Here is a 144179-nt window from a genome sequence, read left to right on the forward strand (position 1 = left end):
ATTTTCCAAATTAATTGTATTTCACACGCTTTCCATCCATTCTCTCCCCGTTTCCTCCTCTTCCTTGTTCTCGCCATGCTGAAATAATTCGCGTTCGCGCTCCAGCTGTGCACAGCGTAGGTAAGACTGTCACACATTTGGCAAATGTATCTTGGTTGTATAACAAAAATGACGTATAATATCGCACGATCTGTCAGGCGTCTAGCACACGGAAAACAAGCTTTACTTTACTGTGGATGTTGGCTAACTAGGAACCAGCCCTAGGGGTTGGATAGGATATCCTTCCACAGGTAGCCTCATCTTTCGCAGAGGTGTTACTAACTCCGCCCCACTCAGGGACAGCAGTTTCCCATAAAGCTGCACTACTGAGCTGGCGGGCTGTGCGCAACATCGGCGCATCTTTCATTCATACAGGAACTACAATCTGTCTGTAGTCCGAAGAGTCAAAGTTCGGGTTGCGTGTTATAAGAGCTAGGCAGGGAGGGAGAGGGAAACATCAGGCGCCGGGCAGCAACGGAGATGGAGTAGTCGAACCGTGTGCGTTGTTTAATCGACGTTTGTGTTAATTTTACCGAAATTGGAATGTTAATGCTAGTATGACATTAGCTAATTCACGAAGTTATTTAGCCACAAGTTCCCCGAACAAAGTCTGTATGTGATTGCTAAACGCATGCAGACGTAGCTTTCCGACGTAGCTAGCTAGCTGGCTAAGTAATTGCATTGCACAACCGTTTATGTAAAATTAAGTGTTTAATCTGTAAATCCAGTCATTGATTTGTTTTTACATGGAAGAACTTTGTAGCATGATACAAAAAACCAGAAGCAGGGACAAGGGAAGATCGCTGCACATGTAATTGAATCAAACCGGTGGACGTCGAGGGAAGTTTTTGACATATTTTGTTGTCTAAAGTGACAGTTAAGTAATTATTTGACACTTTAAAAAAAAAAACATTCCAGTATTAAACCTCTTGTCCACGCACAAAGAGCAAGATGTCGTGCCTTTTTCTTGGAGTTTTAAGAAGGTGAGCATTACAACTGGTTGGCGTATCTTGCGAAGATCGTAACGTTAGGCTAAGTTACTGCAGCTGCCCAGCTGTGCATCGAATCAATGCAATGTTGTGTTTTGGGTTCAGCTCAGTGTGTGAGCGTGTAATCTCTGTGATAATGATATTTGAAATTGAACAGTCTTGATGGCATCAGTAGTGCTAGCATCACTTAAGTGTATTTTGTAGTGTAGGCCTGTATAACTTGCTTAAAGTCAATGCAAGTCTACAATACAGCCTGACTGTGACCCATTTCGGCAATGGCAATGCATGCCAACCAATGCAAGTGTGATCAATCTAGCCTGCTTTTGCATTTGAATGATCTGACCCAGCATAGACATCGAATGAATGGCTGAATGGGCGACGTGGATGAGTTGGTAGGTAAAAACTTGTGGGTATGTACCAGTCGTGACGTAAGTGACTTTTTCTTGAGAAGTAACGTTACGTCAGAAACATTTTCAAATAAATGTACAGTTTTTTTAATCGTAGCTGCTTAAGTGGGTTCTGCATCCTGCGTCCCTGTGTATAAGTGAATGGAAACCATGTTTATAGCATCCTTCACATTAATGCACATATGAAGGAAAATCAATAGTAAACCTGCATGTTTGAGAAGTTCGAACCACTGAAGCTGTGCCTTCACTGAGTAGAGATGGCTGAGTTTGGGAGGGAGGCGGGGATATCGAAGCATTTCGCACAGTCACCCTGACAATTCGTTCGCAGAGGGGCTATAACGGGACATGTTTTTATATATGAAAACTTCCATTACATTTTTCAGAAAGACAGCATGTTTTTCCACATTTCATTCACAATTATTATATAATCGATAGTGATTCCCAATTTCTTTCATGTGTGTGACAGCTAAGTAAGTTGTTTTGTAAGTCTGACTGCTTGTGAAAATGTCTTTGACATTTTTATTTTTTATGCATTGCATATTTCAGCTAGCCACAGATTGTGTAACAATGATTAGGTTTATAAACCATCAGCTTGGGAGAGGTAATATGTTTCAAGTTCTTCCCAAGGACTCTGCTTTGTGTCTCATTAGGTCTCATGGAATGATGATGTAAGACTTGTCAGTGTTGCAGGTTCCTGCCTTTTCTCTGCATACCCCTCTCCCTCTCTTCTTCCTCATCCTCTCCCTAACTTATCGGCATCTCTTTCCCTGCCCTTTGGCTTCCTGTGACAGTCTTTATGGCCTTTGTTTTGGGATCCCCCACCCCAACTCAATGCTGCGTCAGAGGTTTACTCAGACAATGTGTCCAGGGGTGGAAAGTCCAGGGATCAGAAAGTAAAAGACCTGCCGTGTGTTTTTTCCATCCCTAATGAACTGAGCCAGCTGATTCCACCAATTACTTCTCCCTGTTGGTTCAAGAATTGTGCTACTTGGTCAATCCTAGTGATTGATACAAAATACTGGGGAGGACTGTTACTTTGTGAAACGGGATTTTCCACCTCTAAATGCTTCTGAAATTACGGTGGTGGACACAAGCTGCTAGTAGCCTGTATTCAGCAGACATTGCTTGTCATGAAGCTGTGTGGCTGTGGTTGGTGTCGTTGTTGAGGGTGATTTTAATAAAGGCTGTGAATGCAGACCTGTTGGACATGTACTTCCAGCTTTTGCTGCCATCTGTTAAAAATGTGTCTTAACTGCAGTAAAATAAGCTGTGTGAATTGTTGCTCTTGCAGATGGTGTAGCAGTGCCTTTGGAACAAGTTGGTAGATTTGATGCTAAAGGGTGTGTTTTGGGTTCAGCTCAGTGTGTGAGCGTGTAATCTCTGTGATAATGACATTTGAAATTGAACAGTCTTGATGGCATCAGTAGTGCTAGCATCACTTAAGTGTATTTTGTAGTGTAGGCCTGTATAACTTGCTTAAAATCAATGCAAGTCTACAATACAGCCTGACTGTGACTCATTTCGGCAATGACAAGGCATGCCAACCAATGCAAGTGTGATCAATCTAGCCTGCTTTTGCATTTGAATGATCTGACCCAGCATAGACATCGAATGAATGGCTGAATGGGCGACGTGGATGAGTTGGTAGGTAAAAACTTGTGGGTATGTACCAGTCGTGACGTAAGTGACTTTTTCTTGAGAAGTAACGTTACGTCAGAAACATTTTCAAATAAATGTACAGTTTTTTTAATCGTAGCTGCTTAAGTGGGTTCTGCGTCCTGCGTCCCTGTGTATAAGTGAATGGAAACCATGTTTATAGCATCCTTCACATTAATGCACATATGAAGGAAAATCAATAGTAAACCTGCATGTTTGAGAAGTTCGAACCACTGAAGTTGTGCCTTCACTGAGTAGAGATGGCTGAGTTTGGGAGGGGGGCGGGGATATCGAAGCATTTCGCACAGTCACCCTGACAATTCTTGAGTTCGCAGAGGGGCTGTAACGTGACATTTTTTTAATATATGAAAACTTCCATTACATTTTTCAGAAAGACAATATGTTTTTCCACATTTCATTCACAATTATTATATAATCGATAGTGATTCCCAATTTCTTTCATGTGTGTGACAGCTAAGTAAGTTGTTTTGTAAGTCTGACTGCTTGTGAAAATGTCTTTGACATTTTTATTTTTTATGCATTACATATATCAGCTAGCCACGGATTGTGTAACAATGATTAGGTTTATAAACCATCAGCTTGGGAGAGGTAATATGTTTCAAGTTCTTCCCAAGGACTCTGCTTTGTCTCTCATTAGGTCTCCTGGAATGATGATGTAAAACTGTCAGTGTTGCAGGTTCCTGCCTTTTCTCTGCATACCCCATACTTATCGGCATCTCTTTCCCTGCCCTTTGGCTTCCTATGACTGTCTTTATGTTTTGGGATCCCCCACCCCCACTCAATGCTGGGTCAGAGGATTACTCAGACAATGTGTCCAGGGGTGGAAAGTCCAGGGATCAGAAAGTAAAAGACCTGCCGTGTGTTTTTTCCATCCCTAATGAACTGAGCCAGCTGATTCCACCAATTACTTCTCCCTGTTGGTTCAAGAATTGTGCTACTTGGTCAATCCTAGTAATTGATACAAAATACTGGGGAGGACTGTTACTTTGTGAAACGGGATTTTCCACCTCTAAATGCTTCTGAAATTACGGTGGTGGACACAAGCTGCTAGTAGCCTGTATTCAGCAGACATTGCTTGTCATGAAGCTGTGTGGCTGTGGTTGGTGTCGTTGTTGAGGGTGATTTTAATAAAGGCTGTGAATGCAGACCTGTTGGACATGTACTTCCAGCTTTTGCTGCCATCTGTTAAAAATGTGTCTTAACTGCAATAAAATAAGCTGTGTGAATTGTTGCTCTTGCAGATGGTGTAGCAGTGCCTTTGGAACAAGTTGGTAGATTTGATGCTAAAGGGGGTGATTAAGGATCTGGCACAAGCACTGTTGAGGGCTGCCAGTAAAGACACCGTATTGATCTGATGGGAAGTGGAAGAGGTAAAGTGGACAGATGGAACAACCTGGAATATGTATTTTAGCTTTCTGCTCTGCCTGTCCATCCATCCATCCTGACATGTAGGCTACCTGTTCTGTGGATGCTTGCTGTTGTATGCACGCACACATCTTTGTACCATGGAAGTGGTAAAGTGTGTGTACATTGAAATCGGTTTGCAGTATACATTCGCTACATGCCCATATGCACGTATATGCATACTTGTCTGGTTTTTGTGAGGCTTGTTGACAAATTAACAAGGAACTTTGGGACCTGGGAGGGAAGTGCCCCAGTGGGTGTGACTGGTGATGGTGTGCAGTGATTGGTCCTTTTCTGGGGGTGTGTCCTTCACCCCATTCGTTGTGGTGGAAAACAGGATCGAGAGCAAAGGTCTCCAGGATCTGAGACGACGCTCCAGGTAGCTGCAGTGTTATCTCTGCACTCTTACCCTCGCCTGCCTACTCTGACCCTATACCCATACACTCTTAGCTCATGTCTGCATTCCCATACCATGTGACCTCCCCCGGGAGGCCCAATCACAGCCAGACGTGTGGGGCACAAGCGTGTTCGTACACGTACGTGGAGTTGTGCACACTCAGCCAGACTCAGGTGGTGGTTGAATAACAATGCTGTGCTCAGCAAAACAGTACAATGTCTGGGGGTTAAACGCAGGTTAACAGCGTAATGCACAATGAGGAGGGGGGAGGTGTACATGAGTTATTGACAGAGGAAATGAGTGTGAGAGTGACGGTGTGAAAAATGAATTTTAACTGTGATGTAAAAAAGAATCCCTCTTGGAGCACAGCTTTAGTGAAGGTGGTGCGTGTGCATTTGCACGTGCGTGGATCGTGCTCTGTTTCAGATTGGGACAGGAGCTGTGGCCTCCGTAGTCAAAAGGATAAGCCTGAACCCTTGGACCTTTGTTTTTGCTGTTTCAGTACACCATTTCCCCATGTCTGTCAGACACTGGGCCAAAGTTCACTCCACTCTCCACTTCAGTCCTGAAAGACTGTTCAGTCTCTAGCCAGTTTCAACTCTCATGAATTCTGTATAGTTTGTGCGCTGAAGAGTCATGCCAGTGTGTTTCTGTCGTGCTATAATGCATGGAGGATCACTGCTTTCTCTTTGCCTGCTCCCTGGACTGGTGCTCGTGCTTCAGAAGCAGAGGGGGTGTAGAGCAGATGTGAAAGTCTACAAAGAACAGCTTTTACTTCTGGTGAGACATTTAACACGGAGATCAAAAGTGTGGCACCGGGCTATAATGGCTCACAAAGTGTTCTTTTCATGGTCTCATATCAAAGCGTGCTGCGTTTGCGTGTTCACGTTGTTTTGGCCTTTCAGCCTCCAATATCCCCCTTTTAATCCTTAATGTGGCTTGGGGGACAAAAAAAGTAAAGTCACAACTGCCCACAAATCTGTCAGCCCTTCAAGCAATACGTGAGACTTTTACTATTTATTGTTGCATCCATAGTAAGCACTCTTTAACCCAAAAAGATAACATGCCCCTCTAATCAATTTCTTGAACTTGGGAAGGAGATGTTCTTGGCTCTGTGCCATTTTTACTGGCACCTAGATGGCAGCTGATTACTAAAATCTTTCATACTTGCATTTGCCTTTCACGTTTTCTGGATAAGATAACAGATTTGTTTTATAACTTCTCTTTTCACACTCACAATCTTTTCAATCCAACACTTGTAAGTTAATCAATAACATAATTATTCACTATTTTACTGTTCTACAAAATTGCATCTCTGTGGGAAATTGCATTTTTAGGAAATTTTTAAAAAATGTTAAAAATGAAAGTTTGTGTCATTTAGCACACAGCCTGTTTGTGTTTTGGCGGTTCAACTTCAGGTTTCTTTTCAGTTTCATGTGATGCATCATGTCAGGCCACAAAGTTTTCCTGGAGTCGTATTTTCAGATTCCAAAGCACATTCTATCCTGACTGGTTCTCATTGGCTGCCTAACAGGTCTCAGCAGTGCTGTAAAGTGTTTCTGCTTGGGGCTATACAAGGCGGGCTGCATTTTTGCAGAACTTCACCGAAAACCTGTTTGAGAAATGGGGGGGCTCCTTATTCCATACTCCATGTGGTCAGTGTGCAGTGGCTTATTGTAGTTGATGCCCTTTCCCCAAGCCTTGCAACATTTTGCTCACGTCAGCTGATGCATTTTGTGCAAACAAGTGAGCCTCAGCATGTCTGATAGCAAAAAAATACCTTTTATAAGCCTACATATTATTACATCATCTGTGTTATCAGGAGATTGTTAGCTCTTGGTCGTATCCTGGGATGATCCGTTTTGCTGATTTCTATGGTTAATATTGAGAACCCGTCTGTAAAGCTGGGTTCTTGGCGACTGTGCTCAGAAACCTGCCTTTTCCATAGGGTGCAGCAGATGTGGCACCCTGGGGTTTGACCTGGCTTTAAGTTAAGAGTTCAGATCCCTGTGCATTGCATGCCTGACTGATGTGACCCTTTTGTACAGCTCTGGTTGCCGTGTTAAATCCATGGCATCAAGGACTTCGGGTGAATGCCGGATTGTCCTCTCAAAATATACCTTACTCTGCAGTGCAGTTGTCGTTTAATTGCAAACTTAATTGAAGTATTTTTAAAAGTGCTTTGTTCTATTGTTGTACGCTAAATGCATGCCAGGTCCTCAGATTTACATTCTTGGGACTCTCCAACCAAATTCTGTCCTTAGATTTTATTTTACTATTGTGTAATACTTCTGGTTTGGACTAGTATTTAATCTCATGAGACTGGATATTGTTGTATTGTATTTGCCATGTAAACCATCAGTGGAAGAACAAAACCCTTCAAATTTGTGTATTGAAATGTAGAAAGTGCCTCTCCCAGCCTTTCTTTTTTTTTTTCCGGTTTGTCCCTGCTTTCATGCGTCAGAGTCCCCTCTGCTCCAATACGGGGTGGTGTGGGGGAGTTTGCTGGAACACGTGACTGAGATTAAAATGGCTTCCTAGGAACAAGGTTAACTTGACTTTGCAACTCCCTTTATTTGGCTACACGTATGAAACCCTGCTGGGCTGAGATCACCCTCGGATGTGTTCCAGCATTCCCGCTAAAACCCGGAGTGAGGATGGGAGAGGAGGTGGGCACACTCGCATGGGTTTGGTCCTGGGGGGGGCTCTCTATACGATGGTGTAAGAACATGACCAGCAAAAAGTCATGTTTCATACTATTAATGTATGTATTCTTTTAATCTACATCATTTTATATTCAGGTGGCCTGTAATGATGAGCTCAATACCCTGGTTATAGCGAGGAGGTTTATGAATGTCTCTTATCACCCTCGCTGCCTAAAAGCTGTCATCGGCTGGTGTTGCTCTCTATTGTTGGTAAGTGACAGGTGCGCTGTGTTTACCAGCCTCCAAACGGATATTTTTTTTTGTCTCCGCTCAGACGGGGGGGTTTGGGGGCTGCGATGGGGGTGCGCTCCCTCTCCACCCTGCCCCCCCTGCCCCCTGCGGTGGAGGAGTTTGTCTCCGGGGCGGTGAAGGAGTGCCAGCCTGCCGGAGTGCACGTGGTGACCGGGACGCCCCAGGAGACCGCCAGCATCCTGGCCGGTCTGGAGATGGAGGGGATGGTGAAGCGTCTGCCCAAATATGAGAACTGGTGAGTGCCCCTGTGCGTGTGTGGCCCGCTTGGCCACGCGCCCCTGTGCGTGTGTGTCGCGTGTCACTCTTCCAGGCATCCTGGGGCATTCACACCCCTACGTTCCTACACTGCTTAATCATAGGGATGGTAAATGGTTGCCATTTATATAACGCCTTTATCCAAAGCGCTGTATAATTGATGCTTCTCATTCACCCATTCCTACACACACTCACACACCAACGGCGATTGGCTGCCATGCAAGGCGCCAACCGGCTCGTCAGGAGCAGTTGGGGGTTAGGTGTCTTACTCATGGACACTTCGACACACCCAGGGCGGGATTGAACCGGCAACCCTCCGACTGCCAGACGACTGCTCTTACCTCCTGAGCCAATGTCGGCACATACCCCCCCATTAGCCATGGGGGGGGATGTATTACAGGGCTATAATGCTTCTCTTCCACAAAACTTTTTTTTTACAAATATTTTCACATTAAAAGAAGTGGTAATGTCACACAAAATGTTGTCATTTATCTGTGTTTGTGACGACATATACCCGCATGGCTCTGTGTTATACGTATGAATTATGATGCAATTCATACCCTGATCACCTGATATGGATGCAGATACCATCAAATTAAAGGTGTCAGTCTGCACTTTTACCTCATATTCATAGTTTCATTTCAAATCCAATGTACCGCTGTCCAAATATTTACGGGCTGCACTTGCACCACCCACTCCCCACTGACTTATATGTGACATTACATTAATGTTCTCGCCACACCTTACTGTGATAACAAAACTGTTTGTTTTGCAACTGGGAGGACCTGGATAACCTGTTAGGCTTCAAAGGTTTAGTCATGAGTTAATCGGCCCAAGATCCTGTAGTGGCCAGCGTACTTGCACTGCCGTCAGTTCACTGGGGTTTTGTGTCCCTGTCCTGTTGCATTGAAACATGCTTTGTGTTTTTTCCGAGCTAGTTGCCCCTCTGCTTTTCTGTCTTTCTGTTCTTTGTCTTCTTCGCAAACCTCTGCCTTTCATCCTTTCATCCCCGTCCCCTCCAGTTGGCTCGCTCGCACGGACCCTAAGGACGTCGCCCGGGTGGAGAGCAAGACCGTAATCGTGACCAAAAACCAGAGGGACACCGTCCCCATCCCCAGCGGCGGGGCCAAGAGCCAGCTGGGAAGCTGGATGAGTGAGGGAGACTTCCAGAAGGCCCGGGAGGACCGCTTCCCCCGCTCCATGGCAGGTCCGGCCATCTGTCTGTCTGTCTGTCTGTCTGTCTGTCTCCTACCCGGCCCAAACCCCAGTCCAGCGCTGATTTTGGGTCCGGCTGTCGCTCGTGTTTCTTCAGAATAAGACGCGTTGTGTTGCTCAGAGACACGTCGTGTATTTGTTCAGAGACTAGACTGATGGCCTTTCAAAGCTGAAATTCCCTCTTCCTCTTTGGGCTGGTTTCTTTGACCCAGATTAAAGTCTGTCCAGGACTGTCTTCAATTTTGTATGTATACTCCACATTTCAAATAGAATTTAGTCTGGAACTAGACTTAATCTGTCTGCATAACCAGCCCTTAAAGTAATCTAATGTAATCCAAAAACAGATTAGCTGTTTGTACAGAGGCAGGGGTGGACCTGTCAGAATGGCGGATGGTGCAATTTGCAGCATGACTGCATTTGTTGTTGCAGTGATGAAAGTAATTCCACAGAACAGACTCAGACTACCAGTTTGAATCTCCCTATGTGTATTTACCCTTCTATCTCCTCCCCCTCCTACAGGCCGCAAGATGTATGTGATTCCCTTCAGCATGGGGCCCGTGGGCTCGTCGCTGGCCAAATTTGGGGTGCAGGTGACGGATTCTCCGTACGTGGTGGCCAGCATGGGCATCATGACCCGCACCGGCAGTGCCGTCATGGAGAAGCTGGGCCAGGGGGCGGAGTTTGTCCGCTGTCAGCACTCGCTAGGGCGGCCGCTGCCACTCAAAGGTGCCTTTCTCTCCGCCCGCTCATCAGTCTGCCCTTGCTGATTGGACAGTTCACTCCTTGGTGAAAATATTTACACGTTTTGCAATCATTTTTGCAGTAAACAGTTTCGAAATAACTTAAAGTAATGTTAAATATACAGTACAGTGTATTGTAGAGCTGTATTGAGCAATGGGATTTGGATGTGTGTAGGAAGTTTGTGGACTTTTTGGATAATGAAATTGGTTTGGATCTCTCCTTAAATCCCCTGAACTTCTACCTCTCCTAACCTTAACCCTACCCCTACTAACTCACTGTCATCTCTCTATTGCTTTTCTTTATGCCTTCTCTACTGTACCCTCATCCTCTTTTCTTCCCATTTCTTTTTCTTCCTTTTCTCACCCTTTTTCCTTTTCTCTCCCTCTTTGCTGTGCCTCCAGCTCCACTCATGAACAACTGGCCCTGCAATCCGGAGAAGGTTCTGATCTCGCACCTCCCGGACTCACGGCAGATCCTGTCTTTTGGCAGTGGCTATGGGGGCAACTCGCTGCTGGGCAAGAAGTGCTTTGCCCTGAGGATAGCATCGCGCATCGCTAAGGACGAAGGCTGGCTGGCCGAACACATGCTGGTGAGCGAGGGGGCCACACTGGGACCGGCCTGGTACCCCACCGCGCACCACACTGGCCCTGTCTGCGGCTCTGCACACTGGCCCTGTCTGCGGCTCTGCACACTGGCCCTGTCTGTGGATCTGCACACTGGCCCTGTCTGCGGCTCTGCACACTGGCCCTGTCTGCCCCTCTGCACACTGGCCCTGTCTGTGGATCTGCACACTGGCCCTGTCTGTGGATCTGCACACTGGCCCTGTCTGTGGATCTGCACACTGGCCCTGTCTGCGGCTCTGCACACTGGCCCTGTCTGCGGCTCTGCACACTGGCCCTGTCTGCGGCTCTGCACACTGGCCCTGTCTGCGGCTCTGCACACTGGCCCTGTCTGCCCCTCTGCACACTGGCCCTGTCTGCGGCTCTGCACACTGGCCCTGTCTGCGGCTCTGCACACTGGCCCTGTCTGTGGATCTGCACACTGGCCCTGTCTGCCCCTCTGCACACTGGCCCTGTCTGTGGATCTGCACACTGGCCCTGTCTGCGGCTCTGCACACTGGCCCTGTCTGCGGCTCTGCACACTGGCCCTGTCTGCGGCTCTGCACACTGGCCCTGTCTGCCCCTCTGCACACTGGCCCTGTCTGTGGATCTGCACACTGGCCCTGTCTGCGGCTCTGCACACTGGCCCTGTCTGCCCCTCTGCACACTGGCCCTGTCTGTGGATCTGCACACTGGCCCTGTCTGTGGATCTGCACACTGGCCCTGTCTGTGGATCTGCACACTGGCCCTGTCTGCGGCTCTGCACACTGGCCCTGTCTGCGGCTCTGTACACTGGCCCTGTCTGCGGCTCTGCACACTGGCTGTTCACACCCATGTGCACCACTGCACACCACAGATTCAGTTGGTTGATCTGGATTACTGTATCTCACTGGCCTGGTTAAAGTTTGTTAAATTGTTTCATCAGCTCTTGTGAAACGACTGCTTTGGAACTCTCTGCTCTCCTCGGAGGTGTGTGTCTGTCCTAAACCCCCTCTCTCCCCCTGCCGGTCAGATTCTGGGAATCACCAGCCCTCAGGGAGTGAAGCGCTACGTGGCTGCAGCATTCCCCAGCGCCTGCGGAAAGACCAACCTGGCCATGATGAAGCCAGCTCTGCCAGGCTGGACTGTGGAGTGTGTGGGCGATGACATCGCCTGGATGAAGTTTGACAGTCAAGGTCAGAGGTCATCCTGGGAAGCTGGGTGGGTGATGGGAAGTAGAAGGTTCCCTAAATCGCAGCGCAGTGTGATGCGCACACACATGGGTGTTCTTTTTGGTGCCGTCTATCAGAGGTTGTGTCTAATTTTGCCAGTTGCCTCCGGAATCTTCTGCAGGGCTGTAATGCTTCTCTTCAACTTGAGGAGAAGGTGAGGTTCTGTTGAGGAATGAGACAGGTCCTACTTTTCCCTTCACTAGGAAAACTCAGGGCCATTAACCCAGAGAACGGCTTTTTCGGAGTTGCCCCTGGAACCTCGATGAAGACCAACCCCCATGCCATGGCAACGATCGCCAAAAACACCGTCTTCACCAATGTGGGAGAGACCAGCGACGGAGGGGTGTGGTGGGAGGGGCTAGACCCCCCTCCAGCCGGGGTCTCGCTAACAGACTGGCATGGGAATTCATGGAAGCCAGGTAAAATTACGCTCACCGCTAAATGACATTTTACTGGATTATTCATTCATTGTGCACTGCAGTTAGGCATCTATAGCAGTCACAGAGCACAAGGTGTGATCTATTAGGGCTGGATTGTCAAAAAGAATGAATAGACTGAATGGAAAAACAGTAAATTTTGGTGCTGATATTTATTTTTACTGTGGCTGCAGAAGCGGTAAGGATAAATCAATTTCTTATCTATCGCCTAATATAATATAATAGCATTTTATTATATTAGGCGAGCCAGTAAGTTTAATTATCTCCTTACCATTACCATTTCATAGTTTTTCATCAAACATGTAACAGACAGAGTTTATAATGTTATCTTTCACACTGTTGGTGTTGTTGCCTGTCTTTAGTGCAGGAGGAACACACAGAGCTGAACACATAGTGGTGCTGTAGGAGAACTGCTGTAGGCTCTCTCGCTGTTTCTCCATTTCTCTTTCTCCATCATTTCTCTGCTCTATGGTCTTTCCTTCTCTTTCTGTATCACCCTCTCACACTCTCTGTTTCTCCATCATCTATCTGTTCTATGGTCTTTCCCGCTCTCTCTGTATCACCCTCTCACACTCTGCCCCTGTATCTCTGTCTCCACAGGAGACCCCACGGCCTGCGCCCACCCAAACTCCAGGTTCTGTGCCCCGGCAGCACAGTGCCCCATCATCGACCCACAGTGGGAGAGCGAGGAGGGCGTGCCCATTGACGCCATCATCTTCGGGGGCAGAAGACCTGAGGGTGGGTACCTCACCCATACTGCGCATGTACACAGCCAGCGGCCATTTTAATTCCTCACAGCACCCAGAGTCTGGTTCTGCATTCTAAGATGCTGTGTATCTGTGGAACTTCGAATGACTGTAACTCTTTAGTTTGGCTTTTTCTTGCTGAAACTCCTCACGCCCTTTAAAGGGCAGTGATTTTGTCGATTGGAGCCTCTGCTGTTTGCCCTGAATCCACATCCCCTGCCCTACTGTACATGTGATCCTACATAGCCTCATTGACTAGAACAGTTCTGAAAGATCAAGTTTGATAGCACTTGTGTGTTTGTTGATTCAGCTGAACACCTGGCTCTCATTGCGTATTGAAATTGTTACATTAATTCTGAAGTAATGAGCGTCTGGTTCAGATCTGTGTGACTGAAGTTGCATTACTCTGTACACTAGGTCCTCCCTGCATTAGTGAGTGCCATCTCAGTTCATCACAGCTGTGATAAAGAGCCGTTATGTTTCATACTGCTCTGACTACTACTGCCAAGAATAATATTGTTGTTTCTTAAGAGTACATTTTACACAATATACTCCAGTATATTTTTAACGTGTCTCAACATCGCCTACATTTTTTCTAAAAAAACCATCTTTCCTTTTTTAGGTGTCCCTCTGGTGTACGAGAGCTTTAATTGGCGCCATGGTGTGTTTGTTGGGGCGGCCATGAGGTCAGAGTCCACTGCTGCTGCTGAACACAAAGGTGCGGAGCGGAGATCCACAGGGTGGCGCGATAATCCACTGCTTTACTGAGTGACTGTTTGGCTGATTTCTTTATTTCATTTATTTACATTGTAATGCACTGAAATGGCTGGATATGTACTGAAGCTGTTCGTGTTGAACATGTGCGTAAGTGAAGAAAGGGCAATTCAGGATTCTGCTTTTGAAAGTCTCTCTCTCCTTGTCTTGCTCCTAGGTAAAGTTGTCATGCACGACCCCTTTGCCATGCGTCCCTTCTTCGGGTACAACTTTGGGGACTACCTGGCCCACTGGCTCAGCATGGAGCACAGGAAGGGCCCCACGCAGTTGCCTAAGATCTTCCACGTCAACTGGTTCCGGAAGGACCCAAAGTCAGGGGCCTTTCTCTGGCCGGGCTTCGGGGACAACGCCCGCGTGCTGGAGTGGATCTTCAGACGGTGCGGGAGGCAGACAGAGGACGAGGCAGCAGACAGGAGCATGGTGGGATGGCTGCCCAAGCAGGACGCCATTGACCTGCAGGGCCTCGGCCAGAAGGTGGACATGGGCGCCCTGTTCAGCTTGCCCAAGGCATTCTGGGAGAAAGAGACCCAGGAGCTCCGTGCGTACTTCACCCAGCAGGTCGGGGCTGACCTTCCCCCTCAGGTAGAAGGAGAGCTGAAAGCCCTGGAGCAGAGGGTGAGGGAGTAATGTATAGAGATGGAAAGTGGAGGAAGGGGTGAGGGGGAGTGGGAAATGAAAGGATGGGGAGGGGTTGAATGGACTGATCTAGTCAGGCATTGGGGTTTGAAATGCTGTCAAAAAATCAAAACTGAAAGAGACCGTCAACTGTAGCTGCAGCTGTTGTGTGAGCTAGCACATTCTGAGCGCAGTCTATGAGTGTGCCTTATCAACACTATGCAATTAAGCTTCGCTTTAATGGAATGTTTACAAATGAAAGCACAACAAATCACCTTTTAAATAATTTTTAAGCCAAACATTGCCTTCACTTGAAACCCTGAGTATACCGCATCCTGATTGGTCTGTGATGCAGGGACCCTGGAGAATACCAAAGCGTTTTAAACATGACTTTGTAATTTTTGAAGCTAATTAAAGTTCATTTAAAAATGCAGATTTACTTGTTTCTTACAATATGGGACCAGAGCCAATATTTGTGTATGAGTTTAATGGAAGGATCTGGAACAGTCATTTCTTGCCTTTATTAAAAATGAAATGCAAAGATGTTTTTGTGTTGAATCTTGTGTTGAACATCACTCTGGCCATGTGCAACTGTATCCTGCTACAAGCTCTGGACAGTGCTGTAAAATACACTTATTAGAATGTATCACATTGGTAATAACTTAAAGTAGGCAAGTTTGTTTAAGTTAATAACTTAAAGTAGGCTAGTCACATAGCCTACAGTAATCAAACTGCTGCTGGCTGAGTAAGAACTTCCACTTGAAATGCATGTTCTAAATGTTGGCACTTCTTCCAAATGTTGGCTTCCTGCCAACAACACAATCTCCCATTACGATTTAACTTTTTTTAGCCATTGTCTCATTCTATTTCCAATCGCCAGTGTAGGAGAAACTCTGACTTTTCCACTTCGATTCTTTGTTTTATTCTTTCAGCACTGAGTAAAAATAAATTCTTATTTTCTGAAAATCTGTGAAGGCAGATTTCCTTCACAGGCTGTTGGCAGGTTAACTGTTGATCTTCACTATCATGATGAATGAACAGGTTCCCATCTTTTGAGGCTCAGAAACATAACTGACCCATTTAGCAATGTGTGCTAAATGTGTGCACACATATGTCAGGGCATTGCTTATTAATAGGTTTATTGTTTAAGGCCATATCATTAATAATAATAAATGGATTTGACTCTATCACATGTGGCTTTAAGTCATATTTTTATGGTTATTCATGGTTTGCAATACTTGCCAGCCAGCTAACAGAAATGTACAAAATAGCAAGAGTTGTAAAGTCAGTTTAATGACTTTAATGGTTATTCACACACAAATCAAGCAAAGGAATAAAAATTCTGAAACTACAATTTCTTCCTGATTATTGTTAACTAATGAAATGGTAGTGAGTCAAATCATTCCTTTTTCGTCTGATTATTTTCTATCTCTCCTTCCCGCTCTTTCTCTTTTCCATTCTTAAATGTTTTTGGTATTTCCTGCATCTCATCTTCCATCTTCTTTCTCTCTGCCTCCCATAGCGCTCTCTCTTTCGTCCATGCCTCCTCTAATTCTTGCCTTTCCCTTTCCATGTCTTCCTTCTGCTTCTGCATCCTTCTCTCTATCAGCTCCCCCTCCTGCTGCCATAATGCTCTCTGCGTTTCCCAGAGTTCCTCCAGGCTCTTCCTCTGTCTCGCCCTCTCCTCCCCCTCTCCCTGCCTCCTCTTCTCTGCCTCCAACATCTCCTCCCTCTCTTTCTTACACTCGTCTTCCGTACTCTCCTTCTCCCTGTGCCACCGGTCTCTCTCCCTCTTCCACTCATAGTCTAGTTCCCTTTTCTTCTCATCGCTCTCCTCTCCTTCTTTGGCCCTTTCTCTCGTCCACAGTATCCTCTCCCTCCTCCACTGCGCAAACTCCCTCACGCACTGATCAGTCTCTCTCCTCCACGTCTCCCTCTGTTCTTCCTCGCTCCTCATCCTCTCTTTCCTGGCATTCCTCCTCCCTGTCTGAAAGACAGCGTCCTGCTCCGCCCACACATTTTTCCACAGTACGTGCACTCCCTGGTGTAGGCAGTTCTCCTGGCTTCTCCATCTTGCTTTGGAGCGCATCAGTTCTTCCACCCGCTCCCTCTCCTCCTCCCATTGGGCCTGCACCTCTTTAAATGCCTTTTGCCTGCTACGCACCTCCTGTCCCCTCACCACCTCCTCCATCTCCAGCCTCCTCACTTCCTCTACCTTTTCCTCTTCATCCCTGGGGCGCTGTTAAGATAAAGAAAGGGCTGTTTTTGGAAAAGGCAAAGTTTGTCTCAGCCCTTGTGCTACCTTTATTGGTCATAGTTTCTTTCACACTTGTGAATGAGCCCAGCAGGCACCCTTTGTCATCCGCATACGAGTTATTCAGCTGCTGGTAAGGGTGTGTCCACAGCCCCTCTGTCAGAGGAATGTCAACAGTAGGTTTGGCTGCATGTCAGCCTATTAGTGGAGGGCTAAAAGTGTGGATGGATGCAGCGTGGAGCTTGAACCTGAATTTCAACTTCTGATGCATTGTGCGCTACACCCATGCCAAAACAACATGACTGGTTGTGTAATGTACAGTCAACACTGATTATAATCCACATGTTGTGTTCAAACATGGAGAAACTATATGCTTTTATTTCAGTGCATGTACTTTCATATTCCAATGTTTCATTTTTAAGAAATCTTAAATCAAGTTTTTCTGGATATTGTGTCAAAATTATTGGCACCCATAAAAATTACTGAAAATAAAATAAAACAAATTTTTTTTAACTCAATTTAGTTAATCTCTGTTTTCAGGAATTATAGTGCATCTTTCCATCACTTCATGTTTCATGAGAGTATAAAAATGAGGTAACAAGCATGAACAATCCATCATCATGGGGAAAAGCTTAAGAAATCTCAATTCAAAAGAGACTGATGGTAATTGACTGTCACAGGTCTGGTTCTGGGTACAGAACAGAAAAATACATAAGTGGTTAAACATACCCCTCTGCACTGTATGGAATGGTTCCAAACTTGCCAGGTAGAAGGCCTACGTGCAACCCACGGATGGTGAGGAAGATAGTGCGGGAGGTAATAAAGAACCCAAGGATCACAGTTTAAGAATCACTGGTTGCATCTTGGGGTCTCCCAAGTCTCAAAAACAACCATAAAACGCCACCTTCATAACAACAAGCTCTTTCGAAGGGTTGCAAAAAGAAAGCCCATAATGAGCACAAATGCGAACAAAACCAAGCATCAAGAGTTTGCCAAATATCATGACAATTGGAAGAGAGTGCACATGGTCAGATGAGACCAAAACTGATAATTTGGCCATACACACCATCAACATGTTTGGTGGCAAAAGATGAAATGCACACAAGGAGCACCTCATACCTACTGTCAAATATAGAGGTGGGTCATTGATGTTTTGGAGATGTTTTGCTGCCAGGGGTCCATGGGCCCAGTTTAAAATCAGTTCTATAATGAAGTGCCAGTCAATAAAGCACACTACTTTACACATGTTGGGAAATACCTTTTTCACATTTTTTTTTTTCTGCCCATAATTCTGGACCTGACTGTATGTGTTTCAAGCTGAAGCCTAAGCATGTCACAAAAAAGGAAGCCAATCATTAATTACAACAGACATGCCTGTGTAGGTTCTATCTGAGGCACACCTCTTAACATCCCAAAATTCAGAGATGGGTGTACAGATTAAAAGGTGCAGGTGGGAGAGTGAGAGGATATATTTGGGACTGAGCTGTAGTTTGTCCCATTGTCCCTATCTGGTTTTTCCTGTTTGTGTCCAGGGGGCTGCTTCACAAAACAGGATTTAAGACATTGCAGGCAAACATTTTAGAAATGTTAGAATTGATTCAATCTGACTGAATGAAAGGCGGCGTTGCTTAAAAGCATGGCAAAGTTAGCCAATTTGTCCTTAACCTTTAATCCCTCTTTGCAAAAACTCCCTGGAAGAATGGGGTTTTTGATCTTCAAAACAAGTGAACCAGGATTTCGTACTGCTTTACAGGAGCACAGGTTTAGCTCTGACACCCTTAATAGATGCTGTGCTTGAGCCACAGTGAGAGGAGAACAAAGAACAGGATGAGGAAGAGCATGGAACAACAGCAGCAACATAATTTATTTTCCCTTTATGTTAGGGGTTCAGGAGCACTGCCTTGCCACACATTGGGATTTTGAACCAACCTTTTAATACTTGAATTAAACCTTTAGTTGCCATCAGTAAACCAAATACGCCAAACAAATAAAGCACTTCAAGTGGCAGTACAACACACATTGTCCCATTTTCCACAGCTATTGTGTAACTTACCCAACAACATAAATTATTTAGCAGAGAGTCCATTCTGATCTGAACTTCATTGAAAAGTGTGACAAGAAATTCTGTAGCAGTGATAAAATATGCATTCCTTATACAGTAGAATTACAATGCATCTTCCTTCATTGTGAGGTCATAGTGTCAAATTATGACATGAATTTAGAACTTGTTAGATGAAGAAAATGCTGGATGATTATTAATAATAAAAGAACAAATGGTCAATAAATAGATTATGGTAATATTATCATAATCCAAAAAATGGAATGGCTGCTGTTGAAATTTAAAAAGGCTCCATATCCTATTGAGAAACACGTGTAGCTATTTTTCTAATATCACAGCTTAATCATTATTATGTGCATTCAATTTCCTCTGAGATGGTGAATTATAGAAATTAAAAGCGTAAAATTTTGCGTCATTCAGCAAAATTGGGGTGCTATAAATACAAAATGAAATGATTTAAAGGTCACAACTCGTATTATGGTATATTTTTCAATGTTGAACGGGGAATATATTTTTCATTTCTGTAGAATGTGCATGGCTATTATCTGCATGCTATATTACTTTATTATTATTAAATGTCTTACATGCTTGAGATCTAATTGGCCCTTACAGAGTTCAACCCCACAATTGCCGCTAGTGGCTGTATTTATTAACGTTACTCATCGTTCAGATACACACTGGACAGGAGGCGTGGCAGCGCCTCCAGGTGCCTAACTCCGCCCAACCCGGAAGACTCAGTGGAAAATATGCAGTGCTCGATGACGTGTACACCTAGCCGTCCAGAAGTCGCCTGAATCCTACGCTTTTCAGATCTGAATCACATCCGGATTTGAAGGTAAAAGAATGCGTTTTTTTTACATACCGAAAGCGACAGATGGTACAGAAATATATTTGTTAAAGGCTGGGCGCGCGCAAATTGATAGCGGAGAGTTGAAGCGAGGTGTAGTGGGGCCTGAGAGCTAGTCTCTGGCGAGCAAAACCGACCTTCTCAGCTCTTTGTAGCTAGAAACCGCACAGCTCTACTGTAATCGCTGTTATCGCTACACTGAGATATTGTTTGTTTACCCAAGCAACAAACTATACATATTTCCGTAATGATTTATATGAGAGGGCATCTCGGTACAGTGTCAATATTGACGGTTGACGAGATAACGTTTGTACGAATTTTCAGTAAACGAATGGTCCGTAATGTGGTCTTATTACCAGCAAAACCTGTCATACTGCATTCTCACCACTTACTGCCGGACTTTTTTCGAACTTGTTTCATTGTGTGCAGTTATATTTGCTGCTAACGTATATATTTCCCTCTTGATTCGACTTGAAACAAACGCGTAATCGCCAAATTAACTGGCAAAGCAAACTACGCTGTCAGTTTGGCTCTGCATTTCCTTAATTTTTCTAATTGAATGCCTGTCATCGGATTGAATAGGCTAATTCATTTTGATTGAAGTAAATTCTTGATTGTTGCTTGGCAGCATGATTGGTTTCCTGTAATTATTCCTGTATCCTGTACTTGATTGATAGGGATTGTCATGAGGCAGGAACCCCCCACGCAGAGGTGCGCTGGTGGAGTGCTGTGGGTATTGGCCCTGGCTGTGGCTGTTCTGCCCTGGACTGACGGAGCAGTGAACTACAAGCAAGGGGATAAAGTGACTTTGTATGTGAACAAGGTTGGGCCGTACCATAATCCACAGGAGACCTATCACTACTACACCTTACCTGTCTGCAGGCCAAAAGAGGTTAGTGAGATGTGTGTAGTTTGATTGTGCAGCAATGTGACCCTAACCATCACCCTCACCCTCCTATCTTTCAACCTGAACGTGTTATCATGTGGTCCAGGGTCTGACCAAATGTTATGACCGTGCGGTCATGTGTATGCTTCTGTGTAACTGAGGGAGCTAATGGTCATGTGTATCCTATAGGTACGGCACAAGGCACTGAGCCTGGGAGAGGTACTGGATGGAGACAGGATGGCTGAGTCGCTGTATGATATTCGCTTCCGGGAGAACACGGAGAGGCGGACTCTCTGCCAGCTGACACTTACTGAAAACGAGGTGCAGCATGGGGGGAGCGGCTTCAGAGAGTTTAACCACTTCTGCTATTACTAACTAACACTTTAGCTGCTGCCAGTACTTTTTACAATCCACTGTACTGGCAATCAATTTAGCTGGAGCTAACACTTCAGCTGCAAAATCCAGAAAAAAGGGCTAGGAGTAGCCTTGTAAATTATCCATTATGGTAATTGGTAATTGAAATCATGTCTTGTGAATTGCCTCCTTGCTATTATAGAAGTCAGCTATGTCACTGTTGCTTGCAGAACGAAAACAGATGTGAAAACTCATACTGTTATTTCAGATATAATGAAATTTCGCATCTAAGGTCAGGCCCCATGTTGTTCCTGAGTGTGTGATTTTAGATGAGGATTACTCCCAAGATTTTTTCTTGCTTCTACCAGCACCTTGTATGGTGTGATACGCTAGTGCACAGGACTCTTATGCTAAATTTGAGTTCTTGTGCAATTGTGTTCGATTCCCTCTCCACTGGTGCTGAGGTGACTGAGCTAAGCTGTAAGAATTCATTGGGGGGAAAAAAAGGAGAATCTGTCTGTTTTGGTTTTGACTTTTTGATCTTTGATCTCTCTTGCAGGTGGACCAGTTGCGAGAAGCCATAGAGGAACTCTATTATTTTGAGTTTGTTCTGGATGATATTCCGATCTGGGGTTTTGTGGGATACATGGAGGAGAGTGGCTTTCTACCCCATAGTCACAAGGTATTGCTGTCTGTCTGTCTGTTACATCAGTGTTATTTGCTGTCAGAGTGGCTGGCTCAGAGTGGTTGATTTCTGCTTTCACCATAAACATCAGCAATTCAGGCCCAAAAAACCAAGGGTGAGGGTTTGGCTTGGGGTAAAGCTGGGTATACACTGTGTGATTTTTCCCACAATTTTTCAGTCACAGACAACGCATGCAAAACGTACAATAATCTTTTATTTGTAAGTCTAAATTGGCTGTCTTGGATCTCTGTGTGACGTACTCACAGATGGACGATTTATTGAATCGCAACCTCCGACAGAAGACTAGCAAAGTGTGGCACTGTGTAACCACAACTGTAAACACATTGCTCTATCATTAATTAATTCAGTCACTATCTCAGTACTTGCATGTGGATAAAGAAGTTAACCCACCTTTAAAATGGTATCGCTTTTGCAACCACTCTCAAACCATTTCACATCCGGAATAAACAACCTTGAAGCTGAGAGACTGACATGTCCTTAAGGAAAACAAAGAAAACATGCTTAAATGCACTTTCTCAAGGCAAAGAATTGCCACAATTTCCTCCAACTGCTTTCTGCCCCATCATCCTCAAGTTCTGTGCATGGATATCAGATAACATAGGCTACTGTACCCGTAGGCTGAAATCTCTGCTCTTATTATAGAAGTCTTAGGATCTTATCACACAAAGTCACAACAATGAAAGACCAATATTATCTGGGCTTATCTCACAGTCTAACAAACGTAAAATCATCTGAAATCTCACAGCAGAGTATACCCAGCTTACGGTAGGTAATGTGACAGGTTTGTACAAGTCGCCCTGGTGTAGAACTGCCAAATTCTGTCCTGTAGGTAGTACGACTATCCTATTGACTGCAGTGTAGGCCACAGTCAGGACCTTGTAAATTGTAATCAAGACCTTCAGCTCTCCAAAGTTACTTGTGTTTAAATAGCCTAAGTATCTCCCTCCGCACATTTCAGTGATCCCCTGACCCCCTCTGTCCTTCTCTCTCGGTCCAGGTGGGGCTGTGGACTCACCTGGACTTCAACATTGAGTACAACGGCAAGTCGGTGATCTTCGCCAACGTGTCGGTGAAAGACGTGAAGCCTGTGCCCCTGGAAGAGGGTGCGGGGGCTGGCGCTGAGCTGTCGCTGACGCACTCCTACAGTGTGCGCTGGTTCGAGAGCCGCCTGTCCCCCAATCGGAGGGCGGAGCGCCTGCAGGACCACTCCTTCTTCCCCAAAACCCTGGAGATCCACTGGCTGTCCATCATCAACTCCCTGGTGCTGGTGGTGCTGCTTCTGGGCTTCGTCATCATCATCCTCATGAGGGTGCTGAAGAACGACTTTGCAAGGTGATTCGTCAGAGGGCGGGGCCGAGATGAGGGGGAGGGCAGACGAGGGCCACCGGGACCCGTGATTGGACGGTTCATCCTCACATGGCTGTCGTTCTCTCCGGCAGGTACAATGTGGAAGAGGACAGGGGGTGTGATGACCTGGACCAGGGCGATAACGGCTGGAAGATCATCCACACTGACGTCTTTCGCTTCCCCCCCTACAAGAGCCTGCTGTGTGCTATTCTGGGTGTGGGTGCACAGTTCCTCACTCTGGCCACAGGTAAGCGCCGCACTGCACAGCACTGCACAGATATGCACTGCACAGGTACCAGTACACAGGTAATCACCACACACTGCATAGGCACCACAGCACAGACAAACACCACACACTGCATAGGTACCACAGCACACAGGTAAACACCACACTGCAAATTTTATTTGCTGTGGAGAATGCATTCACAGCTAACCTGCTTCCAGGGTCCCTGACCATGTGAGTGCTCTTTAGGCCACTCAGTAACAGTAATCCTGATTGGAGAAATATCACAGAGCAGTAGCACTGAAAAAACAGGAGCAGTAATGCTTTCACAGCAGGTAAGGGTTCATATGAATTAAAGCTTTTTCCTCAGTTACTTTGCTTCACTTCCTTGAAATAGTGTACGTAATTTTGCTGTTCATAAGTTGACTGCTGTCTTCTCAAGGCACCAAAATAAAAACGTTCAGCTTCATACCTGTTTTTAACTGAAGAAGGGGCTTCCACACAGGTCACAGTATTAACCTTCCTCCTTGTGATGGTTGAAGACTCCAGCAGATGTTGCACCCCATTGCTCCTTCTCACCACACCTATCTTCCTTTGGTTACCGTAGGGATCATCATCATGGCATTGCTGGGAATGTTTAACGTGCATCGCCATGGCGCCATCAACTCTGCGGCGATCGTGCTCTACGCCCTGACCAGCTGTGTGTCGGGGTACTGCTCCTGCCACTTCTACACACAGATCCACGGCCAGCGCTGGGTCTGGAACATCATCCTCACTTCCACCCTCTTCTCAGGTACCTGTGTGTGTGTGTGTGTGTGTGTGTGTGTGTGTGTCTGTACAGTATATGTACAGTTCCTGTGTGTGTGTGTGTCTGTACAGTATATATACAGTTCCTGTGTGTGTGTCTGTACAGTATATGTACAGTTCCTGTGTGTGTGTCTGTACAGTATATGTACAGTTCCTGTGTGTGTGTGTGTGTGTGTGTGTGTTTCTGCGTGTGTACAGTATGTATACAATATATATGTGTGTATGTGTGTGCCTGTATTTATTTGTATATCTATATAAATATACAGTTCCCTGAAAAAGTATTTGCTCCCTTCCTGGTTATTGTATTTCGTCGCACTGAATGGTTTCAGGTCTTTAGAGAAAATGTCATATTCGACAAGGGGAAACTGAGAAAATTCCATTTTCACATTGTGAGTTTGACGTTTCCCCTTCCTCTCTCCGCAGGGCCCCTCTTCCTCACCTGGAGTGTGGTGAACTCTGTGCACTGGTACAGCGGGTCCACCCAGGCCCTGCCTGCGACCACAGTGCTGCTGCTGCTGGCTGTGTGGGCGCTGGTGGGCTTCCCCCTCACCGTCATCGGGGGCATTGTGGGTAAGAACAAGGCGGGCACCTTCCAGGCGCCCTGCCGCACCCGCAACATCGCCCGGCAGATCCCCTCTCAGCCCTGGTACAAGCACACCATCGTGCACATGGCCATCGGAGGATTCCTGCCCTTCAGGTGTGTGGAGGAGTGGCGTATTGTCAGTACCTCTCTCTGTCTGTCAGTGCAGTGTCAGTAACTCTCTGTTTCTCAGTTAAGTGTCAGTAACTATGTCTCTCAGTGCATTGTCAGTAACTGTTTCTCAGTGCAGTGTCAGTAACCCTCTCTGTCTCTCAGTGCAGTGTCAGTAACTCCCTCCCTGTCTCTCAGTGCAGTGTCAGTAACCCTCTCTGTCTCTCAGTGCAGTGTCAGTAACCCTCTCTGTCTCTCAGTGCAGTGTCAGTAACTCCCTCCCTGTCTCTCAGTGCAGTGTTTGTTTCTCTCTCTGTGTCTCAGTGCAGTGTCAGTAACCCTCTCTGTCTCTCAGTGCAGTGTCAGTAACTCTCTCTGTCTTAGTGCAGTGTCAGTAACCCTCTCTGTGTCTCAGTGCAGTGTCAGTAACTCCCTCCCTGTCTCTCAGTGCAGTGTTTGTTTCTCTCTCTGTGTCTCAGTGCAGTGTCAGTAACCCTCCCTGTCTCTCAGTGCAGTGTCAGTAACCCTCTCTGTCTCTCAGTGCAGTGTTTGTTTCTCTCTCTGTGTCTCAGTGCAGTGTCAGTAACCCTCTCTGTCTCTCAGTGCAGTGTCAGTAACTCTCTCTCTGTCTTAGTGCAGTGTCAGTAACCCTCTCTGTGTCTCAGTGCAGTGTCAGTAACTCCCTCCCTGTCTCTCAGTGCAGTGTTTGTTTCTCTCTCTGTGTCTCAGTGCAGTGTCAGTAACCCTCCCTGTCTCTCAGTGCAGTGTTTGTTTCTCTCTCTGTGTCTCAGTGCAGTGTCAGTAGCCCTCCCTGTCTCTCAGTGCAGTGTCAGTAACCCTCTCTGTCTCTGTGCAATGTCAGTAACCCTCGCTGTCTCTCAGTGCAGTGTTTGTTTCTCTCTCTGTGTCTCAGTGCAGTGTCAGTAGCCCTCCCTGTCTCTCAGTGCAGTGTTTGTTTCTCTCTCTGTGTCTCAGTGCAGTGTCAGTAGCCCTCCCTGTCTCTCAGTGCAGTGTCAGTAACCCTCTCTGTCTCTCAGTGCAGTGTTTGTTTCTCTCTCTGTGTCTCAGTGCAGTGTCAGTAGCCCTCCCTGTCTCTCAGTGCAGTGTCAGTAACCCTCTCTGTCTCTGTGCAATGTCAGTAACCCTCGCTGTCTCTCAGTGCAGTGTTTGTTTCTCTCTCTGTGTCTCAGTGCAGTGTCAGTAGCCCTCCCTGTCTCTCAGTGCAGTGTTTGTTTCTCTCTCTGTGTCTCAGTGCAGTGTCAGTAGCCCTCCCTGTCTCTCAGTGCAGTGTCAGTAACCCTCTCTGTCTCTCAGTGCAGTGTTTGTTTCTCTCTCTGTGTCTCAGTGCAGTGTCAGTAACCCTCTCTGTCTCTCAGTGCCATCTCAGTGGAGCTGTACTACATCTTTGCTACGGTGTGGGGCAGGGAACACTACGCGCTGTACGGCATTCTTCTCTGCGTCTTCGCCATCCTGCTGTCGGTGGGCGCCTGCATCTCGGTGGCGCTGACGTACTTCCTGCTGTCGGGGGAGGACTACCGCTGGTGGTGGCGCAGCGTGCTGAGCACGGGCTCCACCGGCATCTTCATCTTCGTCTACTCCATCTTCTACTACCGCAACCGCTCCAGCATGAGCGGTCTGGTGCAGAGCGCCGAGTTCTTCGGCTACACGCTGCTCACCGCCTTCGTCTTCTCCCTCATGCTGGGCGCCGTGTCCTTCGCCGCCTCGCTGGCCTTCATCCGATACATCTACAACAGCCTGAAGATGGACTGAGGAGACCGGGGCGGGGCGGGGCGGGGTGGGGGGGGAGGGACAGGGGGCAGGGGCTGACTTCTGTGTGTACCGCAGCCTTAACGGTCTGACTAGGGGAAGGTGAAGTGGTGGGTGGAGACCGATGTTTGGACTGGAGATCGCGGCAGACTAGCGTCTTTGCGCGGGGCTGTCTGCGGCTGACCTTTCGGACCGCGGGTTCCTCGAGCAGCAGCAGCCCGCGGTCGACGGCATTCGAGCGACGGCTCGTTGACAAGGCGACCTCAGATCAGTTTTTCACTGAACTACTTCCTCAAAGAAATGGGGGTGGTCTTTTCCGTTTATTCTAAGATGTTGGAGATGTCTTTCTTAACTACAATCAGAGTGAATATATATTTTATTCTTAATACAAGACAGGCTTGCTGAATTAGTGCTGATAGTGTGAAAGAACCAGACAACTAAAACAACATACCTGTCGGTAATGGTTACTGGCACTTCCAGTTGAGTAGAATTGACTGACATGTTGATGGTCAGACGCTGAGAAAAGGCTGAAAGGTGACAGGATTGCTGGGATTTCTTGTACTGTATGCATTTGAAGACATGGTGGGGAGAAAAAAGACCAGAGAATTTGCATTTATTAGGAGTGAAAGATGTGTGTGTATGTGTGCGTGTGTGAATTTTTGTTTGTGTGCATGTCTTTGAGTGTATGAGTGTGTATGAGTGTGAGTGGGTGTGTGCCTTGTGTGGGTGTGTATGGACTGGCTGTGCAATCTTTCTCCATTTACTGTGATTTCAGTTCATATGTAAATATCTTTTCAATAAAATGTCTTCTTTTTATTAAAACAGAGGAATTGTACTTTGTTAATCTATAGCTGCTTGTGCAGTGTTTTTTCCCCATTTTGATTCCTGCCAATATCACATTGAAGACTATCATAGGGATGTTCAGTTTCTATTTTTTATGTTGATGATGGCAGAAATATCATCAGCTGGATTTAAAGTTAAAACCGCAAATACCAGCTATAAGTGGTTTGCAAACACTACATCAATCTCTATGATTAATGTATTGCACACACCTGTTATGCTCATATTGGTTCTTTATATTATACCCAACAGTCTGAAGTTTCAAACTATCTGCCTTGCCTCCCTAGCCTTGTAGACCTTACAGGAGTCTGGTTTCTTCAAGGCATTGGAGGTGATTACTGTTGGCATTATATTCACACCAGCCAGCAGGTGGCAGCAGTATGCAGCTCTGGGCATGGAAATGTCACTGAGAGTTGCAAGCACAATGTGAAAGGGTTAGTGTAGATTTGAGTGCGAAATGGAGCACTGTTGAGCTTCCTGTCATTGTAAGGTGTGGGGGCTCATTTCTGCGTCTTGAAAAACCTGTCTGATGTCAGTGATCATCTGTGTGGCATTGCTCTTGCATTATTGTTTATTGTTTCAATGAAGAACACAAACACTATCCACCTAGAGTGCACCAGCTCACCTTCAGCTCAACTAAACATGCTGGTATGGAGGGATATATTAGCAATTTATTGTGTTTATTTACTGTATGTGTATGTTTATTTACAAAATGTTTGTGCAATCCTCAAATCTTGATTACATGGAGAACCTATAAATGCAAAAAGAGGTCAGGTCATCTGTCTCAAAATATAACTAGCTACTTAAGTCCATGAGTCCATGTCTGAAGTGAAAGGTACAGGAAACATCAGCTAATCATTGTGGTTACAAAAATGATAATACAAAAATAATAATAATAATAATAATAATAATAATAATAATAATAATAATAATACAATCTATCTATTCAGAAATGTGGCTCTTTGGTGGACTTTTATTTATTTAACGTAAGCTACCGAGGAAATGTAGCGATAGACGCAGTGTAGCTAAGGAACTGGGCTTGTAACAAAAAGGTTCAGGTTTGATTCCCAGGTCAGACACTGCTGTGGTACACTTTTTTACCTGAAATGCTTCGATGTATATCCTGTATATAATGAAAAAAGCAGCAAAGGGTCTAGTACATGCCTGATGTAATATCGAAATATTTGCAATGTGATGTAACAACGTATGAAAAGTCACATCTAAATCGTATTTTTATAAAAGTCAAACATAAATGATGTATGACAGTTTATGTACATTTACACTGGCCCTCCGCTCCTGACGATGGCGCTGTACATTATGTTACGCTAACTGTAGTTTATCGATACGACTGTAGCTTTAATTCTGGCGTCAGGAACTGACGGCAAATTTCTGCCCGGCGTGGCAGCATGCGGGAGGATCTGGGGCCACAGACTCTCCGATCCCAGCCGCGGATGAAGCGCATATCCCCGGTGGACAGACCAGCTGGAGTCAGTGCTTTACTTGCATGTCTTTGTAGCTTGCCAGGCAGGATATAACAGCAGCACATCCGGCTGCCCGGCGGCTTCCATTTGCTTTATATTGTTTTTAATACAGGTGGCAGTTGGTCATAAGCTTATATTTAAAATCAAAGTATAAGCAGGTCACGATGACAGAGGAATTGGAGCGCATTCTCACCCAGCTAACCCAGCCAGACAACGCCGTCATTCAACAGGTAATCAGCCAGTTATATACATGCTTAGCGGTGTCCTTCGTAGTTTAATAAACTCTAACCTCACGGTTACTGGGGGTTTAGTGAACAACTGTTTCAGATTACGTAGGCTACGATCTGTCAGTTCGGCACTGAAGTTGAATTAGGTAAAGTTGCTAAATTACTGAGTCCGGTTTAGAAAATTAAACTAGCTCCAGCAATTTCTAACTGAGCGGCCTGTATCGATATAACGTCAGTGACATTGTCCATTCTTTGTTTCATTTGATGAGTGTCGTTTTCTTCTGCAAGCCGCCCGTAGACCGGCTTCATTGTCTTTCTGGATTCACGTGGGGCAGAGGAACACCCAGCCCCACCTCACGCGTTTACATCGGTTTGCATTCCGTTACAGGCCACGGCTCAGCTGAAGCTGGCTTTCAAAGACCCGGCGGTGATTCCTGCTCTGTGCGCGGTCATGACAGGCTCCCAGAACCCTCAGGTGAAGACGTGTCTCCCGTATTGTTATAATACACCGTGAGGTGTAAGTCTAGCTGCCCGATCTATTGTAGTCACTCCCTTCTTTTAACATCTCTCTCCCTCCCTCTGCTTCAGATCCGCCAGTCAGCGGCTGTGATGCTGAGGATGAGGGTAGTGAAGTGCTGGAAGAAGATCAGCCTGGAACACAGAGAGAGGCGAGGCCTGCATTGTGTTCATCTTGCAGTTATCAATTATTTACTCATGGATACTAATACTTGCTGTCTGCAAGTGCAGCATTCAGTGGACTTGTATTAACTTCCTTCTCATTCTTTAGTTTGAAAGCTGTGGTCCTACAAGCCTTCCTGCAGGAGACCGAGTGAGTGTCTTTAGCTGCAGCTGTAGTAAAGATGTCGTACCTTATATTTTCTGTATATCCAATGATAAACATTTGCACACACTACTGTTGGACTGTAGGGGACATGATTTACTCTTGTGTTTGAACCTTCTTTATTGCTGGGTACATGGATACTTTCGGGTGAATTGATGGTAATCAGGGCGACATGGCTCAGGCAGTAAGAGCTGTCGTCTGGCAGTCGGAGGGTTGCCGGTTCGATCCCCCGCCCGGGCTGTGTCGAAGTGTCCCTGAGCAAGACACCTAACCCCCAAATGCTCCTGACGAGCCGGTCGGAGCATGGCAGCCAATCGCCGTCGGTGTGTGAGTGTGTGTATGAATGGGTGAATGAGAAGCACCATTTGTACAGCGCTTTGGATAAAGGTGCTATATAAATGCCAACCATTTACCATTTAATCACAGGAGTTTGTCCTACTTATTGATATTATTTATTAAGCCTTTATTATGTCTCTAATGATCTCAAGTCCTTGTGAAAAAAACATTCCAGTGCTCTTCCCTGCATCCCTATTGAGCTGAAATGTAAGGTTTGTGGCAGAAACGAGAGTAACCTTTCCTTTGGGCTATTGCCTGTGGTGTTCTGCCCGCTCGTCTGTTCCCAGGCACACAGTGCGATACTCGCTTTCCCAGCTCAGCGCAGTGCTAGTAAAGCATGAGACTCCAGACCGCTGGCCTGCCCTGCTGACTCTACTCAACCAATCCACCAAGAGCGACAATCCACATGACCGACAGGTACGCCCACAATATGCAAAGGTAGCGATACAGTAGGGCTGCCCAGCCCTGCTCCTGGAGGACTTTTTCACTCCACGCCTCATTCAATAGCTAGAGATCTCGTCATCAGGTGTGCCAAGTTAGGGTTGAAATGAAAACCTACAGGATGGTAGATGTCCAGTAATAGGGTTGGGCAGCCCTGCTATAAAACAAGGCTTAACTGGATTGACTGCTTTGAAAAGACATGGGGATATGGGAAATTTGATGCGATTGCTGCTATGGTAACTATTATGGGTGGCTGTATCTGCGACTCTGAGATAAATTGGGGAATTAAATTAATTTTCTCTCTCTTATTTCTCTCTCATTCATTCTTTCAGGTTGGTTTACTACTCCTCAGCAAGGTGGTTGATGCCAACCCAGAGTCCTTCAAGCCCTACTACCGTCAGCTGCTGGAGCTCTTCAGCACTGTTCTACAGGACCTGGGCAACCCCACTGCCCTGTACTACAGCATCCGCACCCTCACCTCCATCACTGCCTACACTGGCTCGGAGGAGATGGTGAGCTTCCCCATGCTGGCTCTGTAACGTGTCTGCTGTTCAGTAGGTGCCAGGTGCAGGGTTGTGTTGAAGTGAGTGCAGTCAGAGTTCAAGCCTTCAGAACCTTTCCTTCTATAAGACAGTGGTAAGATGAGGGATTGTTTTTGTGTGCGTGTGTGTATGTACACTACAGGAATATTGATTTTGTGTGTCTGTTTGTAGAATTTGATGCGCTCCCTCATCCCAAAGCTAATTGTCGCCATCAAGCACCTCATTAAGGCCGATCAGGTGAGTGCAACTCATGTGGTGTCAGGGTTGGTTTCATCGTGGCTGGTTTTGCACTGTGCCTTTCGAATGTGCCAGTAAATGTTAAATATGCTGCTAAATGCTGAATGTGCCACTAGATGCGGCGCTAAATGCTGGACTAAGAATCCTCATTGTGTGCATGTGATGTACAGGACCAGGCCAGCGAGGCGATGGAGGTGTTTGATGAGCTGATGGAAAGCGAAGTGTCCATCATTGTCCCCCACATCCCTGAAATCGTCCATTTCTGTCTGGAGGTTGGTCAGAAGCCTTTTTTTATCGTATCAGCTTCATTTCATATACATAGCTGCTACCAGCACAAATTAAGTATGCTGCTAATTTTTCATATGAAGTAGTGGTGTGTTGATCCATGTGTGAAGTGCTTTTGTGTTTGTGTTTATTGTGTTAGATCAGTGCAGACACCTCTCTCAGTGACTCTCTGCGAGTGAAGGCACTCTCCTGCATTGCTGTCCTCATCAGACTAAAGAGCAAGGTAATTAGACTTCCTCTAACTCAAGCAGAATTTCGTCGCACTTTCACTTCTTTCTATTGCTTTCTGTCCTTAGACCTGATGTGTGTTGTGTTAATGAAATAAATGGTTATATCTCACAGGTGGTTTTGAAGCAGAAGCTTTTAAGCCCTATCCTGCAGACTGTGTTTCCTGTGCTGAGTGCAGCGCCCCCTCCTGGCCAGGAAGACCCAGAGGACCAGGAGCCAGACGATGAAGATGAAAGTGACAGTGAGAGCCCAAAACATTTTGCTGCTCAGGTAAAAAAAACCAAAAAAAACCTGTTAGCTCTTGCCAGGAGCTCTCTCCCCACTGGTTGTGCTCTCTCCTCTCCCTGCTGTGCGCTCTGCCTGTGCCCATTTAACAGTCTGGATGCAGTGTACTTCCTTTTCAGAACATATGACTGTTTCACATTTCACTATCTATGATTTGACCAGTATTCACACTTCCCTCCTGTGTTAAGTTTGCAGGTTTTGCTGTAGATTGGTTGATCAGTGTCACCTGACCTGTGTGTGTAAGAGTGTGTTATTCTGTCTGCAGGTGATCGACACCTTGGCTCTGCATATGCCTCCTGAGAAGCTCTTCCAGCAGCTGGTCAGTGAACCTTTTACTTTTCTGCAAACTCACTGTGCTGAAAATGTATAACTCAGCACCTTATTGGCCAAGAATAGCTTAGTTAGCATTAAAGCTAGCCAGTGCATTGCGCCTAAAATGCAATTCTACTTCCGGTATATTATAAATCGTTTTAATGAATGGTCAAGCATTTCAGTAAACAGACTCTCTCTCTCTCTCTCTCTCTCTCTCTCTCTCTCTCTCTCTCTCTCTCTCTCTCTCTCTCTCTCTCTCTCTCTCTCTCTCTCTCTCTCTCTCTCTCTCTCTCTCTCTCTCTCTCTCTCTCTCTCTCTCTCTCTCTCTCTCTCTCTCATTCTTAGATGCCACTGACACATGCGTGTCTGGCCAGTGAGAACCCTTACGAGAGGAAGGGGGGGCTAATGTGTTTAGCTGTGCTCGCTGAAGGCTGTGCAGACCACATCCGCACAAAGTGAGTCCCTGCTGTGTAATTGGGCACAGTTTAGCGCAGCTGCTGGACTGTTCACCCTGGAGTTTGTGTGTGTGTATGTGGTCTGTGTATGTCTGTGTGTTTGTGTGTATGTGTGTATGTGTATGTGTGAGATGGTAACCCCAGTGTGTCTGTGCAGGTCGCTGTCCTCCATGCTGCAGACGGTATGTCGCAGTCTGTCAGACAGTAATCAGGTGGTGCGCAGCGCTGGTCTCTTTGCCCTGGGGCAGTTCTCCGAGCACCTGCAGGTATGTCTTTGTAGCAGTCTCCATGGTGATGAAAATACGCATCTCTAGTTGATCAAATTTCTGCCTTGTTGCCTCTAGGCAAGACAAACACTTTCATCTTGAGCTTTGGTTCATCTTGACTGTCATTGTCATTGTCATCAATTTTTTAGACCTGTTTATGTCAGTATAGGCTTGTGTCTGGAGAGTCCCTATGTATCTCTGAACTCTGCCAATGTCTCTGCCCTGCAGCCAGAGGTCAGTAAGTTCAGCAGTGAACTCATGCCCTTGTTGCTTGGATACCTGTCTGGGCTGAACCAGAACAAGACTGGACACGTCACAAAGGCCTTCTATGCACTGGAGAACTTCCTGGAGAACCTGGGTTAGTATTTTATATGTGACCTACTCTATCAAAATCAGTTGTATTAACCCCAAGATGTATTTTGAGCGATGAACCAATCGAAAGAGGTTCTCCAGATATCAAGGGACTTAAAATGTTCCGTTTAATTTTGAGTGCCACCAAACCATGTTTTTCAGAAATAGCTTAAATGTTTTGAGTTACGTGAGGGTGGAGACTACCGACACTCGGCTAACAGAAATCTGGGGCTATCATCTTCTGTATAAACCCTTTAAAACTATATTTTTACTCTTGATATTAAGACATACAGACCATGAAAGGAAATACATTAACATGTAGTTACAAACAAGCTGGCTAGCCTCCAAACAATGCACAACTCCGGTGTTACTTTCACTTTGACATCTTGTGTTTAAAAGCTTAACAAATGTATTTGTACTCTGAATTTGGCAATAAGACATGCAGATTATTAAAGCCAAGACCTTGTTATACAAAATGAATATGGAAACGTAAAACAGGCAATTTTCTTTTTTTACTTAAACATTGATTTTATGTGAAATTGGCCATCGCGACTTACAGCTGATTATGATAGAACGGTTGGCATATGTTCTAAGTTTTTCTCTTGGCTGGCTATCAGTAGCTATGTAAGAATGTTGCAGGTGATACTGTAAATTTTTGACCCATCCTATTCACGACACTGTACCTTTTCTCTCTCTCTCAGATGAAGAGATCGAGCCGTACCTCCCCACCCTAATGGAGAGCATGCTGGCTGCTCTCGCAACCTCAGACAACCTGAAGATCAAGGAACTGGCGGTCAGCGCCATCGGAGCCATCGGTAGGGCTGCTAACATTTTACATTCGCTATATTCACAAAAAAAAAACTGATCAGTCGGGATGAAATCTCACAACATAAAGTTAGATGCTGTCGTAGGTGCAAGAGGCAATCTGAGAATGGTATATTAGGAATTCCTGAATATTAATCTTCACCATTTTGTCAGAATTGTGTCCATCTGTGTGCATTTGGCTGTGTTATAGACTGACTGTGTCCCGGCCTTAACTCCGCCCCCTTGTGCATTTCTCAGCCAATGCAGCGAAAGAGCTGCTGGTGCCGTACTTCCCCCCTGTGATTGAGAGCCTGAAGGGCTTCCTGACGGACATTCGTGATGAAGTGCGATCGCTCCAGACGCAGGCTTTAGGTAAGAACAGCACCACGCTCTCCGTTTGTAACCGGAGTGGACCCAGTCCGTCCTCTGAATGAGTGACCCCTCTTCCTGCTGTCCCTCTCTCTTTCTTTCTCCCAACCTCCCTCTGTTCTCCCTCTCCCCCACTCTGTAGACACGCTGTCGGTGCTGGCTCGTACTGTGGGGAAGGAAGCGTTTGCCCCTCTTGCAGCAGAATGTGTGCAGCTTGGCCTTAACCTCACTGATGCTGTGGATGACCCGGACCTTCGCCGATGCACGTGAGTGTGCACCTGTCTGCTTCTGTCTGCTTCTGTGTGTGTGTGCGCGCGCGTGTGTGCGTGTGTGTGCGCGCGTGTGTGCGCGAGGGTGCGTGTGTGTGAGGGAGTTTTTGTCTGAGTTTTGGCTCTCTGCTTCCTCAGGTACAGTCTGTTTTCTGCAGTGTCCACAGTCAGTCCAGAGTGTCTGACTCCCCACCTCTCTGCCATCACCACCATCATGCTGCTGTCTCTCAGGTCCACGGAGGGGGTCACGGTCAGTGTGGTTAAACCAAGGCACACCAAGTGCAGAGTGTCTCAGGGCAGGTTAGGTTGAGCTAGGCAGTCCAGAGAGAGTCAGTTAAGTTAGGGTACACCTGTTGAGTGTGTTTTGTGAGACACAAAATGCGTATACTTGTGTCTGGTATTATTCAGACACACCTTGAAGAAGACAAGCAGTTTGTCCTGCTCGATGATGATGATGACGAAGATGATGATGCAGTAGATACGGCTTTAGATGAAGATGGAGAAAAGGAGACCGATGCCAGAGACATTGCTGGGTGTGTACCGCTTCCTTTCTGCCAGGTCATGTGATTGTATCTTGTCTGCACCACGATATTCTGATCCTGCCACGGCTCAACACTGACTCTCTGCTTTGCGTCTGTTTCCCTCTGTAGCTTCAGTGTGGAGAACGCCTACATCGATGAGAAGGAGGATGCCTGTGATGCATTGGGAGAACTGGCTTTCAACACTGGGTACAGAGCCCCCTTCACCTACCCCTGATACCCTTTAACTACCCCTGAGCCCCCTTTAACAACCCACTGGGCCCCCTTTAACTACCCACTGAGTCCCCTTCAACATGCAGAATCCACTGAAGCACTACTGTCAGCCCAGACCTAAATCATGTGCTCTTTCTCTCTTTTTCAGTGTTGCCTTCCTGCCTTTCCTGGAGACCAGCTTCCAGCAGGTGTTTGAGCTGCGTGATGTAAGTGCGGAGCCATGGCTGTGATGCTGGGGTTCGGGGTGTGATGCTGTGGTTGTGAGGTCAAGTCACTCTGATTGACTCTCTCTTCCCTGCAGTTCCCCCATGAGGATGTGCGCAGAGCATCGTTCGCTGCCATGGGCCAGTTCTGCAGAGCTCAGCACAAAGTGTGGCAGGAGAGTCCTACAGAGGACAACTACCAGGGTACCTGCCTCTCTAATAACACTTCATCTGTGGGTGCAGTCTGCCTCTCTCTCATGTGATGTGTGTGGGTGCAGTCTCCCTTTCTCTAATGCTGGGCTCTCCCTTTGCCTTTTCTCACACCCATTACAGCCCAAATTACACGCCATTTATTCTGCATTGCACATTCATAAGTGGTTTTCAATTATTTTGATTAGTTGCTGCAAGTCCAGTGGCCATTTGTGTTTATTATGTTATGATTGTGTGTGAGATCTCTGTGGGATGGTGTAGTTTGTGTTTAGTATGTTGTGATTGTGTGTGAGGTCTTTGTGGGATGGTGTAGTTTGAGTGTAGTATGTTGTGATTGTTTGTGTGGTCTCTGAGCGTGTTGTCTCTGTTCCTCCTCAGCCCTCCAGAAGCTGCTTTCGGTGGTGCTGCCCAGCTTCCTGGAGGCAGTGAGGAAGGAGCGCGAGAGGCACGTGGTCATGGCCGTGCTGGAGTCCATGAACGCCCTCATCAAGTCCTGCCAGGGGGAGGCGCTGCAGGCGCCCGGCAGGTTGGCGGAGATCAGCCACGCCATCCGCGACGTGCTGAAGAAGAAGGTGAGTCGCTGGCGGTCTCCGCTTCTCCAGGGGAGCGAAGTCGAGTGGTGTTCCCCGAAGCGTTCTGGAGAGCTGGCCAAAATAACGGCTGCTTTTCTGACTCCTGCAGACGGCGTGTCAGGATGGAGGGGTTGATGAAGGCGATGATGATGAGCAGCAGGTAGGAGTCTCGCTTCAACACCAACATTGTGCAGTGGTTAAAGACGGACCGATTCAGTGACTGTGTTTGTTGTATGTGCCTCTGTACACTTGCGTGTTATGTGTGTTATGTGTGTTATGTGTGTTATGTGTGTTCGCGTGTGTGCGCACGCGTGACTGATGTTTGGTGTATATGTGTTCCTGCAGGCGGAGTACGACGCCATGCTGCAGGAGTTTGCAGGAGAAGGCATTCCTGTGCTGGCATCAGCTGTTCCTGCAGACACGTTCTACCCCTTCCTGAACGAGCTACTGCCCCTCATCATGAGCAAGGCTGTGAGTCCGTACCCCTCGCCTTCACTGTCACAAGTCTGCCCTCGCCCATCGCTCCACCCCTAACCCCTGACCCCTGACCTTTCCCGCCGTCCGCAGAAGTCCTCCTGCACCGTGGCTGACCGCTCCTTCTCTCTCGGCACGCTGGCGGAAATCCTGCAGTCGCTCGGGGGCGTGTCCGGCGGCAAGTCGGTCGCCGGGCGGTTATCCAACCGGTTGCTGCCGGTGCTGGTGGCCGGGGTGAGGGACAGCGACCCCGAGGTGCGCAATAACAGCGTGTTTGGACTGGGATCCCTGGCCCAGGCTGCTGGACCAATCATCACTCCGTATCCTCCCTGGTGACCAATCACATGTTCCATGTGCATGTGTGTGTGTGGGTTCTCTGCATAGCGTTGGTCTAAGTGTGCGTTGTGCCTGCTGTCGTCTTCACTCTGATATCCCCTTGACTACTTGTCTCAGAGACTATCCTATGATGCTCTCCTTGTTCTCGTCGCTCATCTCCAAAGAGTCAGACAGGAGGGTGATTGACAATGTGTGTGCTGCCCTGTGCAGAATGATCATGAGCAACACGGAGTGTGTGCCACTGGAGCAGGTACTGTCTTGAGGCACACACACACACACACACACACACACACCCACCTGCTCTGTGGGACACGGTATGACCCTCTCTGTCTCTCCCAGGTGTTCCCTGCGCTCCTCTCCCACCTCCCCCTCCAAGAGGACATGGAGGAGAACAAGACTGTGTTCGACTGCCTGGCCTTCCTGTACTCAAACAAACCAGCAATGGTACAGCCGTTTTATAGGAATAGAAACATAATCACATCCCTGTACTAAAAAGGAAACCACCCAAAATACTATTGGAGATACACTATAATAGATCCTCTTCAACTACCCAAGATGATCATGTCATATTGCTTCATATCATAAGATTACTGCACTGTTGGAGCACCACCCAGGATTTTCATATGCAGATGACATAATTGCTAAAATGTGTCTAAAGGATATGGGCAATTCCATGGTAACAGTCATTACTACCAGATATTTGTGTGATAAAGTTCTATACAGCCACTTGATAGAGACTGATATAAGCTTCTATAACCATCTGGAGCAAATAACCCTGTTAGTCTCTTATGTAGCATCATTGTAATTGCAGCTATATACTGCTTATGCAGATATACTGAATTTTAACATTGAATTGCCCATACATAAAAAATAGTTTGCACAGGAAGTAAAGAGATGATAAAGGGCTCCATATAAACGCAGCTGTGTTGTTTTTAGGTTGTGAGCAACATGAAGCCCATAGTTTCTGTATGCAGCCACCTCCTGGGGGCCAAAGACGTGGATACAGGTGAGACTTGTAATCTGTACTCTGCTGCTTCCTTCAGTTATGTCATTCAATCTGCATACATTGCTGATAGCCAATCATGATCATTGTCTTTCAGATACCCAGAATACCATGCTCCTGCTGCTAAGAGACATTGCCCAGCATCACTCTCAGGAATTTCAAGGAGCAGTGATGTCACTGCCAACAGAAAAGGGGGCAGTGCTCACGGCAGCTGTCACTCAATCATAGTCCCTCCTCTCACAACCCTTCTCCACTGAGATAGCCAATGGTATTGAGGGGGAGTTTTGTTTTTTCCTCATGGGCCGAAGGACAGGAGGACACATCCACCACCAGTGACTTTTAATAAACCACAAGCATTTACACTTTAGCACTTACTGCAAACATAATACTGCAACTGGTTTTCTCCTATATAACTGTTAAGACTAGTTACTGTATCTTTTTCATATATTTTTTTTTCCTCCAACTTCTATATTATTTCTAATAATAATTCTTAATACTGACCATTTGCAGTGTTCTGTGTAACTGGTGTTGACCGGCTAAAGTATAAACAAGGTGTGTATTAATACGGTTCAAGTTTGCGTCTCACTGACTGTGCACTTGGAGCTTTTGCAGTGACCGAGTCTCCAGGTTTGGGAGTGCCAGCGAGCTTCACTCAAATGAAATAAAGACATTCGTGAGACTCTCCTTCTGACTTGGTCTGATGTTTTTTCTGTCACTTAAACCCTGTCATTTTATTACTAGGGGGGTTCTTGGTTACTCCTGTATGGTTAGTGGGTATGTTTTTCTTTTTGTTCTGCCCCGTTACCTAATTTGACCTGCTCCAGGTGCAGTTTGATTGTGACCATTTCTAAACTTGTATGCAGGGTTGTGATCGGACCAAGAACTTACACAGTAGAATTGAATTTGACATCCGTCTCCTAGAGAGTGGCAGCCATTCACCTGTCTCACTGTCACACTAAAATAATGAGTAAGGACCACCCTCTACATGCCTGCAGGTTCCGGACTCTGGTTCCATTGGTTCCAGGGCCGGAATTCTTACCAAATAATTTGATCTAAATTGTTAAAGGTAAACTGCCGAAGTCACTCTGGAAAAGGTCTCCTTCTATTCGAGACTAATGAAATTGTTAATGCTGCGAGTGCAAATTGCACGGTGTTTGTGACTGGTCTGTGATTATGATGTGTTATAGAGGGGTAGGCACATATGGAAGGCTGGTATGCGTGCTGGTTTTTATTCCAACCTTAGTTTTCTGATAGATCTAGTAAACTACGTTGGTGTACTAGAGCACAGCAACATATTTAGGATACACTTGCAGTCTGCAGCTGTAGCTTGCATTTATACAAATCATATCAAGATCTGGTTGAGCTAATTAAATAGTTAAGAGCAACACTTGGTGCAACATCCTGCATGGATTGGCCCTTGTTGTGGTACTAAAATTGAAACAACGAAAAGGATGGTTGTAAAGTGTTTATTTCTACTGTGTGCTCTCCTAGCACATATGTTGGTTTGAATAAAGGAATGTGCAGTTATACATCACCGTTAAGCCCCCTTAATGTTAAATATCCAAGCAACAGACACATGAGTGAGGTTTAACTACCTACGCATGGCATGTATTGACCCACCCACTCCCATCCATGACAGATACACTGATCTGTAATCTGGGTGGTTCTCCTTTACCTCTACCATCTCTTCAACAAACCATAAATATGTTACAATAAACACAAGAGTTTATGTAACTGATATCAAAGCTTGGGCCCTTCTAATTTGTGTGCTCATATACTAAAATGCAGTTCAGTTAGGTCGGGCCCACCATCACAACTTGGTACAGTAAGTATGAAAGTTTTTACTTTGTTCTTTGCATTTAATAGTAAAATATGGCTGGTGGAATTCAAATGAATTTTTAAAAGTCATCTCTTGTAAATTAAATAATGTACGAAGGAAGCAAACTATGTATAAAACACTAGAGTAGTTCAGTTGTGCAAGTGTAAAATGGGACCCAGTCAAACTATAGAACTCAAACTAAATGATGGTCCGGAGTCCATTCTTCAAGCTTCCTGTTCTTCTTCTGGTGTCTGAATCTCAGGTTGTAGCTCAATGTCCATGGAGAACGTCACCTCCACTGGCGGTAAGTCTGAGAGCGAGAGAGCAAGCTGGAGATTATCATGCAAGCACATTAACACTGCTCTGTGAAATAGGGCACTGTACCTCTTGACTGACAGACACAGGCCCCAATGTACTAGTACATTCACGAGGGGGGAGGCAAGGTCTGAGGTCATCACATGCTGGTCTTTTTGATGGAATGAGAATGCATGATCTCTAATGGTTATGAGAGAAGAACCCGTTGGGATGATGGCATGTGTGGAAGCTCTCAGGTGCATTGTGGGCAAGGGGGTTCCTCTCTGCCAATCAGTGTTTGGAGATGAATGAGTGGATGTATAAATGTGCTAGGTAAGTATGCAGCGTGTGCTGTCGTGAGTGGGTCATGTGGACTGGGTGAGTGCACTCTGTGCTGGTTGAGTGGGCAGTGTGGACTCTGGTCTGACCTGGTGCGTTTACCCAGGGCAGGATAGCCAAGGAGCAGCGGTCGAAGGAGCAGTCAGAGTGGGTCTCGCTGGAGTACAGCACCTCCCGAACGTGAGGACTATCAGTCCGCTGGGCCTTCACCCGCACCTCCAGAAGCATGACTGACTTGTCCTTGGCCTTCCCCGCGTTGCCCTGCACCGTGGTCCTCCAGTTGTCCACCCAGAGAACCCTCTCCTGCACCTGTTTCCTGCACCAAACCCACACAGGCACGGCCACTAGCGGACCCCTCCACACGCAAAATCCTCTCTCTGTTCACTTTCCTGTGATGCCTCTCACCACTTCCACACTCCCCTCCATTACACACCCTTGTACACTCATACAACTTTGATACTTCTATTAGACTCATCTGCACTCCAGAACAGATCTTACACTGCAAAAGCAAAGTATTTTACTCTATATTTAAAATCATATTTACTTTACTTAATATGACACAAATATTCCCAATAAGATGAGTTTGAATTCTTTCAAGATTTGCCCAAAGAATGGAGTCTCATTTCAATGTTAAAACACTTGTTAAAACAGACTGTAATAGACCCACACCACTGAACCACAGATGGGCTACACCATAATTATCACTGATGTACATCCCATGCAGTGTTAACCCGTTACTGAAGCTGGATATTTACTCATACTCGGGCATTTCCACACAGTTACGCTCTCAGGAGCTTGGACTCACGGTGTGATGCCCAGGTTGACCAGCGTGGTGTCCAGGATGGGGAACGAGGCTTGGGCACTCAGGATCTCGATGGGCAGAGGCACACACAGGGGTATATCCCACCACAGCTGGGCGCACAGCGTGTCGCCCTGGTGATGACAGTCCGCTGGTCCGTCCGCCGACATCTGTCCCTCTGACGGCCCCGGCTCTCCCGGGTCAGCCGCGGAATCTGTCTCTCCCGCCGCCAGCCTGCCGGTCCAGGTGGGTCAACCGCACGTCTGAGCGCTTCCTCCTCTGGCCCTGTCAGTCAGTCTTTCCTTTCGTCTGATTGTCTGGCTGTACTTTTTACAGCCAGCACACACCCCTGCTCCTCTTTAGGAATTCCTCCTGTTCTCCCTTCTAAGATTATTATTTTTGCAGTCCTAACCTTGGGGGTCCAGTAAGCCTCTCTCTTCTTCTATAAATCTGACGTGATGTCCAGACACTGGCGCCGTCTGCCTCTCTCTCCCTCTCTGTGCGAGGTGATATAAACCCTCGGTAGAAACGTGTGTAATCTGTCGCCCGGTTGTGAGTTTATTAAAATGTCAACGTCTGATGAACGAACCTGATGTGTTTGTATCCCAGGATTCTCCTGTCCTGGTGTGTGTTTGGGTGCCTGTAGGGTTCCACTGAGAGGGGCTACCCTCAATATATCAATGTGCTAACAGGCTGCCACCGGTTTGTACAGACTGTGCCCATTATGAGAAAGTATCACCTTGCTGTACACTTAAATCTCCACTTTGTTATTAATTAAACTGCATGTTTGTCAGGGTTGTCATTGGAATATGTATGCCTGTCTGGGCTCTGTATCAGTTGCAAGTTAGGTGGTACTGTTCAAATAGTGTTCACTTTTACCAACTGTTCTTTGAACTACACTCTCACTCTCTCTTTCTTAGTTGTGGAATGTGTTGGTCGTGTGAGAGCAAGTGCTTAAACACTACCCATGTGCACGTCCTGTTCTTCTCAGTATTCAGCAAAAAAAAAGGAAAAACAGGTGTGAGATGCTGCACTTTGTAGGGACCCCTCTGCTTGTTTCCGCTGTCCTGTGTTTATCAGGCTCGTCTGTGGCAATGTGGTGCTACATTTTTGCTTGATAACTCAAACCACTCTCCCCCACCCCTTACTCCCCCTACCGTGGTTTAATTGTATGAAGTTATTCAGCCGTGAGATCAGATAGAACATTTGCCAGTGAAGCACAATGATGTCAGAGAAGGCATGTCTCACAGGGCTGCTGACTCTGCTCTTTAATATGCACGTTATGCTTCCGCAGCTGCCTCCTTGTGGCCAGTCTAACTCATTACGACAATGTGTTTTTTTTTTGTGATGACCCTGAAACAAATCTTGTTTTATTCCAAATTACCTCAATACCTCGGTTTGACTGCGGCATAGGGAAGCCAATAGTAGTTTAATGTTGTTCCAGGAACAGGAAATGGACCAATAGAGCAGTAATTAACAGTACCGGTACAATTAGTGCATCAGATTCCTGATGAGAGGGGCTGAGTGCCACACAGCTCACTCTCTCTGCTTGAACTACAATGTGCTAAGACATACAGCATGTGTACTGTATATGTCATAAATATTGCAGTTTATTTGTGTGTACGTCCTGACAATACTAAATCAATCTGCCTGCATCACTGAAACTGATCTGCCACTGATCTGATAGGCCTGTCTCATTCAAATTAAAGGTTTGATTTGATCAGTTGCGAAAGAGAGAGGATTAAAAGGTAAGGTACATAAGGTAAGTGTAACGATCCTTTGTGTGGTATTAATCAATACGACTGAAAGACGGTGCTTACTGACTAAGGATACAAAAAATGTAATGCGTTGTTCCAGTTTGAGTTCACTGGTCTTGTATTTACCTGCAAATTTAATGTGGCAAATATCTTGACCCCAATGGAAAAACAATTGCAGGCACCCACGCCGACGCGCCTCGATCAAATAAGAAATGTTACTTAATGTCTAATCGATTTAAAGGCAACTTCAAACTAAATCTTGAGAAAGCGAAGGGGGTGCTTTGTGAAACCCTATTGCTCGAGCTAACGGCAAAAGTGTTATGTTGCAAGTGTTCAAGTGTTGGCAGAACTCCCAAAAAGTGAGGGTGTTGACGCCTTAGATCTGATGAGAATCACGAAGTTGTGGGGAAATATACATCATACTCAGCAGTAAACATAGAATATGGGTGTGAAGCTGAAGGGGAAAAGTTGAATATTTCACATTCCAAGACGCCTTTAAGACTAAATCTAAAATGGCATATCACGCATACCAAAGTGCTCAGTACAGCGCCCCGCCCGATCAAAGTTTCCTGTGGAATATATTTCAGAGGTGAGTATGGTAAATAATAATGTTATCAAGTCAATACAGTAAAAATTAGTTGCTAAATTCAGTGTTACGTTATTGATTTTCCGGTCTTAAATAACGTTAAGTGGTAGCCTAGCAGTGATCTTGTTTGCTACAGTATGTTGTTGTTCCAACACGAAATCGCGTTTTGGCGACAGTACAGATTTTGTGCAGTTTCTCTCAATTCTTACTTACAGTAGAGCTTTTGTTTGTTTTCTTGTTGTTTTTTATCTTGTTTATGACGGAGAAGCCCGGCCGCGTTGAAAAAGCACGCGACCGTTAGTTCACCAGCTAAATATCAAATCTAAGGTCGATTTGGCAACTAACATACAGGCCTAACTCGTTTTTTAGCGTTGATCTAGCGGCAATTCACTTTTGTGAGGTGTTTTAGGGGTTTATATTGGTGGCATGTTTTATTTTCTTGACAGTCTCCTTCCAAGCAAATTAAACAATAGAAGGTGAATGCTCCTCTTCTTCCCATGAGCAGGTTATGTTATTGAATATCTGTTATTTTATTTTTGAAGTAACGTTTAATTTAAAGATCATGTTGTTTTCCTAGAATATGGGTCAATGAAAGTGGGTCATAGGCTGTCTGATAATGACATACTCCCATTGAACAGTTAGGAAGACTGACTGACTGAATGTTAATATACCTGCCCTCCTACCCCTGCCCCAATCTACAGAGTTGACAAAGACCACAGCGGTGCAATCTCGGACACAGAGCTCCAGCAAGCCCTATCAAACGGTACTGTGAACGGGCACCTGCTGGCGCAGTATCCATGTGTGTTTTACTGTCTCTAGAGGTGCCAGGCCTGCCTGTTTCTCATGTTCATGTGGTCTCCGGTTCCTGCTCTATTTTAAGCCAGAGTTCCTGAGACCCTATTGGGGGTGGGGTCAGTGGGATTACCCCTCTCTGTTGGGAGGGTACTCCACAGCTCCCTCTACGTACCTCTCCTGGTACTGCACTGAAGTCAGCCCTTTATTCCCGTGTGGTGACAGAGCCATGCACAGTGGTTGGGCATCTTGTAATCAGAAGGATGTCTGGTCAGATCCTTGGGTGGGGCACTGCTGGGTGTGTACAGGTGCAGGGTAGGGGCTAGAACAGCTTTGTTCCGCTCAATTGATGTCGATCCATCCACCTGCTCGTCTCTGAGGCTGTGGTCCTATTTACAGAACCCTGTTCACCTGGTTCAGTTTTCTTGCAGTGCTGAAATCTGTCAACATGTGGTCGGTGTGCAGTGTTGGTTGTGCAGCTGGCCAGGCAACAAGAAAGGCATAGGTTTGAATCCCTAGAGGGGGCCAACATCATGAATCTTATATACAGTAGAACCAGAACAATTCAGACTTTTCATCTGTACCAGTTGCAGCTAAGATGTGATTGCTTTCTAATCAAGATGACAGTTCTTTGTGAAGACCAGATACCAAGATTGTCAAGTCATATTCTCCTGCATGCAGCTTGGCCTAATTCTGATGTGCAGTGTGGAATCATTTCAATTATTTAATGTCAACTTGACCTAAGAAACCGATGTAATTACTAATTTCTTCATCCCTACATATCATTCCACTCCTCTTCTTTTTCCTAGGTACCTGGACGCCTTTTAATCCTGTAACTATTCGATCTATTATATGTAAGTTTATATCTATCCTTTATAAGTTTTGCACGTATTTAGCCAGGCTCTGAAGTTACATGTTGCAGTTTTCCGTCAGTGCATATACATCATACTTCACGGTCAGACAATTCCAACTGTCCATCTACAGATGAACCCATCTGTATTAGCAGAGTGATTTAATAGTTGGCTCATGCTGTCAGCCTTGTGTAGCCATGTTTGACAGAGACAACAAAGGCGGGGTGAATTTCCATGAGTTTGGGGGAGTGTGGAAGTATATCACGGACTGGCAGAACATCTTCCACACCTACGACACGGACCACTCTGGCTTCATCGGCAAGGAACAACTGAAACAGGCACTCACCTGCTTTGGTGAGCACTGTGTTCACTCCTGTTGGGCCCTGTGTATTCAGGCCTGGGTTCAGATCTGTGTGTATTCAGTCTTGCGTCTGTGTCTATGGGCACAGTTTGGACACGGCGCAATATTGATGAAATGAATCCATGAGTATAATTATGTGTAATGAATGTCCTGCAACATAAATATCCCTCTTAAGCTAAAAAGAAAATGGACAAAACATTTGACAAGACAACTCGGCTACTTTTATTCTTGAACATTACTGATGAGGAAACCGGGTTGAGTGCAGACATCTGAAAACAGAGCAACTCTGAGGGTTGTTAAAGCTTTCAGTGGGCTGTATGGCTCTGTGTTCACACCTCCAGTACCACAGCTCCTGCACAGGTGTGAGAGGACTGTGTTAGGCTGTGTGGCACAGGGATGGTGTTCTGTGCTCCCCCTTCATTTACACTGCTGGTGTCTCATCTGTAACCAAAATGAAACGTTAATGAAAGGTGAAATTATTTCTAGGTTACCGCCTGTCTGATCACTTCTATAACATCCTGATTCAGAAGTTTGACAGACAGACGAGGGGTCAGGTGGCCTTCGATGACTTCATTCAGTGTTGTACTGTGCTTCAGGTAAAGGGCCTTCTTGCCATTTAAGCTCGTTTGAATTATATGTTTAATTTTATTGCATCTTTGGCACATAAAATGGATATGATTCTTAAATGGGCACTCTGATATTGGTATCTTGCTGTAGTTTACCACAGTGATAAATGCTAGAGCCAATCATTGTTTTGAAATTAGAATCTGTTCTCTGCCAGTGTATGCAATGTATATCATCATATAGACATGCTAGTAGTTTTGCCAGAATGCTCACAGTTTTAGTTCCATGCCAGGCAATCATCACTGATTCATGTTTTTGTTCTGCTCTTTCCTCTTGTTGGGCCCATGTTGTTGCTCCTGTGATTTGCATCCTAATTTACCTATACATGTAATACTATCCTGTTGACTTTTATTTTCTGTTTTTGACCTGCTCTCATTCCTCCACAGAGACTAACGGACATGTTCAGACGGTATGACACAGATCAGGACGGCGTGATCCAGGTCTCATACGAGCAGTATTTGTGTATGATGTTCAGTGTTGCTTAATGATCCAAAGGTTAGCTTCTACTCTCCGGGGGCAAAAGTCAAAACCCCTACACGTCGTCTTTTGCTGGTAAACATAGCATTGTGGGGCGGGTATGTTGTTTTCAGAAAGCAGTCCATGACAGAAGTTGACCATATTTCTCTACCCAGTTGACCACATAACTGTATTTCATGAGTAAAATGCATACCAGAAGTGAATGTGATTTGTCACAGTGCTAAAGCACAGCTTGTTTTACTGTAATTGTGTTCTGGTAGTGCAGCGTGTACAGATTTGCACTGTGAAAGCAGTCTGTCAGTGCAGAGAGCACTTTTCAAATAACTTTTAATTTTGCCATTTTTTGTGTTAACAAATATATGTTATTCGCTTTTAAAAGAACATTCTCAAATTCTGTTAATTTTCTTTTGCCTTTCCTTCAGTACATGTGGCTTAAACTGTACTTTGTCTAAAAATATTTTATAACTAAGATTTGAGAACTGTACAGAAAACTGAATTGAATTTACAATTTTACAACAGACAGCAGGTGGCGCCTTTGGATCACATTTAGGATTTAAGTTATTATTTGGAAAAACAGTCTGGTGCTGGCTAAGAATCACTTATTTATTGCTCAGAAAGATCAGAACTGCATTCGATTTAATTGAAATCCATTTGTAATTACAAAGCTCTTGCTTGAAATCATGTTGTTTTGCTGTTCTTTTTTTGCATTATGTAATGCTATGTGGTGAGTTGACTTTGCTGTTGCTGTTGCTGTTGTGTGATACATTCAGGCAGAAATGAACTTCAAGGCCTCATGTTCTGACCACAGTTGCTTCGAAGGGAAGGAGGTTTTCTATAGCGTAAAGAAAACAGTCATTATCCTGTGCAGACGGCCTGAGATATGAGTGTAATGTGGGAAGGTTAAATAACTTGAACTTAGAGCCCCAAATCTACAGCTCTTCATTTCTAGCTGTGTAAATGTGTTCAGTTCAGGTAGCAGTGCTGGTGTTAAATACTGCCCTGCTGGCTGCTTCATTGTGTGCATTGAATGACCACGATCCTTTAAGATTAAGATTAGGATCACTTTATTGGCAATTAAAGCAAAGTTACTGGAATTAGTTTTCCTCATATCTTTTGTAGACATGCACACACACACACACACACACACACACATATGTGCGTGCACACACACACGGACACACATATGGTCCCCCTACATTCATAGCCCTTCTACATACATGCACTGTATCATCAGAGAGGTCGGAGTGCAGGGTCAGCCACAGTGCAGTGCCCCTGGAGCAGATGTGGGGTGTGGTACCATGCAGTGGAGCATTATGGCAGTGTTGATGGACACCGTAGATGTAACTAGTTTCAGCCCACAACTGGAATACACCCAACCTGCCATGCTGGGAATCAAACCATCCACCTTCTGGTTGTCAGATAGCCTTTCCTACATAATGACTTGAGCATCACTTTTTAGGGCTGTCATTTGTAGTGAGCTGGGTCTGGATTGGGTCACCCAGGACTGCAGGTGATAACCCCTGAGTGATTATGTCATACAAAATGGCACCATACAGGGGTGTTCTGACCCATTGAGACAGAATTCTGCCGGTAAAGTGATGGGTCACTGTCGAGAAAGGAACAGGCACGCTCTTTAGCCTGGGCCACTCCATCCAGATTAAAGAGTACGCCCTTGGTCTTGCTGTTTGGAAGTTTGCAGACTAAGTTTTCACACTGGTTAGAAAGGCCCAAGGGGTGGGGGGTGGTGATTGGGATTGGCATGAGGAGGGGGGTGTGGTGTCTTGTTAGATTAGATATTCACCGCCTGGTTTTGATGCCCACCCCAGACAGACGGGCCCTGCCGGGCACAGATCGCTCGGTCACATGATCTGCCGTGATTGGCCGAGGAGACAGACGACAGCCAGCAGGCAGAGAAACCAGGCTGAGCATCCACACTGCCCTTAGGGGCCTGTCTCTACACTGGAAGTGACATCACCCATGAGCTGCCACATTCGCTCACAGGACAGGAAGTACAGCAAGGACCATTATAAATCAGAATTGTGCATTTCTGTAGTGGGGTTGTCACCAGTAATGCTGGATGAACCCTGCTGTTAGTCACTGGGGTCTGGGCATGGAGTGGAGATATGGACAGATATACGGAATGATGAGGGAGATGGAGCAAGTTGTCAGGGTGACAAAGCAGGGTGCAAGGAGCACTCTGTAGGGACAGGTGAGGACAGGTGGTGCCAAATATGACAGGCCAGTTAGCGATGCACACACGTGCGTACACATATGCACACACGCACTAGCGCACACCCACAGACACACACACTGGCACACTCTCACTCTTTCTCTGTCACACATATGCAAGCTCGCACGGACACACACAGACACTCTCTTATATACACGCTCTCTCTCTGTTTCTCAGCTGTTTCCCAGCACAAAGAGGCGTCTTATTCCATCTGTTGATTCTTATTGTGAGAAAAAATGTCAATTTCACGCCGGCCCAACTCCAAACACTGAGCCGAGCGATCAGCACTGTGTCATGTGCTGGTAAATTTAGCCAGAGAGTGAAAGTGTATTTATGTTTGATTCTCCACTTTGAGGGCTAGGCTGTCATGGAGGTATGAGCTGTGGGTTCTCTGTTCATTTGCTAAAAATGGCATGGATGACCCTTCACCTTTGGCTGAACTGTCGATGAGATGCTCCTTTCAACCTTCTAATACTTGGGGCAAGAACAAATTTTAGGGAGGAATGTGCCAGCCCAGCAACAGTTTGAAATGAAATGATGTATATAGAAATTTTAAGTATAAAATAAAACATATTTCAGTGATCTTTGCAGAATGCATGACTGCTTGAATTTATGTGGTTTAGTTCCCATTACATCTGAGCTCTGATTTACTTTTCCATTTGCTATGGCAGTTCCAATGGAATGCATTGGTATCTCACACACACATTTCTGGTTGGATGCACACAAAGATAGTGTGTACATGTAAAGGCTAAAATAGCTTAGCAAGCTCTCAGCTAACACAAAATGTTCTCACAGTGTTGCTGGAATGTTATCTCAATGTTGTAACATTACCACTACATGGCAGCAGCACTGAGAACATTTTGTGTTGCGTAGCTGGGCTGTGGTTGGCTCGCCAATGCTTGACATAGCGGTGGAAACATGGCTTGAATGTCCAGTGTTTTATAAATCCAACGGAAGTGGTCAATGTGATAGCCAGGCAAATCCTGTTTGATTGTTTGGAATGAAAGCCTGTAGACTCTGTGGCCCATGGGACCAGCTTTGTAAGAGGAAACGTTTTGTGTGAAATGTCTGTGCACTTAATAACAACACAGCAGGGTCTGCTGTGTGCATGCAGGGAGGGCCCGGCACTGACATGTCTGTAGAATCCACAGGAGTCTGTAACTCATGCCAGTGACAGTACAAGCTCATTGCCTGGGGGCACACACACAACATGCAGAACAGAGTCCCTTTCATTCAGAAATGCTCACACAACCGCATATGTGCTCACATGATTTTACAGATGCACAATCTCACACACACATATGTACATGTATAGACACACACATGCGTATGTACACACATACACATGCACACGCAATGGCACATACACACATATACATACCTTCATTATTTGTGCATAAGCATGAGTATAATAACCTGCACATACAGTATTTATTCCCTCTAGGACAGGTCTGCCTACCCCAGCTGTCTCAACAGTGAACCAGAATGTTCTGTGTTCAGAATGGTGCCCTTACCCAGTACAGCTGAAAACTGTGTTCAAAATGGTACCCTTACCCAGTACAGCTGAAAACTGTGTTCAGAATGGTACCCTTACCCAGTACAGCTCGAAACCGTGTTCAGAATGGTGCTCTTACTCCCCACAGATCAAAACCGTGTTCAGAATGGTGCTCTTACTCCCCACAGCTCAAAACTGTGTTCAGAATGGTGCTCTTACTCCCCACAGCTCAAAACTGTGTTCAGAATAGTACCCTTACCCAGTACAGCTGCAAACCATGTTCAGAATGGTGCTCTCACCCTGCAGCTTCATTCAGCGTGTGAGTCTGAAGCTGAAGTTGGGCTTTCCTGCATACGGTATGTAGTTCTGTCTGTATGTCATGTGTTGTTGGGTTCAGTCAGTTGCTGTCATTACGGGCATTACGGTAGAACTGTCGTTGTCGAGGAAAGCATCTCCCTGAGACAGCCAATCACAGACTTTCCTTGTTTAGCTGGTTCAATCAAAAGATGCTGTTGAGCCATCTTCTGGTCTTTGAGGTGTCCATCAGTCCCACTCAATACCCCCCTGGCAGACCTCAAATATTTACAAAGCAAATCTTATTTATTTCCTTTTCCCCATTCATGGCAAACATATGAGTGGTATATCTACAGAAAGTAAAAATGTTATTATATTTTATATGCTATTAGTTGCTTGCTTTGATTTATTGATGTTTTGTGATTGAAGTTTGCAATAGTTTCCCATCATCTCCAGGCCCCATGGCAGCTCCCTGAGGCCCCCTTTTGGACCCCGGACCCCCCATAGAGAACCACTGCTGTGGAGGACATGGCTGGGGTTTAATGGCACTGGGACACACAGGTCCCCTGTAGAGAACCACTGCTGTGGAGGACATGGCTGGGGTTTAATGGCACTGGGACACACAGGTCCCCTGTAGAGAACCACTGCTGTGTAGGACATGGCTGGGGTTTAATGGCACTGGGACACACAGGTCCCCTGTAGAGAACCACTGCTGTGGAGGACATGGCTGGGGTTTAATGGCACTGGGACACACAGGTCCCCTGTAGAGAACCACTGCTGTGGAGGACATGGCTGGGGTTTAATGGCACTGGGACACACAGGTCCCCTGTAGAGAACCACTGCTGTGTAGGACATGGCTGGGGTTTAACGGCAGGGGGACACACAGGTCCCCTGTAGAGAACCACTGCTGTGTAGGACATGGCTGGGGTTTAATGGCACTGGGACACACAGGTCCTGCGTCGGTCACCTCCGGACATTCATCCGGCAGACGGTCCGAGGACAGCAGACGCGCCGCCGTCGTTCCGGAGGTCCCCCGACGCAGCTCCGCATCTTTCCCAGCATCCCCTCTGGCACTGTCACACGCAGGAGGAGACGGTCCCGAGTCACCGTGCCGAGTCACTTGACCTCTGATCTCAGAGACCACGGGAGAGGGAAACAATTTAGCCTGAGCCCAGAGGCGGAGAGCCTGAATGGAGTCTCTGTGAGGGTCCCTCAGGGTGGGCCTGTAAGAGTCGGTGGGAATGTGCAGGGGGGTATAAATCAGCCTCACATGGGCCTGTTGACTGGATATGGGCTTGTTTTGCTAAGTCTTGAAATGCTCCTTTTCCATGTCATATGTCTATTAGATATGCATTGTCATTGCAAGTTGGCGTGGAATGGTCAAACACATCCCCGCGCTGGAGGGTCTTCCTCATGTGCGGCTACTCCATTTACTCAGGGCCAGTTCAGTAGGGTCTGGAGAATATCAATCAAGCGGTCAGCTTCATTATGATTGATTGTGTCTCCTAAACCACCTCTGCCGCTGCACTGTAACGGTCTTCCTACTCAGCATTTGCCCTAGTTTTCTTCTGTGTCTGTTTGGTGATTCCTGCCTTCCTGTGAATACACTCAGCACTGTGGCTAATGCACAGACTCAACCTTGAGCTGCTGCACCAGGTTCTGCAAGGCCACAGAAGCTGATAATGGTGGCTGCAAAGTGAAGTGAAGAGTGAAGTGGGTAAACCTTAGCTTAAGAGATGTGTCAGGGGAACATAGAGACTGTGCAAGTCTGGTGACCCAGTGTGTGCAAAGCTGGTAGCGCAGTGTGCAGTGTGTGGAAGTTTGGTGACACAGTGCTGTGCTGTGTGTGGAATGCTGGTGATGCTTAACCTACGCAAGTAAAGCAACATGAAGCATTCTTCATTTCTCTCCATCTTGCAAACACCTAATAGACCTAAAAAGTTTATCTGCACTTATTGCAGCAGGAAAACAGTGGCCCCGTTATAAACTGATCACAAATCTTCTAGTCACATCTTCAAGTCACAAGGCATATTCCGATGACTAGAATATTATATTTCATTTGAGGTCTACATTTTCTAAAACAGTCACCTCTTTATTTTCCAGAGCAATTATTTTTCACTAAATGACATGCACTGAATGTTTGAAACAATTTCCCAGAATGTAGCAAGGCAAACTATTTTTGAAACTGATCAAACATAGAACACAGAGGTTCACAAGAAGACACTTCACTTTACTATGACCCTGCTGGCCTTGATATCAGTAACATTATGATTGCATTTAAGTAGGAAACGTTTACCTATGCATATCTGTTACACAGAGAGACTACAATGGTACTGTGATGATTAACAGGTCAACAGGTGTAGGTGCATTATCTATACAATACTGTCAATAAAAGTAAAACTGCAGGAAATATACAGTAGCAAGTTGACCTAGATAATGCAAAAGTTTGTTTTGGGCTTTTCTTAAGCATGATTGTGGTATGAATATAGCATTTACATTTGCGTATGTGTGCAGAGCAGCTACAGTTCAGAGACCTGCTATAGGACAGATTGCTGCTACACATGGAGCAGCAGAATGATCTTTCCTGGCACAGGATAATCAATCACTGCTTCATCCTGTCTGAGAAAGAATAAAGCCGGATTTGTGCTACTCAAATAGTCTCTGCTAAAGAACAGTATCACTACTATAAGGCATGCTGTATGCACGCACACTAATGTGCACTACATGTACATACACAACACATGCATATTAAATTCATATTCAAACATAATTGATATGCATGTTATCATGGTAGGTGCACTTCTTTATTATTTCTTATCATTCTTTGGAATACCTACATTTTATGTCGTTATTTGTTTTCTCCAACCAGCAGAGGGGGCTATTGCACTTTCTTCAGAGGCTCGGTGTGTTTAACGGGAGAGGTTTTTTTTTTCATTTGCAGCTTGCTGAAAATGAGAAATAAATAATTTTAGAATGTTTTTCTGTCTTGATGTACAAGGTTGTAAGCAAAATATAGGCTAACAAATAATGTGTAATGCAAATTCTACTTAACACTGATTTAATAGTTTAATACAGTTATTAAATAAATTCCTACGGTTACGGTTACGGTTACGATTTGCGTTTTATTCTGTGATAAAGGTCTTAGTCGTGCAACACTGGGTATAGCATATGGAAAAAGCTCTTAAACTTGTTAATCTTCTGAATCTTGTAGGATATCCCACAAAATGAACAACATATATTTTGAAAGAAATTCCTTTAACCTTTCAATTGCCAGACAGGTCTATTAAGAATGGAACTGTATTTACATTGAGGAAGCATGAGGAGAAGGTGGGGGTAAAAAAGGGGGTAAAATAAAGGAGTAAAAATAAAATGTATAATGAGCTGTGCTGCCAGTATTAGTCAGTAGAAAGTGTGTGTTTATCCAAGGAAGTGGCCTCACGTTTTCAGTGTAAGCATCTGAAGAATATGTTTAAGCGTAATGACTAAGAGAGAATGTGTGTGTGTGTGTGTGTGTGTGTGTGTGCTGTGAGGGAGGTAGTGGATGGTGATTTTTTGGCAATGGGAGTTTTCCGGTCCCTTGAATGCCTCATTGCCAACCTGCCTGTGAGCTTCTGTGTGCTTATTCATAGTAGAACGCTGGAGCCCACCCTGTATGGTCCCCATAGACACCCCACTCTGAGGTTAGGTAGAGAGGGATGGAAGCTGGTTACTGTGGCCAGGAAGAGAGGAATACAAATGTGGGATGAACAGACTGATCGTCTGTCACCAGTATCACCAGTAAAATTAAGCTGTTTTCTGTGCTAATGTTTAGTTATGGTGGTTCCCCGGTCTCACTCACTCACTCACTGACCTGGGATCAGATAGAAAACGCATCCATTTTCAATATCTCCAGAACAACACAATTCCTACCAGGTACACTTGACTGTGTAAGAATACCTCAGCATTCCCCTTGATGCTGAAATAAGTCATGGCACTGCCATTGGAGTATGAGATTAGCTCTTTCATACCAAATGATTATGCTGTCCATTTAGCACTAACCGATCAATTATTCCATGTAAAATGTGCTTCCTCTTCCCCCGTCACTGGTATATATTTGGGTAAAGCGCTCATTTGCCAAAGAGTGACAGGTGGGTTATCGGAGTGAGTACGGTGTGGTCACATGACGGAGGAGCGATACGTGCCCGCCTCGCCTTGTGAAAGCGACACCCCCATTTAAGAGGCTCCTGACCCATAAACTAACACACATTCATTTGATCACATCAAAGTCAATGTCATTTCTGTTGATCTGAGGCACCAGTAGCTATGTGTAATTATTGCTTTTAATTGGACCTTGTGCCCATCAGTGCTGCCAGAGAACGGACACAGTGACAAACACCCCCCCCCCCCCCCCTTATCCTCCTTTGGGGAACTGGGCCTTTGTGCCCCATCAGAGCTGGTTAGTGACTGTCAGTCCCGGCCTCCCAGGGCACTGTGAGCCCGGGTCACTCACAGGAAGCGGGGCTCAGACTGCTGTTAGCAGCTCAGGTCACTTCTGTCAGTCTGAGAGGGGAAGTCTGTCAGTCCAGGAGAGCCTCAGCTGGCCCACAAAGCCCGGCCCGGCCTTTTCCTACTGCCTCCCCCAAATGTCTGCGCTGAATTCTGTAATGAGCCAAATATTTTACTCATTTCTACTGTATGATCATACGTTACGGCTGAGGACTAACTGGACTGGAATAACGTCAGGGGTAATCGGCTAGAATAAACGCGGAATTGCTTCAGAAACTGAACGTGACATCCCTGAGACAGGTGCTGGCTTGCTAAAAACAACAGAGTACATCGCATGTTTCTGAATAACAGAGCCGCAGAGAGCAGAGGCATGTTGGGTCTACAGGCCTTGTAACTAAACTGGGGCATCTTAATCTAAAAGTTGTCATAAAAATTGTACTTTTTGTACTTTTTTTGTGATCAGTTATATGATAACAAAACTGAAATGAAATATTTGAAAAAATATTTTATTTTCCTTTCATCATTATCTGGGTTATCAAAGACTGCTTGACAAGCCTGACAAGGAAAATAACTCCTGCTTTCCTCTGTCATTAAATATTTCCATAATATAAAAATATAATCTCCACACCCATACATGATCTTTTCCAAACACATTTACTCCCTTTCCTTCTGGCTCACATTGTATATTTTCATTAGATTGTATCTGTGAATATGTTTCTGCAACCAACTGCTGTAAAATGTTAAAGACTGAAGAATATTCTGTGATTTGTTTTCACGTTGCGGGAGGCTGATAATATTAAATGTAAGGACATAGATGCGTCCTTCAAACAAGGTCCTGTCAACAGCGGCAGTGGCAGGTGGATATTGGTTTGTAATGTCTGACTGTTGGAATGTAGGGCATACTTCATCACGCAGGGGTAAAATGTCGTGGTCGGAAACCCAGGGCTGGGACCATGGCAGAGCCAGGCAGGTTGGGCACAGCAGGGTGGTTTTAGCTGTGTGCTCACACTCACGTATTTGTTCCCTTTGCGGTGAGAACCCTGCCCCTCGCCCCCTTTCACCTTTCCACCCATCAGACCAGTGTGAAGCAGGAAACAGTGGCTGTCAGACTCATCCACGTTGCCATTTTTTCTTTTCCCTAACAATTCCTCCGTCTCACAGGAGGAGGAGGTGCTGTGCAGAGGGGCGTGGGCCGGGGAGGGGGCGTGGGAGGGAGGGACACGGGCCGGGGTGTGGGCCAGGGGAGGGGGCTGATGCCCTCTCTGGTGCGGTGGCGATTGAGCAGAAACCTCCCATTAAGACGATGGTCCCTCTTGTCAGGGATGTCATGTCGAGGGGAGGTGGGTCTCTGAAGCCCGGTTTCCATAGCGTCCAGACCGAGGCTCTGGGTGGCGTATCCCGGGGAGTGATTAGAGCAATTACTCATCAAAAGCCTGTCAGAGCCAATCATATCGCTCGCCGCACTGCGGCTGTGACTGACTGGCCCAGACCCACTTTCGCTGGGGAGGTTTCATCCAGGGCTAATGGGGCAGCAATACTGACGTGACCCTCCCACCTCAGCCCACCTTTCCAACAGATTTCCGGTCAGGGAACCTTTAAATCATCTTTTCTTTCTCCCTCCGCACTTATCCTCAAACCCCAAAACCCTATCCTTACTCTCTGTGATTGTACATGTGCATCTCTGCGCATCTATGTTTCTGTGATGTAAAGTCTGGTTGTTTTAGTTTTGAGAGGTGTGTCCAGGTGCATACTATGCACCCCACATCTCCAAACCTCTGCCAGGTACTGCTCAGGGGTATACTCTGCACCCCAAACCTGCCAGGGACTGCTCAGGGGTCTACTCTGCACCCTATACCCCTGTCAGGTCCTGCTCATGGATACGTTAGCGTACTTTGGCTCTCTCTGAGCCAACGGTCACCTCAGTAGACCTCTGGAAGAGTGCTTTGTGTTTCTTTGTGTTTGTGTTCATTGCCAGGAGCTTGTTTTCATGCAGAGAAACTTGAGACCATAAAATATATATGAAAGAGAGATATGCATTTTGAGAGAGAGAGATAGAGAGAGAGGTCCCCTGCAATGCTTCAAAGGCAGCTGAAGCATTTCGGTAAAACCAGGACACCAATTATTTTGTTCTTAAATATACAGCAGAGTTTATTCTTGAATGGCTTATTTAGTAAAACATAGCACAAACTCTCAGACAAAATTAATTAATTACAAAAGTTACTTTTCAGTGCATGCTACTGCATAACATTGCTCATTTGAATTCAGCATTTAATTTACTGTCAGTTTTGTGCAGTGTTTATAAAAACATTTACGTAGCAGCGATGGGGTATGCATGGATTCACTCAGTGGTTGTAGTTGTTTAAGATCTGCGGTTTGTTTCACAGGCAGATTATATAGTATTTACTCTAGGGGGATGTAATATGGCCCCTGTGGTAAACCTGAGCCCCTTAACGGTAAACTAGAAAGTGAACTCAAACGGGTCTGACTGTTATTTGCATTACAATTTCCATTTATTTTGTCTATTTAGCATTATGTCATTCTCATTTAGAATCAAACACTAAGCACATAAGATAATATTAATTTCATATTATTTAAGCACGCCACCTGAGTTGTCAAAATTGAGCATAATGCAGAGACGCATGAAAATACATTTCCAATGACTGATGAAAAGTATGAAAAATAATATTAACATCTCATACATGACTTCATATTATCTTTGCCAGGTGAACTCGTATTATTAACTCAGATATATCATTTGTGATGTTTCCAATCTAGCTGTCAGTGTCCTGAGCGGGCCAGCCTGGGGGGTTATGAGTTCTGGGTGCTGTAGTCCATCTCAGCCTTCCTGCGCTGCCCATCCGTCTGTGTGTCCTCGTGCAATAGTGCTGCCTTTGCTCTGAGCCATTGCTCTGCTGGAAAAGCCAATAACGTCTGTTCCGGAACCATCCATCCCATCCCAGCCCATGAGTGCAGAGGAATACCCGCAGGAGATGGGCCGGCCTCTCCTCGTCTGTGTGACACTTACTGATTTACTTTGGTTTGTTTGTTTGGAAGGAGATAAATGGCGGTGGTTTATAAAGTCTGGAGATATTTTGAACAGAAAAAAGACGTTTCACGACCCGTGATGTATTGGCTATATATTTGTAAAGTGTTACTCTGTTGTGCATCTGTGTGTGTGAGAGAAAGAGAGAGAGAGTGATAGAGAGAGAGAGAGAGAGAGAGAGAGAGAGATTAACACAATGTTTTTTGTATTTCATTATGTTTGTATTCATATTCTAGTATTTAGGAGTATATACAAATGGTATTTCATGGCAGTTAAATTTGAATTTGAGAGAGAGACTGCTCGTGTGCATGTGTGGGTGTGTAAATACATGCGCATGTGATATCCGTCCGTTGGCTTGTTAGTGTTGCCGGAGTCACACGTCCCTCCGTCTGTACCCTCCAGATAAGTGCCGTCACTTGAGCCGGCCTGTGCACACATGGTCTGTCTATTGTGTCGCATGCATTGTTCCCTCGTTCCAGGTTACACTTTGGCTGCTTTTGAAGACAGGGACGATCTTTGTGAACGCACTCAATAGAAGAGGCTGGTGCTCATATTCCCTCGCATTCTTAAGCACAGCGCTTACCCTTTTCACCTAGAAACTGAGATTCACAGCCCAGGTAACTGACACATCCCTGAGACACTAGAGGACTGTGACAAGGCGAGCTAGTATGACAGGTATGATGGTTTGAATGCCTGTGCTCTGTGGTAATGTAGATTCCCCAGGGGCAAAAGGGCGAAAAGGTGTGCAGGGCAATACTGTTCAGGCTACAGAGAGCAAGAGGACAGAGGATAAACACAGGCAATTGTAATTTACAGAAATATGTCTGTCTCATGTTGGAAACTCTGACAGCATTCATGAATGCCTTAGAAATCAAAGCCCAGTGTTTCGAAAATATCTAGTCCTTTGACAAGACATTCGAACAATGAAACCTGAGTATCAGTGTGACACTGGAAACGAAACTGTGTCTGATATCTTTTTCTGAACTGCTCCGCAGAAGGATTGGGTCACTCACATCAGGCACTGCCAGTACATAGCACCCTCTCGGGTGGCGCTTGGTGGCCATTTTGTATAAACGCACATTTCTGTGTGGTATATGGACAATAGACCAGAGGAGAGCCGGCTCTGTCATGTCTGAGTTGGTCTCTCTGACCGTGTGGGGTCACTGGTTGTCTCGAGCTAAGGACCTACATGTCTGGAAACTCAGCCAGAGGGATCTGGCTCACAGACACTCAGACACTGGCCACCAGTAGGGATATCGCCCGAGACTCTGACAGCACCAGGCTACAGGTTTAGTAGGTCCGTTTGGCATCTCGTATTATTGTTTATCCGAGATACGAGGATGCTGAGAAGTATATGTAATGATAATACCTGATATGCATAAAGCATGCTATCCTGTGTAATACACCTGGTACAAAGAATACTATGATTTAAAACAATATTATTTCACTTAATTATTATTAAAATGTGAAGAAATACTGCTGAAAATGTACTTTACTGTGAGAGAATGCAATCTTCTTATGATAATTCTGCAAGGGGATGCTGACTTTAAAGCGTACTCTGATTCACTCACAGTGAAGTGTCTCAGCTATACTGTAGGATAGCTGCCTGCTCCTTCTCTTAATTAATCTCAGTTCTGCTCTCAGGCTCATTTACACTATCATTCAGACAGTCACACTGTGGTGACGCCCTTTGCTTTTCATTCTGAACATTGTGAGGCATGCCCAAAATAATTCTACTATGTGGCTTCCACAACATGGCTAACATGGCTTCTACATGCTTTAGCATGACTTCAGCGCTAACATGGCTGCCACATTTATTACTGTAATTATGGGTAATTTGTGTCATTTTGACCTTGAGGTCAATTGCAAGTAAAAATCACTATTATTTTCAGCATTTCATTTTAAAATGTGTCAGAATTTTAAAAAACATCACAAAAAAAATCTACTCCACCCTTCAAATGGTTAAGTAATAAGGAGCAGTCTTTCCTGTGATTATCAGGTGGGTGTTTTGAACACCAGGCAGTCGGAGGAATATAAGGCTCAAGTGTTCCCTGAGGAGTCTTAGCGGAGTGGAGCTTCCCCTTCTCCCCGGAGAGACGGAGGAAACCGCTGATGGAACAGACCCAGCTTCTCCTTCCAGAGTGGAGCTCCCCTTTTCCCCGGAGAGATGGAGGAAATCGCTGACTGAACAGAAGCGCTTCTCCCTTTCCGCTGCTCCCGTTAGAATTCTACAAGTCAGGACAAATCATCAGATGTGCTGCTCCCCAATCGCAAAGCTGTGGGAAGGCGCGTAATCTCAGAGGAAGGAGACTTAGCGTCCTGTAAATTAGGTCAGTCCCCAGACCCTGAGCGCTACGCTACACACTTCATATTTCATGCTACATTAGGCTGATTTTAAAAGCTAATCTCCTTCCTTGAATGTTTTTACGGGTAATTTGGCCGAGGTGCAGATTGGGCTGACAATGCAGAGATATGAAGGACATGACCACCGAGCGGAGGAGGGTCTCTGAACACGGGGCATCACAGCCTGTCTTTCACGCTCCATACATCTCTGTGCAAATAAAGCCGTTCTGCTGTTATTATTGTCAGGACATGCGGTCTGTTCAACTGAAGCAGGTCTGTGCTGCAGCCCTTTACCACTGCCCATTAATGTCCTTTGTGCTTTTACCACTGCAGCCTTGTGCCAAGTGATGCTACAATATCCAATGTAGCCTTGTGCCAGGTATTGCTACAGAGCTCACTGCTTTTAAATCTGCCACTAGTGAAACACTAGTGTCTGCTGGGTTTAAATGTCCCATGTATGAGTATTGTCTATAAAACCATATAAGATGTTTTTCCATTGGAATATAAATTCCTTTGTATCCTTTTGATTTACCCTCTGATAATAACCGCTGGCGCAGGCGTGGTGTGTGTATGTGTGTATGTGTGTGTAAAATCCCTACTAATGATTTCGAAGGCCAGAGCATTGCTTCCTTAATCAGGCATTTCAATCAAGTGCTCATAAAAGCGATTGGTTTGAGACATTATCCGCTAGACGTAGTTATGACCGGGTGCTTATTTAATCTCATTAGAGGAGACTGCATTGATGTCTTCTGTGCTAACCATGGCTAATTTACTGTGAAGCTCTGCTGCAGCTCATGCTGTTTGGGGACTTCCCTAATGGTACTTGCGTGTGGACTGTGATGCGCTTTAGCCTTTTATTAACACAGAAACACATAGAGGCTGAACAGGTGATGCTGAGATTTCACAGCACAAGACAACAGAGACACCTGCACCTTATATAATAGCCTTAAATACCCCATAAAGAACTGACTACAACTACAGGACACAGGGCATATGCTCGGCCTAAGCTCTTTATTTTGCTTAGGGAGTCACCTGTGCTATAACTTCTATAACTGAGTCGCGGGAGTGCTCATTTGCTCATCTAGGAGTCCGAAATGGTATATCAAACTGTGTTAGCAGAATCATACAGTATATCAGCTACTGATGATATTAGAAACATTTTATTTTGTAATAAACAAACACGACTCTAAAATGAAAACCTCCCACTGCAGTTGGTCTTGGTGAATACGGAGCTGGCTGTGCAAGTAAAGAGGGAGTTAAAAGGAGAAGGAGAATAATGGAGAGGTAGATGGATATGTCTTTCTCAGGTTTTACTGTTATTGTTTTCCTTCCTCAGACAACTGGAAAAACGGATTGCCTTGAGGGATGCAGTTTTATTTTCACTTCCTGTTTCATCAGCTTCACCTCGTTGCTGAAAAACTCCTGCCCTCCACCTTAACCTCATCTCCAAAGATTTCCTGTCCTTTACAGAGTCCCATCTCCTTTAGTGCTGGTGAGGAGGGGTGTCTCGGTGCATATGGACGTCTCCTCGACTCATACACTCAGTCAGCACAAAGGTTCCCGCTGATTTTTATTAACCTTGACTGCAGCATATTCCTTCCTGAGTCCTGGTATGGATCACACACACACACACACACACAGGGGTCATGCTCCTGTTCTTCTTTCACATATGACACGACAGCTGCGTTTTTCGTGAGCAGATACAACTTCCCCTCCCCCTCTGTCTCTGACTGTCATCATCTCTGTCCTTGGTACAGGTGGACTTCAGTGTGGGATTCTTACTGTAGCATAAAGCTACAGAACACCAAGAGAAAAAGGCCATTGATTACCCTTAACCCCCTTGTGAGGTCCGAAACAGGAGACAGACATTGCACTAAATAGTGGCTTATCTCCTGTGCTCATAGCTCGTAGCTAAGTCATAACTCATAGCTCATGGCTCATAGATCATAGATCACATCATACTACTCTTTAGTTGGTGCGCCCTCTAAATGTGTCCCCAGCTTACAGCAGTCGGACAGGCCTGCAGGTGTGATATTCCTCCCTGGACTGGAAGAATAAGAAAAAAAAAGGGTAACAAATGAGCTTTACAAAAAGGAAGACTAGATGAGGGAACATATTTCCCAGTGCGCCCCCAAGCACTCCCAGAATGCAGTTGGGCAGCCGCTGCCATATGGGGGTGGCCCGTCCAAACACTCTGATCCCGATGAGTGCATATAAATCAGCCTTATATTTTCCCATTAAAATAAAGCATGCAGTAATAAATAGCAAATGATTAAATGTGCGCCTTTGCGAGAGATTGCAAGACTGGCAGACGGGGCTTTCGTTTAATTCATTTCTTCACTGTGCATAATTCATTTGAACTCTGCTGACAAACCGCTGCACTGGTTTTTACATTAAAGAACAAATAAAACATCACCTGCATTAAGGTTTTTGGAAGGAGGCCGCAGCACCAAGATGTGAGGTCATGAAACATTGCATAGAAAATAGATATTGTGCCCTGAAGACAGCTCCGGCTACCAGTCCATTAAATATTTAATATTTATTCATATATATTTCACATTATGAATGACTGCAGAATATTTGCTGTCCTCAAGTAGACTGCCAGGAATTATATGTATGAAGCTCATTTTTATCCCTCCAACGGAGCAGCAGTGGCAATGTAAATCTGCTCTGAAAGATTCATCAAGTTACTTATTTATGAATAAATCTAGCAGCGAGGAAAATGGCCGCAGGTTACAGATAAGCACAAATCATTGACAGGCTTACAGAGTTATATCACTGTTATATCAGTTAATACACCCATTCCCTCAAATCACCTCTAAGCATGTCTCCTATCTGGAAAAATGAAAGCACCCTATGATGGAAATTCAAGAAAAAATGGAAATTCAGGAATATTTTTTCGGAGGCGATGTTTGTTAACTGTGCCATTCTGTCCTTTGAATTGAAAGGGTGTTTTACAGAAATCCACTAGTGTTTCTCATTGCTTCTGATGCTGTGCTGTCTCTTAAGCTGCCTTCTCCACTGATGGGCACACAGAGGCATCCTGAAATACTGTGAGTGGAACCTACCAAGAAACCCTTGGAGAGCACTCTGCCTTTTCTCTCAACACAACCTGCCTCTTTAATATTCCAGCTTCAGGCAGGTGTGTTTGTCTTCTGCCTGCATCTGCGGTAGGGCAGTCAAAAAGTTTCAGCATTAAAATTAGCCACAACATTTTCCTTATTTTCACAACCAATGTCAGAAAACTTTTTCATATTTCAACATGCTAGCTGTGACTGTCTATTGAAAGAGCATTTAGATTTGAGTGAAACTAAACTATTCAAAAGTGCTCTGGGAAAGTGATGTGTGTATAATTTCATAACTTTTCACAAACCCTCGCCCTTGTTTCTCACACACACACGTACGCATACATGCGTATACACACAGGCACACACACACACACACACACACACACACACACACACACGCACACACAACGGTGAACCACAGCACTAACCTTAATGCCATTGTGGTGCTGCAGTGGCCCAGTGCCTTGTGAGGAGGTGGGAGCTTTGAAGCCTCCATCTTGTGATCTGTTCCAGGAAGAATGCAGACCTTCTTTGTTCACCATACGCCAAACCCTGAGGGGACAATGGGCCTGCATTGCCAAACCCTCAGGACAGCTCATTTTGTATGGAGATCTGCAAAAATGAGAGTCTTTTTGTTAGCCAGTGGTCATTAATGCAGGCCAGATCCATGCCACTGTTAAATATGACATGGTGAGATGATTGTTATTGTCAGCTTCACGGGTAGTCTGCTGTGCAGTTTTTACACAGGACACAGTCTCCTCACCCCCACACACTCTTTGTAATAAGGACTTGTTTAGCATAAATATTCCAGATATACGCAGCAGAATTGCATTTAATATGTGATTTATTTCTTAAACTGAAGATTCTGTGGTCGAGGTCAGGTTAAGTAGCCTGAAGTGACCTGGGGTACAATTACAGTTCACTACTTCAATTGCAAATGCAATTTCTTTAATACTCTGCCTCAGTGCTGAAGGCACAGGCTTCATTTTGTGATTTCTCTGTAAAATACAAGCTACGGTACTTAGTGAAGACCCATGGGAAGATTTCCCTACAGGGACAGAAGAGCGTTCTTAAAGCCTGGCTTTCCCCTCTAATGTTGATTCATCTTCACAAATGAAGCTCAGTTGCCCGGGGGTCTTCTCCCAGGGCATGGCATTTCGCTCTCTTAGAAAAGCTCCCAAAACATTTGAAAGATTGGCAGACAGAGATTAGGATTTCAGATATTCATGCTTGTGCAGTCTAAAGGGATGGACTTTCTGAAGTCTATAGGATGGGCAGAGTTCAACATCAGCATACTAGCTTATGTCATATGAACACAATATTACTATGTGGGGTCATGAGAAAATCAAGTATGTTAGACACATTTTTGAGTTACGTATTCAATGTTGTGTCTCCTAAGGATGTTGCTCTTCCACGTCCTTACATGTAGTTTGCATTTAACATCTCAATTTAAGGTAATTAGTTGTGCAGATGAATTTAATCTTCTGAAGGTTGACAGTGTTCAATCTCATCTAAAAAGGGCCGATGCGGGCAGAGTTTTTTTGGTTTTAGCCGAGCACAAAGACACCAAATTCAACTGATGACCTAATCATGCTCTTCAATACAAAAACCTGCATATTTGCTCTTTTCTGGTAGTATTCATAGTAGTTAGAACACCATGACACCAAAAATTGCCTTTCAATGGTTCAGATGAAATTGTTTTTGTTAGGATATGGGGAGGCAAAAACGGTCTAGTAACTCCCAGCAGTTTACTGTACATATGCATGTATCTACCTTCAGTGAGCTGCTGACAGTCATTTGCCCCTGATGGGTTAGATTACTGATGGAACTGATGTTGACACATCACAATAGTTGATGCAGAAGATAATGTTTGGGTAGACTGAATGGGCTGTAACAGATGCATTCTGGGAAAACATCAAGGTATGCTGTGAAATCAGGATGGGCTTGTGCAGTGGCAGCTCCCTAGTAGGAGCCAGCCAATGAGAGGACAGAGGCCTTTCTGCACATGCTCAGTACAATCTCAAATTAGAGGAGTGAGTGGTCTTCTTGCACATTCTGAGTATGTTTTCCAATGAGAGGAAGGCCCTTCTGCACATGCTCAGTGCAGTTTCCAATGAAAGGAAGGCCCTTCCGCACATGCTCAGTGCAGTTTCCAATGAGAGGAAGGCCCTTCTGCACTTGCTCAGTGCTGTTTTCCCAGCAGTCTTCTCACGGTCTCACTGCATCCAAACATATGGAGGGGGTAACATAGGGATGTTTCTCTTTACAAAATAATCCCACGCTTATTTGTCATAAAGTTTGAATCCTTTCCCAGCGATGGAAACCTGCCATGTGAAAGGAAACACTAATGCCATGCTACCTGATATTAAACTGTGGCTTCCTTAATAACCCCTCTGTGTTCTCCTTATCCAGGGCTCAGTGCTCTGTCTGCTGTCTCTCTGTTACCGTGTCTGTCTGAGGCTTCATGCCGGACACAAATAACAGGTGGCGTCTGTGCGATATGTGATATTACTCCTTAATCTGTTAGTTTCTGGGCCCTTATTTCTCCATTTCATCCTCTGGGAACACGAGAATGAAATGGAGCAAGTGTTCTGTAACTCAGGAAGAAGAGCCACCAAGACAGCAAGAAGACAGCAACTTGCAGTGCTGTAACCGAGCACTAAAATGTGCTGTAACCGAGCACTGAAATGTTTCTTATCTCGCCTATTTGTCAGTTGAAGGTGACATCATCAGAACTCTTATATCTTCAGAAGATCATTAGACCTTCCACACCTATCAGGCCCCTGTTCTAAAATCTCTGAACACCTCCCCCCCACCCTTCTGCATACCTGCACATCGAGGTCACATCTCATGTCAATTCGAGCCCCCAAGTGGTGGAATGGCTTCCCACCGCAGTCAAAACAGAAACCCTCCTCTTCACATTGCACCATGGCTCCTCTGACCACCTTCAGATCACCGTTTCCCTCTCTCTTTCTTTCTCTCTCTCTTTCTTTCTTTCTACCTTTTCTTTGCATTTCTATAACTAAAACATCTTGGACCATGTTACAGGTATAGCTGTGTTCTTATTAATGATTCAAGGCCTGGTTTCTCCCGAGCTGAAGTAGTTTCCTCAGTTAAGTTTAAAACATTGGCATGAGTCACTTCAGGCTAAAACCATTTTCAAAATTAACTATTTACTTTTAACAGGGGCAAATAATACAGTGTGTATTTACAACGCAACCTATATAAGCAAGGGCTGTTTACTTACACACTGCCCATATTAGCAGTGACCACTTGCTGGCTTTTTCCAAACATAGGACTCTAGTGGTGAAACACAGAGCCGTCATTGCAGTTAACTCAGAAGGGTGCTGCTGGTTGAAATTCAGATTTTCTGATAAAGAAAACAATAAACAAAAACAATACAACAACAAAGACACAATTTATTTTGGTGTTTGGCAGCGTTGGGTTTGTGCTGTGTTGCACTGAGAGGGAGCGTGCAGGGGGGAGGGGGATCCTGGCCTATGAGAGAAAGAACCCTGGCAGAGGGAGCTCATATGTGGAAAAATAATTAAATTGTTAAAAAATAAGTAAATAAATAAATACATCTGCACAATGATTGGTAAAGTGCATAATGCGTATCTTTGTTGCATTATAAGAATTGTTGTTCAATTGTGTTGTGATGCTATGTTTGGGGCTGGGATAATGTGTTGCTAACTAGCTGCTGTTACCTAGTCTCATGGGATATGATATTGAGCACTTCTTTGCAGAACCGTGATTACATTCTCACAGGTACAGTACACGTTGATGGATTTTCAAAGCAAATGTCCACTGGGGGTGCTAAAGGGAAGAGTATACTTTAACAACCTGCAGTACATCCAGCTGGGAGACTGAAGGGAGAACTGTGGAAACAGGCTTGTTCGCTCAAGAGGTGGCCTTAACCAATCGGCTGATTTAGCACAGTGGTTAGTGCATCAGCCTGCCGAGTTCAAAACCACATTTATGCAATAGCATATTAAAGTGCTTGGCTTAAATACAACAATCTATATTAAATCAAAACTAGGTCGAGGAGGAGGGGTGGGTAGGTTCGGGGGAAAGGCAATCTTAATTTCTATGTTTAACTTTCTTCATTAATCTTACAATCTGTTATTAGATACATACAGCCTTAGTCTGCCTAATATCTTGTACATCTTTCCAGTGTTTTATTTTAGGTCCTGATATCCATAATAAGATGTTTTGGTGGTTTTAAGTACCAAAAACGATCTGTATCCAATTTTTTCATCAGCGCCTCTCATGAGCTTTACCACGAACAGGCTGTTTTAGTGACTGTGTCTTTAAGGCTCATTGATATCCGTGAACCTCTGTTCTGATTGGCCGGTTAGCTCCAACGAACAGAACGGCATATGTGCTGAGTGCTTGGATTTGTTCTGGCTACAAGGTTGTCATGCTGATGCGAATGAGCATATCTTTGGGATGTCATTATCTTCACGGAACTCCAAAGGGCTTGTTTAAATTCACATTTTCTTCATACGGCTTGTATGGATTTATATGAGGACTGTGTGTTTTGATACTTTCACAGTGTTTTTATAGCACCTTCAAATCTTTGATAATCCACATAGCAAGGGAAATGTCATTTTGCACAATATGGGACCTTTAAAGTCTGAGCTTCTTTACCACCCCCAGTGGACATTTCATTTTAAAACTGCAGCAAAGTGTACCTGTGAGAACCTACAGTAACTCTGGTTCTGCGAAAAAGTGCTCACATGTACGTTTATTCCTTCAGACTAGGCTGAGCTATTTTGACTCTGGAATAACAATGTTATAGCAACGTTAACAAGATGGCTGCAGTCGTGGGCACTGTGGCAGCTGAACACACACTGATGGTTAATGAGCTGGCTCCAACAAATTAACGATGGAATCGCAGCCCCACAATCACCAGCACCTGCGATCCCCCTGTCCCCCACAGCGGTAGCATCCACTGCCCACTATCCAGGGCTACGATAGGGCCACTGCCAGACCGTTCTCAGCATCTGAACAACAAAACAAGCATCCAAAACAAAGTTTGTTTTCATGGTTAACATGAAAGCTTGTCAAAAGGGAATCTGTGCCCTGCAAGTGGAAAAGTTACTGTATTCTCTCTCAAAACAAAACAAGGAAATCCAAACTGCTTCAGGTCCTTCAGAAAAGGAACCTTCGCATTGTGTTTCCTAGCATGCACATAGCCTTTGGCTTTCCTTTATTGCATTGATTGATTCCGAGTGCCCATTCCTCTTGTACTCTGTAATTTTATTTTGTTCTAAATTGTGTTTTATTGCATCTCTTTGTATCTTGCCTTTTCCTTTCCTCTTGTTGCTTTCTTTTTAAACTGTGAAATACATTGCATTGCATTGTTTTTTTAAAGAATTATTGTTGTTGTTGTTATTATTATTGCATGCTTCTGATCATCATCAGAGTGATGCTGTGTACATGCCCTATCTTGTTAGTCCATTGGTTGTGAGCATTTTGTCTTTGCTTTTTGACTTGGGCTGCCGCTTGTGCTAATCTGCTTGTGGTATGGGTTTGTGTTCATTCGTCATGTGTAATGTAATCCATAGTCCCATTAACATCTGCGTGCCTGTGCCTTTTGTTGACACAAGCTGATAATAGTGTTCACTCCACCATTAGAAACAATGTGATGTGTATTCTTTGTGCTTCTGTAACTCAAATTGGGTAAAGTGTGCAGCCTGCAATCATTCCGTGAGTTCATTCCTCAGTTTTGTGGAAGTGTTATTTCCAACAGTCTATGTGGAGAATAGTTGTGCAGGTTGTGTTTTGGGTGGAGGTGATTGAGATTGTGGACAGGATGATGAGGTACAGGTTGCGAGGGTGGGGGAGGTGGCGGTGGCTAGCCCCAGGGCCCAAGCTCGTACTAATGGGGCTGGAATCATGCAGCCAGGAGGGGGAAGCATATCACTTTGTAAGATGGACTTCTGAATATCAACATCTTAATGATGGCATTTTGAATCAGGAATAAATTATATTTTGAATCTACCTTTTCTACACAATTTTGACCCCATGCACGAGTAAACTTTGGAAGGCAGAACAGTATTGTACATTTCACTTCTATTTGCACATTCATTATTTTGGTATGATGTCTGTATTTCCACTACCCACCAGTAATGAATTCACCTTCTAAGTTTGGTGTCATAGGAACATTTTCTGCTTGCTATCGTTTCTTCCTCTCTGCCATTTTGTTGCTATCTCTGGTCCTCTGCACTGCGTCTCTCTCCCCGGCCTGATGAATGAAGAGCGCTTAATTACAGGCCTCGCCCATGACTCAGATCACGCATATAGTGTTTCATAGTTTACCAAAGAATTCTACACCTGTGGCAGCCATTAATCTAAGTTCACCTCCAGGCTGCCAGCACCGGGGCCCTGGGCATGAACAGGTTAAAAAGAAAAGTAAGTGCTGCTAACCACCCACAGAAAACGGTTTCATGTGGGAGCCGTGGTGGCGCACAACTAAAGCATCGGACCTCGATGCGGGCATCAGTTCGATGCAGCAGTTCACTCCCGGGTCCTGCCAAAGCCGAGTTTGGCCAGCGCGGCATAATTGGCCCGCCGCTCTGAGGGTGGGGAGAAGGACTCGACAGGGTCTGTAGGATCGACGCATATGACAGCGCCTCAATCGCATTGGAATCACGGTCACGGGTGGGACGATGCACCTTGGAGAAGGAGTGTTGTTCTCCGGATCATTCCGGGGGCCGCCGGGGGACGGGTTGTCAGCAGTGTGTTCTCAGCTCATAGGTGTTCTCATGGGTACTTTGAATAGATAGGGTACAATTGGCTGACAAAATGGGAGAAGAAACAAAATCAGAAAAAAAAAAAAAAAAAGGTTATATGAAAAGAATAACCTTAGTGGCCCTCATGTAATTCACAGAACCTTTTTCCTTTCATATTTCTCACCCTGATTGCTTAAGAACCATCTTCTGGTTGAGTCAACTTTTTTATATGCACAATCCATTTGGAATTTTACCTAAAATGGAGGGAATCAACATTTAAGTGTCAAAAACCCGCACTATTTTGGGAACTTTGAAAGTTTGACAGTGGCTGAAATAATAGAAAACATAAACAATAATGAACTTAATTTGAAGACGATGGCAAAACGCATTGTGTTTTGCTTGAATCTGTCACTTCCATCCTGGTGTTCTGTAGCATCGGTCAGAGTGGAAGGTTAGCACTGAGCGCACAGCAGAATGAAACACAGAAAAGCCTGTGCGTTTCCCCCCCCGCAGGTTCAGCATAACTGATTACACCTCTCCACCTGCATCTACGCTGATGCATCCACGCCTTTCAGGCCTAGAGCATGGAATTAGTCTACAATTACATTCCCTTTAATATATCTGCACCTCAGCACCCTTAAACAGGCACTGCATGGCCAGGAGGCGATCTTTCTTCCCGGGCCATTACTCCACCGAACATCTTGATAACCAAAGGTTGCTCCAAGCCATGTTTAAGCATTAAATAGCTTATTATTATTTCACATTAATCAAGCTGAGATGTGAGGATTCATAAATTTTGCATCTCTTACAGACAGAGTTTGAAACACTTTCCCAGCGTGCTAGAATTTCAGAGCAAAGACATCGTACTCCCTCACTGCAACGCTGTTGAAACCCTTTGATTTAGCAATGCTCTGTAGGAGTTCTGTAGAAATGCTGCAACACCAGGGTATTGCGGTATCTAAAGTATTATGCAGAGTCTGTATGTAACATTACTAATTTCCTTTGAGATGATCCAGGGGCAAAGACATGTTTCATGTAAGCCAAGTATTTCCTTAATTGCTGAAAATAATAATCAGAGTTTGTTAATGCCATTCTGCTTATAACTTTGAGTTTACTATCTATTAGTTTATTGGATGAACCGGTGAAATAATTACTTTCTTAATATAAAGGTGTGCAGGTATAAAGAAGTCTGTTGATCTTGATCAACTCTCTCTCTTTCTCTCTCTCACACACACACTCTCTCTCTGTCTCTTTTTTCTTTCCATCTCTTTCTCTTGCTCTCTCTTCTCCCTCCGTCAAATAGTAGGAAATGCATTTTTTTCAGAAAGAAGGAGTTATTCATTCCTTTTCATGAAAGCACTACGTATGTCACATTACACATATCTAAGGAATCTCTCTTAACAAATTCCAGCAAACATAACATTTAGTGGTTTCTCTTATCTGGCTCTTCCGCTCTGCCCTTTGGTGAAACGTTCTCCTGGCACGCACAATCCCTCTCACTTTGATTTCCCCTCGGCTAAACTGCCCTCTGCCATGGCTTCCCATTTCTGCCCGTTCTCCTCATTTTCAGCTCCACCAACTGGCAGCAACCGCTGAAATAGCCTTTTAGCCAAGTTTTGAGGAGCAGAGAATGATGGCACAAAACCCTTTAAAAAATGTTCCCCATAGACAAATATTATTTCCTCATTGACTCTTTAATAGGTTTTCCGAATCTAGAAAACATAAAATATGAATGAACAGTAAAATGGTTCATTCATTTCTAACCACTTTACAATTAGCTCATGATATTACTGAATGTTTTATGAGATTTTTGTAAAATTGCATTATAATAAGATTTTGAAGCCATTTCTAAATATTATGTTATATGATATCTGTTGGTAATAAAAAGTATCTATGATGTAGATAACATAGTGTAAACCTTCAATTAATGCCATGATATAATATTACATATAGTAAACCTTCAGAGCATTTTGAATATCATTACGTTAAGTTAACTGAATGCCCGAACTTCAGTCCCTCTAATTACAGAGATGGCTGTGTCCAACCCCCCACTGCAAGCCAACAATGAAACTACATTTTATTCATTTTATGGGGTTAGTGGGGGTCTCTATAAAATAGCTTGAAAACAGGAAAACCAATAGTGGGAATAGACCTAAAACTCAATTAATTTTGGAGCTATTAATGCTTAATGCTGGAGGAAGAATTCAAATCAGTTGCAGATTCCTTCCTGTTTGGTTAGCGTGACCGTAACCAATTACAACTGAACTCTGCCACGGCTTCACTTCCTGTACCTCAGAGAGAGAGAGAGAGAGGGAGGGAGGCAAAGAGAGTGAATGAGAGAGAGAGGGAGAGGGAGAAATAGATAGAGAGTGAGAGAGGCAGAGAGAAAGAGAATGAGAGAGAGGGAGAGAGAGAGGGATGGGTGAGAGAGTGAGGTTGGGAGGGAGATGGAGAGAGATATTTGTTACAGATCAAAAAAGACCAAAAGATAATTAAAGACACAAGTTTATGTAACAAGTATGGCATGTCAGAGTCAGTTGAATATGTTCTGTGTTATCAATCTCATATCTAATGCTCTGTTAGACTCTGCTCATCCACTCAGTGTGGATTGAAAATGCATTCCAACGATGTTCTCCTCCATGCGCCACACAGTTATGACATCTTTCGCAATGGGTAGAAGAGTACAGGAGAATAGATGTTTTGTTGTCTGAGATCAGGCACTGGACCTGTAAGCAGGAGGTTGCAGAAAATATTATTTTCCACTGAAGAATCATATAAATGAAAATAGGTTAGAACATGTAAGCTATGCGAGTTACCTAGGATAAAGAATGACCCTCTTATGAAATTAATAATGTAAAATATGTCTGTCTGGGCATCAAAGTCATATCTGTCCTACATCACAAGAAATAAATTCAAAACAAATGGATGTAAGCTATTCCTTTAGTCTGAGTTTCCCTTGTCTGCTTTTTGGACTGTTCTCTTGGTTTGGGCATTTTAATAACTTTCTGCCCCATATTGGAAACTGAGTTCTACCCTAGAGGTGAGTGTAATTCACATTTCAGATGATTGTTTATATGATGTGGAATTAGAGTTAAGCGCATTGGGATCCTGTAGATGTGATTACAAGAGTGAGGGCACAGTAAGAGGGATTCATTAACTCTGGTTCTCTCTGGTAATTGGGTCTGTGCGCTCCATGTTCTGAGAGCTATCACCGTGCACAGTACAGTACCCCTCTCCTGATGTCCGATGGGAAATACTTTCAACATGCAGGTGATGATTAAAGTGTGGTAGTCAATATGCACTCAGTGAGCACTTTATTATGTATTTTTAGACTGATTAAGTCGCCTATCCACTTAGAGGTTTGACATGATGTGTGTTTGGAGATGCTCTTCTGCATACCACTGTTGTAATGTGTGGTTATTTGCGTACTGTCACCTTCCTGTCAGCTTCGACCAGTCAGGCCCTTGTCCTCTGACTTTTCTCATTAACGACGCGTTTCTGCCTGCAGAACCGCTTCTCAATGGATGTTTTTTGTTTACACCATTCTCTGCAAACTCTAGGGACTGTTGTGTGTAGAAAATCCCAGGAGATCAGCAGTCTGATACTCAAACCACCATATCTGGCATCAACAATCATTCCACGGTCAAAGTCACTTAGATCACATTTCTTCCCCATTCTGATATCTGGTCTGAAAAACAGCTGAACCTCTTGACCACCTCTGCTTGCTTTTATGCATTTAGTTGCTGCCACACGATTGGCTGATTAAATATTTCTATTAACAAACTGGTGCATATGTCTACCTAATAATGTGCTCACTGAGTTTAACCTTCAGCAGGTTTTTAAGCCTCCTGAAAAATCATTATTTTATGGTTGTATTACTTCCCTTTTCTCAAAGCAATTTGTTCCTATTTTAGTCATGAAAAAATAATGATGACCATAATAAATATATACTCAGTTAATCTACACATGATAGTCTAGTTATGCCATTATTGCAGGAGTAAAAAAATCACATTTATTAAATCAGGATCATTTGCGACATTTCATGAATTAATTTATGATTGATGATTTATCATTTATTTATTATCTCTCCAGTCAAGCAATTTGTTGTCATTGTTCATAATAAACTTGGCACAAATGCACAAAGTAAGGAAAAAAAACAAGCTTTTGCATTTACGTATTTGTTGATTTCTGGTAAATTTCTCAAAACAACTATCCATAAAATCTGCATTTCATTCTCCCAACAGGTGTTTATAGTATGAATATTGTCAGCGTTAGGAGGTGTGCTGGAACCGTCTGAGATTGGAAGCACTGTTGAGCTATCTAAGTGAATGATTGCATTCATTAAGAAGAAAGGAAGGGACAAATAGTCCCTGCTTTTTTAGTTGGAATGTACTTAGGCTGCATCAGTAATAAGAAAAACAGGCCGATATACGGTCATCAATCAATGCCCCGGCTTAGCCGCCCAGTTAGTTTTTCACAGATCTGATTAGAGGCTTCACAGTTTATCAGCCTTGGGCTGTAGCTTTAGCAGCCGTGCCTTTACAAATGATCAGTCACTACGGAGTGTCCGGAGTAATGCTACTGGACAGTGGACAGTGGACAGGGGACAGGGCACAGGGGACAGGGCACAGGGGACAGGGGACAGTGGACAGGGGACAGAGCACAGGGGACAGTGGACAGGGGACAGAGCATACGGGACAGGGGACAGTGGACAGGGGACAGGGCACAGGGGACAGTGGACAGGGGACAGGGCACAGGGCACAGGGGACAGTGGACAGGGGACAGAGCATACGGGACAGGGCACAGGGCACAGGGGACAGTGGACAGGGGACAAGGCACAGGGGACAAGGGACAGAGCATACGGGACAGGGCACAGGGCACAGGGGACAGTGGACAGGGGGCAGGGGACAGGGGGCAGGGGACAAGGCACAGGGGACAGGGGACAGTGGACAGGGGACTGGGGACAGGGGCATGGGCAGATTACCTTTACCATGAAGCACAAACACGCCACACGCTGGCTGCTCACTCATTCTTAAGAAGTATGAAAACCTACCGTAAAGTTCTTCTATAGAATTACTCAGTATGCATTTATTATATATATATTTTACATGGAGCATTTATATGGTGCCAAAGATATTTTCTTTTGTTTGGATAAATGATATCTGGCCAAGTTCAGTAAAAAAATATGTTTTGTAGTGTGACAATGAAATACCTTTTCTAATTTCAGGGATGTGAATTAAATCCATCATACTATGGAACAATCAAAATGTTCGGTTTTCTGTTACATTTTCATTCAGGCACTTAGCAAATGCTCTTATTCAGAGCTAGTTACACAGCTTATATGTACAATTAATCAGCACAACAGGATATTCAGTGTATCCTGAAGCAGATCAGGGCTGTACTTCTCATGGCACAATTGTGTGGAGTAAAATGCGGAACAGCTCTTTTTTACTACAGCCCATGTTACAGATTTTGTGAGTGCTCCAGGTTTTACATACGTAGTGTGGATATCCATTTAACTGAGTTAAATGTCTTACTGGAGAGTATAACAGGCACTATATTGGCTGTGGCTTGAGTTAACGGAGGACTATGTCGCAGCAGGAGGTTTTAGTGTGTGTGTAAATTTGTGTGTGTGTGTGTGCATGCGTGTGTCTGTGTGCACATGTATGTGTGGGTGGATTGGTGGGTGAGGGGCTAAGTTCCACCCTTTCAGTATTTAAGCAAAGCACAGAGATGTCACGCCATCCTTCTGTTTTGAATGTTTTGCCTACAGCTGTCAGAGAGGAAGCTGGTTTACTCACGCACCACAGAACCTGACAGCCTGCCGCCATCCACGTCGCCATTCTTCAAACATGGCGGAGTCCTTAACTAAGGCTTACGCAACACATGCAGATCCTTGGAGTCATTCATTTAGCAACGCGCACACGCTACAGCTGCCTGACGCTCAACAGACCCGCCAGTCTAATGCCAATGCACTTTCAGTGGGAATGTTCCGGAACATCATGGACTTAGTGATAGGCGAAAGAAAAAAAAGCACAAATAAAACTATTATAATAAAATAAATATAGCACAAACCTTTTGAAAACTGTAGTCAGTCATATTGCACATATTTTCCCCTCCAGGGCAACATTGTATCTGTCACGCCAGGCTTTATGCTTTTTATAGACAAAACAAAACAAACAAATAATAATGATAAATATGTAATGAAGTTGGCATGAAATGCTGCCTTGTTTATCCAGTAGCAGACACTGGACCTGATGGGGCTGGCAGGGGTGGGTTGGGGCGGGGCAGACTGTGGCTCGACATATCTACAAGCTGTTTCCAATAAACTGTTAAATTTGATAAAGAGGGTGCTATTATATTACAATCGCCAGAAGGCAATTGGTCTTCCAATATCATGAATACGTTTCAGCAGATAATAACATTGCAACTTATAATTGCTGCAAAAAATCCAAAACAAAACAAACAATGCCTGATAAAAATATCTGGAAACAAAGTCCCAGGTGTGATCTGTGTGAAACAACAGTCCAGTCATATTATAATATATTTATGTTGTTCATTTGTGTTAAGAGGTTGCAGATCTTACAGAATTATTAATCACAGAAACCACAAAAGATGATCAGTGGGAGGTCTAAAACAAAACATTTTGAAAGCACTACTTTCAATCTAGCATTCTTTTTTGTTATGTCAGTCAGTAAATAAAGTCAGTATAACAATTAATCATTTGGTTCTAACAATGTCCAGTAGTGTTCAAAGAAATATTCTTTTATCATATGACCACATTTTCCATGTGAAACAAGCTATTTATTGATGACAGTTGTTTATTCAAAGACAAATGCTCCCTTTGAAGCAATCCAGTTCAATCATTCACTGAAACCCAGAATAGAATACAATATGTAACTGAATAAAAAGTAGTCTCATGCAAAATTAGCTACTTCTTGTTCAAGGCCTTTATCCAGGACTTGTATTTCATGTATATAGCTGCATATTTAGTGAGGAAGTTTTACAGTAACTTTTGACATTTTTAGGCATTTGGCAGATGGTCTACAAATTATTGTATACATCCACAGCTTGCATTCTTTTTACAATCCCTTTATAAAGCAGGATATTTTACTGAAGCAATTAAGGTTAAGTCCCAAGATTAAAACAGCAGGACCCCACCTGGGAAATGAGCCTGAAGCCAGTTCCTTTACCATTATACTTCACTACTGCCAAATAGTTACAAGCCTATCTGCATCTGTCCACCATATAGAAGTTCATTTACCTGAAATTTCCCAATATTTGCCTGATAGATTCACATACACGCTCACATATGATGCACCATTAGAAGTTACATGGTTACACAAAATACACAAAATATATGACATACTGAATATCTGTGATTTGGGGTATTGTTTAAGAGAATAAGTAGCAAATAAACAATAGTCAATAACCGGGCTAGGAGAATATTTTTTATTTTCCATGGGTCAGAGATAACACATGACAAGATGGATGCCAAATGGATGGAAAACAGACCAATATTCAGACAGCAAGAATCTCTCGTTTTTACCCATTAGATTCAATAAATATCCAGAATGCGATGCACACAGGGCAACCTCTGTTTATCTTTCACTTTTTTTTCTTGGCTGTTTTCAATTAGGCCGGAGGGAAGAACACAGGAGCAAAATACATTTTTTTCTGTTCGCCGAGTTTGACTTTGTAGCATGCATATCCCTCCCTCATCAAGGACCAAGAGCATTTCATATGCATATATTTGTTTGATTAAATTACGTTCTTTTATATTCAATATTTTTCTAAATCCAAGAAAAGTTCTATTGAATTTGCATGTTGTATACATGTCAGTGTGATCCTTCACATTCCATAGTAATTCCCAATGAACTGTAGGATTCAGGTGTATCACAACGGATAAAGAAATCAATAAATGAATAATGATTACATTCCTGGATAAATAAGTATGTAAGTAAACACAATCATATACTGACATTTGCTAACATTCCTTAAATAAAACAAGCGATTATGAATAATCAAATGGGAATAATAATTTAAGCTGTCCATGATCCTGCAGTTCCTTATGCTTCATTGGTCCATAATGAGGCAGTTATAATTAAGCAAAAGTTGCAAAAATGTAATATACTATCCTGACACGGAAAACCCTTGGCATGTAATTAAAGCAGTATTTAGACTTATTAAAACATTTTTGATTTACCTGATAAATTAATTTGGACCTTTGGGTTCCTACCATCTCCTTAATGTTATACATAGTGTTGACCAAATTCACAGCATGTACATTCTTATGACTAACTAAGAACCCCAGAGGGTAACAAACTATAAGCATAGGCCTACCTCTCTACAGGTAACACTGATCTTTTCCTCATCTTGCAGCCATAAACTCCTGTATTACCAGAACTGGGAATGGGAATAAAGACTGAGCAGTTTAACTCACTGTAAAACAAGTCATGAGGGAGACTGTCTGTTAACCTCCACCGGGGCAAAAACAGGCATTTCACTTTAAGAAGGGCAAATTGCCAGAATAAATCATGCCTGACATCAGTCAGCTGTAATGTATTATACGAGCTTTACAGTAAACCTCCCCATTTAACCCCGCACTTAATGGCCTGCACTGACTCATTGGTTAATAAGGATATCAATAAAGGGCCAAGCACTCGACAACAACAACTCCCAAGTTACAATCAGTATAATCTGTACAATCAACACAACACAAACGATCCTTTGGGATAGTGAGAGAGAAACCACGGGCTGGTGATTTCCTGTGGGGCTAACCCGGGGTGTCATTAAATCAACATTACAGTGTTATGGGATTTCTTTTACTAGATACACAGCCCCCTCCACAACTATCCACACGCTAGATAAAGATGACCAAGGAAGGCAGCATCACACACTTTTCCCAGACATTGTGATTTTCCCAGCAGTCAACCCCAGTGTGCGTGAGTGTAGCGTGTGGCAGCAGTACGGACCGACTAGTCCGTCGTACCCCTTTAATCCACGGTGAGCTGGGGGAGAACTCTCCCGCTCCTGGATCACGTTATACGCCGTGCTAACACAAGAGGTCCTAATACAATTTCTGACCCGTGTTCCAGCAGAGAGACAGGCCTGCAGGGACTCCCAAACTCAGTTCCAACTTCCAATATTTCTTCTTTATATATTGTGTAAAATGTCCCCTTTCGGGAAATTCTGCAATAAAAGGAGTGTTATTTATCATTACAAAGCTCTTTATCATTCAGTCAATAAAAAGGCGCTCTTCCACCCCCACTTTCTACAGTGAGCTAGAAAGCAGGAGCGGGGGGTGGGCAGGGTGTCAGGGGCTGAATCATGACCAGACTGAGCTTTCTGACTAACATGTGCATAAAGGCCTAAGGTGCACATTCCTATCTGAAATGTGTCCTTTATCTTTACACTGTAATACCCAAGACAGCCTGTCCCCAAAACCTGCCTGGGCTCATTTCTTTTAGTTGGTAAAGTTTATGATTGATTAAGCTATTTAAAAAGAAAAAAAAATTACCATTTTGCTAATGTCCTACATTTTTAGAACTTTTAGAACTTTTTAGTTTTACTTGACTTTCATGATGTTGAATTATGTGATTTATTTAAAGATTCCACAAATGTAATTGCTCACCATAAAATATTTTCATAATGATCCCAGAATCTTTTTCACGTGGCCATTGTAGGTAACTCCCCACTACAGGATTAAAGATGACTAACACTGTGTGATAGATACATCTCTGTCTGCCGTAGGATGATAAATTCTGGCAAGGCTCTCAGAGAGCAGACATATTGATTTTTCAATGATTAATAAGTGGGAAATAATTGTATTTTATTAAGATGGATGGGGTTTCATTTAGGCTGGCTTCTCTTCATTGGGAATCAAATTTTAGAACCACTCCCTTGGCAGTAATGACAACAAGGCCTCTGGTGATGGTTCCTGATTGTGTGTGTGTGTGTGTGTGTGTGTGTGTATGTGTGTGTGGTGTGTGTGTGTTTGTGTATATGTGGGTGTGTTTGTGTGTGTGTGTGGTGTGTGTGTGTGTGTGTGTATATGTGGGTGTGTGTGCGTGTGTGTGCGTTTCTGAGTGTCAATTTTACCTTGTAAGGAATGCTTGTGGTAAAGATATACAATTCTGCAATATATGCTATGTGCGATTTTGAGCACTAAACATGTTGACATTGTTAATGACCACGTCAGAGTTGAACGTGCCAATTCAGGGGCATCAACGGTGTTCCTCTGAAAGTGACTCACAGTACATTTCACAGTAAGAATTTATCATATTGTATCAAATCATTATCAAATCAGATGATATTCAGTGCACGGTGAATCCAAACTGTTGCCCAAATACAAAAACTCTTTTAAAGTGGTTCTTTCAAAGAATGTCTGGACACTGGCCCTTGTAAGAACCCTCTGAGCTGTAGGAAAGCCATTCATGGTCTTTCACAGCTCCGCCGCTCCTCGGATTGGCTATACAATCACTTTCACACGTCGTGTGTCATTTTAATGCTCATTTAATGGCCATGAACTTTCCAATGACATCCTTTCCAAGTTTCTGTCATGGCCCATCAAAAATGGTAATTGTAAATTGATTGATAGTCAGCTGAGGGTGTGAGCATGGGTTATGTGATGGGTAATTGGTAAGAGAGAACAGATTCCTTTAATGAATATATCAATAACAACTGACAGCTGAGAAAGCAACCTTGCAATTGCAGATAGGCATGAGCTCTGCTCAAAAATCACAGCCTTCCCTTGTGTTCTTTTGCTGTGACACACTTAGCTGTGGATAAGTGGCCGAGTGAATGTCTGGATCAGCACAATTACACGGCTGGAAAAAAGTCATTTTTTATCTTGAATGAAAATAGTACACATCCTCTATCACTGGCAAAAAATCTGATGAAAGTATAATTTACATATTTTTTTAAAGTTTTATAATTGAAGGCATCATTCACATCATTCAGTTGTACTGTCTTTGTTCCTGATGAGTTATGTTCTGTATGATGTCATATGAATAGTTGGCATCAGATGACTGGAAACAGAGTCAGACTATGATGATGCTTATTAAGGCCTAGAAGTCCACTGAGTTACCTACCCAGAGTAACCTTATTTAGTTAGCACGGAGCCATTAGCGTTACCCGGTGGGTAGGTGGGATTACTCGTGTCTCAAGGTCCCTTACATTCCAGGGTTATTTGGGTTGCCTTGCAGAAGCACACAGATGTCTGATGGGAAATATGTATTCCCCTACAGCCAATCCTCTGGTGTAGTTTGAGTGATGTCACAGGAAGTGTTTGCCTGGTAATTAGAATATAGCCAGCTAAATCAGTGAGACTGGAGCAGCTGCAGGTCTATTTAAGAACACAGATCATGATTTGGCGTACAATGAACGCTGAGAAATAACCCCTTTACTTATCTTCCTTTCTATCTTCTAAAGGTCCACTGAAACAAGAATTTTTTAAGCATATATTCAAGCATGTAAGCATATATTCATGCTTTACTATATTCATTCTTTACTTGAATTTAGATTTACATCCATGGAAATTCATGGGCAACTGAACACTTTCGAGCTGATTGTGTTCTCTGTAGAAAGATGATGTTTTGAGTCATGCTGGACTGTACTGTTTTCAGGGCAGGCTCCATGTCATCAATGTCAGATTTTATTTTTTTTGGTCTTTGTTCCAAAAACAGAATTCTCACGGCTGAAAGTCTGTTCTCATGGGTAGTTAAGTATTTATTTATTTATTTATTTATTTATTTATTTATTTAGACAGAAATATGGACAACAATTTTTACTAACCCGTGTGGAAGGACTTGTCAGAAAGACAGTAAACACATGTACAATAAATAATTACCCCCGACAGATGAATGCAATTATGGGAAAACAGTGAACATTCCGACACCATCTATACCCCTTCGCTGTGGTACGTTCAGCAGATTAGGCCCCAGATCTGGAAACAGACGGCATTAAAATAAATGTTTCCCTGCATCATATCCGGATCCATAGGGATTAACCTTTTGTTCTATTTATGGACAGGGTATGCACACTACTTGAGCACTAGACATCTTTCAGGTTAAGCTATATGCTGTTTGAATATGATAAAGATGTCAAATTATCCAGTGTGAAAAGTGTGTTTAGGCACTTTGACATAATAATAAATGCTCTGCACTGACAGAATTATCGTTTACACAGTTGCGCATGTATTGTTTGTATTTAATGTTTTGTATTTGAATAAGTATTTCTCTCATGATGTGGAGAGTGGTGCGCTGAAGGATGTAATGCACATTTACAGTATGCTGGGGTAGGAGTAGAATGTGCTAAATGAGCGTGAATAATAATAAAACTTCCCTACGAGAAACATTCAAGATTATCCCTTTTATTTCTCAGCAGAAAATGTGCTTCTTAATTAGTTTAAACTTTGTTAGTTTATAAAAGTGCTACTAATCGTACAGACCAAACAGTATTTCAGAAAGGAAAAATACAACATCGGGTTTTTAATATGGGACATACAGCATTTAGACATAGAATGCTTATTGTTTTGTTTATTGGCTTGTTATTTGTATGCTAATTGAATTAGGCAGCACAGTTTGTGGCACATATTTACCACAGACATGTATTAATCAGCATCCCTAATGGGGTAATGCTGTATATCTGGGAGCCATTATCTCCCCCCAGAACACACCATACTTACATCAGTTATATACCAGCTTCTGCATTTAATCTTCACATCAGGACCTTGCTCATTTTAACCTTTTCCCTCCCTGCTCGTTTATTTGTCTTTGTCTTGCATGGCCTCCACATGCTAGCCTTTCCGTGGACAGTTTATATCCATGAGGAGCTGGACAGACTCTCTGGTCTGACAGGGGTTCAGACTGGTCCAGCTGATGAGTAGTATTGGTCTCCCCCAGGGAAAGCGACCAGTATATGACTGTAGTTCTCCCTGACGGAGAGACACCAGCTCATGACTGTAGATCTCCCTCAAGGAGAGAGACCAGCACATGACTGTAGATCTCCCTCAAGGAGAGAGACCAGCACATGACTGTAGATATAGCCCAGGGAGCGAGACCAGCACATGACTGTAGATATACCCCAGGGAGAGAGACCAGCACATGTTGGTAGATATACCCCAGGGAGGGACCAGCACATAACCAGGGAGGCCAGAAGTGAAATTCGACCCTTCCCTGGAACTTACCTGGCGTGCAAAGTTATTTTTTAAATTCATATAAAGATTTTTTTATTGAATGAAACATAAATTTTAGAATAACATGCCTTGTAATTGTACAAGAGGATGAGAGGAGAGTCTTGCAACTTGATAATAAGTTTTGTGATAAAATATAAATATAATAATGTCAATAATAATATTACTACTTATTTCAGAATCTATATACAATAATTATGTCATTGACTGTACAGTATGGTTCAGAAATATGGTCAGCTGAAATTCTGCTGTAAAAGATGTGCAGAAGCTTTCAGGCTCAGTTGGTGGACGACTAGCAGACAACTGAGACCAGATAGTAAAGAATTAAAGGTAGTTGGTGAACAGTGCTTCTACTGCAGTGCTGATCTGTGAAACGCAGGCAGACCAATGGCTGGCAGCCTGGCACTGACAGCGGTTTGATATACTGTAAGATTGCTATTGCTTGGTAAGAAATGGTAATGGCCATGCTTATTTTGAGGTTGGTATAGCTCAGCCTCCCATAGGAGAATATCTTGGTTACTGTGCTATACTGCAGCCAAACTTAGCCAGAGCACAGGCTGGTAGAATCTGGCCCATCACTGATATTCCCTGGGTCTCATTTACCAGTGTCATGCTTAATTAGGTCATCTCTCCAATGCAAAATGAAAACCATGGATGAACTGAAGGGTAAGTGCACTCAAATGTGGCACAGGGGAGGCCTGTAGTGTAGTGGTTAAGGTAAATGACTGGGACACACAAGGTTGGTGGTTCTAATCCCGGTGTAGCCACAATAAGATCAGCACAGCCGTTGGGCCCTTGAGCAAGGCCCTTAACCCTGCATTGCTCCAGGGGAGGATTGTCTCCTGCTTAGTCTAATCAACTGTACGTCGCTCTGGATAAGAGCGTCTGCCAAATGCCAATAATGTAATGTAATGTAATGTAATGCACAGTTGTTTTCAGAATGGGACAGGGACTCAGTTCAGTATAACTATAATCAAGACCAAACTACATCTACAATGGAGTGTGCTAAAATAATTTAAACAGCTTCATATTTGAAGTCAAGAATTGCCATTGTATTGAAGTATAAATACAATAATTATTCCTAAATTTAAAGGCAAAGCAGAAGCTGATTGGTAGCATTTGATTGCGCAATCCTGCTGTCCGCCATACCTCCGGTCCTCAGGCATTCGGATACACGCGGAATTACTGCATTAGTTTAATCTATTTGTTTGTTTATATGGGTAAATCATAGATTTTACTTTAAAACAGGAGGTTTTCATTTTCCGTTTACTGAGGAAGCGCCATGAAAAGTTAATCAATTCCTGCTGAACCTCAAACCATCTTGACTGATTGAGTAACGGTTAGTTAAGAAAAACCATGTTGCCGGACAATACATCAGAAGTCAGATTGTATCATGAAGCCATATCCAACAGAGACATAGACTGATGGTTCAGCAGCCGTCCCAGCAGAAGAACAGCACGATCCCTCTTCATCCAGGTGTCCTCAAGAGGCACACCCCTTTCTTAAATTTCAGGGCAATAAATTAAACAGCCCAGCTCAGCATACCTCTATCTTGTCGCCTGCACTTGTTGAGACGAGCACCAAAGACATTTCACAATTGACAATGTAATGAATAATGCAACAGCTGCCTGTCCTGGCGTTATTATCTATGTACCCGATCAGTTCCTTATTCAGCTGCAGCTTCTACAGGGCTGGATATGCACTGACAGGGCCGTTAAAGGAGAGGAACAGCAGGACCGTACCTGGGTAACAAACCTTCAGCCTGCTTTAACGAGTCTTCCTTACACACCAGGCCCATAAAGCTAGACGATGTAAAGCTACACACTTCCTGCTGTGAAGTCCATCTCTGTTATCCTGGTTCTCTCTACCTCACATCACCTGGTCTTAGAGTTCAGCAGCAAAGTTGAGGTAACTCTACTCTGTCCTGGACTGCTAATGATGTGCATGTAGTCCAAACCTGTGCAAACAACTGACACCTCAACTGCCTGCAGAAATATATGACTTGAGTGTAATTCAGCTGCTTTCTTATTTAAGCCTGGAGCGTGTGCAGATGAAAATGATTTTACTGCTCAGTCTTAGAAAATGTACAGATGAATGTGAAACAATATGCATTTTTTTCTCTCCATTCATCTTTCAAGAGCTATTTAACAAGAAATCAGTTTGTTATTAGACTTAATTTGAGCCTAATTAGAGTCTTGACCTATGATACTGACCTTATCCTTAAAGACGCAGAACACAAACAAGAAAAATCAGCTTAATTGCTCTAAAAACTCTTTTTGTAGCAAAGTAATTGGCCCTCTGTGAAAGAAATAGATCCACAGAGAATTCAGTGCAAACAGCAATCAGACACTGGCAGTATGGCCATTGGCCCCTATTAACACAGAGGAAACCCAAATAAGAGTTGCAACAGCAGTAAAAAGATGAAGAAAACCCTCACAAAGGAAATGTAATATAAGTGTGTGGCAGGGTAGTTCCCAGACAACGTCTTATCATTCCTATAAAGAAATATTGCATTTCAGGCAAATGCATTTAATTTGCTCATGCGCTCTATTGCAAAAGTAAGTCTTTCCGCAAATACAATTCAAACAAAAAAAATGTAACAGCATAACAATAAAAATTAGGTTTAAATGACTTGGATGATGATGTATTATAATAATGCACTGAAGCCACTCTAGGTCTTACCATCTCTTATCCCATGATGCATGCTTGCAGAAATCAGAAATAAATCGTAACTTTTTTCATCTTAAATTTGTGGAGCAGATATTCTCACTTGGGAGCCCCCCTCCCACCCTCTCTGACAGGGTTAACATCAGTGACTCCTTTGGGATATAATGTAGCAGGCTGGGAAGTCACAAGCTGCCAATCAACTAGGAGTGTTTGACAAAAGCTGACAGCTTTTCTGATCCAAAATAAGCAACATAATTAATCCCAGTTTCTACTGTAGTGACTGCTGCATATTGACTGTAGTCACTGCAGGCAGTGCTGCGTTGCAGGCAGTGTTCTGGGATTGGGGCGCTTCAGTGTGATGCCGTCTGCCCTTTAATGGGAGAGTGACCTTTTGGTGACCCCTATTCTCAGTGTTCTACACACTCAACCTTTTAAGGTGTTCATTTTCAGGTCCTCACTAACCTCCGGTCATGATGATTTCTCTGAGGTAACATTATAGGCTGGAAAATGAGAACCTTAAGAAGAACATTATGAGTGATTTAATTTTCACACAAGAGGGTATTAAAAGAGGTGATGAGTGCGGATTGTGCATCTTCTTGAATAGCTGTGTAATGGTATTTATTGCCATAATGTCCAGGCTGTCTGCGGCACATATAGGGGTCATTATAAGAAAGGACTCATCTTGAATGAATAAAATTATTCACTGGCTTCAAGGCTGACTCATTTGTGTATATACTGTCCTCAGTGCTTTATATTGTCTTCCAGTGATTTCCAGTGCATTATAATGTTTCACAGTACTTTACAGTATATTCCTTGCAGTTGGGCCAAGAAAACTCAAAATATCCTCTGTATCCTTCTCTCACACCATTCATTTACATGTTTGTAATTCTCATATGTGCTTCATGATTAGAGTTAATAATGTGACTATAATAATAAACTTTGGCTGCAAGTTTCATTTCCTGTCCAGTATGGTTTGGGAATATTCAACTGTTCTGTCACACAAATAGCTATTTGTTCTTCTGTGTGCTGTGTGCGGGGTTTAAAAAAAATAGGAATGGCCAATAGTGCAATAGCCATTCACAGTCTTGCACAATATGTATTATTTACAGGGTTATTCATATATTCATATAAACTGTACTTCCCGATTGTATAAAAAATAATTATATAATATGGTCTTGAACTACAAACCCAGAAAATACAAGTTTAGACCTCCAGCCACAAGATGGCAGTGAAAGGGAAAAACAATGGCACTTACAAAGTGCCACAGTACCAAAGTGCCGATGCTCTACTGTGATAGCATAGCTATATTAAAACATCAGTGTATGAGGCCAGTTGATTGAACCAAGTGCATACTTAAAAACTGATCCAAATAATTTGGGAAACTGATTCCATGCCTATCTAACATCTGATCACAAGAGAATCTTTTAAGGCAACTCTTGGGAAGGGAGGAAGTGGCAAGCAGGAATTTGGTTAAGCCCTCCAAGAGAGTTTTAATAGGCCACTTATTCATTGATGGGATGGAATTCCTTTAGGGTGACTAAACACGGCCAGAGACAAGCTGTCAGGGGATTGGGATGTCTGTGTGATGCCCTTGCCTCTCTGTTTGGACCAGCTTTTGTTGGTAGGAAACATAAACCCTTTCCTTTCTTTAAAAAAATGAAATGAAAGGCTGACGGACAGAAACAGCTCTATATAAAGCATGGACTTGATTAAGACTGAGTTGTGTATTTTTGTCATTGCCTCGTAAAATGAGTTTTCACTATTCGTGATTTTATGGGTTTTATTGTAAAATGGCGATTGAACCTTGTGTTTTAGAAAAACATCACTGGGATATTCATGTGGAATTGCTGTTATATGCCTGAGTACGATCGGAGTCTGTCATTGATGTGTAATTTTTAGAAATGTGAGAATGGGCCTTTTTTCAAATCGGAAGTCAAATGTCATGTATAGAGGTCTAAGGTTTATTCACCTGAGATGAATCTGATATTTACCAGTGACAGTAAAATTCTACTTAAAAACATATTGTTTGCTTGGGTTCATATGTTTATAATTAGTATTAGGATGGACCATTGATACTGACAGGTAAATACAATTTAGTCGCTTCCTGACCAAAAGCGACCAGAAATCTCATTACTTGACTGTGTCCTGCTTAAAATCCCTTTGATAAATGCAATAAATGAGCTGTGAGCATGAAATGTTTTAAAGTGTGTTTTGAAGTATTAATAATCTCTGAACTGGAAAGAGTTGCTCAGTAAATTCACGAAGGCAGTAATTGAATCAAGTGCTCCAAGGGTCTGACACAGAATAAAATCTATTAGACCGTGACATTCCGTGAGAGAGAGACGGGCATACTGGCCTAAGACTTCGCCACAGCCTCAGTGCATTATTTATCATTTTGAATTTAATGTTCACAACTTGACTGGATGTATGGATTGGCAGTAATAATGGGAAAATATGTCTGCAGAACATTCAGAGAACCACACTTCCCCCCTGGATGAGTGATATTAGGAAGAGAGGGAGAGAGACAGAATGAGTGATGTGTAGAATGTAATATAACCCATGACCGTAGACCTCTCCTAAAGGTAAAATTCAAAATGAGCTCTTAAATCCTTCTCCATGCCAGTATTGGCCTGTATTAATCTGGCGTGCGATATTCTGCACAGCGCGCAGAAGCAGGGCAGAGGCACCGCAGTCGTATCTCATATTCAACGGCTCTCTCGCTCCCAGTCATTTCTCCTTCCAGAAGCATCCATCATTATTGTTCGTCTATTTGCAGATGTCGTTTTTTTATGAGAAATTCATTACATTCTTTACACATGATGCTGTGGCATATATGTTTTGACTAACCCTAAAGCTTGATACACTGTAGAGGAATGTAGGTTAATTAGTTTCAACGTTCGTTTCTTAAATGAAATTGTGAGACGGGGTTTTGTACTGTAGAACAGCTTTTTAGAAGTCTGTGGAATTTAATATGCATATGTGTGCATTCTGTACAGTGCATAAGCTACTTCAGTGAGTCAGCATCCAAAATGCAGTAAAAGATTTTAGCTCCCCCCCACAGACCAACTGATTTGCTGTGATTTTAAAAATACACAATTTCTGCAAATAAATGAATGCAACATACTCTATGTAAATAGTGTTCATGACACAGTTTATAACAAATATTTAGTGACCTGAAGCAGTATCTCTTCTTATCTGAGAGATCTCACAACTTCTGTACTTAAACAAATTCCCCCGAATCACCCCAATGCTGGTCCTTATCTGCCATCTGTAATTACAACCTTGGCCGGGAGTGGGCAAGTCTTAAGTGCTGCATGGACAGATCTCTTTAACCACTGTGGCCACTTGGGGAGAATAGCATAATCTCCCCTTTCAACTGCTTGAGTTCACAGTTCTTTTCTCTGGCGACAATACAGCCATTGTAGTACCCACGGACCCCACCCTCTCTCCTCCCTCCCTCCCTCCCTCCCGCCTCTCCCCCCTCCCTTCTTTTGCCCCTATGAGGTGTATTGCTCTGACCCTGGCCCATCAATCTGTTTCCACTGGATAATGATCAGTAATCGCTGTCTTTCAGAGGGAGTCTATAAAACGGCGTGCAGGCTCCGGCCCTCCCCAGGGAGCACCTTCTGTTCACTCCCATTAGATGTAATCCCGGCCCAGCGCTCGGCCCCGGCCGGAGCCCGGCCCCGTCGATTCTTCACGGCCCTCGTGTTGAAAAGGAGAGCTAAACGCTGTGCGGAGGCACTCAGTGGGACGGCTTTCACAGCCAACGCTACATCACGAGCGTCTGTCGCTCTCATTAATACAGACCCTGCATTACATAGAGCTCCCTGAGGGAGGGAGGGAGGGAGAGAGGGAGAGAGAGAGAGAGAGAGAGAGAGGGAGAGAGAGGGAGGGACAGAGAGAGAGGGAGAGAGAGCGAAAGAGTGAGAGAGAGGGAGAGAGAGAGAGTGAAGGAGAGAGAGGGAGGGAAAGAGAGAGAGAGTGAGGAAGAGATAGAGGGAGGGAGAGAGAGATAGAGAGAGATAGAGGGAGAGAGAGACAGAGGGAGAGAGAGGGAGAGAGAGAGAAAGGGAGAGATAGAGGGACAGAGAGAGGGACAGAGGGGGAGGGAGGGAGAGAGAGGGAGAGATGGAGGGGGAGTGGGAGAGAGAGAGGGAGCGAGAGGGGGAGAGAGAGAGCAAAAGAAGATTAAAAGACCAACTCATTCAACAGTCTTGGAATGGACTAGCTGGATGTGTGGTACATGGAGCACATCTATAGGTGTTATGGTGTGGATGGGTTTCTTGAAGAAAAAACTGATTGAGTGTGCCGTCTTTTATTTAAAGACTTGTAAATGGCTGATCTATAAGAAACATGCACACATCAGACAATAAGTCAGTTGATGGATAAGGTGACCCTTCGGCTGCTGGAGAAAGGCCTGTCTGGCCTGTTTTTATCGATGTGAGCTGAAAGCTTTTACGCGCTGAGCAGATGCCTATTGCAGGGTTGGCACCATGCATGGGCGGCCCAGATGGAGTCGATCCACCCCTTAATGGGGCAGGACAATGGGGAAAGGATGCGGAGTCGCACGTGCTTGTCCTGCGCCATTCAACCACCACAAAAGAGGCTTGTAGGAGGGGAGTGCTGGGGAGGGGCGCACTGACTGCTGGGAAATGTCACGGCTGTAAACCAGAGACCTGGTCCAGCCAGCCACCCTGTCAGTACAGCTTAATGGTCACGCAACGACACCAAATTAACAAGTTCCCTTTACAACTGCCAAAAAGTACCTCATTCATTTTCAACAAAGATTTCTAGCTTTGTTATGCATAAAAATCACTAATGTTTTGGCTATTGCTGTGGTCAGGGTGAATAGGCCAGTCAGAGATTATTTTTTGCTAAGAAATAGCAGATTCCTGTCTGAAAAAGCCATTCCTGCATGTTATGAAACAAAGAAAACACAACCAGAAACCTGGAATTCACCTATTACGTGACATAATCTTGCTTTATGGAGTAGCTTGATACTTTTTATAGCCTGTGCTTTATATTCAGTTGTAATTGTGAAAAAATAAACACAGCGTATAAATAGTAAAATGGAACAGGAGAGGCTAAACAAACATCTTTAACAAGTACGAGATAACTTCCAGTCAATCTTAGTGGACTGGGCTTGCGCAGAACGGAACCAAGCTCTGCACTGATATAAAACCACAAGGACCCAAACGTGCATCAGCATGGGCTAATTCCTGAAAAACACAGTTTAGTCATCCTCACACAAAAGCAGAACCTCTCTGAGTGTTCTTCTGTTCTCCACAGCTGGGGCTCGGAGCTGAGCAATGGCTATGTGTCACAAGCCAAGCTCTGACCTCTGACCCTGGCAGCATCACCAGCTGAAGGCCATAATGCTGCCTCCTCTTTAGGTGCTTGGCCTAATAAAGGCTAATTTCCTCCATCAGTGAAGCTGTCACAGCAGGCTTCCAGTGACATAACTGAGAGGGCTCCCTCGCCCGCAGAATCCTGACCTCACACACTTCTTTCATTCATTTTAAAGTGTTTCTTTTCTGAAATGTCCAGGGGTGAGATACTATACTTGATTTGTAAAGCACAGTGGCTTGGGAATGGCAGTTTCTAAGAGAAATTACATTATTGTCCATATTTTGTTTTATTCAGAGAGTGGCCATTTCCCATGCTCTATATGAGTGAGTACTGTACGTCTTCACCTGTCAGGTATCCTGCACTAATCGTCCTGTTGAAGGATACAAATGTGATCAGAAAATTTCACAGAAAATTTCCTCACTCCATCTGCTGAATGGCTTGTCACACACACAACTATAGGAATAAACAACAGTAATCCAATTCAGGAATAAAATTTAGGAATAAAACACATGAATAAACTACAGGAATTAAGCACAGGTGATCAGCAGTGAATAAACCTCACTGAATGGTGCTCGCTCATGCAGTAGCCAGACCAAAGGACAAGCTGGAGGAACTTCCTGTTCCCTTCTGAAAGAGGCAGAGTGCTCTGCATGTGACAGGAAGTTGGGTCACAGGTCAAAGGCCTCGGCTCAAATCTAAAGCAGCTGCAACTACGAGAGCATCTGTGTCCTCGGGCTGTTACACTGCTGACCGCTGAGGTGACAGCGAGGCAGTAGCTTTAGAAACACACTGCACATAACCGCACGAATACTTCCTGCTTTATATTCCATCTAACCACAAAACCAGTTTCCCCTTAACACTGCATCTAATGACAAAATCAGTTTCCCCTTAACACTGCATCTAATGACAAAATCAGTTTCCCATTAACACTGCATCTAATGACAAAATCAGTTTCCCCTTAACACGGCATCTGACTACAAAATCAGTTTCCCCTTAACACTGCATCTAATGACAAAATCAGTTTCCCCTTAACACTGCATCTAATGACAAAATCAGTTTCCCCTTAACACTGCATCTAATGACAAAATCAGTTTCCCCTTAACACTGCATCTAATGACAAAATCAGTTTCCCCTTAACACTGCATCTAATGACAAAATCAGTTTCCCCTTAACACTGCATCTAATGACAAAATCAGTTTCCCCTTAACACTGCATCTAATGACAAAATCAGTTTCCCCTTAACACTGCATCTAATGACAAAATCAGTTTCCCCTTAACACTGCATCTAATGACAAAATCAGTTTCCCCTTATCACTGCATCTAATGACAAAATCAGTTTCCCATTAAGACTGCATCTTCCTACAAAATCGGTTTCCCCTTAAGACTGCATCTAACGACAAAATCAGTTTCCTGTTAACACTGCATCAAAAGACAAAATCAGTTTCCCGTTAACACTGCATCAAAAGGCAAAATCATTTTCCCCTTAACTTGTGCTGTTTTCCTGGTCTGGCAAACTGTCATATGTACAGTTTGTATTGAGAGTGTACAGAGAGTCTGTGTCAGTATACAGAGTGATGTGCTGAGAAGTCCCTGTTGTGATGTGTACAGGTAAGAATAAAAAATCCAGACTTTCATTTGTCACTGAAGGAGAAACCTTCAATAATGATTAAATTGAACGGTCTCCAGAGAACCCAAGCTAAGAGCCAGTTTGTCTGAAGCAATTTTATTGATGTACATGTAGATAAAAAAAGTTTGACATAGCAAAAAAAAAACCAACTATTTATTTTAAGGGAAATGCAATAACTACTTGAGTAACTGCTTGAGGAAGCAGGTTTTTATCAGCCATGCCAGTACAATCACCCATTATGCAATGCAACATTGTATGGTACAAGCCATGATCTTGGGACTGATTAGCAGGATTTGGTCTGGCCTTCATCATGTATACAATTCCATTACAAGTAAACAACACCCAAGGCAATCCGAGGCGGTTCCAGTCATCCCTTTTGATGTGAAGAGAAAGCTCACTGTCAGTGAAACCAGATGGTTTTAACCGCTGAATGTGACAGTGGAATAAACCAACAAAAACCTATCCTCTATTAGAACAGAATTATAGAACTGAAAGATTATTAGCCAAACTAATAAACAACTATGAATAACATTGGTTAAAAAAATAACAAGACATAAAACTTACAGGAAATGTTTTATTAAAATATATATATTTTTTTAATTGCAGAAATTTTCTCTGGTTCTTCTTAAAGTGCTTCAAATAGTAAATAATGCTCCAGTAGACCAAGATCCAGTCCTTCCAAAGTCAAAGTCATATTTACTCTGTACTGCAACTGATATTAGGTTTCTAATTAAAATGCTTTTACACTGGACTAAAATGACTATGGGGTGAACAAGAGACAGGACCCCCTCATATCTCATATCAAAAGGCTCTACATAAATAACGGTTGTTTGGATGATGTTGCAAACAGAATACATTAAGGTAACTGAAAGTAAGAAGCTTTATAGAAGAACTTTATGATAAGAAAAATGATGTTCTCAACTTACTACTGATTTTATTACATGCCGAAGAATTCATGCCTTCCATTAATGATGTATAATATTTTTTGCATTGACAGTAGCATATTCATAATTATAAAGCTTATTGCAAGAAGCTGCCTCTGATACAACACAATCTCGTTCAGGAAGTTATGGTGGCAGATTATGTCTGAATTGGTCTCCTTAAAGATTAATGTGCTTCAGTGGCTTTGCATTGTTAATTTTAATTGTTATCATAAAACTAAATTGAGTAATGCAGTCAACAGAGACATCTCAGGGAATATTATTTTCATGTGTTGCGACAGTGCTGGCTCTCTGACAGCTGTCAGTTTATTTGTTTAGATGGTGATGGCTGTAAATTCAAGCTAATGTCTTCAATCCGAATGCTTTGTCAGAACTGTATATTTTAAGGGCACATGGAAAAGTTAGCAGGCTATCTGAAATGGAAAGGGTTGCACATAATTATACGCGCATACGTACTACAGTTGAAACTGCTGCCGGTTAATAAAACACAAACTGTTTAAGATTCAGGAGATGTGCTGCATCATGTGTCATGCATGCCTGCACCACTAGGGGGAGCTTTAATACAGCTTTCACCGCAGCAAAAAACTATTCACACACTTAAAAATAAAACAAAAACAAAAACAGAACAGAGCCTAAGCTGGAGGTTTGCGCTCTCTCAGTTTTGCCTGTTATCAAGAGCACCACGGCCGTAAGAAGATAAGCTGTCTCACACGTTCCAAAGCAAGTGAATGGCGTGCGTCTCCAGGCTAGAAAGATGAGCTACGGCAGCAATCCTACAACTGAATGATTATCTAGAGGAAGGAAACCTACACCTCTCTCAGCCCTGAGTCAAAGGGAGGACTAGGGAGAATTAGGTTTGTATATCATCTTTGTTTTTGATATCACTTTCCTCAAATTCAATATAATCCTGTTATGAAAGAGTTTAGGTTGATCTCTCAAAAAAAAAAAAAACCTTATTAATACTGTAATGTATATGTATACACAGGTAAACATTCATTTACAAACAAAGGTTCTGTTTGTGTGTCAGCTGAAAAATGCATACCAAATAAAGCAGTCATGGAGTTGATTAAATCTGTATATAGAAACCATTGTATATGTATTAATGCTGCCACTATGTATGACATATGAACTGACACTTAATATCAGATGGCTACGTGAGAAATGTCTGTATCAAGTCAGGCATAGAAATACATTAAGAATTGATGGTGTGTAAATGAAAATTATTCCTATCGATGTGAATGTCACAGACTGTTGGGCGTATTTTGTATTAGTTCCATTTCGGTATGAAATGAGTTTGCAAGTCTGAACTTCTCGTATTTAATTTATCTTTCAATTTACCTTTCATTACATCTTTAGTAAAAGTGACCCATAACAGAGAACACGTTTTAATCACACAAGCAATGCATCCAAGCTGTTGAGATTGGAATATAGTGATTCGTGGAATAAATTGATTTCCTGTTGGTCTATTCCGACATTATTATTACAGGGCCTGAGTAAAACCGTATTCTCATTTCACATTGCAGTGCATTTGCATGGGCAGACAGGTTGCTCAACAACAAACAGCAGCTGCAGTAATGCTTGACAGACTCCTTTATCCAGTTGAAACATATTTAATATGTTGGGGGGTAATGTTCTCCAGTCAGCGGCAGGAGGAACAACAGCATCCAGGGTGGTCTCATGAGGTCTGCCCCTGCATCTGCTGGAGGAGGGCCGCTCTCCGGGTCTGTCCTGCTGGGGGGCAGAGGGCCTGGAGCAGTTACCCCCACAACAAACAGGAACTTTTAGACTCATTCTGTCAGTTAAAAATCCAGCAAAGGCCTAAATGGGTCTTCCATCATAACTACGGGAGTCACTGACAAAACAGCCTCTTGTGCTTCGGGTTTGGTCAGGGTTTATGGTGCTTGCCAAAAACCAGCTGTATCCAGATGCTAAAATGCAGAGCCACAATACCATTAAGAACCAGACTTCAAATTCCAAACAGGGCCCACGCGGTTCCTCTCTCAGACGTGAACACATGTTTCTCTGGTCAAGCTGTCACTCGTAATAACTTTTTAGATTCTTATTAATGGGTGGAGTTGAGTGTGTCATAAAGTGCTGCCAGTCTGCATTGAGATAAATTGCATCTGTGCGCATGGCTGGTACAGAGTGTGGAATAGTGTTGCGAGGGCTGTATTTTTCAGAGCTGACATTGTGCTTCCTAAAGTAGCGAAATTTTGCACAAGGGATGATTATGCTTCCCTAATTTGACACTGTTCGACACTGTGACTTGTGCTTTCTGATTTTGTCATATATTAAATAGGGCTCAGCTGTGGTAATCAAATGGGATTGCATAACAAGGAATTTTAATTAGATTAATTCACTGTTGTATGCGGATCAAAGGGGACCATGACGGCTCTACAAAGGGGGCCATGACGGCTCTACAAAGGAAGCCATGACGGCTCTATATTAGTCATTCCACAGACTGATTTCCTGCACAACAACTCCACATAAAAGCAGAAAAGCGGAATTTGATCCAGTTTTCCCATTGAAACGATTGGTGAGGAAATGTCTACATTAAAACAGTGAGTCACTGTTCAAGCCCTCAACTTTCTCACTATTTGTCATCGGACAAATATCAACCAAATAATTTTACACATTCTCTCCATTTGTTGTAATCTTTGACTGGATGGCTATACATACACTGGGGATTCCCCCCAAAATCCAATATGATTTCACAATTTGAAATTTGGATACATTTCAATTGATAAAATTTGACGCACAAATAAAGGCAATAATTACTCTTCCATTCAACATAAAACAAAAAATATCCAGTTTATTATAAATATATTATTCTGTACAAATATCCTCTATGGATGCCTCTCAAATTCCACATCTAATTTGACATTAAATGCAATTACCTTCTTGTGAGTGATGCATGCCAGTACTGCCTAATAACAGGTGTTATTACTACTGTATAAGCTCCAGAGCCCCTAATAAGGAGTCAGTAGCGAGTGGTCCACACAGTGAGGGGAGAGGGGCTGCTTTGTGTCGGGCTGTTAGCGCGTTGAGCAGACAGGCCTCCCCAGCCGCATCTCTTCCCCTCTGCAGACGCTGATTGCTTACAGCTGGGGCCCATTTAAGGCATTTTAATATTACACAGAAGATCAGAGCAAACTACATTATTCTACAATTACGGCTCATTTTGTCCCAACTGATGCCTTAATTTCCTTCCTTTTCGTCGATTAGCCTAATGCGAAAATTGGAACGTGCTTAACGCCGCTGTTCCGATTGTTCCTCGGCTGACTGGTGCTTTGCCCTGGCGTTAAGCCGGCCTTTCCTGGTAACTGTACAGAAAGTGATTACAGGCAGGGAATGGCAGATTTCATTTCGCGATCTGCTTATCCACGTTCTTCGAAGGCCTGAGCTTGCTATTCTCTCCTGAGTAATTTTAATTAAACTCCTGTCTGGTGCTATATTATAGCCGTAAATCTCAACAGTTCAGGAACTATTCTGTATTAGTGATGTGTAACAAATCAACCAATTAGATTTGAATGTAAATTAATGTATATCCTACTGGTTCAGCTCACAGTCATCTCTCATGCCAATTGATATGACACACAAGCATGACTAAAATGCATACAGTTTATCGAGTATGATCTCCTTCAGCATCTTCCTCAATGGCTTGCATTTAACCCCCCTATTATGTTAAGATTGTATGACCAGTTTTATGTCTGAGGTCAAATTGAGCCTAGCAGTCTAAATAAATACAAAATGATTGCAACTGAAATATTTTGACACGTTGTGTGTCACCTCCTTATTGTCTTCCAATGACTAACCTTTCATCCAAAAATATCTCATTTTAGAGCCTAAGGTACAGTCAGTGAAAGTTTGGCACCTGTATGCAAAAGTGCCACCAGAATCATCAACTAAGAAATCTGAGATAAAAATAAAAATGGTTGTATATTTTCTTACAATTTATACAGTTACAGAGGGTCACAATAATCTCACACAACACATTTATAAGTTGGTACAGGTTTTAGGCTTTACTATTTAATCCCACCAAAATAGATCATGCAGTATCAAGATGAAAAAAAGGTTGACTGGTTTTTAAGAGATGACATTGAATGGGGTCAAATTCACCCCACACCTAATAGGAGGGCTAAACCAGAATGCTAAAGTTTCTGGAGAAACTTTAATTGAATTTTAAAAGGTTTTATAGTGTCAATTATATATTTAATGTGACATACACTTTTTTCTTTATTATATTATAAAGCATTATACAGATACAGTATGTAAAAAGATTTTGATTATGAATTATGGCACTGTTACTGTCAGGACAGACATATTCCAGGCAGTGAAATTGTTTCAGGTTTTATGGCACATTCAGTCAGTATTTAGTTGCTATCTGAAATGAATTACTAAGTGGCTTACAATAGTGAATACACTGCAGTATTCCTTTAATCACAGACACTGTTATCCAGGATAACTTGCTTTAAATGTAAAATATTCTCCATTTACACAGCTAGCTATTTACTGAAGTAAATGTGGCTTTGTACTTTGCTCAAGGGAACAATTGCACCTGCAGCCTTTCTGTTCCAAGCCTCTTATGCACTATTTCACAAAACCACTGTTTAGTTATGGTAAAGCGCAGGACAGGACAAGATATCGGTATCTCTTTATTTCTTTCAATTTCGGGTGGCTAGGTTGTTTTTCTTTCCATGTCTTCTTCTACTTCAACTTCAGAATGGTCTGTTCATGATATATTTATCTTCCATCCTTTACTATGATACATGTTGGAACACTATCAAAAGCTCTGTGAACCTGATGCCCGGCATTAAGTCTTCTGCTTTTATAGGAATTATCGGAAACTAAATGCTAGTTTGTCAAAGTTGTACATGGAAAGTGAATGGAAAATGTAATTGATGAGATCATGTCTCTCTCTCTCTCTCCTAAAAGTTAAAAAAGTCAAAGCAATGTCTCATCAAAAGATGTTTCTGATACTTCACATTGAAAAAGGATTGATAGGTATTTAAAGTTGATATCAATGCTGTTGATACAACACAATTAATATCAGAACCAAGTCTCAAATGCATTCTTTGTGTTCGTACTCTACCGCGTGGTCGTTGATGTTTCTGCGGCCTTTTATGTTCTTGGATACTGAACCCTCCTGCCGCGAGCAGTAACTTACATCATCCTGCAGTTAACAGCCATTACTCACGCAGGTGAGACAGCCGCACCTCTGTGCCTGTCCAGGTGTTCTTGTCAAACGCCGCCGCCTTGAATGGGGCCTGTGGTCGGGTGGAAACCCGCGACGCAGACGCTGGAAACGGGATCTCCAGACCGACGGCTTATCTGGAAGCGCGTTCCCACGCAGCCCTGAAAGTGTGACCAAAGTGTCCTGTTAAACTGCTCTGACACCGGGGTACACGGGCTGGCCGGCACCTTACAGACAACACGCTGCAAGCCTGCAACACACTGCAAGCCTGTTTGCTTACTGAACATGCCTAATGTTCACACTTTCCGCACACTGGGTTTTAGTGAGGACAGGACACCCAACACTCTGTGAAGTGTTTCATATTTTTTTCACAATTAACAAAGAATCATGCCCTCATCTTCATTGGCAAAATTGCATATTAGCACCTTTCACTCTTCCTTTCTCTCTCTCTTTTTCTCACAGTCACTCACTCTTTCTCACTCTTTTTATCTATCGCTTTCTCTCTGCACTTTAGCACATATCAGAGTAGGCTTCTTCCAGATGTAGTCTTTAATCTTTCTATGCCAAACCATTCTGAAAGGTGAGCCTGACTTTAACACCCCAGAATATAATTTATTTTGTCATTCTGTCTTTTTAAGCTGAGATCTCCACTAGGGGGGCTGAGGACTGCCATATAGAGCCATCGGCAGGGAAACACACAGTGTTAATCAGGAGGGTGTGACTGCCAGTGCTCTCGCTGATGGCATCGCTGGTAATACCCATAAGGCCACAGAGCGTGTAAGTTACCAAGGAAACACAAGGTGCTAGAGGTGGCGACTGCTTTTGTGTAAACAGAGGACGAGGATCATTGACCCCAGGTCATGGTCTGGAGCACAGCTAGGGCTAAGGGCTCTGGTTTGGGTGTGAGTAACTTATGGCACTGGTTTGGGTGTGAGGAGATAAGGACAGCGGTTTGGGTGTGAGGTGCCTGGGGCATCAATTTGGGTGTGATGTGCTTGGGGCACTGGTTTGGGTGTGTGGTGCCGGGGGCAGTGGTTTGGGTGTGTGGTGCTGGGGGCAGTGGTTTGGGTGTGTGGTGCCGGGGGCAGTGGTTTGGGTGTGTGGTGCTGGGGGCAGTGGTTTAGGTGTGTGCTGCTGGGGGCAGTGGTTTGGGTGTGTGGTGCCGGGGGCAGTGGTTTAGGTGTGTGGTGCCGGGGGCACTGGTTTGGGTGTGTGGTGCTGGAGGCACTAGTTTGGGTGTGAGGTGCTGGGGGCAGTGGTTTGTCATGAGGTGCTGGGGGCACTGGTTTAGGTGTGAGGAAATAAGAACACTGGTCTGGGAGTGATTATGTAGATAAGTGGTGACGATACAGGAAATGCTCAGATAATATGAGCAGGAAGAAGCAAATGGCATGGAGAACACGCCCCCCTCTGACCTCTGATCTGCCAAACTGTGCAGGATGAAAAGACCCAGAGCCTTTCTTCTCCTAATAGTTTCCTCAGTAATCAGGTCAGAGGAAGTCATTGCATGCATTATGAGTAGATGGAAAGTATTTTGTAGTCATTCGGTTTGGAAAAAGGGCTAGAATGAATGAGAGCGCCCCTGAACCGATCAGCACAGGACAGACAGCACAGACTGTGCAGATTAGTCACCCATAGAATAGAGGGTGTTTGCCTGGATCACTCCACTTAATGATGTACCTGGAACTCATAATTTCAATAACATCCAGATTCAATCCTACTACAGGGCAACAGTGAAACTAGTTTTTGTATCAATCTTCATATACATATTGTAGTACGACAGCTAGTGAAATATAAAATACATATTCCCTCTGGTAAACATGAAAGGATGTTACAATTAGATTGAATCTTTGCCAGAGCTCATAGGTACATCTACAAATCCCCATGATTCACATATTTTCCTCACTCTTTGGCATACAGGAATACAGCACAGAAAATGCCTCAAGGTTGCTGAGGAAAACTAGACCAAAGGTAGATCACAGGTTTCCTCCTGACTCATTGTCTGTAGGTTTCTACTCACTGTCACTCTGTAGTTTACAGATGTTTCAGAGGGGCTCATAACCTAAATCAGACAACCACCCTAATCCCCCTGTACGTACACCAGAGTTCGGCCTTTTGATTTTTCTCTGCTGAACAAAGTGCTGGAGCTTCTGCGTGTGACTCAGACTTATCTGCCCGGCTAAGGTGTGTAAAAAGAGTAATGCCAGACTTCAGGGGCGAAAAAAGTTTAAACTTCAGTAGAAGTTAAGATTGGATATATGTTTTAAATATATTTTTTAGTTTAAGGGAACCAATCACACTCTTGTCCTTACTTTGAGGGGGACATCGCCTTTGGCATGTTCTTCTCAGCTTGGGCAGACTGACAGTGGGGATTCCACAGACAGCAGATCAGCACTGACATCCAGTGCACTAGAGATAAATGGCCAGAAAAGATAATCTTGACTAACCAGATTTGCTCCATATTTTTCATATTGAAAGATGTGTCTCTGCATAATACTGATTCTCAAACTGTTCTACATCGCCGGCTTATTATTGGAGCAGTCACCCATTCTCTGTTGGCTAGTAGTTCCTTTAGTGAGTCAAAATTGATAAGGCCCAAAACTTTACTTTAAATTAATCATTGATCTCAACCTGTTTTCATTCATTTCTGTTGATTAATAAATGTGTCAATGATAGGACTAATCAATTGTCAAGTAACACACAGCTTCTTTGTATTAAATCATAAATTAAATTCATAATCAGTTGCAATCACCCACAAATACAAATAATGCATAAGGCATATGCTACTAAACTGCCTAATTGGGGAGAGCTGGCTATATGTGATGGTATTTTGTGGCATTGAGATTTCTTTGCTTGCTTTAGTAGCTGTCAGTGTTGAGGCATGTTTGGCAACACTATTTTGCCTGTGTCAGAGCTTGAGGGCCCATCATTGAGAAGCCTGTTGGCTAGCCTTAATGATGGCCTTGCCCTGCAGGTTTTACTTTTGGAGAAAGGGGGAATATTTCAGTTCCCATTATTTTACTGAAGAGGCCTTTGTTATATATACTATGAAAAGCATTATATTAAGTTCCTGCTTCCCTGTGTTTTATGTGGTTGGGAACTGATCAGCAGATGTTTGCCGTTTAGTGCTGCCATATTATGAATATTCATGGCGGGTTAAAGACATCTCATTTACAGTTGAAATTGCAGCACCAACAGAAATATAATTGGATAAGTATGAATGGTAAGCTGGTGTATATACTAAGACCCCCCTCACTATGGCTGCCTGCTGGGAAAATATGTATTAAAATTAATTTTAAGTCAAATAAAGGTTAGCTACACCCAGTAGCAAGAGACACGTGAAGCCTGGTGATACAGATGAGACCGGCCTGGGAAAGAGAGAAGGGGATTTCTGCACTTGTACAATCACCCATGGAATGTGAATGGAGATGGAACACATGTCACCTAACACCTTCTCAAAAGCTCAAAAGGTGGAGGTGTTGCAAGAGGAATTAAAAGGGGTCCTGAGGTGTCATGGGAATAGTACACCTGCATTTTAATATTTTTTTGAATTTGTGTCGCTCTGGAAATGATACTACTGTATCTGATTCTTCTGCCCTGTGCACTCTTCTTATTTTGGACTGTATCTGCTTACAGTTTCAACAATGGAGAGCTACAGTAGCGTAGTCACTGCTTATTCATGTCACTGCCCAAATATGTGAGAATAAGGACCTGTTTGACAGCATATAGAATGCCCTGGGATTTCCCCAGCTCCTCTCTGACATCACTGGACTGTGCCTTCACTCTGACACCTAAGCTTGCAATTATGGCATTTCAACTTTTAATCTCATAATTATGCAGCTTATGGGAGAAACGTTGGTTAGTCACTACAACAGAGTCACCTCTGGGTCAGTACTGAAACTAAGCTTGGGTTTGTTTGGTTAGTACTGAAGCTAAGCAGGGCTGGAATTGACCGGCAGGGTTTCTGACCTGGTATACTCAGCCTGCCCACAGAATAATCCCCCAGTTTGATTGTAATAATAATAATAATAATAATAATAATAATAATAACAACAACAACAAACCCTCATATCTGCTTTCAGGCAACGTTCATCAATGTTCACTAGTAGGAAAAAAAGTTTTCTCTGTGGAAAGTGTATCAAGTTTCATCATTAGAAATTGAATCGTGTATGTGTACAAATTCAGTTATTCTGGTTTACACAGTGTAAAAACAAAAACAAAGAGTCTCACATAAAACCCCACAGTGTACAGAAAGAGCTTTATATCTTTCATTTCATATATTCATCATGCATCATTTATCATTTCGTTCAATAAATGCAGGAATAATGTTCTTTTCTTCTTTTGCCTTCTCTTGCAATACGTCTTCTGCTTAAAGTGGCCTACTGACCAACTGAAACTGTCACAGTGCTCTTAATGTGGTCCTTCCTCACCTGAATGATATTGGTAAATTAATATCTAAACATACTGAAGGTCAAGAGAAGTTATTCACTTTCATATTTCTGAATAAAAAGCGAATTATACAGTATGTATGCATACATATGCAAACATTACATGTTTGACATGCTGCTGCTTATATGCTTTTTTTACACAGTTTGAATAATATCCACATGTCACATGGTGATGTTTTCTGTGACTTCAACACTCTTGGCCCAGATGTTTCTCATGACTTTTCTCGCAGACTGGATCAGCTCAGTGCTTTACCCATGTTGCCTGCTCTCTAACCATCTGAAAATCCACCCATTTCTCCAAAACGTGCAGGTGGAGTTGGTTTCTGGACAGCAGCTGCCTAGAGAAATCAGACGGATTTGGTGAATAAAAACAAACTGCGCTCCGTTTGACTCCACCCACTGTGGAAGAAAGGGGGAATTCCTCTTCAGATGACCTCACAGGTCACCTCCGCCCAGAGCTGGTGTGGAAATGTAACACCTAGAGCCAAAGGGCTGGAAGAGAGAGAGAATCGGGGCGCAAACCTCAGAACTGTAGAGCTGGCAGGTACACTAACCTGCCGTGACATAAGTAAGCTCTTGAGTGAAAGGAAGCTCATTTACAAAGCCTCAGCCACACTGCCTTTCTGCGATGTCAATTCATATCACGGCATGTTTGCGGCATATTTTGTATGTGCAGATAACTGTCGAGGGAGAACCGGCAGCCATGAAAAGAAGGTTATGCTTAAAAACGGAATTCTCTTTGATAAAATTATGTTAATATTCATTTTATCGTACCTTTCAGCAGAGTATGTAAGTGCACAGTGCTTGTCTGATTAGATACCACCTCCGCTATGCCCTTTATGTGCTGTGCCCTGATCTTGACAGCCAAAACAGGGCGAAGCTGTTGGACTGGCTGTGTGCATGTCCAAACGCCCATGCTAAATCTCTGCATGGCACTGTGCTCCAAGTTCCTTTGTGTCCTGACTGAAATAACAGCCAAAACCGCCACTTCCCTCCTGTGTTGTGTTTAGCTTGAGTACATAAACAATTATCACTAAACTCTCAGTGCTGGTGAGAGCAGTTACACGAGTAGTCAACGTAGTTTAATGGGTTTATTTGAGGGAGGTGACAGTAGGCATTTATGGGGTCTACAGGCAGCACAGGGTGACTCATATTTCTGTACTTCCCAACACGTCTATATGGGGACTGATTTCAGCACCTATTTTTATGTTTTCAAAACCTGCATGAATTGCTTCTCCAGAATGGTTTATAGATCTGAGAAAATTCAGGGATTGCGACAGCGAAGGTTGAGACAGTTAAAATTATCACTAGTTTGTGCCTATTGTGGACAGAGTGCATGTTCTTGTGCTTTTATGGAGGTGTGGTGATTGGCATGGACAGGATTCCAAAGGGGACCGACCCTTTACTCCAACATTTGGAAAGATTTTCTTTCATTTTGCTGAGCTAATACCCTTCCGTGTCTGACTTTCAAATGTAAACTGCCATTTTACATATTATCAGTTTAAACAGCTGCACATTTATGGCAGAATTTGACGTTAGGGATCTCTCTCAAGGGTTCAGCATCAACGCCACGCTTGGCAACCTTCTGGTTATAAACTAATTTCCATAACCAGTGTGCAATGCTCCACACTCTTCTCCCCCCACACACACACATCATCAGGGAAATATTAAATTCATAGTTTCGTTTGAAACTGAAATGTGAGGAGTTTGGTGGTGTGTTCATACACGAAACTAAGAAGGAAACTGAAGGCACAAACAGATGGAGATCCCTAAGGCTGTAGCTCCAGATCTGTGGATCTCATGGGACTCCCAAAGAGGCCCTAAATATTCATCCTCTCCTGCTACGCTCCACCTTTTTCACCCTGACAGCGAGTGTTTGAAGCCAGGGACCCAAAGGTATGCTAATGATGCAATGTGAATGCAGAAACATTATGTTGGAGGGGGGGGGGAGGCGCCATTACCACTGATCCTTTGTTTTCAGGGCTCTCATTTTTAAACCAAACACTGAGGCCATTTTAAACCTGGCTTCACTCGTGCCTGATCTTCTGCCCTTGACTCCGTGGGGAAAATTGCGTAAGCCAATCTGCTGATGTGTGGTGGTTAAGGTGCATGGGAGGTTAAATGGAGATAGCATGTATGGACTCAAGATTTGGAAAGATTATTTAGGAGGTGGTTTCTACAGAGACTGTTTAAACAGATGAAATTTAGTTGATTTTGTCTTGGTTACATTTCTGTTCTGGTGATCTCCTGCCACGATGGAATTCATTACACAGTTTTGTTATGCTGATGTTCCACTGAAGGTCATTCAGCCCTAAAAGCTAAAGGGGCTCAACATGGCCCAACATGGCCCATCAACCCATCACAGTAACATGTGTCAGGAGTATAGACAAGCACGTTCTGTTCTCCAAAACACTTTCTTCCAACTAGCACTGCCATTCACTCTGCCGCCCGCTGGCGAATGTGTCATATTTGCAGTGGGATAACTGCCTCTATGCTGCTGCTGCTGCAGTTTCGTTTTTTCATCACAGTCTTGTCTTCTTGCTAGTTTGCACCACATTTGCATTTCTGTACACAAAGACCAAATGCACAAGTAACTGACAAGCACTGAATAATGATATGTACGTATATACACAGACACACACACACACTCAAACTTCTGTGGAGAAAACACCAAAAGGATAGATATGAAATAGATTGCAGGTATGTGAAAACATTAACATCACAAACATCCCAGTCCCTCGGTCCTAAGTTTGCTTCTATGACACCCTGCACAACACGGATTTGTTTTGTTCTTACTGCAGCGTCGGGGGAGCTGAGATAGCATTTGGTTGCCGTGTGTAATGGGATACTGTTATTAGTACCGACAGGTGAAAAAGTGCACTTTCACAGGGGAGGTGCATCATCCTGGAAAGGAAGAAATTTGCGAGTTGAGTGACAGCCCAGGTCATGTGACCTACTTTAGATAGATGAGATGGTGTTGACGGGAATAGTCGAGATCTGCTATGAAACCTGATACCTTGAGAAACTTGTTACTAGAGGTTTCTTTTCTCTCATATATTTCTATTTCTATTACCATTTTTTGAAATATTTTTTAGAGCAGGGCAATGAAAGCAGAATGGAAGGGGAATGGAGGGATGAAAGCAGAATGGAGGGAGAATTGGGGGAATGAAAGTGGAATGCGGGAATGAAAGGCCAAGAGAATATAAGAGGAATGGGGGGGAATGAAAGGGGAATAGTGAATGGAATGAAAGTGGAATGGGGGGATAAAAGTGGAATGGGGGAATGAAGGGGGAACGGGGAATGGAATGAAAGTGGAATGAAAGGGGGAATGGGAAGTATGAAAGGAGAATGGGTGGAGGGAATAATGAATCATCGGCTTTGCCCCATCAAAGTCTACGCCTTGGCCAGCGTCCATCACTGCCACCTTTTTGCCTGTGGCTCTGTGAATTTGAGCTGGAAGCCTTTCTGTAGGAATTAAACCAGGGAAATGTCACACCCATATCAGTTAAAGAAAAGGTTAAAAGTTTCACCAGGCCTGTCGATTGGGGTTTCCTTTGCAGTCGTCAGAAATTGCCCTGCTAGCATGAAAGCAGCCAGTGCTGAATGTTGGCACTCATCCGAGCACAATCCCTCCTGCCTACAGCGATGTATGAGGATGTGACGCAGACTTTGTATGTGGGAGTGTGCGTGTCTGTGTGTGCGTGTGTGCGTATGCATGTGTGTGTGCGTGTGTATGTACGTTTATGTGTGCGGGGGCCTGTGTGTGCGTGCATGTGCATATGTGCATGTGTGTGTGCACGTGTGCATATGTGTGTCCATGTGATTTTCTCCCTAAAAGTGCAGGGATTATGCAGTAATTAAAGGAAAATGGCTTTGTTTCCATTGTTTTGATGATGCGATTCTTTAACAGAAATAACTGCCGACAGAGTAAGGGAAGCAGAATGGCAGCGGTTTGAATAAACACGCTAGCAGAAGAGAAAGAATAACATCCTGGTTTTGGCAAAGCGGCCAGGTCTTTGCTCAGTTTGCGGTGAGTTTGCTGTTGCGTGTGGGCAGTGACCAGGAGAGGGCAGGCACAGGGCTGAATTGCACGTGAACGCACACACCGCAGTGTGATGTGTGGGTGAGTAACAGGGTGGAGAGCAGCCGCTCAGTGCAGTCAGGACTCTCTGGAATCAGCAAATCCTGGCCCGGGCGACAGCTGACAGTTCTGTTTTGTTTCGGTTTTTTCGCAGAAGCTGTGGTGCTGTTGCTATAAGAACGCAGCTGCTACTTTACAAGAATCTAACTGCATTGCTGTTTTATCCTTAGCTTAACCCTTATCCAGGAAAACCAACATAACATGCCCTTAAGCTTGCATTTTTATATGCTATCTGTTCTTTACGGCTACATATTTAAGTTAATTACTTTGCCCAAGGGGTTTAGCAGGAGCACTGCACCTGGGAACGGAACCTGTGCCCTTTAGGGTTCAAACCTAGCGCATTCACTGCAGCCCCAGGGCGGGTGTGCCTGGGGGCCAAAGAAAGGCAGTAATCCGCTTACTGCTCCAGATCGGGGTTTATATGTGTGAACACACCCTGAAATCTGGGATTTGGGTGCAGGATCAGGTGGACTGGACACAGACCAGCAGCTTATAACCTTCAAGGGGGAGGTAAGTTGAGGCCTATTCTAATAATATGGTTCTGAGGCACAGTCAAGAACAAGAGACTTTTCACAGAAAAAACCCACACCAAAAAATATTATCGATAGTATTTTAAGATGAAAAGCATATTAATTGAAACGTGAATCAATAATGCTCTTCTACTGGAGGGTGGAGTCTTTTCTCCATTCACAGTGGCGCTATAACTCCACATAAGTGTTTACTGTGGAATACATAACCGCTTCATCTACTTCCTATTGGCTGCATACATCTTATAAATGTTTTATATGTGAGGAATTGGTTGGATGGTATAGATCATTTCTTCAAGGTCTTCAACGGCCATTTTGTTAATGTCACCTCTGTCATTTTGTCGATGACAAATCAGCGCTAAATGACTCAGAAAGGACAGTGCGCGGGTCCTGGGGCCTCACCGCACTCATCGCCGCACTCGTCCTCTTTCCCGCTCCCCTTCTCGTCACAAACGAGCCCGTGTTTCAGAGCTCTTTTCCGAACAACATCTTTACACATTCTCTTTGTTCTCCCTCCTTCCCCCTCTCCTGCTCACGGGGCTGTCGGTGTTTCTCTGGGTGCTGCGCGTTGCTTTGGGCGAGTGTGTGCGAGGAGGAGAGGAGGATTCGCTGGAGAGGAAAGGGGCTTTGAACTCGCACAGCAGAAATGGGGGAGGGGGTGGGGGTTGAGGCTTTTGAGAGCTGTGAGGGGAAAATTAAAGAGAAATAAATACAACGTAAATAGTTTAGCACAGTCATTACAAGGCCCTGCTCTTCCTCATTCTGCCCTCTAGTAACACCCCGCTACAGCCCCCCCCTAAAAGCTTCATCTTAACGCCGGAGGGAGGATTTGATTTGCAGTGATATCATAAAATGGCCTCATGGTGCTAACAGGTTTAAACTGAGCCTCTTTCTGTCTGTCTGTATGTCTGTCTGTCTTTGGGACGGTTGCCAGGCAACGTGCTGGCTGGTGTCTGATGCAGAAGGGTTACCTGTTTGGCCGGTGCCCCTAGAGCTTAACCAGCACACAACCCGGACACTGTGCCAGCCAAGGCCATTGCCACGCTGTGTATTATTGATGTGATTCAAATGCTGTTGTTGGATATTTTCATAAATCCTCTTTGCTGGTTCAGTTTAATTATCATTTTAATAGCATAGTCTCCTCGTGAAATGAATTATTAATGAGATAAAATATTGCCGTGTTTAACACTCCAATTATAGTCAAGCTTTATGGTCACCAGAGTTCAGCTGGCCCTTCAAGATTAGCAACAGCACTTTGATGCTGTGGTATAAAGCCAATAATGTAATGTAAAGCGCCCTTTGATTTTCTTCCTTTACTGAAAATAAATAAATAAAGCGTTCAATACAGCGGGTAGTTCTGGGTAGAATATCTACCATCTTCCTTTTCTGCATGGACCACTCCTGCACCTCAGTACTTCTCCAGAATTTTGTCTCAGCTTTTTAAACAATCCAAAAACCAAATTCAACAACTGGCAAACAAGAGCAGCCCATACTGTAAATAAACAAAGTTGACAGGTTTATGAAGCCATAGATGTGGCAGAGTCTGTGCTTGTGTCCTGTGGCCCTGGTTGGATGCCACTCAGCCACACATTGGTGTACATCTAGGAGCAGCAGAAGTGCAGAGACCCAACGGTGAGGAACCAAACAGCAGCTGATCCAGTTCCCCTATTGCCACCTTACCCACAGAATCCATTTTAACTTATCTGTGTGACTGCATTGTGAACATAATCGGTTTGCTGTTTGCTTGCAATGACTGCATTATTTATTCTTCTGAATAACATTTCTCATTTTAATATTAACTTCAACTAAATTCACACTTGCCAAGCTAAATATGTGGCGAGCCACAGTCATGGGGGCAGTGTACCCCTCCTGCAGTTCACCAGTGATCCCGGGGCCTTGGTAGAGGGTCCAGGAATGAGAGAGGAAGGTCTGTACTTACCTCTGGGACCTCAGCATTGTGTATAATCTTGCGGCTAATTGACGACATCGCCGCCCTCCCTCCGCAGTGCTGTACAGTAGCAGCTCATTGATATTTAATGCAGTGCGAGTTAGCGAGGGGTATCCACTTTCACTGATGCCGTCCTTCGGGAATTCTCTGCTTCCCAAAACATGCTTGCACTTCCGAGGTCTAGCAGAACTCCAACTGGAGCTTTGGAATGTGTCATATCAATAAATAAATCCTTGTGGTACATTTGAAAGGGTTCATTCATGATCTCAAAATCTAATTTGGCAAGACAAGACCTGCATGCATCACTTTGAATTATAAATGATAAGTGTGAGTTGAATTATGCAGCAGGGAATGTAAGACTTAATTCAGATACTTAGACACTTAATTTAACACTGGGTGCTAAATGTTAAATAACAGCTTTACTTGCAGAACAAAACAGGCTTCATATACAGTATATGGTTCAATTCATCACCAGTCGTAGCAGTGCAGCAAAGCCCCTATATTAAACACCACATATAGTACAGCCAGCTTATAAATATACATATTACTGTATATGCATCATACAGTATATACATATACTTTATACTGCCATTGTTATGAGCTTGGTTAGTCAACAATATATATATATATATATATATATATATTTATTTTTTTCCCACCATATTATTATTTTTATTGTCATGCCATTTATTTTGTTAATTATGAGATGGGAAAGATTCATCTTAGTCTCATTCTCATTCACATTCAGTGCAATCTGTCTAATATTATATTACTTTCATGTTTTAATACTGTAAAATTACAGAAGCACACCTCATTGGTTGAATCTGTGGTGGGGTTTTCAGTTAGAAGGTGGAGAACAGGGGTGTGGTCTCAGAGCTCATTGGTGGGAAGGGACATTTCCTGCCGTTCTAATGGTCATTCATCTGAGCCAGAACACTGAATTGAGAGCCTGGGGTAACAGGAGCCACAGTATATCTGCCATTAAGTCAGACTGATCTTTTCACCGACTGATAATAACCAGCTACTTGGGCATGTCTCAACACCCAACTAAAGAACCCACCCCTACCCAGCGCAACCCTGCCCTGAACCCAGTACCCCACCACCCCCACCAGAGCTACCTCATATATCCCCCTCACCCACCCAGAACTACCCCCTCCCACCACCAACCCCATTAATTTCCATATCATAAATATAGGATTTGCATAAATTATACAGATTAGCAGATATTTACTTGACAGGGTTGCAGGGGTACACAGGAAAAGGTTGTTAATACAACCCTGGCAGACGCAGAGTTTACATAGGGATCACATGTACTCTATAAGAGCACTGAATATTTGACTGTGTAAGTGCTTAAATTCACCTTTGTTCAGGCATTCACACAGGTATCATTATACTGCTTTCCACTGTGCGTACAGCTCATACATAATGTACAGTAGCTCTAAGTCTTCTAGCATTGCTGGGAAATGCTATTCTTTCCTCAGACTGTAAATCTATGGCTTGGGCTTAAATAAATCCTGAGAAGGGCTTCAGAAACGTGGAATGAGCCAACAGCGTTATTTTCAGGGGGGTTTTGCTCTGTTTAAAAAGCCATCATTAAAGCAGTCCTTTGTTTTGCCACTTTATAAGTTGTGATCTGTGGATTAGGATGAGAGCAGAGGCCAGGCTGGTTTGAAAACGCCTCTCAGCCACAAAGAGCCTGCTTGTGCACAGCCGCTGCAGTGAGCCAGAGAGACGGAGAGCAGGAAAGGTTGTCTACATGCGTGATATCGTGAGAAGTTAATGAAAGTTTTATAACTCTTGAAATGTTTATGACCCCCCCTGCACTCGCCAGCTTGTCTCCAGTTAGAGAATGATTACCGGGGCGTGCTGGCTGCAGCTGGGAGTGGGGGGGGGGGGGGGTATCTAGGCTGGCAGCTCCAGTCCTGATGCCAGTCCACGTTTTCTCTCCACAGTGCGGCTGTTCTTTGCTACGCTCCGAGCTGGACTCCCCCTTGCAACCGCTCCATTGCGCTCTGCTCAAAAACACTCTATTCTTCACTTTAAAAGTGTGCATTTTGTCTGTACTGTATGGATTGTATTGCTTGCAAATGCATAAATATTACGTTATTTTAATGTAAACTTTTGAGATGGAGTTTCTGTCCAAGGTTAGAGGAGTGTCCAGAGATGACTGCCACTTCCGATCAGGGTCTATGGTTCAAAAGACCACAATGAGCCTCAACTATCTTAATTTTTGACTGACTTATATCTATTTGTGGGATGACCTCTGACCTCCGCATTCAGGTCCTCTCAAGCTATCATTTTCTGCCTGCACCCCCTCCCCCACGCTGCCCCCACCGCGTGGAACTGTGATCGCATTGTCTTGCTATTTGTCTCTCCGTGGGAGATTAATGTGGCTAATAAAGTCTACTTGAATCCAGTTAATGAGATGCATTCCCTATGGGCCAGTGAAGAAACGGCACAAACAGACTGTTGGCGTGTGAATTCGGTTAGCGCTGGGAGGGCGTGACCCCGCTCAATCTGCATCGCAGAGGATGGATGAGGCTCCCCTTTCTCACATTCCACAGAAAAGTAGTTTTGTTCTGTAAAGGTTTTCCCGCAGGAAAGCAGAAAAGGCACTCCTGCAGACACGGTATTCCTGATTGGCAGGTGACCGTTTAATTCCCGCTCTGCTGATGCAGAGAGATCAGCTGTGGAATATCAGCAGGCAGAAATGAGGCCAAGCATTTCGCGTATTCTCTCTTTCTTTACAAGAGGGTGTCATTCTTTCACAAATGAATCCCTCTTTTGTTTTCTTTCTCCCTCTGTTCTTTCTATCCCCCACTTGCAGTTTTAGGAATATTTTCTGCATAGCTTGAATATATTTTACAGGGTACAAAACATGGGTGCGCTTTTCACTGGCTAGCAATATCGCAGGCAGTAAGGTTTCTGAATGTGACACACCTACAAATCAAGCACAAATGCAGATCATGCTGATACAGACTGCGGAAGATGAAAAATATGAGCTTCTTACCGCCAAAGAAAATAACAATCTTATCCTTCAATATCTACGTACATGAATATTTCAATCCAACATGTTGAAACAACCAAGGTTTCAATTAAAACAAAGACTCGATCCATGAGTGTTTCAATATTCAAAATGTGCCTTCAAAAAACAACATGTACATATTTCATATGATTATCCCGTCATTTTACATAATTATATTTAATGGAATGTTATCTTTAAAGAATAATCAATAAATAGAGGAAGAAGAAGAAGAAGAAGAAGAAGAAGGCTGCATTAACAATATTATACCATCTGTAAATATTTGGAATCGTATTATCATTCAGATAACAATGTTAATGTTCCTGGAAGCCCAGTTATAGAGGAAAAAGGCAGTCTTGCATTAATGAAAAATGGATCTTCACAACATTATATCACTTCATGACTTTGATGTGTAAATACATAACAAACTGCGGTGCTTGCCACAGATTACACGGCACAGACTCCATTTTATCATATACAAATGCAGGATATTCAGTCTGATAACCCTACACAGGTTATTATTGTGATTACTATTCACCATCTTCTTGATGTAATAGCTCATTTTCAGTAGAGTATTAATATTGACAACGCAGGCACTATTTCACTTTTGACATTAATTAATTAACCTCATTAGGTAATGTGTCGAGGACAGAAATAGAGCCTGGAACTTTATGAATGACAGGAATATGTAATTCATAAACACAGAGATAGGTGCTGACTTCTCAGCCCAGATAAGGTAGGACCTGTCCATCATTGAGGGCATTAAACCAGAGTAGCACACTAGTTTGTTCCTGGTTACTGCGATGCAAACTTGTGTTTGTGTTGTGTTTCATTGATCTTCCTGCTGGCCAGTGTGATTTACGATAGACTTTCACTTTCTTTTGTAAATTGTTTGTTATTGTGGTGACTTCCTACATTGTCCTGACTTTGACTCTATGAAAATAAGCCTTGTTTCTTAACAATCCATGTGTGCTAGCTGTATTAGCACGGTAATATGAACCGTTACTGCCATAAAGGAGGATTCTGTTGAAACTGCAAAGCATGCAAACTGAGGAGAATGCAAATGGCTGCATACTGAATGATGTACTGGTACACCATGGTCTCTGTGAAAAGAAAGACTACATCCCCACATGTTCAGCCCTGCTGCCCTGCTGCTTCTATTTGGTTACATTGTCATAATTAGTCTACAGCCTGCAGCTTTTCACTTCCAGGCAACATGACTCCACGGAAAGTCAGGTAGGAAGATGGAAAGCTCTGGTTCTGTATTCCAAGGGAAAATGCATCTTTTTGGTGATGATTTTTTGTGTTGGTTACTTAAAAGCAGGGTATGTGCAAAAAACTTAAATAAGTCAATCTCAACAAGTACTTAAGTGCTATTTTTTGTCTTGAAGTAATTTGTTTACTAAATTAGAAATATTGCCGGGGTGAGATAGTTGTGAGATGTACAAATTGCAAGATGAATAAAATAATCATTCTGTCTAATTTTGCACAGAACTGCTTGGGCACAGCATGACATGGCGTTCATGTGCAGTTTGTAGGCCGGCTGCATGCTGAGGCTGAGTTAATGTACTCCAATTCCCAGCATGGTGCTGTGGTATGAACCAGCCGCTGGAAAGACAAGCAGTCCTGCCTTACTTATCAACTCATTTATCCCTGCCTGTTTCAAATACAGATTTGGTTTACTACAGTGACCGCCAGAAATCACAACCAAATTTCTACCGCACTGTAAAAAAGTATTTTATTATCAAGTGTTTTTTGTCTTGTAATGGGATTTAGAATAGCTTTTGTTTCTCCGAAGCAAAAAAAAACATTAGCTTGTTTTCTTGACAAATTACATTTTCTTACCCCACTATCAAATCTTAAAATGAGTACATCATGAAACTATCCCACCCCATTGATAATATTTCTGTCTCATTTAGTAAACAAATAATTTCAAGTCTAAATATAAGACTTAAATACTTGTTGAGATGTACTTATTTTTTGTTTTTTGCAATGTGGCACATCAACCCATAACACCAATTTTCCCACCTGTGAGCTCAGAGCTGAGACCGGGCCCCTCCGTGTTCAGTTAGGCCAGCTGGGTGTAAACTCACATGATGCAAATAATATCTTGACATCGTCTCCACCACACCTTCTGCACGCAAACCTGTCTGTACAAGCAACCTGTCTGCACTAACTGTGAGCCCTAAATCAAATAAGCAAATCAGCAGATCAAAGCCACATCAGAGTTCAGTTACATCACACTGATTAATGAACAACCCCAGCTCTAGATAATCACTCATTTTTAAATTTGTGCTCTTGGAAAAAACATGTCGATATATCACACATTGTGAAATCCAAAATGCATGTAATTTCCATGTAATTTCAAAGAGCATATATATTCAAATATAAGGCATGATTGAGCATGCAGTTTGCATATTCAATTGCTGTATATATTGCAGAATTAAATTTCATTTCTCTATATTTTGAAGAGTATATGGCATTAGTAAAATAAAAATAAAAACATACATCAAATTCAAGAATTGTCTTGCAAATGAATGCCACTGCAGTGTTACAGTTTACAACTATTATTATGGCTGACATTTCTAAGAAGAGGTGAAACTGTCTGAGGCTTATGTACCAGTGCAGAATGAAACACCAGAACTTAGGACTCCTACGTCTCCACAGTACATTTACATGTGGGAAGCTGTCTACAGGTTTTGAATTAAAGGCAAATGTAGCAAATTTTGACACAAATCATATTAACGGCACGTCGAAGATAACGAACATCAACATGCACCAGGAACATCAAAGCTCTGGTCTGTCATAGCTGTTATACATATCATGCTGTATGCTATGAGCCATCTGGTGTCCAGTATTTCCAGACCTGAATATCTGGTTTTTAAAGATGGGTTTTCAAGACAGAGAGGCAGGTGCAGTTATACTTCCCCCCAACACCTGACTGTCCAAGTACAGAGTGAGACGTGCTATAGAGTAATGCTGTTCTGATGGGTTACTGATAAGCAGGCACTATGAATGTGTTCAAGCCATTCCCTGCATGACACAGTAATTAACACTGTTTGTGTCGGTAGACTACAGACTCCCAAGCAACAAGCCATTGAGCAGTGGGGCAGGGGATCCCCGGATGACACTACGGTCTCAGAAATACTGTTGCTATTTCTCTTGCATATTTGTTTAACTGGTGTTGTTGTCCATGGCAACACATTTTCCACACATCCATTAATACGGGCTGATATTTTAATGAAGCAGCAGATGTTCCTTCCTCAGGGTACAAAAGGTATTGTACAAACCTACAATCTTCTGTCTGCTGTGGCACACGCTGCTGCCCTGTCTTGCTCTAATGTTGAGTAAACTCTTCTTACGGTGTGTTAATTGCTGCCTAATGCAGTTTTAATGCTGTACAGCGCTGGCTTGCACCCCGGTGTAGTCAGAGAAGGCAGATATTCCTGCTGAGGCATGTTGAACATGCCAAACATACAGCACATGACCAGACACCCTGTCCCCTGTAACAAGCTCTCATGTTACCATGGAGATGACTGCACACACACTCAGCTTATAGAATCCGACTGTATTCAGTCAGAGGAGAGACGTCCAGAATACTTTCACATTTAAACTGTCACACTATTTTATTCCTGTAATGTTGGCAAAAGTGAATGAAAATAGTAATTTTTATGAATTGAATTACAGCTTAAATTTGGAAATTATCCAACAATACTTGATCTGGCATATCCAAAATGACAGGAAAACAATCGGAATAGAATCTATTCACTCAGGGTAATGGGGAAATTAGTTTTAAGTAATTTATCATGAAAATGTATTTCAATCATTGCTCACCTTTATGCTACTCTTATATTAAACAAAATATGTTTTCAATTTATGTTATATACCTTCACACCACTTCTGTGATTGTATTCTAATTTCAGTCCTGACACCATTTTGTAATTGTTTCCTTGCTAGCATTAATTGTTTATTGATACTTTTTCACCAAAACATGATGCTGTACGGACAGGTATATAATATGGTAAATAAAAATGTTCTTCTTGTCACTTTCATCCTCGGGGTTAACTGGAGGATCCTGTTGGGTTGTGTGTTCTGTTGAGAATGGTTATAAAACTGTCAGGACTGTAAGTAACGCCATTTAAGCCTCTGTTTCCATCTTCAAGTATTCAGATGAAAGAAGCTCTTGCCAAATGCCACAGAAGTGATGAGTACAGCGGAAGAAAGCTGGTGGGAGGATGTAAACTTAAAGCAATAACATGCAACTTATATTTTCCATCCCCTGCAATATTGTGATGGAACAGAAATTATGTCACAGATGTGCTATTTCTGATATTTGACTTCAGAATGTTGCTTCACCTCAACAATTTTGATGTTTAATGTTTAACTTATTTGTGTAATTTGTGGAAAATTGGAAAACTATTAATATTGTTTGGACTAAAAATACAACCAAAAATATTGTTTTTAAATAAATCCCAATAATCAGATTTTTGCCTCTAGCCTCCTGGTTTTATGGCCAGCCTACTGAAATTCTACAGGCCCTTTCAACTTGTAAAGAGGTGTATATTCTCTCTCTCTCTCTCTCTCTCTCTCTCTCTCTCTCTCTCTCTCTCTCTCTCTCTCTCTCTCTCACACACACACACACGCGAACACAATAAGATTTATTTTCTCGGTCTTAAAATTAGCATTTTGTACTAAGGTTCTGCAATGGTTTGAGGCAAACTAAGGTTTCTCTCTCTGCGTTGTTGTTTTCAATGAACTGTTACTGTTTAATGATGACACTGCTGTACACTGCAGATACACGTATAATACACAGCATGGTGCAATGATAATTATTCAGAGAAGAGCCTGAGGTGTCTTAGGTGCTCAGTTGCATTGTGGGTGTTTTAATGTGGAGCATTTCATATTCATCTGTACTGTATTTGTTTGAACTTGGATCGAAAACACACGGAAACATCAAAACACGGCTGAGGTGAATTTTCGAGCTGTGTGGATTTTGAATCACTAAACAGCCTTTCACCTCAAGTTCATACACGTACCATTAAATGGAAATATGGACTCGCTCCTTAACAAGAGTGTCATTTATTGTAATTAAGGGGAAAGGGCATTTATGCTTTATGATGAAAATAAATGGGTTGCACTGGAAAAATGAATCATTTTTACTATCAAGCTGAAGGGATCATTTGATAGTATCTGTAGATTTATGGCTTGGCTATGCCTCCAAGAAAAATTTCGAACACAACAAAAGCTTTGAACACAATCGTGTTTGATTGGTGAGGTTAACATTCCGTCCCTCAGAGAATGTGCGTACCAGAGTCAAGTCCTGTCAGTCCGTCTGTCAGGTGTCTCAGATCTACACCTTACCCTACATGCAAAACAGGGAAGTGAATCATTACCATGGTTGACATTGTGTACTCGAATGTTTCATCAAATGACTAAGCAATGACACAGTCGACCCCAATGGTTTTCCTTTTTCACGATAGGGTTTTATGTCTAGCACAAGACCGTGACTATATATTCACCATGCAGTACAGTAGGTGAGTTAATGAGCACATGTCCACAGCAATACTATAAAAATATTTATTTCAGAACTTCTATTGATTTGGTAGCTATATGATTGTAGCCATAGCAACCATCATATGAGCATTGTGAACATATGAACCTTCAATATAAGACAAAGCTTTTGGAGTCATTTCAGTACCTATGGCCAATATTATATAAACATTTCCAAATATAGACTGGTTGAGTAAAAATATGGACTAAATCAGTCCCTTTGCTTCCATTTTATTATGTCTTGGTCCAAAACAGTGTTTCTCACATGTTATACTTTCAGTATTGCATGTATCATATGTGTTGACAAACAAAGCAAAATTTTGTCTAAAATCAAACAACAGAACAAATGCGGCCCAAAGTTTTAGTCAGGAATAATGTTAAATATTCATTTGTTTTCCCTGCAAATAATTTTCCAACCCTGAGATTAAAGTATCAATAGAAAATAGATCAGTAAACAGAAGTAGAATGACTGCGGGTGTAGAGGCTGTTGCCGATATTTCTACAGTCATCTGGTAAACGCTGGTGCAGCACCAGCATTCTCTATTCTTTAGGGAAGAACACTGCCATACACACACACACACACACACACACACACACACAAACACACACAGACACGCACAGAAGCACCCTCTAATATTACGCTTACACTTGTCATACCACAGCAAGACACGATTTTGGAAAATATCAGTGGAAAAACAAAAAAAGAAGCATCTAATTGTCTCTGGTTGCTTCCGTCTACGTGCCAAACAAAATACTTTGTTTCAAATGGATTTAACCAGAACTGAGAGCATAGCTACCTGAGAGAAGACACTTCTTGATCTGTAGTAACGATAAAACAAGGCAGTTATTTCTTTCATCACCAGGTGCAGACTATCCCAGATTCTGTGCCTGCTTCAGAATTGATACTTATTTTGAAGATGTAAATCCTGTATGCCATTAATAAATCACACACTAAAATGTGTAATTGTGTTGCTTAGACAAAAACAAATCTATGAATCCGTTACAACCAAATCATTGATAATCTGACCACATCCTCTGGTGCATGATGCAAAAAAATACATCAATAAGCTCACAACCTTTAATTATGCAATGCTGTGATTTGTAGTTCATTACACCGAAACCCCAGAGACAAGAAAAATCTCAATACAAATCAAGCCACCTGCATATCATCCACATTAATGTGTGTCCAATATTCATACTTTATTGCTGCTTCTGACTGATGACCTTAGAATATTCATTCTTCATTTTCCATTTCGTTTGGGGCTGGCAGTAAATGTCTAATGACCCAAATGGAGTTGCTCATTTACACTCTTTTACAGGCTCTAAGAGTCACACCCTAAAACCAGCAGCTTGTACTGTTCATTCTGCACAAATAGCGCTTTCAACCACTTCCATACAGACACTCTGAACATTCCTGTGACTAATGTGGTTCCGGCAGTAAGAGCTTGTTATAGGTGGTTTGTAGTTCCTAAAGTCAGTCCTTTATTATTTAAGGATTGTCATTTTGTTTTCTTACATACAGAAAAGGCTAACTCATGGTTGTCAGGTTCATTTAGTTAGCATCTAAAATCACACCATAATGGCGTATGGCTGAACATATTAAGCTCTGGAGATGATGGTGAATAACTTCAGGACCATATGTAGGGAGAGATATTGCGATTTCATTTTTCGAATGTTGAGCTGCAGCCAATATCAAGAAAACTCATCACATTTCAGCAGAACCATCTGGCCGGACAGATACTACTCCAGGTAAGCGGAAACATACCTTAATTCTGTTTTTGGGTGAGCTGCCCCTTTAAGGTGGTACAGGTTATTTAATCCAGATACAGCTGCACACTGCCACCTAGTGAAATAAAAACCCCCACCCACCTATCCACCCTGCCAATACCACCTTTAATTAGATACCAACCAGGGATTCCCAGAGCCACCAGGTCTCTCTGTGCAATAAGGGAGAGGGTGGGAGAGCGAGGGGGGAATGGGAGGGAATAGGATGAGAGAGAGACTGAGAGAATTACAATGAGAGAGAGAGGGGGGAATTGGGAGGGAGAGAGAGGGGAGGGAGAGACAAGGGGGAGAGGTAGAGAGAGACATACAGAGAGAGAGAGGCACAGAGAGAGAGAGAGAGAGGGAGAGAAGCATGGAGAGAGAGGCTGCATTGACTCCGATCCTCCCACACCAAACAATTACCTCCCCATACAGTTCAGCACCATTAACAATGAAACAGAAGCTGACAGGCTGGTTAACCTTGGAGGCAGCTGGCAGTAATCCCCTGTCATTTGCTCTGAACTTTACTAAAGGTTACCAAGCCACCACTTTGCTGAATCCACATTGGCTTACAGCCTCACTTTGGGTTCTCTCTCTCAGAAGTTTGGTAAAGAGCACACACACTAAAAGATTACATGTACATTTAAGATTAGATGGAATTTTAAACATATTTTATAATCCAGTATTAAAAATGTAAATAATACAATTCACATTAATGCCAAAACATACTATACATGGGTTACTACAGCATGCTTCATACACAGTATATTGGCTAAGTGACATACATTCAGTTATCAGTTTATTAGGTATTTCTTATTGGTCTTCTGCTTCCACTTAGAGGTTTGATGCGTTGTGTGTTCAGAGATGCTCTTCTGCATACCACTATAATGTGTGGTTATTTGTGTTACTGTCAACTTCCTGTCAGCTTCAACCACTCAGGCCCTTCTCTTCTGGCCTCTCTCACGAACAAAGCATTTTTGCCCATATAACTGCTGCTCACTGGATGTTTGTGTGAAAATTTCAGGAGATCAGCAATTTCTGAGATACTCAAACCACCCTGTCTGGCACCAACAATCATTCCACGGTCAAAGTCACTTCCCTATTCTGACATTTGGTCAGAAAAACAGCTGAACTGCTTGATCACATCTGCATGCTTTTATGCATTTAGTTGCTGTCACATGATTGGCTAATTACATTGCATTAACAAGTGGGTGTACAGGTCTACCTAATAAAGTGGTCACTGAGTGTATGTATGTATGTATGTATGTATGTATGTATGTATGTATGTATGTATGTACGTGTGTGTGTGTGTGTGCGTGTGTGTGTGTATGAGTGAGCGTATACACAGAAATATATTTCCATGTTTCAGTTTTATATTTTTGCATATACTTTACTCATGACTCATATTTTGTTTGAATTTTGATTGTGTACTTAACTTTTTATTATCTTTTTTTTATGAGAGGAACCAAGAGGAACAGAACAGACACAGGCATTTTTTAAAGGCATTTGATCCTTTATATCTATATATCCCTTACACTTAGGATAGTGGATGTTACTGAAACTCACTAACACATACAAACTGATCTGCTGTAGAATTAGAGAGAGAAAGAGAAAGACACAGAGAAAGAGAGAGAGGGAGCGAGAGAGAGAGAGAGAGAGAGAGAGAGAGAGAGAGAGCGAGACTGGGGTAGAGAGAGCGAAACCGGTAAATGTAAATGAATTTGAAGTGAGATGACAGAGTACCATGCGGGGCACTTTCTGGTCTCATGTTAACCCCCCACGTCCCTGCTTTGCGGGTGTAGCTGTGCTGGAGCAGAGTGGCCGTTGAGGAACAAGCAGACTGCGGTGACGATCTCTCTCAGGACGCTCCCGGCAGGCTGCAGCAGGCAGGAATTCCGGCAAATTGGGAGCAGGGCTGTGTGCAGCGTGAGTCACTCCTAGTTGAGTTAGAGGAGTGCCTTTCCCATGTCAAACACAACTGACTGTTATTTATTAGCCTAGCACACGCCCTCATTCAGTTTAATACCTGACATAGTATTTGTTTATACAAGTGGCTGTTTAGTGTTACCACAAGTGTTGATTGAAAAATATCTTGTTTGAACAGGCAAGCAATTTTATGGCATTCATTACTGTTCACTGACAATATCACGGACACGCAGACTGTGAACACTGGCCACTCAGCGCAGTAAAATAACAAATTATTAGAATCATTGTTGATACGATACCAGATGACATGATATTTTCCAGAGATTCTTTCTGAAAGGCAAGTCACTTGCTTGGACTTACACCTTTAGGAACCAGCTGGATATTCACTGAAGCGATTCAGCATAAGTACATCCCTCAAGGGTACAACTTTGCTATCTCATGTGGGATTAAGGTGTAAGGTTAACTACAGATCAGTTTACAAACCTCAGCCCAGGGTACCATTTAAGATGAAATGAGATGAAATTAGATGAAATGAGATGAATGCAGAAGAGCGCTGGACCCAGCAGGAAGAGCAAAGAGCAACATATCCTGCGCACTGAAATACTTCCCTTTCAGAGAATATTCTTTATACTGTATTAAATATCTATTACAGCTTCAAAAGATCAATAATTATTTGATCCTTAAGGATTAAAATAAAATAGATGAAAACAGAAAGTAATCCGCAGTTTGCTCCATTCTGTGTATAATAATTATTATTATTACTATAATGACTTATTTGTCTCATTATTATTATTATTATTATTATTATTATTATTATTATTATTATTATTATTATTATTATTACTATATAATTATTTATTTTTTATTTATTTATCATTATTAGTCTTAATATTATAATTATCCGTAATATTATCATTATTATTATTATTATTAGCAGTAGTAGTAGTAGTAGTAGTAGTAGTAGTATCATTGTTATTAATATCATTATTATTATATCTTATAGAATAATCTAAAAGAAAATGTCATTTGCATAGATTTCATATAATCAGGAAAGGGTATGTGAATATTCAATTAAAAATATTCATTTTGATCTGTACTGCTAAGGGTGTTCATTCACCAAGGGACAACTGAATGTGTTACCCACCTTCTCACATTGCAGGTGATGTCCAAAACACAGTGAACATCTCCTGAAGCCAAAGAGGGGGAAGTTGTTCTTCTGCAGAACACCTGGCTCCAGTTTTTGCGATTCGGTCTGTGTGTGTTTTGACAGCTGCTGCTGGCAGGCTGGTCCTGTGCTTGTGTGTAGTCCTTACCTGTAATGTATGAATTTCTAAAAGGTGCTCTAGGTTTAGTAGTTCAGTACACTACCGCTCTAAACGGCAACACTCACCACAACCCAACCATTCAGCAAGCAGACTGTGACAGTGATATGATGTTTATAATGAATGAGAGTATTTGTTTTTCTGTTGAACAATGCAGAGACCGTTCATTTTCCAAAAGAGAAGGTATGGCTGAAGCCCATTTTCACAAATCCACACTTCTGACCGATGAACGCAGCACCAAGGGGAGTCAAAGGCAATTCTCTCACACAGAATAATTTAAACATGAGCGAATAAAGGCAGCCCAAAATGTAATTAAAAAAGGGTAACCCTTCATACCATCTGCAATGTGCACGTAGCCCTGGGGTTTTTATTTTCCATAAAGAGGTCACACGCTGTGCTCACAACTCTTCCCCACAGCCAATAGGAAACAGTTACCCACAAATCCTTCCAGCCTGCAAAAACTCCCTGCCCTACATTTACAGCTGTGAGCGACTGCACAATCATTACACTGGGCTGCTGCCCATTCAGACTCATTCAAACACTATGCAGTGCTGACATACATCACATTTCTCAATTCAATAAGGATCTATAGCATTGCTATTGATCACATAGTGCTTAGTATCAGTACGGATACATACATACATACATACATACATACACACACACACGTACATACATACATACATACATACATTCAGTGACCACTTTATTGGCTACAGCAGCAGAAGACTTAATAAGTCTAAAAAATAAGTCTAATAAATACATAATAAACTGCTCACTGAGTGTACATAATTACACGCATATAGTATACTACACACATATTTTCAATCACTTCAATCCAATTATGATTCAAGATTTTATTGGACCTGAACACAAACTTGAATGATTGTCATGATACTTGTTAAATTGAGAAAACTGGTAACTTGAATCTCAAAATATCCACAACAATAATTCATAATTCTGCCACATCCTTTCAGGGTAGCTCAGCATTGTGGCAGTTTTCCAGCCACAAGGAAGGTCAGACACAAATTCAAAGTCAACATGAAAGCACAAAAAATCATCTCTGGAAAAAAATCTATATAAAAATCTATACAGCTGCAGGGACAGAGAGAGTAGAATCAAAATGGTTCCATCTGCACTGTGGAACTGCACTGTCACTATCGTCAACATCATTTTGGAAACAATCATTCAGTACCTTTTCTTCAAGAATGCACTAAAGATGATACTTTCTGTGAAGACTACTGCACAATACCTTCATAAGTATTTCATAAGCATCCATACACATTCTATAGACAGGGGCTCATCAAACTGAGAGACCTCTGGGGGAGTCACAGGGGATACTATGTTCCCGGAGAATGAACTGTTTATATTTAATTGCTTCCTAAAGTACATATTTTTTACACATCCTTGGTAATAATATGATCATTTAACACTGTATATTGCCCTAAAAAGTTAAATGTCTTGTACAGATCAATCTCACTGTCAACATGCCTCTCTGTCTAACGTGTTAAACAGAAACTGCTTTACAACCTGACGTGAGCAAGGTGCCAGATGTGTTCACATATTAATTATGGATGTGTTTGCTTTCCATTAGCAAGTTACATCCATAAATGGTGTTCATGCAGGTTTTGGAAGGCTCGAAAACAACTAATGTAACAGCATATTGACCGCAGAAATATATCAAGGCAATAGCAGTTTCATGCATTACCTATTACAAATAAAATAGGCTATACTGAGGGAAACTTTCAAAAATAACAGCCTGATGTAACATTTGCAGGAGAAGAAAAGAATAAGTGCGCCTCTGAAAGACACACACACACACACACGCACACACACACACATGTACACACACACACACACACACACACACATGCACACACACCCACACACACACACGCACACACACACGTCCACACACACACACACACGCACACACACCCACACACACACGCACGCACACACACACGTCCACACACACACACACACACACACACGTCCACACACTCACACATGCACGTACACACACGCACACACACACCCCCACACACACACACACGCACACACACAAACACATATAGCCTTGCCTTTTGCATTCTCCCTTTTTCAAGACAAAACAAGTTTCTGTTCAATGTGCAAGTTATTCTCACTGACACTGCATCCCCTGCCCATGCTGCCAGAGGGGCAGGCCTGTCCGCCGTGCCACAGCCACGATAAACTCTGACAGGAGGAGAGGGAGTGAGACAAACATCAGCTGACAGCCCCATTCTGATCACAACCCCGGCTCAAGGTCAGAGATCTGCCCACAGCCCCGACCGTGTCCCCTCACGGCTGTGAAGCAGGGGATTCTGGGTAACAGGCTCTGCAGTGAAGAGATTATTGCTTAGATCTGGGACGTGATGGGAGAAAGAGGAGTAGCAGTCAGCCTACTGTGAATTTCTATCATTCTCTTATCTATGTCACTTATAACTTTTATTAGGGTGAAAACAGAGCGGGGGGGAGACTTTTTAAAATGGCGTATCAGTCAGAGTGCAGAAGCCCTTCATCCCTCGTTTGTGATTTATTTCATTTCCGTACACTGTTCTGAATCAGTTAATGGGAACAGACAGTGTAAATGGCTTCTCAGTGAAGTGGGATGAGGGTGACAGAGTGCTGGTGATAGGCAGCTGTACACTTTCAGGATTTTTGGCCATATGTCCATCTCATGTGCACCTCCTCTCTCTCCTGAGTGGGAAAAAGCCCTATCAATGCCACTGCCACAGTTACTGCTGTATCACGACAGACCAACATAATAATAATAATAATAATAATAATAATAATAATAATAATAATAAGAACAACAACAATAATAGTAATGCGTTCATATATTTTATATTAAGCACTCATATTGGTAAAAATCATTCAGCCTGTAAGACAGGTAAGCCATTTGTCTTGCTATTGCTATTAGTTTTACAGCTGAAATGTAAAAGAAAATTATGTTTCTATGGTTTCACTTTCTACTGCCATTCAGCTAATGCTCTTTAAAATAACAGACTCAGTACCAAGTAGAGACCTGCATAAGCTCATAGGTTCATAATGATGCACCAATAGAGAAATGAGGGCTTTAGGTTCCAAGCACATCTATTTTGGGATGACTGTAAGGTATAAGTAGGGTATAAAACATGAAAGTAACCCAGGGCAACACATGTCTTTGGTTAAGGCTTTAAAGCTGGGACTGCAGCAAGACTGGATCATCTTTATAATGACACTTACATGTACAGCTGTTGCACTTCATTTGGGTGCACTTTCAAGTTCATGTTCTTTATCATTTGAAATAATGCCACTACTTTTACTACTGCTACTCATCATCATTATCATCATCATCATAATCGTCATATATTGTTTTATTACTTCAAATACAACAAAAGAAACAATGCAGGGTTGTTTTAATATCAGAGCAGTCCTATAAAAGTGTCAATATCTCAAAAACGATTTACTCCACACAAGGCTTAAATTATAGAAGGGGCTTGTACCATTTAGTCATTTGAGACCAAATTTACGTCATAGACTGTACATGCAGGGTACACAAATGGTCATCTAAAAGGTGCAAGGAAAGGTACACTAAAATACAAGAAGTTATACAATGCCATATGTCTTTATATGGCATTGAATATGACTGAATATCACAATTTTTAAGTCAAGGACCAACCCAGAATTACTTTATATTTGCGCACAAACTTGATGTCAAGTTATGCCCAAAATTTGGGAAAGATATCGACAGGCATTTAAATTCCCTCATTTAAATTATGTCCTCAAGTGTTCCCAATATCTCCAAATACGAAAAGATATCTGCATATCCACACATGAATGAGTGATTGCAAAATTATTTTTACCATTAAAACAGATTTTTTTTTACAAAAAAAGCGTACCTAAAGTGTCCAAAAAGGATTACTCACCCTAATACTAACCAATTTGGATCACGTTAGCATTGTTTGCCAGTACAATTACAGGTTTATATTAATTCTGCTATGCGAACACAGCAATGTTTCTAAACTGTCTATCACCTGAATAAGATACATTATACCTTGGTGGAAAGGGTACAATAAGCGTACAATGCTACAATTTCACATTCGTTTAGTACTGAAATGACCTAGCAATACAACAGGCTAAGACGCAGCAGACTTGCGGTTGCAGATTGCTGCAGGTGCACACCGGGGGCCGGGGTTCGATTCTCGGTCCTGCCAAAAGCCAAGTTTGGCCGGTTCACGTGGAGCAGCAATAATTGGCTTGCTGCTCCAGAGGGAGGGACTTGGCAGGGTTAGTAGATCGCCTCAGAATCACGGTCACGACTTGTGAGACGAGACGGCTTGAAGAAGGCGTGTCGCTCTCCTGCCGGCCACTGAGGTACGGGGTGTGGGCGGTGTATACTAGCTAATAATACTAGCTCTAATTGAATTAGAAGGGGTCCAATTGGCTACCAAAATGGAAAAAATCGGATAAAAATATTAATTTAAAAAAATGGCTGAACAGATTACAAAATAAACTTCAATGTTAGTCAGAAAACAGCCATTGCTTCATAACCAGGTGAGATGTTGGGTTCCATAAATATGTCTGTTTTGAGACAAACGTATATTTCTACCAAACCAAAAATAACAATGTGTCATGCAATTCTGAATTGTATATTTTTGTTCTTATATTGGACCATGTTTTTATTTTCGATATAGATAAATGGTATCAAGGAGTATATTTTCTTTCTGGAATGCATAGATTAGGTTATTACTAAATTCAATTATTAATACTCAATTATTGAAAGTCTATAGGTAAATTCCACTTTCCAGTGTGGCATGGATTTGTTCTTTTCGAGAACAAAAGTTATTCAATGTAATATTCCACTCTGAGACACAATAGCAAAATTACAGGCAGCTGAGAGTTGAGTCACATTAATCAAAATGGCTGAGAGTACTATTGATTTTCTCATGCATTTCCCTGTGCTGTTCTCTGTGGCTCTGCAGAACTTCTGACCTGTAAGAATGCTGAGAATGAACCAATGGGAGGTGCACATAGAGTGACCTCCGACCCTTTCAGCTGACCTTTAAACGTGTGCAATGCCTGTTTCTACATAGAGCGATTGAAGCTGTGGGAAAACCAGCACAAGAGCCCTTTCCTGCACACTGCCCACTGCCCACTTTGCAAGCCAACAGAGTGAGCACTGGGCCGTCATAGGGGCTGATGGTTTTCATTCCTTCAGCACAGCTTCATATCCATGGCTTAGCTGCTAAAGTAAGAGATTCCTCCTGTCTCCCTGCCCATGATAGAAGTCGTAGGAAATACAAGAGACTAGGCCCACCTTTATCGGATGCATTACATCATAACCAATTTTAGTCAGGTGCAGTGCTCAGTCTTGTGCTGATATTGACTGCTCATAACTATGCTCATGTGCGATATATATGTGTACAGCAGCCACACCGTGTCCTGTTGTTACTGCTTATGGTATTTTAAGACTTTCACAATCGTCATTTATCATGAACTACTTTTATCCTTTTATTTCCTTGCATTATTAAAAATGTGTTTGTGATTGTACATGTGCACAGTAAATATAATGCAAGCTCAGCACTGTACCTTTATTTTTATGTAAGGCAATAGTGAGAAACACATCATTGGAATCCTATCCTAGTTTCTTAATTAGCTCCTGTCTCTGCCATTGACTTCCATCAATACCTGTGTTAGGCAACATTGTGTACTTTCTTTGAAATTACTGGGATATCCTTGTATGAAAAAGCCTCGAAAAAAAGCATGAGATATATAATTATAAATTATTTTTTTCCCTGCAAAATTATCAATAATTCAGTCTCCGGGTTTACACAAAGCCCAGACAGAACATTATTTCCATCTGTGTATTATATAGTCCACTCAATTTAAATGAATCCTAGAAATGTCACGCAAGCAGTGGAGTTGCAGGGTCCTGGCAGTCCCACAATGAGCTGTGAGCTTTGCAATACATCTCTGTGGCCACACAGCAAGAAGCGCACAAACAGCTGCTGCCGTTCTTCTTATCTCCTGCCAACTGATCTGGGATCAGGTTTTGCAGCAGTAATTCTAACACATAGCCATGATGTAAGGCTGATCCAGGGTCAGTGGCTGGGGGCAGCGTCAGGGTGGGGGTGTCATGCTCAGTGGGCAGGATGTAAACATGAGGGACAGGCAGGTGTTTCAGGTGCTTATCGCTCCCCGAGTCAACAGACTGTGTGAATGGAGTGAGCAGATGCTCACTGACTAAATGTTTTCAAGATAACAAATTCCCAAAGCACTGAGAAAACGCTTAAAAAAACGAACAATCTGTGCATATACAGTGGGGTGCAAAAATTTGAATCATTTTCCCTGTTTATAAATTAAAAGGAAAAGGGGCTTGTGCAAAAGGTTGGGAACCATTTTGGATTATTCTTTCTTACTTTTAAAAAAGATTACCAATGCCCAGACCCAGGTGATTTACTTGTTAGGGCTTCAATGAGTCAGATGAGTATAATTCCAGGGCTGAACTTTTTATTCTTAAGTAACTCCATGCCTTCTAAAGTATCAAACTGCAGTTGCTGTTCTGTCTGGTGTTAACAACCCAACATGATCTCACACCAATTTTTCATGCCCTGGAAATCAAAACATTTTGTCTGCACGTATTGGAGTGCCTCAGATTTTATTGGGGAATTAGAACTGGTAATTCTGAACTAAGTTCAACGACTAAGGTAAATTGTTCAGATTTTGGAACATAGTCAGATCAGCAGTCAGAACATTCGGTCACCTGTCGTTGAATTACTGTGAGGCCAGGCTCTAACAACCATGGGTTGTTAGACAGTTGCCCAAGGATTTCAAAATGAAGATGGTTCATTTCCACCAAGAAGGAGAAGGCTACAAAAACTCTCTCAATGTTTACTATGTTACCTATTATTGTCAGAAACATTATTATAAAATGGAAGATAAATGGGGCAGTTAAGGTCAAGGCAAGGTCTGGAAGACCAAGAAAGATTTCAGATAAAATGGCCCGAGACCCGGTGAGAAATGCTCAGAAGAACCCACACATCACTGCAGAAGTGCTGCAAAAAAGAATAGCAGACACAGGTCTAGCTGATCATAGGGCAACAATACAACATAGTTTACACAACAAAGACCTACCTGGCAGAGAAAGAATGACCTCAACACAAAATTAAGTGTCTGAAGTATGCAAAAGAAAACATTGAGAAGCCTGAAGCCTTTTGGAACAATGTGCTTTGGACTGACAAAATGAAAGTACTAACTGACAGGGTTCCCAAACTTTTTCACAGGGCGTTTTTCCTTTTTATTTAAAAACTGTATAAAAAATTAAAATAAAAAGTAATCTTGCTTTGAATTTTGAAGAACTGTAACGTTTAACGTTGTACCATTTAGAGGTCAGGTTCGCTTCTGCTCACTTAGATATCAATTATGAAAGGCTTTTTTCACATTTTTGAACAATACTGTACATATATGCCGGGAATAAATCTAATCTTAAATTTATTTTAAACTGGATTTAAATGATAATAATTACCCAATGTTAAAAATGAAGTTTTCCATGTTGACAATGTGAATTTGCTTGCCTACATGTCAGAGTTAATATTAATAAAACAGAACAGGTGTAAAGCTGACATTCAGTGCTGAATTCTGGAACACAGCAACACATCCACTTTCAAAGCATGAGAAAACTTTTACATTTGAATGATACGCTGCAAATATTAGCATGCACTATTAATACAGTCCTTAAATGCAAACTTACTCCACTGTACATACCAGCACATGGACTTGCCAATCAAAAGATCTCACATATTGGGATCAGTATTTGCTTTATTACATGTGGCACCCTGGTCTGACTGACAGGAAAATGGTTTATACTTTCACAGCTTGCAATCCTTTCCCAGTAAAACTCTCTGCCCTTATAACAATGAATAATCAATCTTGTGTTTGATCTACGTGCACAGATTAAACGTCACCTTTGAAAAGTTACTGTTTAATTCATCTTAGATTTTGCAGAGGTAAATCTCAGAGGTTCACTGGCACATTTAAATTCAGTGCGTTTCTGCCTGTGTGTGCATATTGTCACTGTCTATCCCTTTTCAAGTGCGTTATGGCTTTGGAATTTCTGTGGTGAAAACAAATGAAGTAATTTAGTGCGCCATCACTTTAATCCCGCTTTAAGGGCCCTTTCATCTCTCAGAAGCCATTTTCTGTTTGTTTTTGAGATTTCATATTGCATTTCGCCTCAAAAGAATCCCCCAAAATGAGGGAAAGTATTAATTGTGAGAATGACAATCAGATGATTTTTTTCTTCTATGAATCACAGGCCTTATCTCAGAGGATTCCCTTCCCTTCAGTTCCTCCTGTCCCGTTGGGGGCGTACAGAACTGAGGTGTTGCTCTGATTGCATGGGAACTCCTGAAGCAGCACGTTCACGGTCTACCTGCACAGTCTACTTGCAGTAGTTCCTCCACAGCTGGGCAGTGAAAAGCCTGTGCCTCTAGTGGAGGGCACTTCCTGGAGTTCCGTGCTCATGTTTACGCGCAGTTCACAATATTAACAAAGTCACTGCCGGAGCCAGTAATGAATTGTGTTGTGATGTAATCTTTGCTGGCTGCACAACTGGTCTAATGTGCTGTATAATCTGACGCCAAACTGCTGAGGGACGGAAAAAGAAATAGTCAATATTTTGACCTTACTTTTTGTTTCTTGTTGTTTTGCATCTAACATGATCTATAATATAGAAAGCCTGAACATCGACGCCAACATTTTTTGTAAGTTTATTAACTTGGCTGAACATATGACTGCACACAAGCAAAGAAAGGTATTATACATTCTCAAACACTAACAATTAGATCCTGAGATTAGGACAAGGCATGCAAAATGTCCTGGAACATCCGTTTGACTGATTATCCGACAACTTGTTGGGACTTGTTATCTTGGAATGCATGGATCAGGCCTCTGAATTCAAAGGCGGGAGCAGGAGTGAATGGCACTGCCACTCATTTTGAAGTTAATTAAGAATGAAACCGCACCGCTTGCTTTGACAGGGACTCGCACCCCCATGCATGCTGTTTTGTGAGATGCTGGGGTGCTAGTTGTCCTGTCATGTCAAATGCAAATTGCCTGGAAGCCTGGAAGCTCTGCACTGCAGCTACTGAATTTGCTCCTCTCATGTTCTCCCATTAAACTATAATGCAGGGACACCAAATTACAATAAATACCTATTCCAATGAGTGAGTTGTTTACTCAATGTGTACCACTATGTCTGCAGTGAATGTCACTGAAACACATTTATGTCAAATTAATCTGAAAATGGGAAGGGTAAAAATATGAAAAAATGATTAAAATAATTTCATATTGAAACATGACAAGCGAGAGCACCATATTACCTCAAGCCATGTGTCTTAAATTAGCTAATTAATCCTTACACCAATTATGAGCAATAACTCAAGAGGCAGGGCCCAGCTATCCAATATTCATCCTATTTTAATTTCTTCTGTCGGGTCTTTTCACAGTTGCCTACGAGAACATCTGGAGGGAAATTCTAAGTGAATAGATCAGCTGTGGAATGAAGATCTACCAACTAACATATCACTTATGATCTGTATCTAACACAGCATGTTAAATATTGGTGGAAACCAGAGGTTTTGATATGGACTTAGCATTAATTTGTGTCCTTGCTAAATTGGCCAACAGCAACTGAATGGCAGAAGTGGGGGATCGATTACACAGACACTATAATAGACATGCTACGAATGTGATATAGATACACTATGAATGGTTGTTTATTCAATATTATAATGCACTAGATCAGGGGTGTCAAACTGAATTCCCAGGGGGCCGCAGTGTCTGCGGGTTTTTGTGGTTTCCTTTCAATCAGCTGTCAATGAAGGCCTTGAGAACAAGGTGTGTGGATTCTTTAGCCAATTGAAGACTTCAATGAACCACAGGTACCGGGAACAACCCGAAAACCAGCAGACACTGCGGCCCTCCAGGACTGGAGTTTGACACCTGTGCACTAGACGCTTCTTAAGCATGAAATAAACATCTCACTGCAATTAATACTGCATTTCTAATATGGTTATGTACACCTGTACTGGGCATCACAAGTATGCATGTGATCTTGGCAAGTCATTACACGATGCGCTGTCCCTGCATTTAAGGCTGGATCGTGCAAGTAAAGGACTGAGATCCATCCATCCATCCATTATCTGAACCCGCTTATCCTGATCAGGGTCGCAGGGAGCTGGAGCCTATCCCAGCATACATTGGGCGAAAGGCAGGAATACACCCTGGACAGGTCGCCAGTCTATCGCAGGGCACACACACCATTCACTCACACACTCATACCTACGGGCAATTTAGACTCTCCAATCAGCCTAACATGCATGTCTTTGGACTGTGGGAGGAAACCGGAGTACCCGGAGGAAACCCACGCAGACACGGGGAGAACATGCAAACTCCGCACAGAGAGGCCCCGGCCGACGGGGATTCGAACCCAGGACCTCCTTGCTGTGAGGCGGCAGTGCTACCCACTGCACCATCCGTGCCGCCCATAGGACTGAGATATTCAAACAAAATAGTCGCCACAGCTGGAATATGTACACATTTTGTCCTGCACTGGATATGCTTTTACGAGGCAGTCGATACATGGATATCGCCACACGCAGTGGAACCCCTGTTTTAACTGCGCTGTTTAAGATCTGTCACTTTCTCAAAATGCGGTTTGCCGGCAGTCCCGTCCACTGATTGCGTAATGAGCTATGTAGCCTTCGCGAATAAGACGTTAACTTCAGGCAGACTGCGACCGCACCAACCCACCCATGTCAGGCCGCGTTCTGCACTGCGAGCTCAGTGTACGTAAATCTGGCCCAGTGCGGCGGGGGGAATCGGGTGCAGCAGCTCTCGGCTGTCTTCAGCTCTGTTCCATGCATTGGCATGGCAGGAGTAGAAAGCCTTTGAGAAGCCTGCTCTAAAGGCTGCAGGGCACAGAGCAGCTATAATGTGAATTCTGCATACTGTACGGATCATTGCCCAGAACAGGACAGTCACATTGGATCTGTGATCAACCAATCACACTTCATGAAACTGTCAACCTTCATTTACATCAGGCTGTTTCCCTCCCTTTCCCAGTAAACAGTCTCCGCTCAACACTGTCCGTCTGTCTGTCAGCCTGCAATGATCATGTAAGCAGGGCAAATCCATGGCAGTGGACGTCAACATACGGTAAAGTCACCACTTCTGGCCTGCATTAACAAACTAATGGTTTTAGCCAGATATATTGGCTGGGGCAACACAGAGCCCTACTTTTCCCATGCAATTTCATGTTTCAGGAGCTGTAGTCCTTTGTGCTTCAAATGGAATCCCAGCAGCCTCGGCAAGAGCTGTACAAGATGCCGCTGCAACCCACCCCTGCCCCAAGCTCACAAGCAGGGGCAGAATTCAGAATACAATGACATTTAGCAAACACAATTAGCGAGCATTGCCTCAGGACTACAACCCCTCAATTGTTTTTTTTTCTCCAGCTAAAGGCAGGACATTAAAGGCACAAATATGTACTTTTGTGCGGCCAAACTCAACCAGAGAGGGTGAGCAGAACAGGGCTGTATCGTGGGGACCTTGGGAAACTTCTCTGGAACTGAAGGGCCTTTTTGTTTCACTTCTTGAGAATATTTCTCTCTTACCCCTTCTGTTACCCCTCTAAGTCACTCACAAAGATGTGTTGAGAGAGTGGAAAGAGCTGAATGTAAAAGGTTATGGGACAACACTTCAGCTCAGGGACAACACTTTGGGTTACAGTGCAGTCTGGCAGCTTTCATTTGAGGGTATTTACATTCACATTGTGCAATCCAGAATTACAGCCCCTTTTATGCACTGTCCCCCGTTAAAAAAATATTTGGAAAAATGTACATAATATGAAATAAAGTAGACATATTTAGACTCTGGGTATGTTCCCAGGTGATGCTCTGCCAGGCCTATACCGTGCCATCTTGGGTATCTGTTTGTTTCTGGTGTGTTTTGTCTACATTTCACTTTTTGTTCCTTGGTTGCTTTAGCAGGCGGCACGGATGGTGCAGTGGGTAGCACTGCCGCCTCACAGCAAGGAGGTCCTGGGTTCGAATCCCCGTCGGCTGGGGCCTCTCTGTGCGGAGTTTGCATGTTGCATGTTGCATGTCTGCGTGAGTTTCCTCCGGGTACTCCGGTTTCCTCCCACAGTCCAAAGACATGCACGTTAGGCTGATTGGAGAGTCTAAATTGCCCGTAGGTATGAGTGTGTGAGTGAATGGTGTGTGTGCCCTGAGATAGACTGGCGACCTGTCCAGGGTGTATTCCTGCCTTTCGCCCAATGTATGCTGGGATAGGCTCCAGCCCCCCTGCGACCCTGATCAGGATAAGTGGGTTCAGATAATGGATGGATGGATGGATGGGTTGCTTTAGCATTAAGATTAGCATTTAGCATTACAGGTTTTTTACAATCGTTTTCACACTTGTCTCAATACCATGTCCTCTTTTTCAAAACTCTTCACACAGTGTGCTTTTGAAAAACACACCTGAGCACATTAGTTAACCTTTGGTGCAAAATGCACTTCAACCACCAAAACACTTCATATTTCACCCAAAAGTGACTCATGCTGCCATAACTATAGCATATGCTTTCTCCCATAAGACTATTTTGTCACTCAATGTTCAATGAACTACAAAACACAAACAACTTGGAGCATTGCTAAATACATATATTATGTGTTTCCCTTTCCTCTATTTTTGCACCCACAAATATTTCAAGCCAAGCAGCTAAAAAAAACTTTTGATCTGTTGGTTTGCCTCTCACAATAGATGTCATGACTGAGTGTGGTAAATTTACAGTAAACTGTAAATGAATGAATGTTTTACTATATTGGAAACCCAGAATAACAATTTTTACTGTGTAATGTAAAACAATATATGATAAAGAAACAAATCACAAAAGCAACAGCATTCTTCAGAGGGTTTACAGTATTTTGACCTTTGTTCTCACAGTGCAATATACTGTAATTCAGAAAAGAAAAATACAATACAATCAATTACTCAAAATACTTTGCAATCAATAACAAATACAGACCAAAAAGCAATATTTTCACTATATACAGTAATTCGCACATATATTGTCTGCCTATCCGTATCAGAAGTCTACTGTTGGCCTGGCCCATCCATCCTGTCCTCTGCTTTTGGCCATAGATTTTCATCAACATCACTCCAAATGTTATCTCTTGCTATACACCAAGGAAAACATCTTTTTGCGTGCCTTATCCAGCCCTGGATGTGTTCCACTGTTATGTCCATACACCCAGCAGCCATTGTATCTAGAAGTGACATCTGTTCATGTGGGTGGTGGTCCTAAACCTTCACATATACCTTCATAAACTTCATATTGGTACCTGAGTTCCTTGACACCCACAGAGTTCCTGTCAAAGGGGACAGTGTACAACTGTTTCATCCTGATCTGATGTTTCTGTAGCACTCTTGAAACGGTTGTAGTGCTTACACTATCAATGTTTGGAAATATGTTCTTGTCTGCGATTATGTTGTTGCGTATTTCTCTTAGCCTGATGCTGTTGTTGACAATGACCATCCCAACTATTGTATCCTCCTGTTGAGGTGTAAACATTCTTCCCCTTCCCCCTGTGTTACTGTGTGAGGTAACCGCTGGGTCCTGTAGTGAGTCAAAGACAAATGTGCACTGATACATCTGCTTTTTCTGGAGACTTCTCAAATCACAGTACTGCTGTAATATACACATCAATTGAACTCCTTCAGTCAGAATGCTGTAAATACTGTATAGTACCTGTTGGTTTGCCTGAAAATCCTCACTATTGAAGCCACTGTGGATCTAGGCAAGTTTGGTTGAACCCTCAACCTGCTTCCCTCAGGGACAGACCATGATTTACCACATGATCAATGACTGTGGCTCTGATTTCATCAGACACAACTGTCCTTGCTCTTCCACAACGTCTTCTTCCTCTACCACTGGCTGCATCCATTTTCCCCACCAAGGCTAAAGAATGCAAATGCCAATCCAAAGGTGGCCCCTTTTGTATATGTGGTAATGGGGCACAAACAACAAAGACCTGGGTTGGTTGTTCACTGAAATGACAGCCAGGTGTTTCAACAGTAGATATACAGCAGTAATAGTGGAAAAATCTCTTCAGTGACAACTACATCTATATTTACCCTATTTACATTTCAATGCAAGTATGACATATAGATGGTAACAAGGCTGCAAACAAAAAAAAATGAATAAACTGAATAAACTTTCTTCTCAAATCAGAATGATCTGTCTTATGTATTTCAAGCATATAGTTACATTTTTCTGCCAAGATGCAGCATATTTCCTTCCACAATGATCAGAATTTTATTGGGTTTTGAACTGAACTGGTTTTGAGTATCTAAATGTCTGCAAAATTTGCTGTATTTGTACAAACTTTTGCTGGTAGTGAACACTGACTGAGAGAGGTATTCATTAATGAAGAAGTGGTGATTGAATGCCTTTAGTATGAAAGCAATGCAAAAATATCCACAAGGAAATTAGTTTAAAGTCACATAATATAAAAAATAAAAAATAATCATCCAAAATTAGTAAGTAAGATTAATCCTTGCCCCCATTCTTTCCCAAACTTCTAAACAGGATACTAAGTTTCTTCTACACTAACACTTATTAATCCTAACTCTAACCCTGATCCTTAAAATTTCTAGCCCTTTCTGTGACAGAAATCTGACAGTTCCAATACGATAAATGAAAACAATTGAAATATCATCAGTTTACCGAAAGGAAAATCTAAGTAAAATAGTTGAAAGTCCTGTAATTAGAAGCTTTCTTAAGCTTCTAAACATTACCCTTATCTTACCTCAACCCAAACAATTTTTGTATTCCTAACCCTAATGATAACCCTATGTCTAGCTCATATCATCAATTCAACAAAATAAATACAAGGCAATTTGATAAAGCATCAAAATACATAAAGCTCCCAACAGTGAAAAAAGATATGGATCATCCAAAATCAAAGACTTAATCCTTGCTCTAATCCTTTCCAAAGCTTTTAAACATAACTTTAATCTTACCTCAGACCTGACAGACCTTACCACATTCCTAACCATAACCCTAATTTCAAGTCTAAATCCAATTTCTTGCCTAAGGAGTCATCTTATAATTATATCAAATTTCTCCATCAAATGTATGAGAACATTTCTTAAATTCAACCAAAGAAATGCAAGGAAATGACTTTGAAGGCTGTGTGTGTGCGTGTCTGTGCGAGTGTGTGTGTGTGTGTGTATGTGTGTGTGAGAGTGTGTGTGTGAGTGTGTGTGCGTGTGTGAGTGTGTGTGTGTGCGTGTGTGCGTGTGTGAGTGTGTGTGTGTGTGTGTGTGTATGTGTGTGCGTGTGTGAGTGTGTGTGTGCGTGTGTGAGTGTGTGTGTATGCGTTTGTATGGTGATAGGCGAACGTGTTTGCAACATGTTTGTATGAAAAGTGCGGTTGGGATGCTGCTGCTGTAGCCTGCAGCAACTCTTCTTTAGACCTTTACCTTCTGTTGTGGATTGTTTTGTTTACGCTTTCCAAGAAGGTGGTGCTATTTCTATGGCTGAATGTTTCTGTTTCTACATAATTACTCAAGCTTCAGGCCAGGTCATTATTCACTTCCAACATAAAGAATAGTAGGCTATTGATTTATGAGAGGTTGAGATGCGCAGAACATAGAGAGACTCCATAAGCAGAATGGGAGAGAAGCACAACCCACCGCAGAGACTTGCTTTTTATGAATACTTTCTGTGGTTCCACATGAAAGGAAATGCCACACTAGGTCTGTTAGACTGTCACAGTGCATTAGCCATATTTGTGCTGGAAGCTACTCAGTTAAGATTTAAGGGAATAATTAAAACCGAATGAAAACAGAGCTTTGATATGCATGCTAATTACCACAATGTTTAATGCATCTGATAAGCATGCAAACGCAACAGCTATGCCTTCAAATCATTTTCATGAAATACCACAAATACACCAATAAAAACAGCCTGGGAAGGCACTAATTAACTGTAGTAGGTAGGGGGCCTATTTGCCACAAATTGAATTTTACACAATGAAGCTGCACACATTAAATACTTATTTATATACACAGACAGGATTGGATTGCTGTGTATGCATGCTCTTTTGCAGCAACACCCTTTGAATGCCTTTGGAAACCAGACGAAACCCATGCAGACAAGGGGACATACAAACTCCACACAGAAACCGTAGTGTCAAACCCTACATGCTGTGAGTTGAGAGTGCAATCCACAGCACCATGCCACCTCAAAAATATGTGGGTGAAATGCCTACCTGCAGTCCTCTTAAATCTGGACAGCATTTTGTCATGTCCCCAGGAGATAGCATGTTTCAGAATGCATGTTGCTGAGGGCCCTTTTTCACATAGTATTTGGAGCAATTGATTGTTTTTTTTAGTCTGTTGAGTGTTGCTGGGCTGCAGAATTCGATGGGAAGAAATGGCAGAGTGGAAAAGAGAAAAATAATTAATGATAAATTATTCACTTACTTCACAGTTAATTAGCTGTCAGTACCTGTGTAATTGATATTTAAAGTCACCTCCCAATTTAACCATGCCACTTACAATAATAAACTACTTTCCCATTTTACTTTAACAGCCGTCACATGGTAAGTAAACATTAGTTATGTACTTACATTGTACTTACAATGTAATTATTGAAAAGAATGACAAAACTACCTACATGAGAAAAGCTTTTCCAGAAACACAGTGGAATTTTCAGTGGTTTTCTCAGCATGTTTTTTCTGATTACAGATTTTTTGTGTGTGGAGGGAGACTATAGTATATAGAAAAATGGCTGTAATTCATACACGTATCACCCACTACGGATGTGTAATTTTTTTTAAATATTCCATTGTGTGGTTTATTTTATGACCACTAATTATTTTTTACTCATTAGAATTATTTTTGAGTCTTAATAAAATGAAAAAGAATTTGTCTTTATAATTTACTCTTTGGTTACTCTTGTTTTAGCTTATCTTACAGTTATGATGATATGATTAAATTTTAATGATGTTTCCAGAACAGCCTTTTCATTAAGTGCCACGTATGTTCAAAAAAAAAATACTGTTGATAAAAAATAAACCAATCATCATTTTGTGAAGTACAGATGTATGTGGCTGATAACATCCACCTTCAATTGAATTACATCTGTCATTTCAAACTTGTTTAGTTGTTGTCTGTCAGAAATGAAGCTAAACAAAGATATAAAGTTTCAGCACAGACACCTTGAAAGCACCCACCAGCTGGCATCACAGTTTGTATGTATAAACATCATTCATTATTCATGTCGATCTCAATACGTTCAGACAGGTGTTCAAAAGGATTTTACTACGGTAATCACAGAGAGAGTCTTTATTGCAAAACAAGGGCTTTGTGTCTGACTATAGCAATTAGAATGATGTCGCTGCAATAGTGAGACTTTTACATGAATTTGTAAACATCCATTATGTAGTTTGACAATTTATATGAAGGTCAATTTATACATTATGCAAGAGTGCTCTTCAAGATATTGTACATGAACAAAACAGGTGGGAGAGGGGAGTAACTGTGTATACAATCGGTAGGCTGTGTTCCACAATCCTGGCAATAGCCTGTGCTTACCTCACAATTGATACAGGCCATTCCTTGTGCTTACCTCACAATGGATGCAGGCCATTTCTTGTGCTTACCTGCCAATGGATGCAGGCCATTTCTTGTGCTTACCTCACAATGGATGCAGGCCATTTCTTGTGCTTACCTGCCAATGGATCCTGGCAATACTTTGTGCTTTCCTCACAATGGATGCAAGTCATTACTTTTGTCTTACCTCACAATGGATGCAGGCCATTTCTTGCGCTTACCTCACATTGAGTTTTCTCATGGGTTTGCTCCCATTGGGAGCTCAGATGGCCTCTCACACAGGTCGGACTGTGACAAACAATCAGACGATAGCATAATCTTTACAAGCTCCTGACCAGATCTGAACATTCTCATACATGAAAATATTTTTTTTAAAGATTTGCTGAAAATAACAATTGTGCGTCAGCAAGTTCTATAAGGTAGGTCCAGATGAAGGCAACTTGTGGTCCACCACATTTTTTGAAAAAGCTATTTGATAGTGATGAATAGTTAGTAGCTCCGGCAAAATAACGGCCTTTTTTCATATGAATCTGAATATTATTCATAAATTGCAAATAATATATAAAAAAGCTAAACTGATATAGTTCATACTCGTAATTATTCATTAAAACTTTAGTTGATCAATTATATTTAACACTGTACAAAAATAATACAGACATCAAAATACATATGCACAATTCAGCACCATACCTTTTATGAATCCCATTGCTCATTAAGCAGGTTTCATATTTGATCTAAATAAGATATCGTATGATAAGGACCTTTCAAGCTTTAGCTTCAGACATTCATGATGGTTTAAATGATTAAAAATAGACCTGATTCTCCAGTCTGATACATGGCTCATCCAATTAATTCTTTACCCTGGCCTGATAGTGAATAATGATGTTATCTTATCTAATTAACCTGTGGTGGAATTACACTCCATGGCTGGAATGACTGAACCTCCAGCATTACCAGCAGAGTCTGTGTAGTCTTTAGATAAGCTAACCAGGGCTACTATTACAAAGAAAAATGAAAGTAAAGGCTATTCTCAAATGACCACAAGAAGTTCCACCCACCTTGCATACTGTGATGTGCAAAAATGTGGGCACCTCTGCTCAAAAAGCCTTTTACAATTAAGTGAAGAAGCGAACCTGACCTCTAAATCGTACAACGTTAAACATAATTGTTCTTTATTGTAAGATTACTTTCTATTTAAATTTTTTACAGTTTCAAAATAATTTTAAAAAGGCAAAAGGCCCTGTGCAAATGTTTGGAAACCCTATCGGTTAGTATTTTGTAATTCCTACTCTGCCTATAGAAACTATAACAGCTTGTAAATGCTTCCTCAGATTTTCCAATAATATTCAAGTCAAACCTTCATCAATCTTTCCTGGGGGTACTTCATGTTTGATTTCAATGTATGCTTTGGATCATTGTTTTGCTGGAATACCCAACCTCTCTTCAACTTCAATGTCTGGACTGACCTTTGAACATTAGCCTCTATAATTTCTTGATATTTGCTGGAATCCATGCTTCCTTCTATTTGCACAATATTTGTGCCCCCAGCTGCAACCCCAAAGAATAATGGATCCATCTTCATGCTTAACAGTTGGGAAGATGTTCTTCTCTACAAAGGCTTCACCCTTTTTTCCAAACATACCTTCTTTGGTGGTGGCCAAAAGGTTCAATTTTGGTTTCGTCAGTCCAAAGTGCATTGTTCCCAAAGGCTTCAGGCTTCTTAATATTTTCTTTTGCATATTTAATTTTGTGCTGAGGTTTTTATTTCTGGCAACTTTGCCGTGTAGGTCTTTGTTGTTTAAAGTACATTGTATGATCCTCCAGTGAACAGCTAGACCTCTGTCTGCTACTCTTTTTTCTCTTTTGCAGTGATGTGTGGGTTCTTCCGAGCATTTCTCCCCAAGTCTTGGGCCATTCTATCTTAACTCTTTCTTGGTCTTCCAGACC

General features: G+C 42.9%; 4 protein-coding genes across 6 annotated transcripts; all 4 read left to right on the forward strand.

Moving 5' to 3' along the window:
* The first annotated feature begins 360 nt into the window (after nt 1-360).
* pck2 (phosphoenolpyruvate carboxykinase 2 (mitochondrial)) lies at nt 361-15006 on the forward strand. The gene is made up of 10 exons (XM_061255166.1): nt 361-1022; nt 7893-8105; nt 9148-9332; nt 9860-10066; nt 10483-10670; nt 11693-11855; nt 12095-12310; nt 12929-13066; nt 13697-13792; nt 14006-15006. Exons 1-10 carry the CDS (start codon nt 991-993, stop codon nt 14473-14475), a joined length of 1908 nt encoding a protein of 635 aa, XP_061111150.1. The 5' UTR covers nt 361-990; the 3' UTR covers nt 14476-15006.
* A 4463-nt stretch (nt 15007-19469) lies between these two features.
* On the forward strand, nt 19470-26416 carry LOC133137261 (transmembrane 9 superfamily member 1-like). The gene is made up of 9 exons (XM_061255427.1): nt 19470-19611; nt 20301-20515; nt 20699-20830; nt 21423-21545; nt 22567-22901; nt 23009-23163; nt 23747-23932; nt 24370-24643; nt 26014-26416. Exons 2-9 carry the CDS (start codon nt 20309-20311, stop codon nt 26405-26407), a joined length of 1806 nt encoding a protein of 601 aa, XP_061111411.1. The 5' UTR covers nt 19470-19611; nt 20301-20308; the 3' UTR covers nt 26408-26416.
* A 2210-nt stretch (nt 26417-28626) lies between these two features.
* ipo4 (importin 4) lies at nt 28627-39207 on the forward strand. The gene is made up of 30 exons (XM_061254508.1): nt 28627-28955; nt 29341-29427; nt 29541-29620; nt 29740-29781; nt 30417-30546; nt 30903-31082; nt 31284-31349; nt 31520-31621; nt 31774-31857; nt 31977-32132; nt 32413-32466; nt 32805-32914; nt 33072-33180; nt 33409-33538; nt 34233-34346; nt 34594-34707; nt 34847-34970; nt 35112-35223; nt 35382-35506; nt 35624-35701; nt 35874-35931; nt 36027-36132; nt 36517-36710; nt 36820-36870; nt 37056-37181; nt 37278-37504; nt 37638-37770; nt 37860-37964; nt 38457-38526; nt 38621-39207. The coding sequence occupies exons 1-30, from the start codon at nt 28890-28892 to the stop codon at nt 38749-38751; spliced, it is 3264 nt and encodes a 1087-aa protein (XP_061110492.1). The 5' UTR covers nt 28627-28889; the 3' UTR covers nt 38752-39207.
* A 4066-nt stretch (nt 39208-43273) lies between these two features.
* Nucleotides 43274-49843, forward strand: LOC133136957 (programmed cell death protein 6-like). 3 transcript variants are annotated; one of them, XM_061254855.1, is made up of 6 exons: nt 43274-43536; nt 44819-44880; nt 45719-45763; nt 45956-46114; nt 46608-46717; nt 47132-49843. In XM_061254855.1, the coding sequence occupies exons 4-6, from the start codon at nt 45958-45960 to the stop codon at nt 47228-47230; spliced, it is 366 nt and encodes a 121-aa protein (XP_061110839.1). In that variant the 5' UTR covers nt 43274-43536; nt 44819-44880; nt 45719-45763; nt 45956-45957; the 3' UTR covers nt 47231-49843. The 3 variants fall into 3 exon arrangements, with proteins under 3 accessions (XP_061110839.1, XP_061110838.1, XP_061110837.1); XM_061254853.1 differs by lacking the exon at nt 43274-43536 and adding an exon at nt 43715-44120; XM_061254854.1 differs by lacking the exons at nt 43274-43536; nt 45719-45763 and adding an exon at nt 43711-44120.
* The last annotated feature ends 94336 nt before the right edge of the window (nt 49844-144179 follow it).

The sequence above is a fragment of the Conger conger genome, chromosome 9, assembly GCF_963514075.1.
Source record: "Conger conger chromosome 9, fConCon1.1, whole genome shotgun sequence".
In the NCBI taxonomy this organism is placed as follows: domain Eukaryota; kingdom Metazoa; phylum Chordata; class Actinopteri; order Anguilliformes; family Congridae; genus Conger; species Conger conger.

Bases quoted from the DNA above. Each gene is read 5' to 3' on its own strand.
- pck2 (XM_061255166.1), top strand. From the start codon at position 991: ATGTCGTGCCTTTTTCTTGGAGTTTTAAGAAG. The intron at 8,106-9,147 runs GTGAGTGCCCCT...CGTCCCCTCCAG, and splicing joins CTGCCCAAATATGAGAACTG to TTGGCTCGCTCGCACGGACC. The intron at 11,856-12,094 runs GTCAGAGGTCAT...TCCCTTCACTAG, and splicing joins GATGAAGTTTGACAGTCAAG to GAAAACTCAGGGCCATTAAC.
- LOC133137261 (XM_061255427.1), top strand. From the start codon at position 20,309: ATGAGGCAGGAACCCCCCACGCAGAGGTGCGCTGGTGGAGTGCTGTGG. The intron at 20,516-20,698 runs GTTAGTGAGATG...TGTATCCTATAG, and splicing joins CTGTCTGCAGGCCAAAAGAG to GTACGGCACAAGGCACTGAG. The intron at 20,831-21,422 runs GTGCAGCATGGG...TCTCTCTTGCAG, and splicing joins TGACACTTACTGAAAACGAG to GTGGACCAGTTGCGAGAAGC.
- ipo4 (XM_061254508.1), top strand. From the start codon at position 28,890: ATGACAGAGGAATTGGAGCGCATTCTCACCCAGCTAACCCAGCCAGAC. The intron at 32,133-32,412 runs GTAAAAAAAACC...TTCTGTCTGCAG, and splicing joins CAAAACATTTTGCTGCTCAG to GTGATCGACACCTTGGCTCT. The intron at 38,527-38,620 runs GTGAGACTTGTA...ATTGTCTTTCAG, and splicing joins GGCCAAAGACGTGGATACAG to ATACCCAGAATACCATGCTC.
- LOC133136957 (XM_061254853.1), top strand. From the start codon at position 44,044: ATGGCATATCACGCATACCAAAGTGCTCAGTACAGCGCCCCGCCCGAT. The intron at 44,881-45,718 runs GTACTGTGAACG...TCTTTTTCCTAG, and splicing joins CCAGCAAGCCCTATCAAACG to GTACCTGGACGCCTTTTAAT. The intron at 46,115-46,607 runs GTGAGCACTGTG...AATTATTTCTAG, and splicing joins ACAGGCACTCACCTGCTTTG to GTTACCGCCTGTCTGATCAC.